Source organism: Medicago sativa, chromosome 6 (genome assembly GCF_051527215.1).
Source record: "Medicago sativa cultivar Bolivia chromosome 6, Bolivia_mono, whole genome shotgun sequence".
NCBI lineage: Eukaryota > Viridiplantae > Streptophyta > Magnoliopsida > Fabales > Fabaceae > Medicago > Medicago sativa.
Window position 1 is genome coordinate 52,526,314 of NC_140754.1, and position 144,179 is coordinate 52,670,492.

Sequence of the window (144,179 nt, forward strand, 5' to 3'; positions counted from 1 at the left end):
ATGTTCGTCTCTCTTTACCACTTTTCTTAAAAATTCTCATTTTCAATACAAAAAAAATTAAAACTTGATGAAACCGATCACAACCATTTTTAGAAATCACATAGACATTATACAACCTTAATCCCACTTCAATTTCCGGAGAAGAACAAGTTTTCCAAAAAATCAACGTTTGGACCGTTTTTCCAAACTTAAGTGAGAATTCACAAAATCAAGTCCAATTCGACTCAAACCATGTTCCTGTAGGATTAAGTGCATAAACAGAGGTTTAACAAGTTAAAAGAAACATTTTAGAAGTCTCGGATTGGTCCCCAAGTGCACGAAGCGAAGAATTAAAATGGCTGAACTGGGAGCTGCACGCTTAAGCGTCCTCTGCACGCTTAAGCGTCCAACTTCCAGTAGCTTCTGGGTTGTGCACGCTTGGAGGACGCTGGCAACACGCTAGCCGCTCGCTTAAGCGTGGTGAGCACGCTTAAGCGTCCCCCCTCAGAATGTCAAAAACCAGTTATGGGTTCCAACCCTTTTCACCCCAAAATTCCCAAATTTGATTTTCTAAATGCCCAAACTTGATCCAAAAGATGTTCATAGGTCATATATACTTCAAAACAGTTAAACATGCACACGTTTTGAAATTAAGGCATCAACACAACAAAATTCATCTCTTCACCAAACTTCCATAACTTTCAACAACAACAACAATTCTCATCACCAATTCATCAATTCATGATACCCAATGCATCAATTCATCAACAACACATGTTAAAACAACAACAACAACATTTGAACATGAATTCATCATCAATCTAACAACCACAACATTATTCATCATCAAGTTCATACAAAAACTCATCATGTTCATATCTACCCATTTTAACATACAAATTCAACATCAACAACACAATTATCATTCAATTCATGCATATAATCATATCATCATAATTAAGCACGAATTTCTACAACAAAATCCCAATTAACAACTTAAGCAAAGAATTAGGGATAAACTACAACTATTGATTATGCTTGAATTCTAACCCCCTTACCTTAATTCTTCAAAATCAACACTAAGGTTTCACTTTAGCTCCAATCCTAGCTCCAATCCTTGAAGCTTGACCTCCCTCTTGCCTTCTCTAGATTCTTCTCTTCAAACCCTTGTCTTCTCTCTATCTCTATCTCTATCTCTTCTCAATTGAAAATGAAAATGTTAGTAAAACCCTATTTTCTCTACCAACTAGAGCTTATATAGGTTCCACCTAAATGGGCTCAACTCACAAAGCCTTAATGGGCCTAACCCATTTCTATTCTAACTCCAAAATGTTACTACTCACTTAACGGTAAAATGTAATACTAACGGTCACCTACCGGTAATAAAATAAATTACTACAACTCCCTAGCACTTAGTAAAACAACAACTCTCACTAAGCACCAAAATAATCCCCATCAAAATTACTAAATTACCCCTACTCTCAAAATGACCAAAATACCCCTAAGTCCAAAATGACTAAAATACCCTTCTAACACTGAATTCTGCAAATCCCGACCAAAAATACACACAGAGGCAATAATCACATAAGAGCACATATAACACACATAAATAATTAATAAAATAAATCTAGCGAAAAATTGGACTGTTACACACCTAGCCTACATGCTTCGTCTAATTCCATTGGAACTGTAGACCAATTATGCCTTCACCTTTGTTCACAAAAAGTCCATTTTTCGATTATTTCCAAAAACCGATTTCGTCTCATTTCAAGTTTCTTATCATTTAAGAAATCTTAAGTGAGACCAAGCTAAACATGTTCCAGCAAGAACGTTATTGAAAACAGAAAAACAACATACTTAAACAAATGCATAGGACCCCTACACGACAGCCCTAAAGCACATATATCAAGTATGCATCATCATATGTAACTCAAAATATTCATGACTTTAATTTACACATTATCTTCACAACATTAGACACACATCATTCAATACCACAACTACATGAATACATACTCATTTATTCATTCTAAAGACTTCATTATACCCAAAATAAATTTTGGAAAAGTTTCACGGTTCATAGAAAAAGTTATGATTTCATTAAAAGCCACATGACCTATGTGTAGTATTTTAATCTTATCTCAAGTTCTAAGAATCATATGAAGTCAAACCAACGCCATTAGAAATCTAACATCTCATCCTACAACTTTCATGATCACACCTAAAGCCAATTCGAAAAGGAAAATGGTGAAAAATGACACACAAGAGAGCTCTGGACGTCAGGAAGGTGCAGAAGCGCCTGCTCAAGCACTGGCTCTCTGGAACTGGGCGCCTAGCTCCCCAGTTCAAGCGCCATCGCTGCGAAAAGTGCGAATTTGGGTTGTTTGGCCTTGAGTTTCCTTCAAAATCACCCCAAAAGTGCTTATTTAGATCCCCCTTTACTATAACATTAGAAAACCCAATATGTTCATAGTCTGGTTTGATGTCAAACTGTCTGGGTTGTTTTATGTTGTTGAATTCATTAGGTTGTTGAAATCAGATTTCCTATGTTCTAAACCCTGCAAAACCCTCCAAACCTAAAGTTTTAACATATTTTACGACTGATTTGGATTATATTATCCAAAATATTATGAGAATGAATTCTTAATATATAATTCAAACCAGCCTAAAATATGGAATGTAGTGTTATAAACAAGGTTTGGACGATTTGTGATTTGTTAATTTTATTTTAAGGCAAATGGCAACTTGTGCTCCCACGGGCACATGTTAAGAAACTCATTATAGAAATACACATATCAAAAGTCGTGCATTCAACATCGTAAAAGTTGACATATTATGTTTTCCAATGTAAAGTTACTCTTTTTCAGTTGCTTAACGTTTTTTTAAACATTATTATTATTTTCTTTGACTGTAGTTATAGTTTAGGAATGTTCTATGACTATAAACAATCTTGTGTTCATTCTTCACTTTTCATTTCTTCTAAAGATTTCTTTCTTAAATTTAATTATGGGAGTGAGTTTTGTGGGGATAGTACGGTGGTCAACAGAGACATTTGCATCAATTACAATACTATTTCAAGGTTTTAGTAGTTTTAGGATGATATAATTCGAACAAAATGTATTTAAGAAAAACGTGTGAGAAGAGCATATAGTAGAAAAAAGTAATAGTCTCATTTGTATGGTGCTTTTGGGTTTAAAGGTAGGTGACAACTACATTAAGTTGACATTGATAAAAATAATTTATTTGTCTTCCACTATTTATGTTATAAAATAGAAGACAAACAAATGATTTTAATTGGTGTCAACTCAGCGTGAATAACTCCACACACCTTTTGTTTGAACTTGAATAATCTCTTTCTTCTTTCTCTCTTTCCCTCTTTTAACTTTATCTCTCTCTTAACCTAACTTTCTCTATTGATTGTATTTTTCCTTTGAGGTGAGAAACTGAAATCAACGAAGAGATAAATAATTAGAGAAGAAGAGGAAAGAGATTGAGAGGATCCATATCCCTTGATTCTTCCAAATGCAAGCTGAATGTGTGTTTCCCATTGAACCACACTCATTGGATATTGAGAAAAATTATTAATTATGAATCATATGATGACTATCATTACTATAAATTATATAACTTTAATAAGTTTAACTATTTTCCTGCTGTATATAATTTTAAAATGTTATTGGGTGGAAATAGTTTCTTTAATCAAATAGTAATTGTTCAATTGGCCCTTTGAATTGTTCAAAATTTTGCAAAAAAATTACCATGGACAAATTTATTGACATGGGTTGAACAAGACCATTACTTTTTCCATTTCATGTGTTTCTCACACGCCTTATATTTTTCGTTAAAATATTGTTTGCTCAGATTATATAACTAGAACCATGTTTCAGACTGTATAATCTAAAACATTGTCTTTCCCAAAGTTACAAAACAACAATGATATGTAATATTAAGAAGTCATAATTGAAAATGACATAAAATTAATATAAAGAGATAGAAATGTAAAGAGATAAAAATGAATCAAAATCTCATTTTATTAAGAGATTAATACTTTCATAGTACATATACATTAACATAATGCTTATTTTGAGAATCTATTGGACACATAATCAAATCAGCAGTAGAAGAAGATATAGGGGGATGGAAGCTTGGGTAAGGTTTGTTTCCTCTTTCGTCTCAACAATAAGCGAGAGGAGGGGTACAACTAAATCTATTGGGAGAATGAGATTAATGAGAAACCATACACCCATATAGAGAAAATCTACTCCCAAACAAAGAGAGCGGATTTGTAGAGTGGAACATCTCTCTTTGATCATTCATACTATCTGATAGGGCCAAACCGCAAGTGCATGGCCTATCGAAGTAATAGTAGTAAGTAAGAGTATCGTTCCGCTAGGGAGTTGTTCAACTTAATTAACTTTTTAAAGAATGATTAGAGGAGAGAAATTTTAGTAGAAAGGAGTTTGATTGCTGAAGGTAAATAATAATATTAATAAAGAGCCTTAGGATTATTGGTTTGTCATAATAACAAACCCTTCACTAGACAAGACTTAAACATCTAATTTCATGGTGTACACACTAATTTCTAAAGACCGGTTTCCCTTAGCCCCTCACCTTTTCGATGAAAGTCCGGTGAGAGTTTACTTCTAGTAACCAAGCCTATTTCGCTGACTTGATTACTAGAAGATGCATAGAGGATTGAAACTACTCTTTGTCTCAATAATTGCAAAGACTATTTCACTGTTTTGCAATTATTGTCTAGATTCACTTGTTCCAACATCAAGACTATGCTCTCGCTTTATGAATTGATGTTTGGGATGATGGATTAACGATTATCAAACCCTCCGCTTTCGTTTCCACAGTTTGATAATTGTTAATCCACGTTAAGACGGTGAATCTAGATTAGAAATTAGGGTTACATAGAAATTAGGGTTTAAGCTTGGTTTGTTTAGGATTATGTCATTAGACTCCCCAACAATCCTAAGACGAAGAAGTCTACTCACTCATGTTCATCGTAGACATGGGGGAAGAAGAGAAAACGGTAAAGTAAAATTGCAAAGAAAGAAAGTAAGAAATAAAGACTTTTATTGAAATAATGCTTGAAATAAAGACTCAATAAAGTTCTTCTTTTATTTCTTTACTTTCTTGTTATTTTATTTATGTTCTTCGCTTCCTTCTCTATGTCTACGATGAACATGAGTGAGTAGACTTCTCTTGTCTTGGGATTGTTGGATAAGTCTAATGACGTAATCCGAATCAAACCAAACCATAAACCCTAATTTTATATAAGTTTACTTTCTAATCTAATTTCACCGCTTTTATAATGAATTAACAATTACCGAACTAGGAAGCGAACGTGGAGGGTTTTGTAATTGTTAATTCATCATCTCAAATATCAATTCATAAAGCGAACGCGGAGCTTTGATATTGGAACAAGTGAAATTAGACAAGGATTGCGAAACATGAGAATAGTCTAGCAAACCTTGAGACATATAAAGTTTCGTTCTTCAAGGATTCTAATAACAATCAACCATGAGAATAGGCTTGATTGTTAGAGGAACACACTCACTGACTTCAAGAGAAGCTTTGTTACGCTAAAGAGAAACTTGTCTTTAGAAAGTAAACCAACTATGAAATTAGAAGTTTAGGGTTTGCTTGTGAATGATTCGTTATTATGATGAACCAATAATCCCAATGCTCCTTTTATTATTATATTTACTTTCAAACAACTGAAACCCTCTACTTTACAACTTTCTTCTCTTCTAATCATCAAATTAAAGTTAATTAAATTAAATAACTCCCTGTCGGAACGATACTCTCTTTTATTACTACTTCGATAGACCGTGCACTTGTGGTCTATCCCATCAATTCACAACATGCTTTAAGACTGATTTCATTAGGTTTCCCTTCTGAAAATCCAATCCATTTACCATTGTTTCTATAAATGCTATAAATCTTTAAAGCAACTTTGCTTCTGTCAATACCAAATATAATAAAATCTTCAGGAGCAATTTCATGTTTACTTAAAGATTTTTCGTTACACTTTTCTTGTAGCTTCTGACAAAGAAACTTGCGTTTGTCTTCATAAGTTTTACAAATGAAGTCAAAGCTCTAAGTCCTTCTTAAGAAGCTTTCAGATCCAATAGATTTGATTCTTGTTGTATCATTAAATCAACATATCTTTCTTTTAAATCTTTCAAGTCATTGGTTCTAAGTTCAAAGTGTGTAAGGAGTTCTTTAAGAGACTCAATAAGTTCTTCTCTGGAAATTTTAGAGTACACCTCATTTTCATCTTCAGATTCTGAGTCAGGTTCAGCTTCTGATGTCACTGTAGCCACTAACCCTCTAGCTACATTTGCTTCATCTTCTGCTTCTTCCTTTTCAGACCCAGATTCACTATCTAAATCTTCCCAGGTTGCCATTAAACTCTTCTTAATCTGCTTCCTGAACTTCCTTGAGTTGAAGCTTGATTTGTTTGACTTTGTCCTTTGATTTCTCCTTCTGAAGATCAGGGCAATCAGCCATTAAATGTCCAGGCTTCTTACAGTTGAAGCATCCCTTTTGATATTCTTTCTTAGAGCTCTTGTAACCACCTCTCTTACTCAGAAACTTCCTGTTCTTCCTTGCCAGATACTCAAGCTTGTTGGAAAGCATAGTCATCTTCTCAGTAGAATCTTCATCAGAATCTCCATCAGGTGATTCTTTTTCAGATTCAACAACTTTAAGAGCTTTTGATGACTTCCCTTTAGATGGAAGAGCAATGGATTTACTCTTCTTAGCAGGCTCATGTTCATTTAGACCTATCTCATGAACCTTGAGAGAGCTTACAAGATCTTCAACACTTAAAGTGTTTAAATCTTTAGCTTCCTCAATAGCAGTAACCTTAGGTCTCCATCTAGCAGGCAAGCTTCTTAGTATCTTGCTTACATGATCAGAAGCAACATAGCTGTTCTTTAGTATTTGTAGTCCAGAGAGTAGGGTTTGAAATCTTGAGTACATTTCCTCAATACTTTCATCATCCTTCATCTTGAACAACTCATACTGATGAACAAGCATAAGAGCTTTTGCTTCTCTGACTTTCTTGCTACCTTCATAGTTTGCATAGAGAGAAGCAAACATTACTTTTGCAGTGGACTTATCACTCATTTTCATATACTCTGCTTTAGGTATAGCAGTGACAAGTGCTCCTCTTATCGTGTGATGCTTCTTGTAAAGTTTCTTCTGAGTAGGAGTATGTTTCCTTCTATCAATAACAGCTCCTTATTCATCAAGGACTAAGTCACCAACACCATCTTCTAGAATGTCCCATAGTTCTTCATCTAAACCCATGACATAGCTGTAGAAGTTGGATTTCCACCAAAAAAATTCTTCAGGATCTCCATTAAACTTTGGAACCTTACCAGAGTCAGATTTCTTGTTGTTACCATTATCATATGGAACAACATTGTTGTTGTTCTGACTCGAACCAGGTTCATCACCAGACATGTTTTTCTCAGATCTTTTTCTGTTACACTGTTAAGTGTTAAGGCAACAAACCAAGGCTCTGATACCAATTGAAGGTGAGAAAAACACAAGAAGGGGGGTTGAATTGTGTTAGCTTTTTCGTTGTTTTCTCCTAAGCTGAAATTACTAATCAGAAGCAGATAGAGTTTCACTTCTGAAGTAATGTTCAGGATCTAATTGCAACAGATAAAACAGAGAGAGAGAGAGAGAGAGAGAGAGAGAGAGAGAGAGAGAGAGAGAGAGAGAAGAAAGACACCAAACAATTATTCCAGTTCCTTCCACAAACCGGAAGTAGTCATGTCCCCCTTGCACTTCCAAGGAGAGTTCACTAAAATGTAATATCTGATTACAACTGCTCACTACTAAAACCAGCAAGAGACTTCAAACTACTCAAGCACAACTGCAAGAGATTTCCTATGCTCCTGAACACAATCAAGAGTCTTCTTATGCTCAAGCACAACTGCAAGAGACTTCAATTCAAACATAATTACAAAGAAAATTGTTTGAGGTTGAACACTTGATATACAATCAGTGGTGTCATACCCCAATTTTTGACCTAAGGTCCCACTGACATGTGTCACTTGACCCTAACCAGTCTCTGACTTTTCAGTGAAAAATTCGACAGAGAGGTATTTTAAAATGCCTCATTTTTGTTTAATGAGTCAGGCCCTCTTCTCGCTTTTTTATTTTTAATTTTAGCCTCCATCTTTTATTTAAATTCTTTTTAATTAATTAACTCTAATTTCGTTTTTTTAAATCTTTATTTTCATTATTTCATCTCATTTTGTTTTTTCATTATTTTTGAGTCCTTATCTTTTTTTGTTATTATTATTATCTCTTTATTTCTTTTGTCCATAAGTCCAAAGATGGTCCTGATCCAAAAGTAACAGCCTGTCACGCGCCTCATCTGAGGCAATCCTAAGCCAGCTTTCACAAAGCCTCACTTGCAGGAACAGAAACACGTTCCATCTCCCTAATTCAAGCAGGGCGTTGCTCACACTCCCAGCAGAATCCTAATGCTTTAAAAACCAAAAACCTGCACATATGAAAAAGGGGATTCCAACGCACAAATTCACCCAACAATTTTTTATTTTAACATGCAATTCAAAACGCACAATTTCTATCCATTAACCTGCAATCAAAAACAACAGACACAACAAAACCCAATTCAAAACACCACATCTCCATTATATCCCCATCGACCCAAATTCCAGTAACCAGAAACGCAATCCATAACCAAACTCATCATCCATAACCCACATCAGTCGCAAACCGTCATGGAACCAACAATCCAACAATCTACAAACTGATACATACAGCCAGTAATGACAACAAGAAAAGCAAGGAGGAGACGGAATTGCAACAAAAACCATAACTCAACAAACAAAACCATCAAGGACAACACGAAACCGTAGCAGGCCACCCGTTGCAAATCATCACAACACACCGAATCTGAGAAGAGAAATATAACAAAGGTAATTTTTTTATTATTATAGATCTAGGGCTTTAGGGTTTGGATTTGAAAATTTTAATGTTAGAAACAAAAAGAGGGAAGGAAACCGAGTGGGTTAGACAAAAATTTTTTTAAAAAAAATAGTCTATTTATTCCGGCGCAGCGACACAGCCGCTAGGGCTCGCCAGCCACCGCGCCGGAGACACTCACTCGATCAGAGAAGAAGGCCGGTTCCGGCCAAGCTTTTAAGTAAGAGAAGAGAGCATCCTGCTCTCAGAGAAGAGAAGAAAGAGAAACAATGTGAAAAAATGAGAGACTTCTCTCATTACAGCTTTATATAGGCACATGTGATCTATTGCGCGTGGGTGTATGGTACTGCCGTACACCCTCGCCCCCCATGCGCCTTGATCAAGATCTAAAGGCCCCTGATGCCTTGATCCTTGATCAGATGTAAGCTTAACCAATTCGGTTATAATCCTCAAACCCATGACCCGCTCCAATTACCCATAAACCGACCCAACAAGGTTCTTTAAGCCCAGTTCCTTTTCTTTCAATTCCTGCACCCCCCTGCTTACTGCATGCACCCCCCAAAATCTCATTTTTATCATTTTCATGCATTTTTAAATATCCCTTGCATTATATTTTATTTTCTAGCATTTTATTTTCTCTTTATATTTTGTAGTTACCAGCATTCACATATTTACTTTTATGCACTCATTTCATTTTTTTATAACTCGCATTAATCTCGAATGTAATTAGGCATTATGTAATTTATTTATTTCTCTTTGTCTTCTATAGAATTTAGAATGTAAGCATAGGCTTAATGTAATTTATTTATTTTATTGCAGACATTAGAATGTAAATAGGCTTAATGTAATAGTTTAGGTGCATGTGCGCGTGTGTGTGTATGCCTCTTATTTTGTTTCTAGATTAGGTTAAAGGTTTTCGTGGTGATCCAATGTTACCACGAAATACCTACGCTTTTATATTTTTATGCTCCGTTAGTCTAAATTCAAAATGACAAAAACATGCGAATGACAAAACACAAAAAAGTATTTTTTTTAAATAAACCTTGATCTTAAACCAAGTGACCATCTTTTTATTTTTATTTTCTTAAATCAAACATTAATCAATTTAATTCTAATTTGAGTCTCTTTTCCTTTTAATATAAAAAACACAAACAAACTTATTTGCCACTTTGGCTTTCTTTCATTTTAAACCTTTTTCAAAAACATTAAAAAACACTCAACCAATCAAACGTCAATTTCTATCCCGAACTACGTGATTTTGATCCCTCGCGGGTACGTAGGCAAAGGACATCTGTCTTTCCAAATCAATAAAATGTAGATAATTAGGTCTTTGTTTTTTTTTCTAATCGTTTAAAATTCCTTTTTTCAAAACAAGCAAGCTATAGCACATTATTTAGATAAAACCAAGAGGTTCCCGTAGAGTACTACGGACATAAAGGGTGCTAGCACCTTCCCTTTATGTAACTAACCCTCGAACCCTAAATCTCTTCAAAATGCGGGGTAGTTTGAACTTTTTTCCCCTTTTCTTAAATAATAAAATGTTCAGTCATGAAATAATCAAGTGAGTCAAAAGCTAATCAAATAGCCTTGATCTCCGAAAAATGATGTGACAGAAATGGTGACTTCACTGGGGAACCCCAAAGAGGATTGAGCCTAACTTGGCTTTATTTAACTCTTGTGCTACAACTTGCTTAAAATTAAAAACAAAAAATAAAAGATGGAAATACGTGTACATATGTTCCTTCTTCTTCTTTCCTCTTTCTTACGTGAGTGGTGAGATCATAAGTCCTACACCCGGGCTTGAGTGAAATATAAGATAGGACGGGGTACGATCATAGTGCCATACCAGGAGCGGTCCTGCGATATGTGTGCATGTGATATAACTCCACTCAACGTGGGTTTCAAGAGTAATAATATGTTGTTATGAGTAGTCTTGATTGGCGTTATTATTTTTGAAGCCCATCAAGCGTTGAGGACCTTTAGATTACCCTTAGCCCATCTTGGCCTTTCTAAGACGTAGTGCGGTGACTAAACCAAGAGCAATCTTGACTTTAGTCGTCACGCGATACTACACTCAAACTAGACTTCCTTACGAATATTATTGGTCTAGGAGCAGTCCTACGCACCGATATGTTCATAAGGGTAGTTGTAATTTGGGAACTTGGTAGAAATTTTGTTACAAGTGCAATTGGAAACCATAGTCCTTACCAAATGACGTTACCTTCGACTCCAACATTATGAATCTAGCCCCCATGTATTCAATGTTCTTAGCATTATCATGCATTCATTCATAAATATTCTTTTCCATTCATAAAATTATCGAAGGATTTGGACAAGTTTTTTAGTAAACATTGTAGATGAATCCACAAACAAGGAGCATTAAGAAGTATAGTTTCAAGAAACCAGATTTGACAAGACTAAGGGAGCTAGGAGATCAAGTAGCTAATCCTAAGAGGTTCCGAAATCGTTATGGGAGGTTGCTCGATCTCATCAAGGTGAAGGTGGAAGATCTCATTTTGGAAACTTTGGTACAATTTTATGACCCGACTTATCATTGTTTTAATTTTACGGATTACCGGTTGGTCCCCACGCTCGAGGAGTACTCCTATTGGGTTGGTTTACCAGTGTCCAAAGAGGAACCTTGTCCAGACCAGACCACCTCCGCCGATACCTAAGATATTGCCGGCGAAGTGGAGGCCTGACCTCTTTTGTACCTTCCATCGAGGGCCACAAGGTCATGACGTTGAGCATTGTTTCTCCTTGAAGATTGAAGTCCAAAAGCTGTTCGACGACGATGTCTTGCCTTTCAAGAATTTGAATCCAAGCGTGTAGCTGCAATTGGGCCGCTGTCAATGTTCTTTCTACTACTCATCTGCTCATTTAATATGTTTGTTGTTTCTCAATCAAAAAATGTCCTTTCATCCTGCCCGAGACGAAAGTGAACTTGTGTAGGGATTTTGCTTCATGTATTTTCCATCATTAATAGAAAAATCGGTTTGATCCCGACTTTTGATTTTATTTTGTGCTTATTCTGGAAAAATGGTAATACAAAAAACCAAAAAAATAATCGTTCTCAAATATCTGAATAATCATAATTTACACTTACTTGTCAAAATCAATAATCAAGTCATGCAGTAATAAACCCGTTGAACACGTTAACCATGTACTCTCTTCCAACTTTGAGTTCCTTTTGTCCGAAGCTGAAGAAGAGAATGAAGAGACTCCCGATGAAATCTCTCACATACTGGGGCATCTTAGCCGTCAAAGCTGCAAACAAAAATCAAGAACCTTGTCCAGAAGATGGCAGTCATTTACAAAGACTGGCATGAGTGTTACCGTTACCTTACGTTGGTATCATGCTTCAGTACACACTTCAACATGGGCAAACCCCCCCACCCCTCCATCCCTCAGTATACAACATGAAGGTGGTGCCTCCCGTGGAGGTCAAAGTCCTGTCAATAGGAGCATTGCAGGAATCCCAGCTTGGTTGAACTTTAAATGCATGATGGCCTTGTACAACTACATTAAAAGAGGTTGAAACAAACTTCCAACAAGAAGGTTCGTCCCCGAGAAATTCAAAAAGGAGACTTTGTGCAAAAATATATCATCTTTTCAACCAGACTCCAGACTATGAAGGCTCGTGTGCAATGACTATTACAACTAAGAACAGTGACAAAACTCACATGTCCTATGAATGCCGGTGCAGGCAAGAAATACTCTGTCCAAAATAGAAGCTCGATAAGTCGCAAACCTGAAAAGGCGACTTAGGCAAAAATGAGCGTCTCGATGGACTGAAAACCCGAAAGGGCGGTCCAGGCAAAAATTAGAGACATGAACAAAAATGATTATCCTGATAGATTGAAACCAAAAGGGCGATCTATGCAAAAGTTAAGGATCATGACAATTAACTGCATCAGTCAACACAGTCCACTTGGGGAATCTAGTCGTCAAAAGAACCTCTGATTCAAAGCATATGCAGATCAAAGACTCGAAACTAGGGCATTCAAGGTTGTTAGGGAGAATAACAGTTATTGTGTTCAATGTACCTTTCCCATATAATTACCATTTTCCAACTTTTGCAAAAATCTTTGGGGCCGCTCCATTAGCAGGTCACCACTCAATTCATCAAATTTGAGCTTGTGCCCATTTACTTGGAACTCTCATTTATTTTATTCACAAAATTTCTTTTATTTTTGATGCAATACTTGAAGCAAATTTTTTTTTTCAAAATACAAAACTTTTTTTTACATCTTTTGAAAAAGGTGGACAACAAACACACTCTCTTTGAGCTCGTAAGTAGGTGAAGCTTACATCAGCATCCGCCTCGAGAATGGTTACATTCCGGAAGAGAAACATGGCTAAGCATTATGGAGAGGACTTCTGCTTTGAGCAAGATGTCGTCACAGTCCAAAAAAAAAATACAAAAAAAGAGCTCGCTAAGCTGAAAACCTGAAAAGGCAGCCTAGGCAATAGAGAGCGTCCCGGTGGACTGAAAACCCGAAAGGGCGGTCCAGGCAAAAATTAGGGGCACAAAAAAGGTATATGTTCTCGATGGACTGAAAACCCGAAAGGGCGGTCCAGGCAAAAGTTAGGGATTTTCAAAAGAGAAAAAAAAACAAAACAAAAAAAATAATATATACAACTGAACATGACTGTTGAAGCGTGCCGATGGAAGAACGTTCTACGCCGGTTCACAAATGGCGACTTCTTCCAGATTTTTGGTTAACAATGGGCTCTATCCCCAGGTGGCATCAGCTGCTACCTTGTGCCAGGTTTTACCCCGTCAACGGCTCGATTTGTTCACAATAGTATCATCTCCAAGGAAGTGTGCCGAGTGTTTGTATTGCGTTGTCAGTCCGCCTCCCATCTAACCTGTCTTGTCTCGTTTATTCTGGTCACCTGTCATATACAGTTTATACAGTCATGCAAGTTGCACAATCACATATTCACACATTCATACATTCATATATATTCATGCATTCATACATTCATATATTCATACATTTATTCATTCATACATTCATGCCCTAATACTTTCACATATCCATACACAACATATACACAATATCAATTCATACATGGTTGCATCAGTCACCCAAAGTCTTGTTTGGTCGTATCATTTCGTTTCACTCTTCAATTGTTTCAAGCAGCCAGTCCTAAACAACGGACCGCTTGAGTTTACCTTTCTATCTTCTTTCGAGCTACCAGTCCTAAACAACGGACCGCTTGAGTTTACTTTTTACCTTGTTTCAAGCTGCCAGTCCTAAACAACGGACCGCTTGAGTTTACCTTTTCATCTTGTTCCAAGCCGCCAGTCCTAAACAACGGACCGCTTGAGTTTACTTTTTATCTTGTTTCAAGCTGCCAGTCCTAAACAAGAGACCGCTTAAGTTTACCTTTCATCATGGTTTAAACGGTCAGTTCCAACCAATGAACAGTTTGAAATCACATTTTGTTTTCACACAAGTGTCATCCCCAGTATGTCTGGTCAAAGGATGTCTCATCCATGTCTTTTACCTTTATACGGCTACCATACGGGTAGTAGGTAATCTATGTCATTTGTCTTCATTCGGCTATCTTACAGGTAGTAGACAATGTCTTTTTTCATCTTACCTTCATACGACTATCATACGGATAGTAGGTAATCCATGTCATTTGTCTTCATACGGCTATCTTACAGATAGTAGACAATGTCTTCTTTCATCTTACCTTCATACGACTATCATACGGATAGTAGGTAATCCATGCCATGTAAGATAGCAGACAATGTCTTCTTTCATCTTACCTTCATACGACTATCATACGGATAGTAGGTAATCCATGTCATTTGTCTTCATACGGCTATCTTACAGATAGTAGACAATGTCTTCTTTCATCTTACCTTCATACGACTATCATACGGGTAGTAGGTAATACATGTCATTTGTCCTCATACATCTATCATACGGATAGACAACCATTTTCCCCAGTGAAACTACATTTCCCTAGCAGAGTCGGATCCCTTTCTTCAACAATTTAAGTATCCCGTCCCAGTTAAATCATCTTTGTCGTCTTGCATTCATAATTACATCACAAGCATTCACAACATCTTAGGTCAAAATTGAGGTACTTTTGTATTTAAGTCTCTTCGACCCATCGAATCAAAGATTTCATCTTCAAGTCTCCGGACGAAGAAACTTAAATAGGGGCATCTGTCATACCCCAATTTCTGACCTAAGGTCCCACTGCCACACCTCGCTTGACCCTAACCAGTCTCTGACTTTTCAGTGAAAAATTCGACAGAGAGGTATTTTAAAATACCTCATTTTTGGTTCCTGAGTCGAGTCCTCTTCTCTCTTTTTATTTTCAATTTTAGCCTCCATCTTTTATTTAAATTCTTTTTAATTAATTAACTCTAATTTCGTTTTTTTAAATCTTTATTTTCATTATTTCATCTCGTTTTGTTTTTTCATTATTTTTGAGTCCTTATCTTTTTTTGTTATTATTATTATCTCTTTATTTTTTTTTTGTCCATAAGTCCAAAGATGGTCCTGATCCAAAAGTAACAAACTGTCACGCGCCTCATCTGAGGCAATCATAAGCCAGCTTTAACAAAGCCTCATCTGCAGGAACAGAAACGCGTTCCATCTCCCTAATTCAAGCAGGGCGTTGCTCACACTCCCAGCAGAATCCTGATGCTATAAAAACTAAAAACCTGCACATATGAAAAGGGGGATTCCAACGTACAAATTCACCCAACAATTTTTTATTTTAACCTGCAATTCAAAAAGCACAATTTCTATCCATAAACCTGCAATCAAAAACAACAGACACAACAAAACCCAATTCAAAACACCACATCTCCATTATATCCCCATCGACCCAAATTCCAGTAACCACAGACGCTATCCATAACCAAACTCATCAGCCATAACCCACATCAGTCGCAAACCGTCATGGAACCAAAAATCAACAATCTGCAAACTAATACATACAGCCAGTAATGGCAGCAAGAAAAGCAAGGAGGAGACGGAATTGCAACAACAACCATAACTCAACATTCAAAACCATCAAGGACAACACGAAACTGTAGCAGACCAGCCGTCGCAAATCATCACAACAAAAAAAAATAGTCTGATTGCGACGGTTGTAACCAATTTGGTTATAATCCTCAAACCCATGTCCCGCTTCAATTACCCATAAACCGACCCAGCAAGGTTCTTTAAGCCCAGTTCCTTTTCTTTCAATTCCTGCACCCCCCTGCTTACTGCCTGCACCCCCCACAATCTCATTTTTATCATTTTCATGCATTTTTAAATATCCCTTGCATTATATTTTATTTTCTAGCATTTTATTTTCTCTTTATGTTTTGTAGTTACCAGCATTCACATATTTATTTTTGTTCTGGACCGGCCAAAAGGATCCTTGGCCCATTACTTAGGCCCAATACAACCGTAAGCCCAAACTCCACGTTTGGCAGCATTACTTGCAACACACCTCCTCTCCGCGAGGAGGGTGCACGGAGCAAGCGAGACCGGTTCGAATAAAACCCAACGTCTCTTTGCACGTTCCAGCAATAAACTCTCTGGCAGTTACACCTCCCACAATTTCCTAACCGCCAGAACCAGGTGTGCCATTACAATGGCTCTGCAGCCCTCCACCTCTATAAATAAGGGACTCAATGCAGCCCCCAATGTAGGTCTCTTCTTCCCTCAAAACCCTCACTCTCTGATCTCTACGGACTTGAGCGTCGGAGTGCCTGCAGGTACACACCCCCCATCCGCTCCAAGAAGCATTCTGACGCATTCCACCACCGTCATAACCACCGCATTCAAAGCACCGACAATCACCTTCTGATCAGGTACGATCAGTGCCGCCGTCTGTGGGAATATATAAGCTCTCCCCATTTTTATACTCCTAAAAACCAAAGCTCTCCAGAAAAATACACCATGGCTGCCAACGGTGCCAACTCCCAGATACGAAGTGAGATACGCATCTCTCAACAGGATGGCGTGACATCTTCACCTTCACCCGCGGATACACCCAGGGAGGAACCAACTCAGAAAGTTCCTCTCCAGCAAAGACCTCTGCAAGGTCCCCTACGGCCTACAAAGATACATGAAGATGCTACACCAACTAGTGTACACATCGGCAACCTGATCAGCACGGTCCAACGACAGACGTCGTTAATCGAGGACCAGAACCGACGCCTGATAGATCTGGAGCAAACGCGCCCATTAGTCTGAACCAAACGGACTCCTTCCCTAATACGTAGCAGAAGAGGAGGGAGCCCTCGCCGATCACGCTCCAGATCCCCGCGACACTCGATGAGCATCGGGTATCCAAGTTACACCAGGAGATCAAAAAGAAGGAGATCGCCCCGACGGTCTCCACCCAGACGATCTCCTCCAAGGCAAACTCCACCTAGGAGATCCCCTCCACGCCAGACTCCCCCTGGAAGATCTCTGCCCCGGCGCAGCGGGGGCTCTTGGTCATCCTCCAGCTCCGAGGACACTCGCGATACCCGAACTGACCGTAACTCTTACGGTCCGTTCACACGGCGTATCCGAGAAGCTCCTATCCCCCATGGACTGGAAAAGCCTCCACAGATGGACCCGTACGACGGGACAAACGACCCAGACAAGCACATCCAGAACATAGAGGCAGTTCTCACCTACAAATCAGCGCAAGGCGCCGTCAACTGCAAGCTCTTCGTCACCACACTTAGACGAGGAGCTGTTACATGGTTTAAGAACTTGCGGAGAAACTCCATCAACTCATGGAGCGATCTCTGCCACGAGTTTACAACCCACTTCATTGCATCAAGGACGCAACCAAAAACGGTGGCATCCCTCGAAGCCATCGTCCAAGGAAGAAACGAACCCCTCAGAGACTACATCGAGAGGTTTAACAAGGAAGCTGTTCAGGTGCGAGGTGCCGATGAAACAATGAAGAGGTACCTCATCGCCAAAGGTCTGCGCGAAGGCACAGACGTGAAGAAGGCTGTCCGCCTGGATCGCCCAAGGACTCTCAATGAGTTCCTAGCGATCGCCAAGATCTACATTGCTTACGAAGAAGAACTGTATGCGGACAACCTCAACAAATCCAAGGAGGAGGAGCCTGCTGTTGAAACCTCCAAAAAGCCCTTCCATGAGAAGAAGAAGGAAGGCAAAGCTGCTCAGGAAAGCAAGAGGGTCAACGGTCACTTCATCGAGTACACTCCCTTGGCCATGTCAAGAGAGAAAATCCTCGCTGAGATCGTCGTAGCCAATCTGAACGAAGCTGGCATCAAGCCACCAAAACCTCCATCGTAGGAGAGGAAGGGGATCAACAAAACAAAGTACTGTCGATTCCACAAATGCCATGGTCACACCATCGATGACTGCATCCATCTGAAGGATGCCATTGAGCTCCTCATCCAAAGAGGTCGGCTCAAGCAGTTCGTCAAGAACCCAGAAGCAGAAAGGAAGACCGTCGAGCTCATCGGTGACGGTCTAAGCCTGGCAAAACCATTGCCATGTCCGTGGAACATCTATGCGATTTCCCTGACAACATGGAAGTCACCCCCTACTCATGCACCTAGGAGCAGTTCTCTACTGCCAACGTCATCACTAGAGGAACGCTGAACGTCTCCATGGGAAACATGAAGAGGAAATTCACGGAGCTCATGAGTGTCAACTTGCTGGCCCCCTCCAACCATGGAGGAAGGCCACCTTTGGCATTCTATGATTCAGAACTTCCTGGTGGAGCTTCAAATTCCGCCATCCCTTTGCTCGTAGAGCATCGATGGACAACGCAGACGTCCGCCGAGTCCTGATTGAGACAAGGGCCTCCTGCGACATTATGTACACCAGCTTGTTCAAAACTCTCCAACTGACAGAGAAAAAACTTTCTCCATACGTTGGAAATGAACTCTACGGCTTCAACGGCTCATCTACTCAGCCATGGGGGTACGTAGAACTACTAGTCACCTTCGGGGAAAAGGAGGCCAAGAAAACAATAAAGGTCCCATTCTTGGTGATCGACTGCCCTTCTATCTACAATTGCATCATAGGGAGAATTAGGCTTGCCCAACATGGGGCCGCATGTTCAACTGCTCATCATGAAGTTGAAGTACCATGCAAAGGATGGCATCATCGCCTATCTCAACGGAGACATCGAAGCTACAAGAAGATGTTTCCTCCAAGCTAACAAATCCCAGAACACGGTTCCCCAGTCCAGCAAACTTGCTGAGGATAAAGGGAAAGCTGCTGCGAGCACTCTGGATGCCAACTTGGTCGAACTTGATCCCAGGTTCACCAAGGAAGACCTTAAGGAACAAAAAATGGAAAAGAAGGATCCGCTCAACGTGAAACTTCTTAGACTTATTCCTGACAGTGAGTTTGAGCTGGTCCCTTTGGAAACGACCCCTCGAAGAACTTCAAGATCGACAAGGACCTTCCCGAACTTGTCAGGGCACAGCTAATCGCCTGCCTCAGGGAAAACGCCGACCTATTCGCATGGAGTGCGGCCAACATGCCAGGAATCGACCCTAGCGTCGCATGTCACCAGCTGACAGTAGACCCCGGAGTTAGCGCTGTAGCCCAGCGACATAGAAAGCAGCCTCCTGAAAAATCAAAGGATGCAGAAAAAGCTGTAAAAGACCTCCTAGAGGCAAATTTTATTTCTGAGGCCAAAGACACTACCTGGCTCTCCAATGTTGTACTTGTCTTGAAATCTAATGGAAAATGGCGTATGTGTGTTGACTATATCGATCTTAATAGGGCCTACCCTAAAGACGCATATCCCCTTCCCAACATCGATAAACTCATAGATAATTCCTCCGGCTATAAACTTTTATCCTTCATCGACGCCTATTCTGGGTACAACCAGATACTCATGGTTGAAGAAGATAAAATGAAAACAACCTTCATGACCGAGTCAGGGAACTATTACTACAACGTAATGCCCTTTGGTCTACGAAATTGGGGGCCACTTATCAACGAATGATGAACAGAGTCTATGACAAGACACTTCTAGGAGACATCCTCGAAGTCTACATGGACGACATGATCATAAAATCAAAACAAGAGGTTGATCATGTCGCTCACCTTTGAAGAGTGTTCGAACAAACTCGAAAGTACAACATGCGACTCAACCCAGAGAAATGCACCTTCGGAGTCCAAGCGGGTAAATTCCTTGGTTTCTATCTAACGGAAAGAGGAACTGAGGCGAACCCAAATAAATGTCGCGCATTTACCGAGCTCCTAACGCCCCACTCCTAAAAGTGCATCCAAACGCTCAACGGAATGCTAACTACCCTCTCCAGACACGCCCTTCCTTTCTTCAAACTCTTGAGGAAAGAAACGAAGTTTGATTGGACAGAGGAATGCGAGAACGCTTTGAAGCATCTCAAAGAAACCCTCTCGGCGCCGCCAGTACTCTCGTGACCCGACCAAGGTGAAGTACTATACTTGTACCTATCTGTCTCCTCTGATGCGGTAAGCGCCGTGCTCATCAGAGAAACGGTGGAAGGACAAAAACCAGTCTACTTCACTAGCAAAGCGTTGCTAGGGCCGCAAATGAGGTACTAGAGAATCAAAAAGGTAGCTCTCGCACTCCTCACAACGGCCCGAAGGTTGAGGCAGTACTTTCTAGCTCATACGGTGATAGTCCGGACGGGCCAGCCCATCAGATAGATCCTGGGTCGCCTAGATGTAGCCGGCCGGATGATGAAATGGTCACTCGAGCTATCCGAGTTCAACATACATTACGAATCCAGAAAGGCACTGAAGGCACAAGTGTTCACCGACTTCATCGCCGAGATGACTTTCCCAGCTGAGGATGACTCTGGGGAATGGACCGTCTTCGTAGATGGATCATCCAACTCCAAGGGAAGCTGGGTCAGAATAATTGTAGAAGATAACAAAGGTATCGTTGTCGAAATCTCCCTCGCTTTATCTTTCCCTGTAACCAATAACACTGCAGAATATGAGGCCTTCCTAGCTGGCTTGCGAACCGCCCAAGACATGGGGGCCAGAAAGGTAAAAATCTTTACCGACTCGCAACTCGTGGCTTCCCAAGTCAAGGGAGAGTTCTAGGTAAAAGATCACCTCCAAAAGTACGTCCAATTAGTACTAGAGAAGATGAAAGAATTCGAAACTCTCGAAGTAACTCACGTTCCTCGCGAACAAAATACTCGGGCAGACATTCTTTCAAAACTCGCAAGTACGCGAACTACAAACGGGAACAAAACCGTAATACAGGAGGTTCTCAACAAGCCGAGCATCCAAGTAAAAGAAGCTCAATAGCAAGATATCAACTCAATCATCGGGATGGAAGATTGGAGGGGCCCTATTTCTCGATACATAAAGAATGAGGAACTACCTTCGGATCCCCACGAAAAAACAAGGCTGAAACGAAGGTCCTGCTTATTCACTTTAGTGGAAGGAACCCTATACAAAAGGGGTTTCATTACACCACTTATCAAGTGTTTGGGACCTAACGAGACCCAAGAAGTCCTCGCCGATATCCATGACGGCATCTGCGGACAGCATCTTCGCGCCAAAGCTCTCGCAAAAAACGTCCTACGAGCTGGATATTACTGGCCTACCAAGTTAAAGGACGCCCAAGACTACGTGAACCTGTGCGGCTGATGCCAGCGACACGGGGGTATGCACCTAGCACCCCCCGCTGAGCTGACGTCCCTAGTTTCCCCTTGGCCGTTTGCGTGGTGGGGCATCGACCTTCTTGGACCATTCCCTAAGGCCACCGGACAACTGAAATATCTGGTAGTTGCCATCGACTACTCAACAAAATGGGTTGAGGCCGAACCACTGGCTAAAATCATGGCTAAAAACGTACTTCGTTTCTTCAAAAGAAACATCCTTGCAAGGTTTGTAGTACCTGCTTTAGTCATATCCGACAATGGTACGCAGTTCACGGACCAAAGGTTCCAAGACTAACTAAGGAATATCGACATAAAACAAAGTTTCACCTCCGTCGAACACCCTCAAGCCAACGGCCTCGCCGAGGCCGCAAACAGGGTCATTCTACGAGGTATACGAAGAAGGCTAGACACGGCCAAAACTCAGTGGGCTGAAGAGTTGCACGCAGTCCTCTGGGCCTATAGAACTACTCCCCACTCCACCATTAGCAAGTCACCTTTTCGGCTCACTTACGGGACGGAAGCAGTCATACCAATTGAGTTGACAGAACTCACTTGGCGAACTGACGCCAACACCGACTTCCCGACCAACATGGCCAATTTGCGTGAAGAGCTCGAATTTGTCGACGAAGTCAGAATAAATGCTACCTTGCAGGACGTAGCGCTAAAACAAAAAATAGCCGCTCGCCACAGTAAGAAAGTCAGAAAAAGAGAATTCGAAGTGGGCGATCTCGTTCTCCGACGAAATCAAAAGGACACTGAAGAAGGGAAACTCGCCGCCAACTGGGACGGGCCCTACAAGATCCGAATGAAAACCGGGACGGGAGCTTACGGACTCGAAGACCTCCATCAGAACACAATTCCAAGGACTTAGAATGCAGAAAAACTCAAAAAGTATTACACTTAGATGGCAGACAACGCCAATTTACTCTAATGTACATACTCAGTTCTATGCAATGAACTCCTCGCTCTCCAAACGAGCAAGTAAACGGAATAGGAAAGTCGTGCCACTCCGAATCCAAAAAGAAAAATGATAAGAAAAATTTACACAATAAATTCTATTACTCCTCAGTATGTACGCTTACCGCTGCGACATCACTGCTCGGCATGTTAGGTAGAACCCCAGCTCGCGATGGGTGATTCACGCATCAGTGCGTTGAACTTAGAATGATTTCTTCGTTCATCCGCTGTTATATGTCTGAACAACAACTTTCTAATACTCCGCGTAACAGTTGGAATCCTCCTGCCCAAACCTTCCTTGCAAAACAACGCAAAGGTAAAACTTTCCGAACAAAGTACCTGGGAAGAGAAAGGAAAAACTTTGATTTCAACAAGTCAAAGTAACAAGCAGCCAGACGGGCATGATAAACTCTCCATTCATTAAATCCCTTCGTCGAAATAATGACTGCGGGGGGTAGCCCTAGAGGCCAATAGTTTATGTTAAACATTATCTCATGTATCTTGACTTTTATTATTGAATAATATATGGCACACTTTATTATATTTGTGTAATGTTAATAAAGTCCTTAAAATAGACAGTTCGTGTAATAATATATTAAGTGTGACTTAATCATGAGATTACATTACCATAAAGAACGCTATTCTTAAATGTATCCGTAGTCAAAGCTTTAATATGAATAAAGGATAATAATAAAGCGTCGAGACTATTATGTATGTAGACTGATGACCGCATCTCATGGGTCATAGATATGAGATATTAAGTCTATACATAGGTATAAATATTATGAGTAATATTTATACTGGATTGACCCACCGTTAGAATACTACATAGTAAGTTATGCAATTGTCATAAGATATTCTCACAATGATAATAGTGTATATCGCTCTTAGACCTGAAACCACTATGATCCTTAGATGTGGACTCAAGTGCTTTGTTGCCATTCTAACGTTGTCTGTAAAAGGATAACCATAACGTTGGTTGATGGGTACTTGATGAAGCATGCTGAGGGGCATGAGTGTCCTAGATGGGATTTGTCCCTCCTCAAAAACGGGAGATATATCTTTAGGCCTCTTGATGAAATATGACTGTAAAACTGCATGGCCATGCCGAACTAAGTCAATATAAGATATTGGACTTATTCGTTATTCAGTATATTTCGGAATCAAGAAATATAAATATTGATCTATACAAGGGTGACAATATCTATGCCTTGGGATCAATAAAGTTATCGAGATAAAGGAGTAATTGTACATGAGTATTATCATGGAAAGGTTTCGTCAGATCACTTGACATTCTTGTCACTTGGGTAGCATTGATGTGTTGCTAGATACCGCTCATTGTTTATAATATTAAATATTATATTTAATATTATTGCCAACGTGACTAGAACCTATAGGGTCACACACAAAGAACAGTCAAAAGAGAAATATATAAGTATGACTTATATAAGGGGTGCGTTTAGTAAATAACGCTAATTAGTTAGCAAAATTACTAAACTCGTTGTTGGGCTTACTGAAGCCCAATAGTGACTTCTGACTTGCAGAGCACACTAGAAGTTCTATAAATAGAACTCTAGTGCTGAAGTTTTTGGTTACACGTTTTGGAGCAACCCTTCTTCTCTGCACTTCTGATTTCTTGGCTAGCACCGAGTTTTGGAGGAGCACTGTTCGTGTGGACTTGCTAGAGGCTTTGCTGCTTGCTGCTTGCTGCTTGCTTAGCTGTGATCGAGATTCCAGTTTTCAGTTTCCAACGTTCAGATTCCAAACTTCGAGGTAACAATCGAATCACTGATTCATGTTTGAATTTCGTAATGATCCAAGGAAAGAAAATCGAAATTATTTCGCTGCTTCTACCCCCGGCTAATCTGCGTAGGGTGATCATATGTCGAATTTTAATTTAATTTATTCAATTATAAGGTATAATTAATAATAATAAAAGTGTGTTTGTTATTATTATCATGTGAATGATTATGGCCTTAGTCCTTTTATTTTATTTCTTTTGGATATTGAAATACGGCCTGCGTGTCGTGCCTCTCTCTTATATCTCTATTGTACATTCTCTTCTCATCCACTCCCTCGTATGTAAAACGAGTTTCTTTCATATGTAATGTAAATAGAATACAAGGAGGTAATAGGGCTCAAGACGTTAGGATAGTCCTGGAAGTCAAGCTTGGAGAAGCAAGGTCGTTTCTAGGATTAGTTTAGATTCTCTCATTGGCTTGAGAGAGTCATAGCGTTTGGATGGCCATAATCATGTCACTTTATTATTGTATAATTGTTATCATTGTTATGATTGGAGTGCGAATATATGTGATATATAAGCCGTGGCGAGGTGAGATCAAACTTAATAAAAATCCTTCAAATCAAAATAATAAGTTTAATGCTTTCCAAAAGTTTAACACCCTTCAAGACTAATATCGAATATGTGGGTTTTGCCTCCGTGAAGCTCGTATTTTATACTAGTAAGTTGCGGTGCGGTAATCCAATTTACCCAAGTGTTATTCTTTTGGGTCTAACTTAACTAAATTAATTTTAATTTGATTAGAATAAATTTAGAAGCTATAATTGGGTAACGTCTATATGATAGATTTGAATAAGAGTTATTCACCTAATTGATTTGAAAGTTGTATATGATACAATTGGAAATGTTCCTACCTAAATAGCTGAGTTTTAAGTACAACCCCCGTTGACTTAAAGCAAGGTGAAATAAGGATTTCAATCCACTAGAAAATCTTCCAACGGGATTTTCTGAGTCAAATGTTTGAAGGTCATTTGATTTGAGTAAAATAGTGGGAGCGTATTTAATTAAAGGCCAAGTTAAATATGTTATTTTCATGATACTTATTTTGTATATTTTAAAATTGTAGATGGCCAATAACGCTTCAACCAACATTTTGCGATCACTCATTGAAAATGAAAAATTGACAGAAACAAATTTTATTGACTGGTACCGAAACATGAGGATTGTCCTCACCCACGAGAAAAAGTTGTATGTGCTTGATGGACCCGTTCCTGAGGCACCACCTGCTGGAGCTCCTGCGGCTCAAAGAAATGCTCATACCAAGCATCTCAATGATTCCATAGAAGTCTCTTGCATCATGCTAGCCACCATGACTCCCGAGCTGCAAAAACAACATGAAGGGATGGATGGATGCGTTCGATATGATCGGACATCTAAGGACTCTTTATGAAGAGCAGGCTAGGCATGAGAGGTTTGATGTCTCTAAGGCCCTTTTCTCTACCAAGCTGTCCGAAGGAAGTCCCGTAGGACCTCATGTGCTCAAAATGATTGGGTACTCTGAGAACTAGCTCGATTGGGATTTGTCCTTGAGCATGAACTTGTTGTTGATCTTATCTTGCAATCGTTGCCTGAAAGCTTCAGCAGTTTTGTCCAGAAATTCCTCATGAATGACATGGACAAAACACTTCCACAGCTTGCAGCTATGTTGAGAACTGCTGAGAAAAATATGAAGGGAAAGGGAAAGGTTGTTGCCGTTTTAATGGTTAATAATGGCAAGTTCAAAAAGCACCATAAAAAGCCTAATAAGTCTAAGGGAAATGGCAAAGGAAAAGTTGTTGCCAAGCCATTAACCAAAGCTTTGAAGCCTACTGGAGGCGTGGCTAAGGAGGGCAAGTGCTTCTATTGCAATAAGCAGGGGCATTGGAAGCGTAACTGCCCAAAGTATCTAGAAGACAAGAAGAATGGAAATGTTCCTACTACTTCTGCAGGTATTTTTGTTATAGAAATTAATATGTCTACTTCTATATCTTGGGTATTAGATATTGGATGTGGTTCTCATATTTGTACTGATGTGTAGAGCCTGAGAACGAGTAGAGCATTGGCAAAAGGCGAGGTCGATCTTAGAGTTGGCAATGGAGCAAAGGTTGCTGCTTTAGCTGTTGGAACTTATGTATTGACCTTACCTAGTGGTCTTTTAATTAATTTAGAAAATTGCTATTATGTACCTGCCATTAGCAGGAATATTATTTCAATTTCTTGTTTGGACAAGGCTGGTTTTTATTTTACAATAAAGGACAAATGTTGTTCCGTTTATTTGGATAATATTCTTTATGCTAATGCAATATTGATTAATGGACTTTATATCCTAGATCTTGATATGCCTATCTATAACATAAATGCTAAGAGGATGAAACCAAATGAGTTAAATCCGACTTACCTTTGGCATTGTCGTTTAGGCCATATAAATGAGAATCGCATTTCCAAACTCCATAAAGATGGAATTTTGGACTCTTTTGATTTTGAATCATATGAAACATGTCGATCTTGTTTGTTAGGGAAAATGACAAAGGCTCCATTTACCGGTCAAGGTGAAAGGGCTAGTGATCTTTTAGGTCTCATAACTGCTAGAGGAGGTTTTCACTACTTCATCACATTCACCGATGACTTTAGTAGATTTGGATATGTGTATCTAATGAAACATAAATCTGAATCATTTACTTTATTCAAGGAATTTCAAAATGAAGTAGAAAACCAACTAGGCAAGAAAATCAAAATGCTTCGATCTGATCGAGGTGGAGAGTATTTGAGCTTAGAGTTTGACAATCATCTAAAATAATGTGGGATCTTGTCCCAACTCACACCTCCTGGAACGCCACAATGGAATGGTGTTTCCGAATGGAGAAATCGAACCTTGTTAGACATGGTGCGATCAATGATGAGTCATGCTGAACTTCCAAACTCCTTATGGGGATACGCCTTATTAACTGCAGCTTATACACTTAACCGAGTTCCATCCAAAGCGGTAGAAAAGACACCATATGAGATATGGAATGGTCGAAAACCCAATGTGGGACATTTAAAGATTTGGGGTTGTGAAGCTTATATAAAACGACTTATATCTACTAAGCTTGAACAAAGATCTGATAAATGTTTCTTTGTGGGATATCCTAAAGAAACTAGAGGATACTACTTTTACAAACCTTCTGAGGGAACAATTGTTGTTGCCAGAAATGGAGTCTTTCTTGAAAAGGATTTTGTCTCCAAAAGAATCAGTGGGAGCAATGTAGATCTTGAAGAAGTTCAAGACCCACAAAGTGAAGACATACCGATGGAGGAACAGGAACAGGATACACAAACTGTTGTGATAGAAATTCCTATTCCAGTAACACAAGAACCACGTAGGTCTAGCAGAATACGTCAAGAACCCGAGAGATATGGGTATCTCATATCAAAAGTGGGTGATGTATTGCTCATGGACCAAGATGAGCCTGTGACTTACACAGAGGCCATTACTGGTCCTGAATCTGAGAAGTGGCTTGAAGCCATGAAATTTGAAATGGATTCCATGTACACAAATCAAATTTGGAACTTGATTGAAGCACCTGAAGGAATTAATCCTATAGGATGCAAGTGGGTTTTCAAAAAGAAAATCGACATGGATGGAAAGGTTAATACCTACAAAGAACGATTGGTCGCTAAAGGTTTCAAACAAATTCATGGTGCAGACTATGATGAAACCTTTTCACCAGTTGCAATGATTAAATCCATTCGGATCTTACTTGCTATCGCTGCATACCATGATTATGAAATCTGGCAAATGGACGTCAAGACTGCTTTCCTTAATGGAAATCTTCTTGAGGATGTGTACATGACACAACCTCAAGGATTTGGTGATCCTAAAGCACCCAAGAAAGTATGCAAATTACAGCGATTAATCTACGGATTGAAGCAAGCTTCCAGAAGTTAGAATCTTCATTTTGATGAAACTGTACAACAGTATGGATTATTAAGAATGAAGATGAACCTTGTGTTTACAAGAAGGTTAGTGGGAGCATAGTCTCATTTCTGGTTTTATATGTGGATGACATATTGTTAATCGGAAATGACATCCATACATTACAAGGAATCAAAACTTGGTTAGGGAAATGCTTTTCTATGAAAGACTTAGGTGAAGTCTCCTATATATTAGGAATCAGGATCTATAGAGATCGATCACAGAGATTGCTTGGCTTAAGTCAGGGTACATATATAGACAAAGTCCTGAGACGTTTCAATATGCATGATTCCAAGAAAGGATTCATCCATATGTCGTCAAGTATAAATCTATCAAAGACTCAATCCCCTTCAACTAACGAAGAAAGGGATCAAATGCGTGATATTCCATATGCTTCAGCAATTGGGTCTATCATGTATGATATGTTATGTACTCAACCAGATGTCTCGTATGCTTTAAGTGCTACGAGCAGATACCAGTCTAATCCTGGCAATGATCATTGGAATTCTGTCAAGAATATCCTTAAGTACTTAAGAAGAACTAAGGATACTTTCTTGATCTATGGAGGTCAAGAAGAGCTCTCTGTAATTGGTTACACTGATGCTAGTTTTCAGACAGATCATGACGACTATAAATCGCAATCTGGATATGTGTTTTGCTTAAATGGCAGTGATGTGAGCTGGAAGAGTTCAAAGCAAGAAACAGTCGCTGATTCTACAACAAAAGCTGAGTATATTGCTGCATCTAATGCCTCAAAGGAAGCTGTTTGGATTAAGAAATTCATTTCTGATCTTGGAATAGTTCCAAGTATTGTGGATCCCATTGAATTACTATGTGATAACAATGGAGCAATCGCACAAGCCAAAGAACCTAGATCTCACCAGAAATCCAAACACATACAAAGGCGCTATCATCTTATTCGAGAGATTATCGAAAGAGGAGATGTTAAAATATGCAAAGTACCGACATTAGAGAATGTTGCTGATCCACTTACTAAAGCTCTTGCCCAGCAGAAGCATGATGGTCATACTAGATCTATGGGTATTAGGTTTATGCCTGATTGGCTCTAGTGCTAGTGGGAGATTGTTGGTGTAAGCCCTAGAGGCCAATAGTTTATGTTAAACATTATCTCATGTATCATGACTTTTATTATTGAATAATATATGGCACTCTTTATTATATTTGTGTGATGTTAATAAAGTCCTTAGAATAGACAGTTCGTGTAATAATATATTAAGTGTGACTTAATCATGAGATTACATTATCATAAAGAACGTTATTCTTAAATGTATTCGTAGTCAAAGCTTTAATATGAATAAAGGATAATAATAAAGCGTCGAGACTATTATGTATGTAGACTGATGACCGCATATCATGGGTCATAGATATGAGATATTAAGTCTATACATAGGTATAAATATTAGGAGTAATATTTATACTGGATTGACCCACCGTGAGAATACTACATAGTAAGTTATGCAATTGTCATAAGATATTCTCACAATGATAATAGTGTATATCGCTCTTAGACCTGAAACCACTATGATCCCTAGATGTGGACTCAAGTGCTTTGTTGCCATTCTAACGTTGTCTATAAAAGGATAACCATAACGTTGGTTGATGGGTACTTGATGAAGCATGCTGAGGGACATGAGTGTCCTAGATGGGATTTGTCCCTCCTCATAAACGGGAGATATATCTTTAGGCCTCTTGATGAAATATGACTGTAAAAATGCATGGCCATGCCGAACTAAGTCAATATAAGATATTGGACTTATTCGTTATTCAGTATATTTAGGAATCAAGAAATATAAATATTGATCTATACAAGGGTGACAATATCTATGCCTTGGGATCAATAAAGATATCGAGATAAAGGAGTAATTGTACACATGAGTATTATCATGGAAAGGTTTCGTCAGTATCATTCCTACGATCCAGATTGGATCAAACCATTCATCTAAAGGCCCTGATCTCTCGTAGCGGTTCCTTGAACGTCAGGACTGGATCAACGGTGATGATGACACCTCGGAAACACAAACCGAGAACACTCTACGGACTATAGGTACTCAAGTACTACAATAGCCTTTACATGTGTCATACAGAAACCAAAGGTCATGTCTCTTTAGTTTTTCCCTCGAGACGTGGGCATTAATTGCAGAATGACATTTGACCAAACTCTCTGGCGAGGGAATCCTCCTGTCTGATCTTGCGTGCCGAACGTCAAAATGTCGAACATGACTCATCCCTCTGACGAACTCACTCAGGTGTAGGGCAAAGTGGAGCTTAGAGGAAAAATGAGTCCACTCGCTCAACCCTCTTAACACTCTAAACCGTCCTCGCAAGCTACCTCCTGGGTCAAAAACGTCTTCAAATCTGGCGAGCAAGACTCCCTGTATCCTCAAACAGGAGAGATGCTCCAAAACAAACCCCCTCTTGCGGACGACCACGAATGATCAAACGCCCACACTTATGTCATCACTCTTCGGCAAGAGTAATGACTTGGGGGGCTACTGTTCTGGACCGGCCAAAAGGATCCTTGGCCCATTATTTAGGCACAATACAACCCTAAGCCGAAACTCCACGTTTGGCAGCATTACTTGCAACACACCTCCTCTCCGTGAGGAGGGTCAACGGAGCAAGCGAGACCGGTTCAAACGAACCCCAACGTCTCTTTGCACGTTCCAGGAATAAACTCTCTAGCGGTTACACTTCCCACGATTTCGTAACCGCCAGAACCAGGTGCCATTACAATGGCCATGCAGCCCTCCACCTCTATAAATAGGGGACTCAATGCAGTCCCCAAGGTAGAATCTCTTCTTCCCTCAAAACCCTCACTCTTTGATCTCTACTGACTTGAGCGTCGGAGTGCCTGCAGGTACACACCCCCCATCCGCTCCAAGAAGCATTCTGACGCATTCCACCACCGTCATAACCACCGCATTCAAAGCACCAGCAATCACCTTCTGATCAGGTACGATCAATTTTTATGCACTCATTTCTTTTTTTTTAACTCACATTAATCTCGAATGTAATTAGGCATTATGTAATTTATTTATTTCTCTTTGTCTTGTATAGAATTTAGAATGTAAACATAGGCTTAATGTAATTTATTTATTTTATTGCAAACCTTAGAATGTAAATAGGCTTAATGTAATAGTTTAGGTGCATGTGCGCGTGCGTGTGTGTATGCCTCTTATTTTGTTTCTAGATTAGGTTAAAGGTTTTCTTGGTGATCCAACATTACCACGAAATACCTACGCTTTTATATTTTTATGCTCTATTAGTCTAAATTCAAAATGACAAAAACATGCGAATGACAAAACACAAAAAAGTATTTTTTAAATAAACCTTGATCTTAAACCAAGTGACCGTCTTTTTATTTTTATTTTCTTAAATCAAACATTAATTAATTTAATTCTAATTTGAGTCTCTTTTCATTTTAATATAAAAAACACAAACAAACTTATTTACCAATTTGGCTTTCTTTCATTTTAAACTTTTTTCAAAAACACTCAACCAATCAAACGTGAATTTCTACCCCGAACTACGTGATTTTGATCCCTCGCGGGTACGTAGGCAAAGGACATATGTCTTTCCAAATCAATAAAATGTAGATAATTAGGTCTTTGTTTTTTTTTCTAATCGTTTAAAATTTCTTTTTTCAAAACAAGCAAGTTATAGCACATTATTTAGATAAAACAAAGAGGTTCCCGTAGAGTACTACGGATATAAAGGGTGCTAGCACCTTCTCTTTATGTAACTAAACCCCGAACCCTAAATCTCTTCAAAATGCGGGGTAGTTTGAACTTTTTTCCCCTTTTCTTAAAAATTAAAATGTTCAGTCGTGAAATAATCAAGTGAGTCAAAAGCTAATCAAATAGTCTTGATCTCCGAAAAATGATGCGACAAGTGGTATTCACAATACAAATCAGATACAGACTCTTAAGACTCTAGAATTTCTAAGATATGAACTTTGAAAAGAAATTCTAAGTGAACTTTTGATGCAGAACAATTTTGACAGAGTTTTGGCACTTGTAAATTGTTGTATGAGTCTTGCCATTCTCTAAGTCTTCACTCCTTTATATAGAGGTGTGAAAGAGACGTTGTGAAACTGCCAACACATCAAAAAGAGTCGTTTGAAGCTTTGATCAATCACCAATGATCTTTTGCCTGATATGGATATTTTCCTATTAAGGATCAATTTCAAATCCATTCCAAGTATGAAGAAACATCGTTGCAGGCATAGCTATTATTCTTGTTTTGTAGCAGAGACAAAAACAGAGTAGTGGAGGTAGTGGTTGTACACTTAGTACAATTGTACTTTGTCAACGCTCTTCAAAGAACAAGCATCCAATGCCTTCAAATCCTTTCAAAATAGCCATTGATACACTCTCCTGGTCTTCTGCAATGCTAGGCGTGATTAAATTCTTTGAACAACCTTTGAAGCTTTAAGTCTCTTATCCTCTGATGAACTTCATCTTCTAGTGATATTGCTTCTGATGAGGTGCTTCTGATGAACTTACTTCTGATGACGTCATCACTTCAGGAGCACTTTGACTTTAGGAGCACTTTTTTTCAGATGCATAAAGCTTCCTTCTTGTTGATTCCAATTGTTTTCCAATTGCTCTCTCTTTGTTCTTCCATCCAGAACCTAGTAAAGATACTAAATTTTTTGTCTATGGTCTTGTACACTTGAACAAATATTAGCATATCCAATTGACAATTTTTAATACCTTGTTATCATCAAAACTCTAAAGGGTAGTGTTAAACACATTCTATTCCAACAGTGCTCCACCAAAGCTTGTAAGCAAGGTCGTAGTTGTTTTTTGAAGGTAACTTCATCATTTGAGTTGTTTAAGTATGATAATCACAGGGGATGTGGTTGACTGTGGGATAGTGAGATGGGATCTCAGATTTAGGAGTTTCTAGGTTGAAATCTAAACGGGTAGGTCCTAGGTCTTAAGTGTAAACGAGGATTTTGCTGAGAGCTTTAGAATAAGGACTACACTAGTGGGATTTCCTTCCTAGCTTGGTAGCCCCCAGATTAGGTATTTTAGAATATCGTTGAAACATTGCATTGAACATTTTAAAACAAGTACGCTAGAATTTCATTAATAATCACTTACTTCCTAGACATATAGTGACTAGTATAATGCTATAAATATCAAGATATAAGCAACAAGATAGTAGTAGCAATGTTAGGCCCTGTCACAACCTAAGTACCTAATCTAGGGTTATGCTCTTTTGAAATAAATAACTAAATCAAGAAATTTATACTGAATATAAGAATAAATAAAATAAACGACAATATTATGAAATAAATATCCAACAAAAATAACAGAGGTTCATCTTCGAACTCTAACATAAAAATATTTAGTGGCAACTAAAAACAAATTACTAAAGATGAAAACATACCCTAGAAAATCAAGGAGAAGATAGAAACTCTCCCGAAGCTCCAAAGTCACCTTCCTCTTGAACTGCCATAGTTCTGAACGAGAAATTCTGAATGAGGAAGGTTGATATTTATAGAGAGAGTTTCTACCTGATTTTGGGCTAAAAGTGCGGGCTTTACCCAAAATAATAATAGGAAAAGACGCTTGAGCCCCGAGTTTTCAAGCGCTCGAGGCACATTGCCAGCATGCCTAGTGCATGAGAGTATGGCAAAATACATGCCCTAGGCGCATGAACAATGCCCTAGGCGCTTGGATGCCTACTCCATGTGCTAGGCACATTCCCCATGTGTTAGGCGCATGGCATCTTTATCTTGGGCCCAAATTCTTCAATTTTCTGTCGTTTTAAGTCTTCGTGTTCAAATAACTTGCCTCAGAACTTGTGAATAGAATTCCTCCCATTTGTAAGTCTTTTGAGGCCTCTTGAATCTTCATTCTTTGTTTCCTTGAATCTTTGGATGTTCTTGATTTGCCGATTTGCATGTTTTCTTCGTGAATTACTTCAAAATCCCCCCAAAATTGCTATGTTTTGGGAAAACTAGAATTACAGACTCAAATATAGAAAACATTACCAAAGTCCCGAAATCATAGGCTATCATTCTAATACTCCTCTTTTTTGCTGCTAAAACCAACTGAAAATAACTGAAAAACTTGCTAAGAATAACGTAAGATGATATGTCATCAAATGCATCGACAATTTATGTAGTCCATGACACACAATTGTTTTTATAAATTGGTGTGTTTATTCATTTGCTCTAAACCACACCAAATAATCATGGACATTTCAGTCATTGATCTGAACACAAAACTAACAGTAGTTTACTAGGATAGAGGGAAAAGCCAATTTGTTCAGGTTTGAAATGATGTCAGAATGTCTAGGTTGAAGGATGAACTCGACCAAATCAACCGTCGACTCAACCATAGAGACAAAGTATGTTCTAAACTACACCAAATAATCATGGACACTTCAGTCATTGATCTGGACACGAAACTAGTTGTAGTTTACTACGACGGAGGGAAAAACCAATATGTAAAGTTCGAAATATTATTAGAATGTATGGGTTGAAGGATGAATTAGACCAAATTAATGGTCGACTCAACCACAAAGACAAAGGTGGGTGTACGATGTTGTGTATCGACGTCCATCGGTCGACTCACCTGAAAGCGTTTAGTTCACCAAGAGGAAGATTAAGAGCACCAACGATGTGCAAACTATGTTCTCGAGTACAGTACTAAAGGACCAATCGAGTTGGACGCTTCTTAGTCAGATCTTTTGAAGTTAGTCAGAAATGTTTGGTCTGGTCTGGGATCCTAGAAGAAATCAAGTCTCTCATGGATACCAAATGAAGATTTATGTTTGGTCTATCTATGACCTTTTGTGTGTTTAATGTATTTAAAATTGTTATATACTCTCTCCGATCTTAAATGTAAGAATCAAAAAAAAAACATTAAGAAAATGGATTGACTACATTTAAGTCATGATAAAAAATTGTACCTTTTTATTTTTGCCTTTGTCTTGGAATTATACATTTAAGTCATGAATGTGACTTTTGAACTCAACATGGAAATGTGAAACAAATTGGATATAAATAAAACTGGGTAAAATTGGAATAGTAGCATTTAATAGGATGATTTAATATGGAGTATAGTTGAACTTAAATTATATATGTTAAAACCCATATTTTTAAGGGTGAAGAACAATCTGGATTTTATAATCCAAACCTGTCAAGTATAGGAGTTTGTTGTGCTCCACGTTATACCGACAGTTTCTGAGTAGTTCTTTATATCATAGTTATCGTTGATCATTCATATAACCCTTTAAATTGTTTTGCAGTTTTTTGGGATCGTATGATGGTCAAGACGAAATTTTGATATCAATTACTATATATTTTTGGGTTTTAGGCTGTATACTCCAAAACTTCTTATAAAGGAATTCAAATCATACTATCTAAGCAAACGATATTTTAAAAAAATAAAATGCGTGAGAAATTCATGGGAAAAAAAATTAGTGGATAAACAATGGTGAGAAAACGATCAAGATATCTTTTAATCAAGAGTTAGAGGGCCCAACTCATCAAGTGATTGTGTTGTTGACCATGAGTAATATGCATGTGTGCCCAACTTGAACTCTTGATACTTTTTTATAGATAAAATCAATTTGAACTCTATTTCCTTTTAGCTTGGATGCTTAAATTAGCCACGAAAGGAGTCAAAGATTGCAACATCAAACTGTTGTTTTTGGATTTACAAACTGTTGTATTTGGATTTCCAAATTCTATTATGTGCCGAAGTTGTTACTAGGTTGAGTCACGACCAGGTCGCTCTCTTTAAGACGTTTTGTGGCACTGCTCAAAATTGTGCAAGGCAGACTATCAACCACGCCGCCTCCAGGATAAAACAAGTTCAGCTACAATTGTGCGGTTAACTACTGCACTGTAGAAAACCGTTCGAGAATTACACCTCCAATATGGTACCAAGACCATTCTTTTAATACTGAAACCACTTTAATATGGTATTGTTACCACTCTGTTATGGTGCTGAGACCACTCAAATATGGTGTTATCACCATTCTAACTTTAATTTCTCCAAAACATCAATATGACACTACGACCACTCAAATATGGTGATACCACCATTTCTCCTCAAATAGAAAATTATTGAAATAATTTATATACCGTTAAGATAATTCTTAATTCCGACGGGACATTATTATTACGAAAAGGGACTATGATCTTAATAGTACTCTTTATTCCGAAGGGACTTATATTATCGAAGGGACTATGTTTTTAAGACCATTCTTAATTCCGAAGGGACCTTAAACCGAAAAGGTACTATGGTCTTAAGAACACTCTTAAATCCGAAGGGACAGAAAAAGGAGATGAAGAGAAGAAAGACTCGTCAACACAAGTCAAGAAAGGGAGAAGAGAGAAAGAGTTCCCGACAACTCAATGAAACTCTTTGGTGTGTAGAATGCACTGTGTGAGCTCTCTATTTATAGAGAAAATTCACAACTAATAAGTGAGAAACTTTGGGAACAAGTAATACATTACTTTGTGATTAAGTAATTCACATATTAGATCTAGTACAAAAATATCTCAATTGAGTACCAAAATATATTATATTGAGTACAAAAATATATTATATTATGTACCAAAATATATTTCAGATCATGCACTAAAATATATTAGATTGCCTAGCAAAATATTTCAGATTGTGTTCCAAAATATTCTAGATTGTGTTCCACAATATTTTAGCAAAACTTGGGGACTAAGAAAGCACTATCTAATAATGATTAAATTAATTATTTAATTTATCATTTCCAAATAATAAAATATATATCAATATATATTTTTTCTCTAGTGCTTACTTCGTTCACATAATTATGTACCCCTATTAGAGGTACACCCCCACTATATAAACACTACTAATGTGTGTGTTCCATCCAATGTGGGACTACCACTTTTTTCAATTCACACAACACTAGTTCTACCCAACATGGGAATTTGTGTTTAATCTTTTTACTCAATTTCCACACATGTTCCAACAATCCCCCACTTGAATTTAAAAAATGGTTTCAGAAATAACGTAAAAAACGTCTCTATAAGATTTGCTAGTAAACAAAGGTGTCGCCAAAAACTTGAACCTTTGCATAGCAGATAATATTACGATTTAACAAGAGTTTCTTACAGCATTGAACTCTATCTCAGACATAGAATCCGCACACAAACCTTTTCTAAGGTGTATTCTAAAAGCCCGTGCGTTTATGGCCATGCACGTCTATCCCGGTTTTAACGAACGCTCTAGGTATTCTGCCCCGAATTCCATAGAAACCGGCGTCAGTTCCACATTCGTATAGGTGAGTCTATCAAGAGTACTCATGTAGCTATGTACTCCACTCAACATAGAGTATAGATCTCATTAAGAGTTTCTATTATCTCATCCTTCTGTCGCTGCAGGATTCATGCTTTCTTAATTTTCTCATAGCATGTTCTATCACTCATGACTTGTTATTACCCATTGAACCTATTTCTTGGGATCTCCAGTCATGTAGATCGGGTTACCATCACTTGTGACCTTTGGGCATCAGTCCCATCCTACTGGATGTGTTTAGGACTTTCTTTATAGTAATTCCTTTCGTCAAAGGATTGACTAATTCTTTATCAGTACGTACATGATCTACTTTAACCGTTCCCTTTGAGAGTAGCTAGCTCTCTAACCCTTTATGTGTTCATTCCTTAATTATCGTCTCTTTCCATTGTACTAACGATTCTCAATTTTTGTAATAGCTGCAGTACTATCACAATGAATTAACACTTCTGGAAACGGTTTTATCCACTAAGGATTCTCAACTAGCAAGCATCTTATCAACTTGCTTCTCCACTAGTTTTCTCTAGTGTTCTCATCTCAGATTCATTCCATAGTGGACTGAGTCAATATCATTTGTCTTAACAAACAACTCCTCCAGTGATGCTCAATGTGTAGCCACTGGTCGCTAAATACTCATCTGAAGATGTTCTATTTTATATCTTGTACCATTTAAGTACAATAGGTTACTCCTCAGGAGTAATCCTAGAGTCATAGTCTTCTTAAAGCACCTCATGACTCTTTCTATAGCATGACAATGCTTCTTATCTGTCTACTAGTGAACTTGCACAAAAGTTTCACGACATCGATAATGTCGGGTCTAATACATTCAGTGGCATACCTAAGTACTGCCAATGATGCTCGCAAATTCTGTTTTTCTAACTCCATCTCAAGTGTTTTTACACTTGGATCATAATATATGATTGCAAGTTTACGGTCAAATAATTACATTTCCTTAAGATCTTCTTAACTTTGTGAGATTCATCAAAAAAATTCTCTTTTCTGATCTAGTAATCTTGAAACCAAGAATTACTTCAACTTTGTATCGGTCTTTCTTATCAATGTTGTTGATAAACATTGAATTCACATAATTCATAACATGAATCTTTAAATCAAATATGAGCAAGTCGTCTTCATAGAGACATATGATCGTGCAAATATTATTTGTCACTTTCATTCACTTCATACTCATTCGATAACATTAGAATGTCAAATTTTTCATGTCATTCCTTAGGAGTTTATTATAGACCTCACAAAGAATTATCTAACTTACATACCTTGTTTTCCTTGTCCAAGACACGCAAAACTTTCAGGTTGTTTCATATAGATTTCTTCTTCTAGTTCACCATAAAAAAGGCAACTTTCACATCCTTTTGGAGTACTATCGAGTTATGAACAGCGGCTAAAGGGACTAGTACACTTATGGATATGATTCTAATGACTGGTGAATGAGTATCGAAGAAGTCTATATTTTTCTCTTATTCTAAAACCTTTGACTACAAGGATAGCCTTGTATTTATCAACCGTACCATCAGGTGTTAGGTCTTTTCCCTAAAATCCAAATACAACTGATTAGTTTGCAACCATGAGACAAGTCAACAAAATGTCATGTTTTGTTAGACTCTAGAGAATCCATTTCATCGTTTATTGTTTCTTGCCATAATTCAGCATCCAATGAGGATATAAATTCTTTAAGGCTAAATGGATCTTCTTCCAATGTATAAACCATAAGGTCCATACTCTTTAGCAATTCTTGCTTTCTTACCTCTTCGAGGTTCTATAACATCTCGTTTGATGTTTTCATAACTATTTCTGATTACTGGAATGTGATTAGATATAGTGCCCCCACTAGTTCATATTTTTTAAAAGAAAATAAATTTGCCCCCACTAATGTCGTGTTCCTGCTAGCGCCTCCGTTAATGCTCCCATTATTCTTTATTTAAAGGGGTACTTACTTCATAGAAATTAGCATCTTTTAATTCTATGATCACTTTAACATTTAGGTCATAAAACCCATATGTTTCTCTATTTATAGCATAACCAATGAATACACATTCATAGGCTCTACTAGTGAGTTCAACTCTCTTGGAGTCCAGAATCTAAATATAATCCAGACAAACTCAAGTTCAAAAATAAGACAAGTTGGATTGTCTTTTCTTCAAAAAATTCTTAATTAGAATTTTTGTTCTTAGACTTGAGTACTCTATAAATTTCAATTTTCGTTATAAAAATTGAACATATCAAGCTTATCAATTTTATTTTCCAAAATTCACAGTCATCAATAAATATGATAAAATATCATTTTATCATTTCTAGTTTATGTGTCATCGAGTTCACACATATCATAATTTATTATGTTTAGAGATTCATATTCTCTAAATTCTGATTTATATGAACTTTTGGTTCATATATCTTGACTGCAATAAATAAAATTGTCTAATCATATAACTTTGGAATTAAGTCCAAGTTACTCAAGTTTAAAAATTAAACGCTTGTTCACGAGTCAAATATTAAAATTACACAACTAATAAAATAGAATGAGAATTTAATTTTGAACATACCATCAAAGGCGTAGTCTTTCTCCACAAGATGATACACAAGTCTCTCTTTAAGTCTGAGTCAACTCAGTCTTATTCAATAGAAATCTGAAATTCAGATTCTTTCTTATTTTTATATGAAATATTTGAAACAAATTTTCTCACATAATTTCCATTTCATCAAAAAAACCTTTTTTCAATTAGTTCATTCTTTGATTTTTCAATGTTCACTTTTCAATTCATACATATAGCAAAAGGACTGATGAAATTGTCCTCCTATTACTCGGTACATTCCAGCTATTCAAAATTAGCTTTGATTAGAGGCGGTCAAAAGGCTATTCCACTAGGCAACCGGAGCCAAGGCACTTCGACTACTCACACACCAAAACCGATTGGTTACTAATTTCATGGTGTTGTTTGCATAACTATCAAAGAGAGGAACACGTAATCCTTCTATCAAATAAATAGGATTTAACTTGCATACTTTTTGCCAAAATATATGGATTTGCCGAGACAATTTTCTATCCACAATTAACTCCATGCTTTACCATTAAAAGCGACATGTGAATTTATTAGTGTTGTTGTTGTAACAACAAACACTTCATTGTTTTAGTGGAAAGATGTATTTCTATAACTTGATTTATCCTTGTTTTATTTAGGGACAACTGAATCTTAATAAGTAACTTCTTCGGTAGACATGACAGTTCGAAACGTCTTAAAATTGTTGCTTTTGGATTTCCAAATTGTTGTATTTGGATTTCCAAATTCTATTATCTACCGAAGTTGTTACTAGGTTGAGTCACGACCAAGTCGCTCTCTTTAAGACGTTTCGTGGCACTGCCCAAAATTGTGCAAGGCAGACTATCAACCACGCCGCCTCCAGGATAAAACAAGCTAAGCTACAACTGTGCGGTTAACTACTGCACTGTAGAAAACCGTTCGAGAATTACACCTCCAATATGGTACCAAGACCATTCTTTTAATACTGAAACCACTTTAATATGGTATTGTTACCACTCTATTATGGTGCTGAGACCACTCAAATGTGGTGTTATCACCATTCTAACTTTAATTTCTCCAAAACATCAATATGGCACTACGACCACTCAAATATGGTGATACCACCATTTCTTCTAATAGAAAATTATTGAAATAATTTATATACCATTAAGATCATTCTTAATTCCGACGGGACATTATTATTACGAAAAGGGACTATGATCTTAATAGTACTCTTTATTCCGAAGGGACTTATATTATCGAAGGGACTATATTTTTAAGACCATTCTTAATTCCGAAGGGACCTTAAACCGAAAAGGGACTATGGTCTTAAGAACACTCTTAAATCCGAAGAGACAGAAAAAGGAGTTGAAGAGAAGAAAGACTCGTCAACACAAGTCAAGAAAGGGAGAAGAGAGAAAGAGTTCCCGACAACTCAATGAAACTCTTTGGTGTGTAGAATGCACTGTGTGAGCTCTCTATTTATAGAGAAAATTCACAACTAATAAGTGAGAAACTTTGGGAACAAGTAATACATTACTTTGTGATTAAGTAATTCACATATTAGATCTAGTACAAAAATATCTCAATTGAGTACCAAAATATATTATATTGAGTACAAAAATATATTATATTATGTGCCAAAATATATTTCAGATCATGCACTAAAATATATTAGATTGCCTAGCAAAATATTTCAGATTGTGTTCCAAAATATTCTAGATTGCGTTCCACAATATTTTAGCAAAACTTGAGGACTAAGAAAGCACTTTCTAATAATGATTAAATTAATTATTTAATTTATCATTTCCAAATAATAAAATATATATTAATATATATTTTTTCTCTAGTGCTTACTTCGTTCACATAATTATGTACCCCTATTAGAGGTACACCCCCACTATATAAACACTACTAATGTGTGTGTTCCATCCGATGTGGGACTACCACTTTTTTCAATTCACACAACACTAGTTCTACCCAACATGGAAATTTGTGTTTAATCTTTTTACTCAATTTCCACACATGTTCCAACACAAACTAATACTCCCTTCGTCCCTTAATGTAACCCCCCTTTGCATTTTTCACATTTCTTAAGAAAAGTTGTCAGTGTAATTAATGTGTCTGTTTTCTGTATTAATATTACCAAATTGTCCTTTGTTTGTATGTGTATTAAATTTGACTATTCATATTTCAAGACAAGTTAGTAGTATTAATTAGGGGTATGTTTAGGAAAAAAAAGGAATAAATGCATCTAGTAATTTGAAAAGGGGGTTACATTTAGGGACAAAAATAAAATCAAATGGGTGGTTACATTAAGGGACGGAGGGAGTATACGATTTTTTGTGTGCAAATATACAGTAACTAACTGTGTTACTGAATTATTATTGGTTGGACCCATACCTGAATTTTTTTTTTTTTGGTACAAAGGACCCATACCTGAATTATACCTGAATTATCATTTCACTGTGATATCTTTATATACCAAGATTTTTTTTTTTTAGGAACCAAGAATATTCTGGTTAGTTAAATTAAAATATAAGAAGTGGACTATATGATCATACAAGTAATTAAATTATAGTTAAAATACCAAACTATTTATATTTTAATAATTCTACAGTGAACATCTAGAGTTTGTAGAAATTTATAATGAGAGAATAAAGCTCAGTTCAAAGTAAAGAGGACATTTTGGTTTAAAGAGTTTTCTTTTTCAGTAAACTAAGAGATTGGTGAGACATTAAGGCAAGGTTTTGTTTTGAAGAACATTTACAAATGTATTTACATTTGTTTATATCTCCAAAAAAGAACACCAGTTTTGATGAAGAAAATGTTAGCATACACCCAATAATTTTTTTATAAAGAAATCCACGTGATTTTCGGAAAGAATACATTTGCATGTTATACCTTTGAGTGCATTCAACAATTTTTTAATTATACTACTAAATTATTATATAATTAATGATTGGTTTACTCGATGTTATTGTTAAATTATTATATAATTAAGAGGTTGTTTACTCGATGTTATTGTATGTAGAGATGTTCAAAACCGAATCAATCCAATAGAAAATCTGCAAACAGAACCAATCCAAATCACATACTTTTTTTATCTTGTGGTTCGGATAACTTTTTACCTCAAAACTAAAACAAATCGCACCGCGAACACCCATTGGTATGACAATGAAATTTTGTTTTCACAATGAAGTTGTAGCAATAACTTTTTTTTTATGCCGGGACTTAATTTAACATTTGATTAAGTAGTGTGTCATGGTAGAAAACTTTCTTTTTTAATTTATACCACCGATCTATCTTTAACAATTCGAATGCAAAATTATATATAACCACTTTTAAGCTTCAAACAGAGCCAAGCTATATTCATATAAGGTTTCTGTCTTTTTCACTAAGAGAAAGAAAAGGAACAACTTTATCGTAGTATATATGCCTTTGTTTTACAGGTTCATTCTATTATTTAGAGAGAAATGCATTCAGTTTAGTTCTTGATAAACAAATGAACAGAATTTTAATCAAAACAATTAAGACCACACATGTAAAAGCAGACAGATGTGCCTCCCTCAGTTTGTTTCTTTCGCCAATACTAATAGTTGGTGGTGCACACTTTTATTATTTATTTTATCCTCCATAGTTGCCACTTTGTCACACTCCTTTTTTCCATTTTCTTCCTAAGCCAGTCCAGTCAAGCCAAAACATTACGGCAAATTCTACTTTAAGTAGTTGCATTTTTCTTTTCTATCTAAAGAATCAAAATTCAATTTGTTTATCGTTTTCTTTTCATCCATATGTATAATACTGCATGTTTTCGTGAGCTTAACTCGGTTGATAGGAACAATGTATAATATATACAAGGTTCGGAGTTCAAATGTCAGCCACCATAAAAAAATGTATGACACTACGTGGAAAGTTACTAGCTAATATCCGACAAAAAAACACAATTTTAGTTTAATTTTCATGCATTATCAATGTAAATCATTAATCAGACAATTTTATGGTTCTATATCGAATGTAATAGAAAGGTAGCAAGTGTAATCCTCTTGAGGAGTCTTGTATTAATAAAATTGATAATATGTAATGATACAATAAGTAATCTTATTTATAGACCTAGTTGATGTAGTTAACTTCCAATTTTCTAACCAACTTTACTTATATAACTAACTTTACTAATCAATCTAGCTACGGTGTAACAGCCCCATCAAACTTAAGATAAGAAAATTCTTAACTTGAGTTTGAATTACAGAGGGAAAGAAAAAAACAGTGAGAAGAAAAAATCTATCGAAAAGGTGAAGCGGAAAATGGTTATTTTATAACAACAAAAATGAGGGTAAAAAAGGAAAGAAATCAATAAGTTCAAGTTCAACACATTGCAGGAAACTCCAATAGCTTGTTGTTGACAATGATACCTATCCGCCCCTTCTATTTTCCAAAGAGAACCAAGAGGGTTTCGGTCTTATGGCAGTAAAGTTGAAAACATATCACGACGTGACAATATATGTGACGAGATGCTCTAATTTCTCGGCTGCTTCAAAACAAAAACAAAAAAACTTAAATTCGTGTTTGCTCAATTTTCTGGTTTGCTTTAGAAACCACAAACTCATATCTTTGATTCATCAATGTCTTCTGTTCTTTCAATACTAAGACAATGCTAAAATTGACGAGAAGACGTGTTATCTCCACAATCTTGAGAGTGAATACATCAAATTTACGTTTGATTGGAGTAATTGAAATTGGATTGATTGAATTTTTGATACACCAAAAATGTATTGCTCCATTCCATTGTTGCCAATTGATTATCGTAAGCCCCCCAATACAATTCGAGTCGCCCAAATCTGCCGTAACAGGACAACAATGAGCCCATACATATCAAGAGATTCATTCCTGCAAACATCAAAGATAACAGCTGAAATGTTATCGAATATGTCCATCCGCTTCTGCAGCACTGAGGATAACCATGCCCAAAACCATCATTCCCGCACTATATCACATCCCACAAAAGCATGCCAATCATCCTCACTCGCATTCCCACACAAAGGGAAAATATTGGAACAAGGAACATATCGGGTTAGGAACCTAGCACAAGTAGCTGCAGTTTCGCGACAAATATGCCACAATAAATTACAAGCCTTATAAGGAACATTAGTTTTCCAAAGTTGTTTCCAATCTCCGGCAACATGGTGTCAATTTGTATAAAAAAAAAAAAAAATTGTCATAGCCAACCGGTACCCGGACTTAACAGTATACAATCCATCTTTCTCATTCGTCCACACGATGTGATCTCAGGAAACATGCTCAAACAGGGGTGTGCCAACTATTACACGAGCAACCTCAGCTAGAAAATTTCTTCGATCGTAATAACATCCAATAAATGCTCATGAGGACTCATTAAATCACAAACAGACAAACTATACACACTTGCATGTCAAGGCAAGGGGCCCATCCACATTGATTATCTCAAAGCCATGGATCATGCATCACACGAGTTCGTGTTCCTGCTCCTATCGATCACCTACAACCACTTAACAAAATTTGACAGGAGTTTCAGATGCTTCTTGTGACACGCTAAACTTTAAAAGGCGATAATACACGCAATGATTCAATTATATAAAGAATTTAGATGTTACTTCTTCAATAAATCCAAAAGCATGCATACTAAATTTTCAAAACAGCGCAGCGGAATAAATCATTTCAACAAACTCCTCAATAATAAAATAAATCTACAATAGCCATGTCGTCATACTACATATATCATCAAATACATAATCTCAAAAATCCTCAAATAGTCAATAATAAAAGACACCGACTCGGACACCTAATCAGAGCCCTAAAGTCTACGACACCAAAAGAAATAGACGAGGTAGCATCCATGCTATCCTCAAGCAATTCACCAAAGCAAGCAAACTAGTCATGCACACCGTCTACCCATTCATAAGAATAAGGCAGGTGGTCAACCAAACAACCACTAGGGGTTAGAATTCCACAATCAACAATATAATCAAATGAAAGTAACAACATAATTAACTTCAAATGATTAATAACATTCAGTAGTAAATCATTCACAACAACCCCACAGTTATTCAACATTCAATGACATCCATCAAGCATACGAGTACAACAACACACAAGTACGACTTCACATTTACACGTATTCACCAAGCACGTAAGCAAGTATGACACATTTAATCAATTATGAAATGTATGCTATGCGCCTTAACACAACTCTATACGCATGTGGTACCAATTGGATTCCATGAATGCATGAACTTCAGGTAAGAACTCGACAATGCATAACTCACCAACATATATATATATATATATATATATATATATATATATATATATATATATCAATATAATAATGATCACCAATTATATTTCTCACCAACATTTGCATTATCAAATACTTACATCCATACAATCAAATAGTCACAATTCAACAAGTCATCATCAGTTCATTGAGTTAAAATCACCAAAGAAAACATCATCATAATCATCATCAACATCAACTTAAAGAAACAACAAGTTTCAAAATTACATTTCACATAAAAGACGGACAACTAACCATGTCATGGCAATCAACATCTTAATCACTCAATCATCATCGATTCATTCTTATTTAATCATATCATCATGAATACAAATTCAATTACAAGTCATCCGGTTATAAAACCACATTTTAACAAAGTTCGTCTATTTTCACAACTTTCTACATTTCCTGAGCAATTCCACAAAACAAGGTAAACATGTTCTAACACCTCAACAAAGCATATACAATAGTCAAATATGATCATAGTAGCATATGCATATAAGCATCATAGGCCAATTCCATTTGATTCTAAAATTCACCTAAGTTCATCTCACTTTATCACTTTACAAAAGATTTACATTTTCAAAGCAAAATCAAGTTAAAGTTCAAAGAAAAACCCTTTCATAAAATCATAGTTACAATAAACAACCTTAAGCTTCCCCTTTTCCCTTGAGAAGACGAGTTTCGGAAAATTATGCATTCTTGAGCAATTTTTAAAAAGTTTGATTTGATTCACAAAACCAAGTTCAATCTAATTCATTTGATGTTACCAAAGGTTTATAAAGTATAACTACAGTTAATTACATCAAAAGGATCAATTTGGAACAGTCTGGATCGACCCCGAGTGCCCGGGACGACCCAAAACATGGGTGTCTGTCATGTACAACTCACCACAACAAGCTACAACTCGCCTAGTGAGTTACACCAGAACAGGTCACCCTGTTCTTGGGTTTTCCTCTCGGGAAACCCTCCAATTTTCACATCAAAACCCCATTTGTGATCCCCTTGACCCCAAATTCGTTCCCCAATCTTGTTTACTAGTTTACATACTTTTAGAGGCAATCAAAAACATCACAAACATGAAATCAAAACAAGTAAAATCAGAATAAATACACTACACAAAGATAAGCATAAATTATCAGCATAAAATATCGAAGCATAAGTACCATATTTTTACATGTCAGATCGCCAAAGAAAGGCTCTCCAAGAAGTAACCAGAATACGTTTAAGCTGTAAATTTCCCAAAAATGACAAAGTCATAAAACAACAAAATAGGCATAAGTTACAAGGCAGGCAAAGAAATAAGAGGCGGCAACGTCACTCTTCATCCACTAGCTTCCCGTCTACCAAAATCTTGAAGAGATACAGGTCGTCCACATTAGCCTCAAGATTGAAGTGGAGAATCTACGCCTTGGCACGCTCAAAGCCATTATCAAAGTATAAGGAGAGCGCCCCCTTACCCTCTTCTACAACGGACTTAGATGTAGCTAGTTCCCCTTCAAGGTCGACAACCTTCTTCTTCCATGAATCTCTCTCCTGCTCCATAACTTCTTTTTCTTCCTTCATATCTTTAACCGCCTTCTCTACAGTGTTCTTATCCGCCAGAGATTCTTTCAACCTGCTATCCAGACCCGTTGCTTTGTGTTTCCATTTTTCCACATCTTCCGAGCCGTTTTTATAATTTGCCTCCAAAGCAACATACTTTAACTCCATCACATGTCCCATTAGTAGGACCCGGAGCGCCGACATTTCAGCATCATCCACCAGACCGCCAAATTTAGCTTTGGCACCATCATCAACATCAACCTTTGCCAGCGGTACCTTCTCCTCCATGTACCTACAATAAAAGAGATATCCTATAAATGAGAAACTTGCTAAAGAATAATCACAATTTAAGAAGAAATATTCGCCAATCAACCCTCATGCCTACGAAAGTCAAAGTATGCATGCCAAAATGACTCCGCCACCTGCGCATTCTGAGAATTAGTTCCTGCCACCTCGCCAGCATTATCATCATCCTTCTCACTAGCAACGAGTGTCTTCTTTGACTCGCCCTTCCCGGTCCTCATCTTCTTACGCCTTGGCGAGTCAACTTGGTCATCCAAGACGCCATCACCCGTCGCCTCGATATCAACATCCACCTCCGCACTTCCTCCCACATCCACTTTGGAGGCCACATCTTTCCTCCTCACCTTCATGTGAACAAAGCCAGCGGGTCGCTGGCGGAATATCCCTCCGCGACCTTCTTAGCCTTCATATTGCCCAAGTATTTCTTCCTCTCCGCTCCAGATAAAGGCATCATCGTTTCTACAAAAATACAAATGAAAGGATGAGATCAGAAATGCAACAATTATTAAAGATAAAAGTAAAAGTCAAATCAAAACACTCACGCAAATAAGCATCAAGACTTTTGGAATCACCCTCTCGGTTCAGAAGCTCATGAATATCCATAAGTGAAAACTTATCCAGAAAATACACCATCCCCTACTCATAAGGAGACATCTTGTTGAAGTCATATCCCATCACAGCGGCTGGAGCACTAGTCCAGCATAGAGGAATCTTCGGTTTTCCTTCAACCATCACTGATAAAGTTGAACACTCGGGCGCCCCCTACACCCTAGCAAAAGAATAACGCCACTCCTTCTTAAAGTTAGAAGCATAAGGAGGAAAAAGTTTTTCCCGGGATCGGAGCTAATTGAAATCCACGTTCCTTTATTCACATCTTTAGTTCCATAAAAATGGAAGAAGACGCCAACAGAAGGTTCCAAACTTAAAGCTTTGCAATGAATTTCAAAGCCAGTGATGAATGCCCAACTGTTGGGACATATCTGCAAAGGCGCCACGTTCAAAAGCTTCAACATGTCCATCTCAAACGCCATGAAAGGAATCGTTACCCCGAATTCATCCAACACCGCCATGTACATAAGAAAATATTCATCCACGACGCCCACCATGCGTTGATCACACACACTCTCGCGTACATCACAGGGCATCACCACCACATCTTCCTCATTCTCTGTAGCAGAGATATCCAGTTTACTCCAGAAGAAATTGACATCCGCTACGTCCAGATACAAAGACTCCTCCCGAAGAACCTCTTCCACAAAATGACTTATCTCGAGCTCACAAGGGTATGCCAGAAACAACATCTTTCTTTTATAAATAGACGGAGGAGGCGTATACTGAAAGATCTCCAGAGGAGTTTCCCTCATACGATATGCTCCTGGGGTAGTATAAAGAAACACACAATCACTACCAGAGCTATCGCTACTAGTCTCACTATCACTAAATAAATATGTTGGGTATTTGTGTTGACTGCATTATTGCTAAAACAAATATCCTTGTTCTATAAGTTGGAACCAATGTTCCAGCATGTGGTTAGACATCTCTGTAAGATGTTGGATACAATGTTCTAACATCCTGCCACGGTTCAGTGTGCCTGGGTTCATGCCTATTTATACGCGCGCCCTTTATTGTTTAAGGAAACAATATTTCCTTATCTTATTGACCAAGCAACTCGCATATATTTACAGAATCAGTTGTGGAATATTTCTAAAGTATTATCTATATTTTAGTAAATATTTGTTATTGGTGGGAACGATCCTAAAGATGTTCCGACATTTTAGGACTTTCCATATTTGTTTCTGATTTCTGTTTTGCAGATTAGCTGAACCGATCTGCTTTGTTCTGAAGCCCAACTAAGTATTTACCCCAAGCTGCTTCAGTATATAAACAAGACTTCAAGACCTAATTGATCATTCAAGCCTTCATACTAAAAAGTTTAGATTTTTAGGGTTTTGAGTCTATATGTGCTCTACTATTGTATCGTTTGTGATGCAAGTTTAGAACCTTTTGTGAGCCTTTCTTGTATCGTCTGTGATACTTGTTTAGGACTGTTTGTGTGAGTTTGATACTCTTGTGTACTACACCGAAGTTGTGAAACAAGGTGTTAGTTGTTTGTGTTTGAAGGTAACTTCATCTTTGTGTTTGTGTTTAGGTCTGATAGGTCACAGGGGTTGTGACTGACCATTAGGATAGTGAGATGGGATCTCAGATCTAGGAGTTCCTAGGTTGAAGTCTATACGGGTACGTCCTAGGTCATAAAGTGTAAACGAGGAGTTTGCTGAGAGCTTTTGAATAAGGACTACACTAGTGGATTTCCTTCCTGGCTTGGTAGCCCCCCAACGTAGGTGTATTTGTCACCGAACTGGGTCAACAAACTCATTGTGTTCTTTACTTTCCTGTCATTTATTTTCTTGCTTTTATTTATGTTTATTTCGTGATGTTGGAACATTGAACGGAACATTCCAACGTTAAAACATCTGACAGAACATATTAAAATAAGTGCGCTAGAATTTCAAAATCCCCCAACACCCTACCACCAAAAAGCCCTAATTCATACGTGATGAGTCCAATATTCCAAAAATTGTTATTTTTCCTCCAAATTCATGAAATTGCTTTGATAATGTGATTCAAAATGCATTAAACAAAATGGAAAATGGATATTTGGGTTAAAAATAGGCAAATGGCAGAATTTTGACCCAAACAGATTTTGTGGATAAAATGGAGAAATGGAATGGAAAGAAAGGGACGCCACACTTTCTAATCCAAGAAAGTGATAAGTCTATGGGATTGAGGATCACCACAAGAAAGGATTCTTGATATGATCAAAATTGGTCCAATCCAGAACCAAAGAGCAATTGCTCAAAAACACACATAGTGTAGTTTTTCACTCAAAATAGTCTTGTTTTTATTCATAATTTTCGCCCCTTATATATATGAAAGAGGTCACATGTTGTAATACAAGGAATATCAAAGAAAATAACTCATGAAAACTCTAAGAATTCAGCCATTAGTCTAACATTAATGCCTAGTGCTGAATAATTGCAAAAATGGTTACAAATTGATTTGGAATGAAATTGTGTAGCCATAATTGATGTGGGGCGGCTCTCAAGATGCTCAAAACGTGTCCATATGATTTCCTCAATGAGTGGGCTAAATGAAAACAATTCATTGTGCTTTAATGTGTGGCAGCACCACTTCCTTCTTTCCTTTCCTTTCATGTCATGTGCTATTTTTCTCCCTCCCATTAATGTTCTTGATTTCTTTTCACTATACTTGATTCAGCATATTATTTTCTTTCTAAAATAAAGCAAGCACGCCATTTAAAGCTTTTGAAAGCTTTAAAATGGATAAAACACACTAGAAATTCAAACTTAGTGTTTTTGGCCAGAATTGGTCCCTTACACTTTTATTACAACATAGAAATAAAAAACATCAAAATGGGCAGCAAGCAAGCCCTCCCTCCATTCCATTGTGGCCCTCATCAATACGCCTCCCAATCAATAGAGACATTCGGTCGCGTTTCTGAAGGTGAGAAAAACACAAGAAGGGGGGTTGAATTGTGTTTTTAAAAAATTCTTCGTTTCTCCTGAAAACTGAACACACTGGTCAGAAGCTAAGTGAGACAACTTCTGAAGTGATAATCAGAATCTGAATGCAGCGGATAAAAACACAGAGAGAGAGAGAGAGAGAGAGAGAGAGAGAGAGAGAGAGAGGAAAGACACAAAGCAATTATACTGGTTCCTTCCACAATCCGGAAGTAGTCCAGTCCCCCTTGCACTTCCAAGGAGATTTCACTAAAATGTAATATCTGATTACAATTGATCAAGCACACTTCGCAAGAGTCTTCCTATGCTCAAAAACACAATCAAGAGACTTCTATGCTCAAGCACAACTGCAAGAGACTTCTAGACAAACAAAATTACACAGAAAATTGTTTGAGATTGAACACTTGATATACAATCAGAGGTGCACACAATACAAACCAGATACATACTCTAAGACTTAAGAATTTCTAAGATATGAACTTGAAAACAGAAATTCTAAGTAACTTTGAAAGCAGAACAATTTCAGCAGAGTTTTGGCGTTTGTAAATTGTAGTTGAGTCGTATATGTTGCATTACCAAAACTCTAAGTCCTCACTCCTTTATATAGAGGTGTGAAAGAGACGTTGTGAAATTGCCAGCAAATCAAAAGAGTCGTTGTTGAAGCTTGATCTTTCACCAATGATCTTTTGCCTGATTTGGTTGTTGTCCTATGAAGAACCAATTTGAAATCCATTCCCATTGTGAAGGAACATCTTCTGCAGGCTTGGTTGTACATTCAGAGTTGTTATTTTGTCTTGTAGCAGCGACACAAAAACAGAGTAGTGGAGAAGGTGGTTGTACCGTTCGTACAAAGTACAATGTCAACGCTTTCGTTCCTTTTGCAAGCAAATGCCTTCAAACACTTTTGAAATGACCGATGCAAAGTTCCACTAGTCTTCTGTTGTCTTTAGATGAATTTCGATCCATGAAACAACTCTTGAATCCTTGAATTTTGCAAATCCAGTTGATCTTCAGCTTCTGGTGAAAAACAGCTTCTGATGAGCTTCAGCTTCTGATGAAGTCGCTTCTGAACTACCCGCTTCTGATGAACTTCAGCTTCTGATGACGTCATCATTCTTCAGGAGCACTTTGTCTTCAGGAGCACTTTGTCTTCAGGAGCACTTTTAGTCTTCAGGAGCACTTCTCTTCAGACGCTTTAGAGCTTCCTTTTCTTGATTCCTTAGCTCTCTTTTTGTTCTTCAGAACCTTTTTATGATGTAAATTTTTAACTATGGTCCTGTACACTTGAACAAATATTAGCTAGTCCAATTTACAATTTTTAATACCTTGTTATCATCAAAACTCCTTAAGGTTCATTGTTAAACACATTTTGTTCCAACCATCTCCCCCTTTTTGATGATGACAAACAATAGTATTTAAAATTGATCAACTGTTGTTAATCTAATTAACAAGTTGACTTTGGGGTTCTGAGGTTTGTAAGCTCAGAGTCTGAGGTTTGTAAGCTTTAACTCCCCCTGAGTCGGATAGTCTTTAAGATGAGGTTTGTAAGCTCCCCCTAAGTTCTATCCAAGTTAAATAAATTTATTGAGCGCACAATAATATCAGAGCTTTAAAAATAATTAATTGAGAAGTAGATTATAGATAAGAAGAATGGTTCAATTAATTTTATTTGAAATTTGATACTCCTTCTTTCGTTCATAGTTTATACCTTTCAGGTAAAAATGATAGAATTTTTTCAAAATAATTTTCAAATATCATTAAGGGGGCTCAGAGCCTTTAAATACTATCACATATACTCCCCCTTTTGTCATTAACAAAAAGAAATAAACAAAAAGAAGAGATGAGAAAAACAAGAATAAAAGGTTAGAGGAACATATAAGCATAATAAAGCATATAAACCATCTTCAAAGTAAAATAAATTAATCAGAGCGTAAAGACCAAAATGATTATCAGAGCAAAAACAATAATATGAACAATATTCAATCAGTTCAGAAGCAAAAGATAATCAGAAGCAAAAACTATGTCAGAAGCAAAAGATAAAACAATATATATCAGAAGCATAAAGAAAACAGTCAAGCTTAGGTGTGCAACTAAGGGTTTGGCTTGTTTTGGTTTTCTAAGATCTGCTTTAGTAGCTCCTGAGTCTCTGCCAGTCTCTTGTCCATCTCTGATCCGAGCTTCTCTTCTCTGAGTCTTGCTTCTTCCAGCTTGGCATATATTTCAGCTTTGAATGTTAGCAGCAAGACTTTCTATTCATTCAGCTCTTTTTCCAGCTCCTTATTCCTTTCTTCTAACACCTTGTTCTTCTGAACTAGAGCCAGATCAGGTGCAGCATTGCTCAAGTTAACCTTTGAAAGGAATGTCAAATCCAGATCCTTGGGGTGAATAAAGTTGGGAAGGAAATTTGTAGGATCTCTTCCTCTTATGCTTAAAGGATTCTTCACCCAGGTACCAAGGACCTCTATTTCATCAAGACTTTCTTCAATTCCATTCAGCCAATCTTCCAGCTTCTGCTTGGCTTGCTCTTGAGCTTCAATGCAGGAATCATGCAGTGCTGATATCACATTCAAAACTCTTTCCTTCAGTCTCCTCCACTGCTTCTGATAACTGACCTTGTGACCCAAGTCATTTCTTCCTTTAATCAGCTGGATTAACTCAGAAGCAATGTCTTCCCACACATCCTGTAATACTTGAGAATCCAGGAATATGGTGGGTTGTGAAGGTTGTCTAGAGGGTTTAGGTGAAGCTGTGGGTACAATGGCTAGGTTTGATGATGATTGGCCATTTGTAAGTTCAAGGTTGCTGGTTGAAGGTTGGTCAGAGATGGTGTCTGTAACCATGTCAGAGGCGTGATCATCTTGATCATCCTCAGAATCAATATCCATATCAGAGACACCATCATAGCGGGTTACCTTGATAGTTTGGTCAGGTAAAGAAATGGTGAATGATTGGGTTGTCTCAGGAACAGGTTGTTCAGGAGCAGCTGGTTCAGGTGATATCTGTTCAAGAACAGTAGGTTCAGGAACATTTTGGCTAGGTAGAATTGGATTTGGGCTGGTTGAGGGGGCCATTTGTGCTTCAGTTTGTGTGTTGGGCGGTTGTTGTTGTGGTGATGAGGTATTTTGTGGTTCAGGTTCTTGGTGTTGGGGGCTTTCTGAAATGTCTTCCTTAGAAGCCACCTCAGAGGCTGTTTGTAAGTCAAAGTCAACATTTTCAAGTAAAATCATGTTAAGAGGTGGAATGTATTGAGGCTGATCAGGATGATTAGGTGGGAGTCTACTACTTTTGAGTTCAAGCATCTCACCTATCTTCCTATTGATGGTTGGGAACACTGGTTTAAAGGGGGTTGAGGTTGAGGTTGGATGGCTTTTTGATAGATTTGGGTAGCGTTGACCTAAGGGTTTATCATCATCAGAATCAGAGGATGATGATGAGGTTGATGAAGAGGATGAGGTTGAGGAGAGGGAATCAGATATCTCATGTATTACAGGTTCTGTGTGAGTAGAGACATTACCTGTCATAGAGGCTTCTGAACAATCAGTTGTTCTCTTCTGACCATCTTCAGCAATATCAGGAGCCATCAGTAGTTGTGAAGCTTCTGAAGTTACCATCTCTTGTAATTCAGCAGTGATTTTCAAACCTTTTTCAGCTTCTACTTTCTTCCTCTCTAGTTCCCTTGAAACCAAGTTCGAAGTAGCTTCAACATCTTCTACTTCCTTAATGACATAAGGAGATTCCTTGATCTTCCTTACTGCAGGCTTCCTCTTCTTCTTTGGTATTATAGGTTGATCAGGAGCAATCAAAGAAGCAGCAGCTTTTCCACTTCTCGTCTTCCTGTCCAGGACCACATCTGTGTCTAGGTCCTCAACTTCTTCTATAATTGATGGCATTGCAGAACCACCAATTTTAAGCTTATCAGAAGCACCTTTTTCTTTCTTTGCTTTCTTTGCAGATTTTTCAGCTTCCAGATATTCTTCTTCTGTCAACTTCCTCTTTGATTTTCTGCCTCTAGCAAGTGGCAGAGCACCGCCATACATTTCTTCAGGTACATCCTCCAACCTGATGACCTTGTTAGTCGTTTCATAGTGATCCTTGATGAAATACATCTGCACATCAAGAGGATCCTTCTTGCAGATGAGTGGAAAGTCCTTCATGAGATCAGACTTAGCTCTGGACTCACTCAAGTCAGTATCAAGCTTGGTGACAGTGCTGATCAGCTTCATGTGCTTGAGTGTATGAGCATTAATGAACTTCTCAGTCTTAGTGTCAAGCAGCTTATCTGAGTAGGCTTCAACACTACTGAGTTGGTCCAAAATCCCTCCTTGATAAAAGATTTCTGATAAGAGCCTCCCATAAGGAACCCAGCATCTCTTCTCCAACTGACTCTTTCTCAGATTATCAATCAAATACTTGAAAAGGTACTTGGGCAAATTCACCTTTTCCTTCTTGATAAAGTGCTGAAGAAAAACTTTTTGCCCCAATGAAGGTTTATCTCCTCCACCTTTTGGAAGCAAATTCTCATTCTGAATCTTCAGAAGCAGCTTCTTTTCTATGCTTAGGTCAGCATACTTTCCTGCCCGCTTGGAATTATACAAAGCCATGTTTACTTTTTCTTTCCAGAAGCCTTCTTTAGTACTTGAAATATCTATCCCTGAATATTTCCCAAAAGCTTCTACTCTGAGTACAGAAGCTATCTGCCATTCAGCAATGACTACTGGAATGCCACAGATGCTTGACCTAATTTCAGTGCAAGTAAATGGTTCAAGTCCCATTTCTTCTATAGTCTTCCCTTTCAGTCTAGGATAAAGCAAAACCTTCTCCCTCTCTTAAGCTTCTGATGCAGCTTTATCATACACCGATGCTCTCACCCAGAAGTGCCTAACCAAGGCTTCGTATGTTGGCCCATTCAACATTCTGAAATATGGCATAAGACCTTATGCTTCGTAGTAACTTCTGATCCAACAACCATGGAAAGCTAGAGATGCAAAATCCACAAGATTTTCTATTTGAACCATTAAATCTCATTCTTCTAGTTCCATGGTTCTTCCTCTGATATCATAGGCAGGGGCCTCTTGTGCAGTAGATTCTGGAATGTTCTGATGCGAGTTTGATGATGCCATTGATGATGATGATGATGTTGATTTAGGGTTCTAGGGTTTAGAAATGCGCTTACTTCGCAAGAACTGGTTTGAAAGAATGAAGTGTTTGTTGTGAAGTGAGTAGTGTGTGAATTGTCAAAGTGTTAAGAATAAAAACGATTGCAATTCAAAAGAGACAAACAAACATAACATTAATGACATTGGGGGCGCGTGAAAGTACTTTCAAAGCTATTAATTCATCATTGCCCTTTTTCGTTATACACCAATACAGATAAGCCACGTCAGAAGTTCTCAGAGTAACTGCCAAGTTAGTGGCCCAGTGTTACTACAAAAAGTAACTTCCAGCGTTTCCACTAACTCAACTATTCAGGAGCATAAAATCCAGCTTCTGAACTTCAGATGCTGACGTCATCATCAGAAGCGTATTTTCCTCAGAACCTCAATAAAGAGCTTCTGATGGACCACAGCTTCTGAACTGACTTCAGAACCTAAAATCCTATTCAGGAGCAAGCAAGCTTTTAATCAGACACAAAGTGCATGTTCAAATTTTGCTTTATAAAATCAAATCTTTCAACAGTTAAAGGCTTAGTAAATATATCATCCCATTGATTCTCAGTATCAATGAATTGTATATCTAAAATTCCTTTTTGAACATAGTCTCTGATAAAGTGGTGTTTGATTTCAATATGCTTAGCTCTTGAATGCAAAATTGGATTTTTAGACAAACAAATAGCAGCAGTATTATCACAATAGATGGGAATACTGTTAGCAATTATCTGATAGTCTTCCAACTGATGTTTCATCCAAAGTAATTGTGTACAACAACTTGCAGCTGAAATGTATTCTGCTTCTGCTGTAGACATAGCAATAGTTGTTTGTCTTTTGTTAGCCCAGGATATAAGATTATCACCCAGAAATTGACAATTGCCACTGGTTGACTTTCTTTCAATCCTATCACCAGCATAGTCAGCATCACAGAATCCAATTAGCTTATAATCTAAGGATTTCCTATACATGAGTCCAAGATTAGTTGTTCCCTTCAAATACCTGAAGATTCTCTTGACAGCAGTCATATGAGATTCTCTAGGATCTGATTGGAATCTTGCACACAAGCATACACTGAATAAAATATATGGCCTAGATGCAGTGAGGTATAACAAAGAACCAATCATACCTCAGTATAACTTCTGATCTACTTTAGCTCCTTCATCTTCTTTGCTTAAGGTGCATGTAGGATGCATTGGAGTGTTCATCACTTTACAGTCTTCAAGCTTGAACTTCTTCAGAAGCTCCTTTGTGTACTTTGATTGATGATCATAGACTCCATATTTACATTGATTGATTTGAATGCCAAGGAAGAACTTCAGCTCTCCCATCATGCTCATTTCAAATTCATCCTGCATTAACTTAGAGAATTCCCTGCAAAGAGATGCATTAGTAGAACCAAATATTATATCATCAACATATATTTGCACAACAAGAATATCTTTCTCAAGAGTCCTTCAGAAGAGTGTTGTGTCAACCTGTCCTCTTTTAAAATCATTTTTGATTTAGAAATTACTTAGTCTATCATACCAAGCTCTGGGAGCTTGCTTCAAGCCATATAGTGATTTCTTTAGTTTAAAAACATGATCAGGATACTTAATATCCTCAAAACTAGGAGGTTGTTTGACATACACTTCTTCTTCTATGACACCATTAAGAAATGCACTCTTAACATCCATTTGATATAATATTATGCCATGATTAACTGCATAGGAAAGAAGTAACCTGATTGCTTCCATTCTTGTAACTGGAGCAAATGTTTCAGTGTAATCAATGTCTTCTTGTTGACTGTAACCTTGTGCAACAAGTCTTTCTTTGTTTCTTGTTACTTCTCCTTGCTCATTCAACTTGTTTCTGAATACCCATTTTGTTCCAATAATGTTCTTGTGCTGAGGTTTGGGTACCAGATCCCACACATCATTTCTTTGAAATTGATTTAACTCTTCTTGCATAGCTAAGATCCATCCATCATCTGAAAGTGCTTCATCAACTGTTATAGGTTCAATCATTGATATCAGTCCAATCATTGAATCTTCATGTCTGAAGTATGATCTTGTTCTTCTTGGACTATCTTTGTTTCCAATGATTAGACCTTCAGGATGTGAAGACTTGTGCTTGAATGTGTTTCTGGGAGGATCTGCTTGATGTGAGCCATCTTGTGCTTCATCAGAAGCAGCTTCGTCTTGAGCTTCTGATGTGGGTTCAGCTTCTGGACTGTCTTTAGACTCAGCTATCTGATCAGGTTCTGGAGTACCTTCAGGAATCTGTATCTCTGCAAAACTTTCATCTTGCTTTGAAGTTTTATCTTCAAGCTCTTTGTCATCAAATTTAACGTGCATAGATTCTTCAACACAAAGTGTTTCTGAATTATACACTATGTATGCCTGTGACCTTTCAGAGTAACCTAAGAAGATTCCTCTTTGGGCCTTGGCATCAAATTTCTTTAGGTAGAGCTTGTTATTCAGAATGTAACATGTACATCCAAATTGATGAAAGTAAGAGATATTGGATTTTCTTCCTTTAAAGAGTTCATATGCTGTTTTCTCCAAGATAGGTCTGATATAGATCCTATTCTGGACATAACATGTTGTATTCACTGCTTCTGCCCAAAAATGTTTTGCTAAATTGTTTTCATGGATCATGATTCTGGTCATTTCTTGTAAAGTTCTATTCTTTCTTTCTGCAACCCCATTTTGTTGTGGAGTTCTAGGAGAAGAGAATTCATGGACAATTCCATGTTTTTCACAAAAAGCTTCAAATGGCTCGTTTTCAAACTCTCCACCATGATCACTTCTGATTTTCAAAATCTTTGATTCTTTTTCAGATTGAATTTGTGTGCAGAAGTTACTGAATATATCATATGCATGATCTTTACTTCTCAGGAATTTCACCCAAGTCCATCTGCTATAATTATCAACAATGACTAATCCATATTTACTTCCATATAAGGATGCAGTACTTACTGGTCCAAATAAATCAATATGGAGTAGTTCTAAGGGTCTGGAGGTTGAAACAATGTCTTTAATTTTGAAAGATGATTTCACAATTTTCCCTCTCTAACATGCACCACAGAGTGCATCTGAATGATAGTCAATGTCTGGTAGGCCTTTGACAAGTTGTAACTTACTAAGCTTAGAGATTAATCTCCAGTTAGCATGTCCCAACCTTCTGTGCGACGTCCATTTCTTATCATTCACTGACAGAAGGCAAATCACCTTCTGGTCAGCCAGTTCAGAAAAATTGATTTTGTAGACATTTTCTATCCTCTTTCCCTTGAACACAATGGATTTGTCTTCCTTGTTGATTACGGTACAGTTAGCTTTTTCAAATAACACATCATAACCATTATCACAAAATTGACTAATGCTCAAAAGGTTATGTTTAAGACCATCTACCAACCATACATTATTAATTGAGGTAGAGGAATTACCAATAGTTCCTGTACCTATGATCTTGCCAGACTGGTTGCCTCCAAACATCACATTTCCTCCCTCTTTCATTGTTAGGCTGAGGAACATGGAATTCTCTCCTGTCATGTGTCTTAAGCAACCGCTGTCTAAGTACCATGATTTTTGTTTCTCCTTTGCTCTTAGACATACCTGCAATATTGACATTTTCAGATTTAGGTACCCATTTTCTTATGGGTCCTCTCAGGTTAGTACTAGAAGTTTTACTCTTCACTTCTTGTACCTTGTGCTGTGAGTTGGGTTGCTTCTGATTAACCATCACCTTAGGTTTAACAACCTTTGGTTTTGGTACTTCAGAAGCAGTAACTGTCTTCTTCTGAAACTTAGACTTCAGAACCTCAGATTTTGATTTTACCAGACTCTGAGGAACAGGTTCTGATCTCTTTAGAATCCTAATCTTTGAAGTCTTGGAATCAGAGTTGATTATAGCCTTTGGCTTAGAGTTCTTTGGCTTTGAAGTAATCTTAGCCTTAGAGCTAGAAGCTTCAGGTTCTGATTGAACAACAGTTTCCAACTCAACACCTTCAGGTATAAAGAAGGTTTTCAATCCTTCCTTGATGCATTCACAACATGCTTTGAGACTGATTTCATTAGGTTTCCCTCCTGAAAAACCAATCCCTCTACCACTGTTTCTGTAAATGTTGTAAATCATTGAAGCAACTCTGCTTCTGTCAATACCAGACATGATAAAATCCTCAAGAGCAATTTCATGGTTGCTTAAAGGTTTTTCATTACACTTTTCTTGTAGCTTCTGACATAAGAACCTGAGCTTATCTTCATAAGTTTTAGAAATGAAGTTAAAGCCCCTAAGTCCTTCTTCAGAAGCTTTCAAATCCAATAGAGTTGATTTTTGTTGTTTTACTAAATCAGCATATTTTTCTTTTAAATCCTTCAACTCATTGGTTCTTACTTCAAAATGTGTAAGAAGTTCTTTAAGTGACTCAACAAGTTCATCTCTAGGAATCTTAGAATATACCTCGTTTTCATCTTCAGAGTCTGATTCTGATCCAGCTTCTGAAGTTGTTGTAGCTACTAACCCAACAACTATCTTTGCACCTTCATCAGCTTCCTCTTTATCAGATCCAGATTCACTTCCTAAATCATCCCAGGTTGCCATTAGACTCTGCTTAATCTGCTTCTTGAATTTGCTTGGTTTGAAAGATGACTTCTTTGACTTGTCCTTTGACTTCTCCTTCTGAAGATCAAGGAAATCAGCAATGAAATGTCCAGGCTTCTTACAGTTGAAACAACCCTTCTGATCTTCTCTCTTTGAGCTTCTGAAGCTACTCTTTCTGGTCAGAAACTTTCTGTTCTTCTTGGCCAGATACTGAAGTCTGTTGGAGAGCATAGCCATCACAGCAGCATCTTCTTCAGAGTCTGAACCAGATGCTTTTTCTTCTTTAGATTCCACTACTTTGAGAGCTTTTGATGACTTGCCTTTGGATGGAAGAGCTATTGATTTACTCTTCTTAGTAGACTCATGTTCATTAAGACTTAACTCATGAACTTTGAGAGAACTAACAAGATCTTCGACACTTAAAGTGTTTAAATCTTTAGCTTCCTCAATGGCAGTCACCTTTGGTCTCCATCTAGCAGGCAAGCTTCTGAGTATCTTGCTCACATGATCAGAAGCAACATAACTCTTCTTCAGTATTTGTAGTCCAAAGACTAAGGTTTGAAACCTTGAGTACATCTCCTCAATAGTTTCATCATCCTTCATCTTGAACAACTCATACTGATGTACAAGCATGAGAGTTTTTGCTTCTTTGACCTTCTTGCTGCCTTCATAGTTTGAACAGAGAGAAGCAAACATAGCTTTAGCAGTGGACTTGTCACTCATCTTCATATACTCTACTTTAGGAATAACAGTGACAAGTGCTCCTCTGATAATATGATGCTTCTTGTAGAGTTTCTTCAACTCAAGAGTATGTTTCTTTCTATCAACAGCAGCTCCTTCTTCATCAAGAACCAAGTCACCAACAACTTCTTCAAGTATGTCCCATAGTTCTTCATCTAAACTCATGACATAGCTGTAGAAGTTGGTTTTCCACCAAGAAAATTCTTCAGGATCTGCATTGAACTTAGGAATCTTTCCTACACTGGATTTCTTACTGTCACTATAATCATATGCAACAGTGTGATGACTAGTATGACCAGATCCACTAGGAGTAGGAGATTCACCAGACATGTTTTTCTCAAATCTTTTTCTGTTACACTGTTAAGTGTTGAGATAACAGACCTAGGCTCTAGATACCAATTGAAGGTGAGAAAAACACAAGAAGGGGATTGAATTGTGTTTTTAAAAAATTCTTCGTTTCTCCTAAAAACTGAACACACTGGTCAGAAGCTAAGTGAGACAACTTCTGAAGTGATAATCAGAATCTGAATGCAGCGGATAAAAATAGAGAGAGAGAAGAAGAAAAACACAAAGCAATTATACTGGTACCTTCCACAATCCGGAAGTAGTCCAGTCCCCCTTGCACTTCCAAGGAGATTTCACTAAAATGTAATATCTGATTACAATTGCTCAACGACACAGCAAAAGACTTCCTTTGCTCAAGCACACTTCGCAAGAGTCTTCCTATGCTCAAGAACACAATCAAGAGACTTCTATGCTCAAGCACAACTACAAGAGACTTTTAGACAAACAAAATTACACAGAAAATTGTTTGAGATTGAACACTTGATATACAATCAGAGGTGCTCACAATACAAACCAGATACAGACTCTAAGACTTAAGAATTTCTAAGATATGAACTTGAAAACAGAAATTCTAAGTAACTTTGAAAGCAGAACAATTTCAGCAGAGTTTTGGCGCTTGTAAATTGTAGTTGAGTCGTATATGTTGCATTACCAAAACTCTAAGTCCTCACTCCTTTATATAGAGGTGTGAAAGAGACGTTGTGAAATTGCCAGCACATCAAAAGAGTCGTTGTTGAAGCTTGATCTTTCACCAATGATCTTTTGCCTGATTTGGTTGTTGTCCTATGAAGAACCAATTTGAAATTCATTCCCATTGTGAAGGAACATCTTCTGCAGACTTGGTTGTACATTCAGAGCTGTTATTTTGTCTTGTAGTAGCGACACAAAAACAGAGTAGTGGAGAAGGTGGTTGTACAGTTCGTACAAAGTACAATGTCAACGCTTTCGTTCCTTTTGCAAGCAAATGCCTTCAAACACTTTTGAAATGACCGTTGCAAAGTTACACTAGTCTTCTGCTGTCTTTAGATGAATTTCGATCCATGAAACAACTCTTGAATCCTTGAATTTTGCAAATCCAGTTGATCTTCAGCTTCTGGTGCAAAACAGCTTCTGATGAGCTTCAGCTTCTGAACTACCCGCTTCTGATGAACTTCAGCTTCTGATGACGTCATCATTCTTCAGGAGCACTTTGTCTTCAGGAGCACTTCTCTTCAGACGCTTTAAAGCTTCCTTTTCTTGATTCCTTAGCTCTCTTTTTGTTCTTCAGAACCTTTTTATGATGTAAATTTTTAACTATGGTCCTGTACACTTGAACAAATATTAGCTAGTCCAATTTACAATTTTTAATACCTTGTTATCATCAAAACTTTTTAAGGTTCATTGTTAAACACATTTTGTTCCAACAGTTTCATGCCTCAAACAATCCCTCCTTAGTTGATCCCTTTCGGGGGAGTTAACAGGGGAGATCACTTTACCTAAATCATCACACTCCCTAATAAGAACCATCCCTAAACGAAAAGCTAAGAAATTTGAAAAACGAGAAAGACGAAACGAAAGAGTACCTGAGAAGTTGAAGAGCTCGAGATTGAAAATCCAGAGAATCAGCTAACAAATTTGAGCGAATACGGAGAGTTCAGAGGCAAAAAAAGCGGAAATGAAATAGAGAAGGAGAGGAAATGAAGAGAAAGCGCGTCTTTATAGAACAACAATTAAAGCCGCCTCAAAAAACACGCCCACCTTCATTACGATTGGAAACACGTGGCAAAAACACCAAGATTTGAACACGTCACTACCACTGAAAAGTCACGCAATCTGAATCGTTCGATCATAAGGAAAATACAAGGAACTCGCCTCGTATGCCTTTAAGAACTCGCCTTTAAATTCCTAACAAGTGACCAACTCGCCACGCCGTCACAAACCACTTCGCCTTGTCCCAAGACTCGTGCTTGGGGGGATGTGAATGGCGAACCTATAAATCAAATCAAGCGTATACTCCCTGGGGGGCTCTGAAACAAAGTAGAAGCACCCTATGGGGTCTTGTGAAACTCGGATGATAGCATACAGGGACACACATGAAAACATAAGCAAAGCATAGCCAAATATTAAAAGCAAATTAATCACTTCGCCTTGTCCCAAGACTCGTGCTTGGGGGGCTGTGGACAGTCAATATATTCCTAAAGACCTAAGTATCCTTCAAAAGGGCATTTAGACCCTTCTAGAGGCCTTAGCGCCCTCCAGCAGGGCTCTAAGGCCCAAGGCTCGACCATCCCAAGACGCCGCCTCAACCAGCTTTTAGAAGCCTCTAGAGCTCGGCCTAAATACCTAAAATACCCCTATTACTTAAGCCATAAGTAACCACAAATCTGGCCCATATATGGCTATAAATACAACCCAATACAATACAAACCCTAATACGATTATTGTACTTTTGCAAGTACATATAAGTTTCATTTTGACTTGTTAAAAAAAAACGACAATAATAAAAAAGTTATAACATACTTTTTTTTTTGTGGTGGCTGGGGTTTGAACCACAGACCTTGCATTTTTTATGCATTGTCCATACCAACTGAACGAAACTCACGAGGACATACTTTTTTTCTTTAAAGAATATTTTATTAACTAAGTATATTTATTTTCTTAAGTATTTTATGCATGACACTTTTTTCTAGTATTTTATGCATGACACTTTTTTCTAGTTTTGAATTCCAATTTACATTTACAAGATGAAGCTAATTTGTTATAGATTTTGAGTACCAAAATGTTGTTAGATTCCCTTAAACAAAAGTTGTTAGATTTATATTATTAATTATTAAAGATTAAATATAATTTTAACATATGTCAAAGAAATTGTATTTTATCTATTCAATGCTCATAAAATATTGACCACGATATTTTGCAACATAATAATCATAACAAAATAACACCTAAATCTGACGTATCATACATTAGAATTAGGCATAAACAAGATCCCACGTATGACCTACCAATTTTCCCGTAGTTGCCACCACCACCCATGTGACCACGTCTAACAAACATTATAAATATTACAGGATTCCCTGACCTTAATCATCTCCAATTTCCATTCATATTCATCACCACAAACATCTTCATCCAAAAACAGCAATGGAAACCGCAACCACCCTCACCGGATTACTCCAATCCGTCGCTGAAAAATTCCCCTCCCGTCGTGCCATCTCCGTCGCCGGAAAATTCGACCTCACCCATTCCCACCTCCATGAATTAGTCCAATCCGCTGCCAATCATCTCATCTCCGCTGGAATCAAACCCAACGATGTCGTCGCTCTCACCTTCCCCAACACCATCGAGGTTCTCATAATCTCATAGATTCTCTTTTTTTTTTTTCTTTTCAATTTTTGTATTTTATTTCTTTCTGATTTTGCTTTAAGACTCAATTTAATATTTATAAATTTCTCGCAATCCAATTCAATCTCTTAAATATAATACATTACCCATGAAGAATAAAAGACAAATCAATCATCACGAGTAATTTGTCTCTCGTGTGAAAATGTCAGAATTCAATAGGTATTGTTGTGAGAGAAATTCAATCTCCAACAATAATACGCATATCATATCAAACATTTTCGTACGAGTGACAAATTAACTAGTTAGAATAGAGGGATTGATTTGTCGTCCTCGTAAGGGCCTGAGGTTCAAACTTCGACCACCACAAAAAAATGGATTGATTTGTTTTCGCAAGAAATTTGTAATACAATTACAGAAAATTTGGTCTATAATCTTATAAAAAATTTTGTAAGTTATATATTTTGAATTTTGTTGTTTCAGTATGTTATCATGTTCCTTGCCGTGATTCGAGTCCGAGCCACGGCAGCACCATTAAACGCAGCATACACATCAGAAGAATTCGAGTTTTATCTCTCCGACTCAGAATCAAAGCTTCTCTTAACACCATTAGAAGGCAACAACGCTGCTCAAACCGCAGCTTCAAAGCTCAACATTCCACTCGGTACGGTTTCCTTCAATAAAACCGAAGAAGAAACAAAAATTTCAATCTCGCTGACCCAAACCGAGTCAGCGAACTCGGTTTCAGAACTCATTAACGAACCATCCGACGTGGCACTTTTTCTCCACACATCAGGAACCACAAGTCGGCCTAAGGGGGTCCCACTGAGTCAGCACAATTTGGTTTCATCGGTTCGAAACATTGAATCGGTTTATCGGCTCAGTGAGTTGGATTCGACTGTGATTGTTCTTCCTCTTTTTCATGTTCATGGGTTGATTGCTGGGTTGCTGAGTTCACTCGGTGCCGGAGGTGCGGTGGCGTTGCCGGCGGCGGGGAGATTCTCCGCATCAACGTTTTGGAAGGATATGATTCAATATAATGCCACGTGGTACACGGCGGTTCCTACCATACACCAGATTATATTGGACCGTCATCAAAGTAACCCTGAACCGGTTTACCCGAAACTCCGGTTTATTCGTAGCTGTAGTGCTTCGTTGGCTCCGGTTATTCTAGGTTGGTGTTTATGTTACTTTTCTATGCCTCTCTCTTTTTCTATGAAGTTTTATTCTTTCGTGTCAATATTTGCTACGTCACTCTGCATTGATAGATTGATAGTTGGACCAAGATCCAGCATTTAACGTAGTTTTTAAATTGGTTAAAGATAAAAAAACAGAGTAAAAATGAAACTACCAGTACTAACACATATTTTAATACAAACTTTTCAATGCATTCTCTTTGATTAACATAAATTTCAACTAACTAGAAAGTAAATGTTAAACTGTGTTGTTAATATTATTTATATTTAACAAACATTTACGTTAAGTTTATCAGGAGATAAACAAATGTGGTTGTCAAAGAATTAGCTAAAAAATCACATCCATTCTTAACTTCCGTAGTTTTGATGAGATTCCAACATATATTATTGATTTAATTTTAAATGAAATGATATAAGCTATTTTCCGTAGAAAAAAAATATTCACAAAAGTAAAATACAAAACATTGCTTTTATAATATATACAGATATTTTTTTAGGGGTACAGAAAATAAAGATATGTTATGGTGGAAATTGTTGAATTCAAACTTGTTAAAAAGACAAATGCTAACAACTTTAAAGATTTAGAAATTGTTGTTTAAGATGCTACTTTCTGTTTTCTTTAACTAATGTTTTATAACACTAGTTAGCATGATTAAGAAATACCAATCATGAAATTCGATAATGTAACAAAAGAACCCTCTCCCTAAGGGTATGTTTGGGGTGGGATTTAGCATGGGAAAGCATAGTTGTTTCCCACCATGGGAAAGTTTTTTTTGTCCATCAGATTAAAGAGGAACACATATTTTATGATGGTCTGCCCACACTATATCATCCATCAACATTCTCTCTCCTCCATTCCCCATTCATGCAGTCACCCACCACACCCATTGTTTCCTGCTGATTTAGTCTACTGAATCAAATCTAGTTAATATGTATCATTCTTATGTTTGAAAAAAACGCAGACCACATCAATAATTTTTCTTTATTCATATGTTTGATTCTTATGAACTCTAATTAATATTGGTAGTAAAAAATACAAAAGTAATAATTGATGCAGCTCAATCTTCTCTACCATGTCAACCCTCCTCCTGTGAAGACAATAAAATTCCAAACCCTCTTCTTATTCTTTCTTTTGTTCAATTGTCTATGGCCCAAGAACCCAACAACATATCAACCATTCCATAAGTTGAAAAACCTTCAAATTCTTCCTCACCTCAAATAAAAATAAAAATGTAATTAGATCTGGAAAATGAAATAAATCAGAGAAAAAGTTTTTAATCTAGAAACAACAACAACATTCATATCACGTAAAGCATATTGCTTAAAACCTTTCAAACCCATCACTCCCAATTTTCACACATTAAATTTCCATTACAAATCAAATTACCATCTTTTATTGTGGGATTCAAGTGAAAAGTATCAAATCAAAATAAATATATAATATAAAATAAATAAGAAGATTGGTTTATGAGAAATTGTGAGTGGTAAAATAATAAATTTGGTATTTCATTTCTCAATTTGGGAGAAAAAAACTATAAAGAGAGTGAGGAGAGATGGTTGTTGTGATTTAGAAGAGGTAGGACAATGAACTTGACGTTGATGGTGGACTGGTGGTGGTGGGTTAGTGGAAATCACGTTTTTTGTTTGAAGGAAATTTTGATGCCATTGAAGGTGGGGAGTAAGTGAGGATGGAGGAGAGAAGGGTGATGGAAGTGGAAGATAATGTGAAAAATATGGTGTTGAGAGTGTATGATAAGAATATGTTCTTTATTTGATCTAACCATTAAAAAAAACTTTCCCATGGTGGGAAACAACTATGCTTTCCCATGCTAAATCCCACCTATGTTTGGAACTAAAGAGAGAAGAGGGAAATATAGCTGCAAGGACCGAAAGTTTTTTGAAATTTGGGATTCCATAGTTTGGATGCCATTATAATGTAGCAAGGTAAGATTGTTTTTGGTGGGGTCCATGCACAGATTTGTTTCTGCACCATATGCTATGGAAAGGTACAGAAAGGCTGAAAGTCTAACCTAACCTTGCCATTTTCTATTTTTTTAATGAATATGACCATAATTTGCTAACAGCAAATCAAAAGCATTATGTTTTTAAATGGCAAATCAAAAACATGTATAAATTATATATTTATTTCTATTTATTAATATATTCATTTATTTATGTAATAGGTATATTAATAAAAAAAATATTATATTATTTAATCAACAATGAAATCTATATTCACATATTCCATGTTTTTATAGGGATAGTTTTCTCATTTAACAAATATACATTTTTCTTTCCTCTAACTTTCCTTTCACTTTCACTTTTACCAAACAACCCAATAAATCATCTCACTTTCTTTCCTTTACTTTTCATTCCTTATACTATCTTTCCTTTTACTTTCTCTCCACATCCAAACAGACCCAAGAGTTTCATTTAAGTGACATTGAGTTTTAATAATTTTAATGACTTTGTCTATCTTATACTCCCTCTGTTTCAAAATGAGTGTCGCTTTAGTCAAAAAAAATTGTTTCAAAATGAATGTCACTTTCAGTTTCCAATACAATAATAACTTTTTTTTTTCAATTGTACCCTCCAATTAATACTCTGCACACTACTTCCAAAATATTACTTTTAAAATTAACCAATAGTTAATAAGTATAATTTGGTAAAATAATCATTTTCTTTCTTTTAATCATTGCATTTCTTAATATGTGTGTAAAAACCTAAAACGACACTCATTTTGAAACAGTTGGAGTAATTAATCATTCTTTCTCATCAAAATAATTATTTTAATCATTCATCTACATCTTCTCATTAAAATATACTACGAAATAAAATATACTAAAGTCATTAAAATCACTAAAACTTAATGTCAACCAATTATTTTCCCTTTACATGACTTGGTCCCTTTATATTCATTTCTAGCAAAAATTGATAATGTGGTATTGGTATTGGTATTAATTTTTTTTTGAAAGATGGTATTGGTATTAATGACAACTGATGTTTCATGAATGAGTAAGACTTGTATAGATAGGCATGCCTCCTCATAGCTAGCTGCTACTATGTTACCACAACCCTCGCTAGTTGATCAATAAAATAAAAAAAAATAACAACTATATACTAGGACTCTACTACTTAACAAAGACAAGGAATAAAAAAAAAAATTGTTTAATCATTCTATTGACATTCAAAATAGGAAAATTATTCAATATGTTTAAGAGTTTGGAAAATCATGTAGAATAAATTATGATATACATTTATGATTTTAAAAAAAATAATATGTATGTTGTCTATACTAACTAATAATTGTATTTGATACTAGATCGTTTGGAGGAAGCATTTGGGGCACCCGTTTTGGAAGCTTATGCTATGACTGAGGCTACTCATTTGATGTGTTCAAATCCTTTGCCAGAAGATGGTTCCCACAAAGCTGGGTCGGTTGGGAAACCTGTGGGTCAAGAAATGGCTATTTTGGATGAATCGGGTCGGATTATGGAGGCTGATGTTAACGGCGAGGTTTGTATTAAGGGACAAAATGTTACAAAAGGCTATAAGAACAATGAAGAAGCTAATAAGTCAGCATTTTTGTTTGGTTGGTTTCATACTGGTGATATTGGTTACTTTGATTCTGATGGGTATTTGCATCTTGTGGGTCGGATTAAGGAGCTCATCAATAGAGGAGGTATGGTACTTATCTGTTTTTTGGATTATTATTATTATTATTATTATTATTATTATTATTATTATTATTATTATTATTATTATTATTATTATTATTATTATTATTATATACATTATTTTATTTTGGTTTTCAAATTTCTTTTCAAATAATGATGTTTGATTTTAAAATAGATTGTCTTTTAATAGAAAACTTTGATTTTTAGGTTTGGGATGATTTTGAGAAAAAAAAATGAAGATAATATAGAAAAATCATTGATATTTCCTTGATTTGGATTCTCTACGTTCATAAATCATGTAGTCTCTACATTTAATTTATTTTTGGGTTGTTTTTTTCATCACAACCCTTAATACTATATCCCTCCAATCTTTCTCTTAAACTTTTTACACTAAATGCAAGATCCTATAGTCATATGATAAATCATGTAGTCTCTACATTTAATTTATTTTTGGGTTGTTTTTTTCATCACAACCCTTAATACTATATCCCTCCAATCTTTCTCTTAAACTTTTTACACTAAATGCAAGATCCTATAGTCATATGAAACTGTGCAGAATTCTGGTCGATGTTTCTTTAATTGAAATTTGAACGCATTAATTTGATCTAATTTTTTATCAGTCTAAATTGGCTGCGGCAATATTGTTAGAAACAAAGGTAGGCACTCACTTCTTTAAAAAAAAAAAAGTAGGTACTCACTTTTATTTTATATTGTTTATTTTGCCACCTAGCATAACACATAAAACTTCTTAATTAACATCTGCATGCTACTTTTATTTGAGGAATATCAACATGTTACATAAATATTTTCTTTAAGGGACCATATGTTACATAAATAATCGTTATAAGAAATAACGTGTCATGAAGAGGTGTCGACGTTACTTGAGGTATCCAATGTGTCACGAATAATAGATTGAAAGTGATGGTTTTGAAGTTTTGATTTTATAGACACACGTTGGAGAAGACGTGGGGTTCTAAACAGGGAACCAACTAAACAATCAATTGTTCTATGTTTTTTTAAATAGTTTAATGATCAAAAATTCGTGGGTGGAAATCCGAAGTTTGAACCCTCACCGTTGCACATTGCAACATAGCTCATTTGAGCTATGTCTACTGGGGACTTTGAATGATATACTATACTGGTAAAAACAAAACTGTTGTCCTATTATTGGATTTACCATGTATATGAGACAACATGTTGACACTTGGATGGTGTGTTCAAGAAATTGTTGGGATTTAGATTTTGTTACTATGTTGGATGTTGATCCATCCACCAAATTTAGGATCCGTTTGGATGGCAATTCAAAGTTTGAACCCTTACTATTGCATATTGCAACATAGCTCATTTGAGCTATGTCTATTAGGGGGCTTTGAATGCTATATTGTATTGGTATAAACAAAACTGTTATACTATTGATTAACCATGCATTCAGACAACATAATGCCACTTGGATGATGTGTTTAGGAAACTGTTGTCATTTGAATTTTGTTATCTTGTTGATTGTCGATCTGTTTATCAAATTTAAACCTTAATTATTCTTTTGCAATGTTTACTTTCACATTCTTTGTGACTTGGTTTTGCACCGCATTTTTCTAGAATAGATTATGGTTGGTCCACTTGATATATGATTTATCGTTATTTATTTCCGTTTAGGTTTTACCTAAGCCAAGACTAATGTCTTCATCTTTGTATCACTTTATTTTTATTTAATATATTTTTTCTTCCGTTAAAAAAAGACAGCATATTTCATTTACTTTATCTTACAAATCAATTTGTTTTTCTAAAAAATATGTATTTTATCTCGTTTATTCACAATTTATTTATTCTTCAATTGTAGAAAATTTCTAATAGAGGATGTTTTAATTTTTGTCTTATCAATTTTTCAGGAGAGAAAATATCACCAATTGAAGTGGATGCTGTCCTCTTGGCACATCCAGACGTAGCTCAGGCAGTTGCTTTCGGAGTGCCAGATCAGAAATACGGTGAAGAGGTTTGTTTCTCATTTTAATGTTTGTTCTCACATGTGTACATCTTCACTTAATTCAACTATACCACAAACATTGTTACGTCACTATTATAAACAAAAATTAATATTTTAGATTAATTTATTAAATATTGTATGTAATCTATAATAAAGACTATATACATTATTAATTGAATGAGCCTAAAATGTAAAAAATTTCTTAAAATAATGACCGAAGTTTAAGTGTTATGTTGATGTGTGTAGTATTTAATTTCCACAAATACATACTTCTCACCCAATTTTTTTTGACAAGTCTCACCAATTATCTATCTAGTAGTGAAGGATACCAATGCATTTTCCCACACTTTTTTATAGGCTAAAATATATTTTTGGTTCATTAAGTCATTTTTATGTTTCACTTTGGTCTTTTAATTTTTATCGGTTTTATTTTAGTCTCTAAAGTTGTTAAGTTTCATACTTTAGTCCTTTCAGTTACAAACATAAAACACTTTAGTTCCTTATTACAAACATTAGACACCAAAATAGATGACCAAAATGTCTATCACTTGCAAAGTGTGTAATTTAACATACCAAAGTGTGTAACCTTTGCAATTTAAGAGATTAAAATGAAAAGAAAAAAAAATGTGACCTAAGTGTCTAACCATTTGTTATTTAAAGGATCAAAATAAAATGAAAAAAAACTAAGGGACCAAAATGAAATTTAAAAATAATTTGAGGGGAAAAGTGTAATTTAACCCATTTTTCTAACATGTTTTTATGAATTTTAATCAATAGAAATTTGTTGTTCTTATGAACTATGAACTTTAATCAATAGAATTTTTTTTTTTATATAATTTAAAAGTAAATAGTGTCTAACATATTTGGTGCCATAAAAAATACAATAGTTTTTTTTTTGAGGAAAAAAATACAATAGTTATCAATCCCAGATATTTATATAAAAAAAATGAATGGTTGAGATTTTGAATTTCTTATTAGCTAAACTTAGAGTGTGAACCATTCGATCTCTATCCAACTTTGAACGATCGACTAGAGTGAGGGTGCGTTTGTTTCAACTTAAAAAAAAAAAAATAGATTTTGGGTTAAAAGAATCTAGAGATTCTTTTTTAGAGATTTTTTTATAAAAAAAAAAGCTAATATGAAACAAACGGACCCTACAAATGGATTTTTAGAGATTTTTTAACAAAATGGATTTTTTTTAAAATCTGAAACAAACACAACAAAAATAAAAAAAATTATTTTTTAGTTGAAAAAATAGATTTTTTTTAAAAAAAATCCCAAACAAACGGACCCTGAATCTGGTCCTACACCTACTATTTCTAGTGTTTTTTTGTTTTGTTTGATTGATATCATTTCATTTTTTCTGATTATTGATCATCATGTAACTCTGTTTTTTCGATAATTGATCACCATGCAACTTTGTTCTAAGTCCCCAATATATATCACATCGAAGGTACTCATAATTTACATGAATAATCGCAAGCAAACTTTGTTTCATAGTCATTACATATACTACACATGTTACTTTTATTTTTTTTGCATGTGTGAGGCCCTACATTTACCTAAAAGCCAAATTGATCTCATGGTTCTTGTGGTACTCAATTTTTTCCATTCATCACTCAAATCTCATACACACTTTGCTTGCGTTTGACTATATAGTAAAGAAAGTGATTTTGATTCATTTAGTTTTAGTTAAAAGTTAGTTTAATATAAAATGTTTCATATTTGCATACGTTAACATAAAGTGAGTATTTGTAAAAAATAAAAAACTTGAAAGTGAGTAAACACAATAAAATTAAGATAAAAGCTAAAAAAATTACTTCAAAATTATAATCAATTCCAAAGACAAACATGTAATGAATTTTAAGTATTTAGAATCATTTTTGACTGTCCTAAAAGTGCACCAAACATGCAATGAGCCAGATTCTCTCAAAAAAAAAAAAAAAATGCAATGAGCCAGATATTTACAAATTGTGGCGTACAAGAAAACTCTTCTGGTCGACAATATTCCATACTTATTAATGATAATAACTTCAAAAACATTTCGGGTATTATTGAAATCATATTTTATAAATCTCTTTGATGTCTTTCTTATTAAGGAAAACATGTTACCTAGCATCAACTCACAACCCATATGTGTTTGCGTGATTCTCAATGCAATGACAAAAAAAAATGTTATGTATTGTTTTCAATATTATGAAAATGTACTTAAAAAATTCAATATTTTCAAATTTTAATAATTAGTTTAGAATTTAATTGTTATGTATTGTCAGGTTAAACATTTTTAACATTGTCAATTATAATTGTTCAATCATTGAAAGTGTTTGACTTCAAATATATTCTTTTTACTTGTATCAAAATTAAACTTTTTGGTTTAACCGCAAAAAGAAAAATTGAGTAAACAAGGGCAATGAAATGATTTCAAAAAATGGTGTTAATTTTTTTTTTTTTTTTTGCGAATCACAAATTGCGGATAATTATTATACTCCCTCCAGTCATATTTATAAATACTACTTTTCAGGTTCATTAAATACTTGATGTATTTGGTATATATTATATTTGGAGTATGCTTATAACAAACATATATTAACTTTTTGAAAATTATGCTGTTAATATGTTTTACCTTTGAACAGATACATTGTGCAATCATTCCAAGAGAAGGATCAAACATTGATGCTGAAGAGGTGCTAAAATATTGCAAGAAGAATCTCACATCTTTTAAAGTTCCCAAAAAGGTTTTCATTACTGATTCTTTGCCCAAGACAGCCACTGGCAAGATTTTACGTCGTCTTGTGGCAGAACACTTTGTCTCTCAAGCTTGAGTCATGAAGTCCCTAGCTTTGGAAGCTTATATATTTGATCAATAAAGGGGTTGGAGGGAAACTTGGCATATAAGAGGAATATATTTATGCAACATGTTATTCTTAATTATACTATGTTAAGAGGTAGATTTTGATGATTCTTGTGAAGTGGGAAACAATGCAATGTTTAAAGAATATTTAATATTCAATCTCTTCTTGGTAATATTTCATTTTCTTGTTTATAAATATTTCTTTTACCGGAGGTAATCGTATTTGAGGTATGTTGATGATTACCTCAAGTAATATTTCTATGTTTATGGCTCAAGAGATTTAGGAAACTAAAAAAATGTGTCTTCATAGAATAAACCTTGTAAATGTCTATAGCAACAAACAATTGTGCAAAACACAAGGTAAAAACGTGGAATTTGGGTTAAGCAGTATTTTATAGAGTAAATTACACTCCCCTCCCCTCATAGATGCTTGAACTATACTCCCCTCCCCTCTTAGGCTAAAATATACACTCCCCTCCCCTCTTATTCAAAACATATTAGAAAACTTTTCACTCCCCTCCACTAAAAGAAGCTTGAATTACATTCCCCTCCTCTCTTATGTTAAAATCTAGAGTAAATTACACTCTCCTCCCCTCAAAGATGCATGAATTACACTCCCCTCCCCTCTTATGTTAAAATATACACTCCCCTCCCTTGAAAAGTAAAAGGTATATTTCCCTCCCTTATAAGATGTTTGAATTACAACCTCATCCCTTAATAATTAAATGCAATATATTTTAATCTATTTTAACATGAATAAATATTTTTATAATATATATTAATTTTGAACCACCACCTAAGAAAAATTAATTCATTTCTTTATAATTTAAATGTCAATGATAATTAAATTTAAATATTTTGCTATTGATTTTATAATTTATAGTATAAAATTGACGTTTAAATAATCATGTTTTATTGTCTTTAGTAATTTTTCACATATTTTAATTTTATTTTGGTTTGTTTCATATTTTATAATAGGTTTAAAACTACATGTTAATAAAATTGTGAATAAAAAATAGCGAAAAATATGTATTCAATTTTTTATTATAATAAAATAGATCCGCAATACTATTTTTTTTCGAAGGGTGTTATATTATTATTTTTTTGCTAGATCATTTGAAATAAAAAAAAAATATTGAGGGAAACAACTCCCCCACTAAAAAAATATTGGTGTGTTATAAAAATATTCGTTATTTTGTTATATTATTATTTTTGGCCAGTTAGGATTGAGGATCGGGAGGTGAAGCGTTTGCGTGACAAGGAGATCGTTTTGGTTAAAGTAATTTGGGTTGGGCCGACTGGTGAGAGTGCCACTTGGGAATCGGAGAGTAGGATGAAAGTTTTGTATCCGGAGTTGTTTCCTTCAGGTAATTTTCGAGGGCGAAAATTCTTTTTAGTGGGGAAGAGTTGTAACAACTAGATTTTTCACTAGAATTAATTTAATTGTTTTTAGGGTTAATGGTGTTTTTCACCCCTGTAATATAGGCCATTTCTGGTTTTAGCCCCTGTAAAAATTCCGGTTTGATTTATGCCCTTGTAAAAAATCTTTTTTCCGGAAAACACCCCTCCCCCCTCCAACTCAGCTGATTCGCTGACGTGGCGCTGACATGGCTTTTTTTTTCATTTTTAATTTTTTTTTAAATGGCCAGGTGTAAAAAAAAAATATTTCCACCTCAGCTTTTTATTTTAAAAATATTTAAAAATAAATTTTAAAAAATAAAAAAAATCCAAAAAATAATAAAATATTCAGTTTTTTTTTCCAGAAAATTAAAAAATCGAAATTTTTTTTATAAAAAATAAAAAAATCCAAAAAATCATAAAAATAAAAAAATTTAAAAAATCGGAAATAATTTTTAAAAAATAAAAAACCAAAAAATCATAAAAATATTCAGTTTTTTTGAAAAAAATTTAAAAAATCGACAAATAGTTTTTAAAAAATTCGGAAAAATATTAAGATTTTTTTCGAAATATAAAAAAACAGAAAAATAGTCATATTTTTTTTCCAAAAAATTTTAAAATCGGAAAAAAAATTAGATTTTTTTGAAAAATTTAAAAATTAGAAAAAAAACTATTAAGATTGTTTTTGGAAATTTAAAAAGATAGAAAAAAAATCAGAAAATATAATCAGATTTTTTAAAATTAAAAAGATTTTTAAAAATTCTGGAATTTAATTTTCAAAATACTAAAAAAGTAAATTTTCAAAATTAAAAAAAAGGTTAGATTTTTTATAAAACATTCTGGAAAAAAAATTAATTTTTAAAAATCTGAATACAAATTTAGAGGTTTTTATAAAAGTCATGAAAATTCCTTTTTTCCTATAATTAAGCTCTTCCTTAGAGGAGGTAGAAATCATAAATCATAAATCTCATAAAATCTTTTCACGACGATGGCAAAACCCTCTAATATTATTTGAGAATAAAAAGTCTTATTATAGCCCCAAAATGGATTTTTGTGAGAATCATTAGGCAAAAAAAATAATTTGTGGAATGAAATGATTTTTTGCCCAATATTTTATTAAAATTGTGGTATAAGATTTTTGAATAAAAAATCTGAATTTTTTCTATATTTGTATACAGATTTTTTAAAAAATTCAGATTTTCTTTTTCTTCAAAAGATCTGACCTCTTTTGTAATTTTGAAAATTAAATTCCAGAATTTTTTAAAATCTTTTTAATTTTAAAAAATCTGATTATATTTTCTGATTTTTTCTAATTTTTGAAAAAAAATCTAGATCAGCGATTTATATTTAGAAAAAAAATATAATCTGACTATTTTTCTGTTTTTTATATTTCCAAAAAAATCTTAATATTTATTCTGAATTTTTTTAAAACTATTTTTTGTTTTTTTGGAAAAAAATGAAAATTTTTATGATTTTTTGGATTTTTTATTTTTTAAAAAGTATTTTTCAATTTTTTAAATTTTTGGAAAAAAAAACTGAATATTTTTATGATTTTTTTATTTTTTTAAAATTATTTTTCGATTTTTTAAATTTTTTGAAAAAACTTTTTTACTTTTATGATTTTTTGGATTTTTTTTATTTTTTAAAAAATATTTTTCGATTTTTTTAATTTCTGGAAAAAAAATTGAATATTTTTATGGTTTTTCGGATTTTTTTTATTTTTTAAAATTTAATTTTAAATATTTTTAAAATAAAAAAGCTGAGGTGGAAATTTTTTTTTACACCTGGCCATTTAAAAAAAATGAAAAATGAAAAAAAAACCAAGTCAGCGCCACATCAGCGAATTTGCTGAGTTGGAGTGGGGAGGGGTGTTTTCTGGAAATTTTTTTTTTACAAGGGCATAAATCAAACCGAAATTTTTACAGGGGCTAAAACCGGAAATGGCCTATATTACAGGGGTGAAAAACATTATTAACCCTTGTTTTTATGTGTGTTTATATGTACTCATATGTGATTTATTACCTCTGTGTGTATTTTTGGTTGGGAGTTGTAGAATTCGGTGTTAGAAGAGTATTTTAGTCATTTTGGACTTAGTGGTATTTTGGTCATTTTGTGAGTAAGGGGTAATTTAGTAATTGTGATGAGAATTATTTTAATGCTTAGTGAGAGCTATTATTATTTTACTAAGTTACTAAGGAGTGTAGTAATTTGTTTTAGAACCGGTAAGTGACCGTTATTGTTATATTTTACCGTTAAGTGGATAGAAACATTTTGAATTAGATTAGCAATGGGTTAGGCTCATAAAGACATTGTGAGTTGAGCCCAATTATGTAGAGCCTATATAAACTCTAGTCTTTAGAGAAAATGGGGTTTCATATCATTTTACACATTTTTGAGAAGAGATAGAGAGAGAAAGAGTAAGAGAAGAAAAGTGTAATATCCCGCTCGTCAGCTAATGGAAATTTCATCTGTTAAATGTATCAGAGGACTAAGATTTATGGAAAGCGTTTATGATGGAAAATGTTATGTACGACGGACAATATTACTATGTGTTATCAGTCAAGTATGGACTTATGTATCAGTGTCAGCTAAACACGTTTAAGACGGAGGGTATTATGGTAACTTGGCGGCAGAGGAGTATTTAAGTGAAATTGGCCCAAAATTTCTCATTGGTGATTGCTCTTTCTCTCTCTAGGTTTTGAGAAGAGAATTCTCTCCTCCTTCTCTCTAACCCACGCCCTCTCTCTCCACTCTAAATCATCCAAACTTCTTCCTAATGTGATCAAGCATGGTTTTGGGTGGCTTAGCAAGCAAGGAACTAGTGGAGGAAGGATTAAAGCATGGTTTTTGGATGAAAGCCAAGGATCAAGATTGAAGCAAAAGCTAGGGCTTGAGCTTGGATCTTGAAGGAAACCAAGAAAACATGATTAGGTGAGTTCCATAGATAGTTTACCTACCTTTGGTTGTGTAAATTCATGTTAGAAAGGATTGATTTATGTTTATGAGGGATTTAGAACCCTAATGTTCTTTTGAGCAATTCTTGTTGATTCCATGTTAGTTTGCCATGAAATATGTTAATTTAAGTCAATATATGTTGTTGGGTGATTATGGTGCATTGCAGGATCAAATTGGACAAGTTTTGGGTCAAAACTGGAAATTTTGTACCTCAGACCCGAAGAACCACGCTATTAGCGAAATCTACGCTAATAGCGAAATTTTCAGGATGAGCCACGCCCCAGCTGAGCTATTAGCGCAGCTCTCTGGACTTGGCCAACTTGCTTTGGCCTATTGGCCCAGTTCAGGGTCCGTGGTGCATTCCGAAGCTTTTCTTTCAACGTTTTATAACTTTATAACCCCAAAACAACATTTAGGCAATGCACATAACATCAAATGAATCTTGAAAAGAAAATCATGGCAAACTTAACAAAAATGGCAAGAGTGAATCAAGAGAGTTTAAGCTGATATAACTCGGGTAGCAAATGAATTAAGAAAGGGCATGAATGTAGAGCCTTGACATAGCTTGTCAAGAACTAGAATAGTTAGTAAAGAATAGAATGCTAGGCATGAGTAGTATGCTTGATTAGATGCGAAGTGATATAGAGTATTCTCTTCGTATAGAAACTAGAGTGCCATACGAGTGTGGCCAGACGTGAATTGATTAGACATCTCTTCACATAGCAAGTTAAGCAAGCATATAGTTTACCTCTAGTCGGATCGTATAGGCATCCGAGGTAAAAGAGATAACATTTATAGATTTAATACTAATGTATATATATATAGACCAAGACTTTTAAGTTAAAGGTGTCATGTCTCTTGTGTCCACACTAGGTTGGCTCAAGGGGTTTCCATTAGGTGAAACGGGGTTAGCCGTAAGGAACCCGCATGTCACTTAGTAAGCAAGATGTAGTGGTCGTGTCTCTTGTGTCCACACTAAGTTGGTTCAAGGGGTTTCCATTAGGAGAAACGAGGTTAGCCGTAAGGATCCCGCACGTCACTGCAGGAGTGCCGTTGGTTATACCGTAGATAGGTTTCCATCGGATAGACAGGGATTGTGAAGTAGCAATAAACGTCACAAGAAAGGGGGGGTTTGAATTGTGACCCTTTTAAAAATTATTCCTGAAAGTTAAGTTTAGATTTATATACTCAAGAATGTTCTTGGTGTACGTTAGTTCAACAAGTTTAGAGTATATAACAATTTAATCAAAACAGAATGTTCTAAAGAATGATTATAAGCAGAATGAGAAAAATGATGTTAAGTTAAAATATAAGTTTATTTTAACAAAGACCAGAATGTTCTGGAGAATGATGACAGAATGATAAAACAATATTATATGTTGATTTTAAACCTTAGTCAAATATTTAAGTAATTGTTTTATCTTGGACCAGAATGTTCTGGAGATTAATGTAAGTGTGATAAAGTGTGTGTGTGTTGTGTAACTTTAAATAAAGAGAGAGAGAAAGAAGAATAACACAGGAGAGTTATCCTGGTTCACCAAACCCGGCTACTTCCAGTCCCCACACCTCGTGTGAGATTATCCACTATAGTTTTCTTGCTAACAGAAACTTCTGACTAGCACTATAAGATCTTGATCACACCAGATCAGTCCGTTACACCTGTATTATCAACCTCAGCAGGCTTCTACAATTCTTTGCGCACTAGCAAAAGAAAGGTTGGAATTTTCTACCTCAAACTATTAAGCCCAATAGACTTGAGAAGAATACAACACACTTTGTATAATGAGATTTGTGTGGATCAAATAAAATACTCAACTCGTAGTTTGAGTTTTACAATAGCAAATTCAAAAGAGAAGATCCAAGTGATATAGTGAGAGAGCTTGGAATTTGCTTTGTTTTCGAAGAGCTTTGTTTGTAGTGATGATTTTCACTTAGAGAGATATTAGCTTGCAAAACTCTTGCTTATAACCTTCAAAGGCCCTTGTATTTATAGGTGAGGAGTGTCTTGGTGATCAAGGGAGAAAATAGAGATGTTGGACACGTTTTTGATAGCTGTCCAAAGACTCAATTGATTTCTCTTTTCTTCTTTAAAATAGCCAGAACGTTCTCAGAATGTTCTGTATGAATAGCCTGGCTTTTACAGCACTGTTGCTTGCTTGCGCATGAGATAACCAGCTGTTATGAGCTGTATAACTTGTTGCCCAATGCAGATGATGTCATTGTCCTTTGTTATAGTGATGTCATGCTTTAAGCCATGTGCATTTATTCTTTAATGGGCTTCTTGGATCCAAATGGGTCGAACCTTTTTCCTAAGGCCCAAGAGACATTTATTAAATGCTATTTTGCCATGCTTTCTTGCTGTGCAGACTTGTTCACTTTTGATGTACTGTTTCATTTTCATCGTATTTGCCAGAACGTTCTCAGATTGTTCTCATGAAACAAATTCTCACAAAATGAATTAGTAGATAACAAGATTAAATAAATATAACATGTTTGTAATCTTTAAAACATCAAATAAGGATTTTGTCTCAACAATCTCCCCCTTTTTGATGATGACAAACATTTATAATTTATTTTGATTTTGATTTGAGTTTTTTGAAAATTTGTTAAAAACTCCCCCTCAATTTTAGCAACTAAAATTTTGTGCCATTTTGAGAGTATTTCCAGAATATGTTTATGGCAATTGAGTTTGATAATTTTATCAAAGAACTCCCCCTCAATTCATGCATTCAAGATTCATATGCAAAATGAGAATATAAACATAAACAACATATTTATTAATCATGAAGATCATTACAAGGTATCAAACCTAGCATTTTTAAACATCAAAAAGCATTGTTCATATGCGCACATACTAGCAGCAATTTGATCCTCAATCAATCATGATCAACATACATAATTAAAGACATAAATAGAGAATTAAAAACAGAGTTTTTAAACATCAAAATAGCATAATAAAATAGCCTAGCATTAATCTATTCTTCCCTAGATCCTAGCTGTTTTCCTGGTCCTCCTAGCTCATATTCCCCTAACTCCCCTAAACCATCTCCCCCTTTGTCATCATGAAAAGGGGCAGCAGCAACAGGAGCAGTAGCAGCAGGTGGAATGGTTGGTGAGGAAGCATCAGAAGAAGAAGAGATGGTAGGCATAAACATGGGATACATGGGAACATGAAAGGGATTCTGTTCTGGTCCAGGTACCTCATTCTTGTCACTCATGGTGTTCTTCCATTTCCTTGACAGAGTAGCTTCATAAGTTAGCCAAGACAAATAATGCAAAATAGCATTATTCCCTTCAATAACCCTAGTTAGATCATTACGTGTCTTGCTGCAATCTTTCTCAACTTTAGACCTTTTGGTTGGCCTTTCATTGTTCTCAACAATCCTTTGCGCCATAGAAGGAGACTCAGTAAACCTTGAAGGAAAAGTGAGATTGGTTTGAAGAGATTTGAAAGAATCCATCTGGACAGATGTATCAAAACCTTGTGGAGCAAAGAGTTTGTCCACTGAGTCAGGTTGGAATAAAGCAGAATATTCATGCTTTTGTGGAGAGATAAACAAGTTTGATGATTTTGTGACCGGGGGTTTTTCTGTGAAGCTTTGAAGGATCTCAGAAGCCTTGACATTTGAAAAAGACGCATTGTTGCCAAAATTAGCAAGCAATTCCTGATCCTCCTCCATCACAGGAGAACGTTCTGGAGAACGTTCTGGAGGGATGCAGTGTTCATCAGAAGCATTTTCTGGAACAGGATTTTGCAAAGCAGACTCATCTTCCCTCTTTCTTTTGAGGTCAGTTTGAGGCTCAACATCTGGTTCCTGCTTCATGTGACTCAGATTCTTTGGGGTGAATTGAGAATACTCAAATAGAGATTGTTCACCCTCAAAAGGAACATGATTTTTGATGAAGATTTTAGTGAGAGCCATTCCATATGGCAGACATGACTTTTTGTTTCGAGATTGAATGACATTAATCATGTTATGAATTATGATATGAGGCAGACTCAATTTCTCTTTCATGTAGATATGATACATGACTAAAAGATCGTTTGGACTTACATTTTGAAAATTGCCATTCCTAGGTAAGACACAGTGTTGACTTATACCATGGAACATTTTTGGTTTAGGCAGAAGGTTCGAAGAAACAAACTCAGTGACATTTGGTTTGAAAAGGAGTTTGAGAACATTCTCAGAATCTACTTCGAGTTTTTCAAACCAATCATCACCAAAAACAGTACGACCAGTATTAGAGATACCAAGAATGTCAGAGATTACCTGTGGAGTGAGACGAATCTCAACATCCTTGATCCTAGACACTATCAGGCTTTCCTCAGGGTATGCTTCTGCCATGAAGTAGAAAGCTTGAATAAGCTTTGGGTAGTGTCTCTCACGAAGTTGAAGAAATTTGGTCCAGCCTTGCTCATCCATATATTCCTTAAGATCAACTTTGTCTTTTTCAAGTTTGACAAAGTCATAATACCTTCCAATTCCAATAGACCTATTTTCCCATTTCTTCTTGAAATCTTTTTTCAATGTTGGATCAAACAGGGGTACCTTCTTTCCTTGAGAGATTTTAATGTTCTTTGGTTTTGAGGCAGTTTTGCGCTTTGGAGAACATTCTGGAGAATAATCTGAAGACAGTTTGGCATCTTCATCTGAAGAGCTTTCTGAAGAACCTTCTGGAGAACGATCTGGTTCAACAGTTTGCTTCTGTTTTCCTTTGTCCTTCACAGTTGGTTTAGGCTTTGGTTTTGGTACTGAAGCCTTGACAGAAGGTTTTGAGACCTTTTTGCTACTCTTAGGTTTAGGCTTAAGAGGAGAAGGAGTTTTCTCAACAAAAGGAGTAGGTGGTTCAGTTTCTTCATCTGAATCAGAGATTTCATGGACAGTTGTGTCCACACTGTTGGTTTTCCTTGTTCGAAGCCTTAGAGATTTCCTAGGTCTGGGATTAGGAGCAGATTTAGCCTTCATTGGAGGCATCTTCCTTTTGGCGGCGTTCCTGAGATGAGGAGCAATTTTGTTCAGGTTTGGAGGTTCCTGAGGAGCGGTTTCTTGTTCTTCAACCGCTTCTGTTGGTGGGTTGAGATTGAGGTTGACAAAAGTTGGTTGTGGTTCAACATACACAACCATCGCAAGAGGATGGAAAGATTCAGGGTCAGGGATGAAAGGAAATTCTTCATCATTCTTCGATGGAGTTTTTTCTGGTGTGGTTTCGGTGGTGAGATAACCATCTTGCATGGTTTGTTCAATAGTGTTTTTGAGCGGAGATTGTGGTGGAGTTTCGAATGGAGTAGTTTCCTTGGTTGGTGGTGGAGTTAAATCAAAACGTGGTGATGTGGGGGATGACGGTGGTTTCGTCGGAGGAGACGGTGGAGAGGGAGAGCGAGTTGGAGATGGTGAAAGAGGAGAAGATTGATCTGGGTTAGAGCTTCCAGCACCCTTGGTTCTTGCCATTTGTGGTGAAGAAGATGAAGTATGATGGAGATTTTGAGAGAAGAAGTTAAGACGGTTTGAAGAAGGAAGAGAGTGGGAAGTTTTTGAGAGAGAAAGTGAAAACCGGTTTTGGGAGAAGGAAAAAGGTGAGAAGTGACTTTTAGTGGTTTAATGATGAGAGAGGGGACAAGAGCATTAATGGGCTGTAATTTTTCTTGATCTTTGGTAATTTCTTTTCTACCTAGAGACTAGTTTAAATAGAAGAAATTATTTTGAAAGGACATGTTTTGAGGCGTGACCCTCAAGTCTGTCTTTGCAGGGTAATTCTTTCAAGAATGTTTTCAGAACATTCTGATGAAGAGAAGACTCTTCCTATTTTGACCTTTTGCAAGGATTTTGAATAATGTGTAATTTTTCTTTAATAAACTTAAAGTGATCCTCAACTAAAGGTTTAGTAAAGATATCAGCTAATTGGTTTTTTGTATCAACAAAAATTAATTCAAGTTCCTTTTTATTAACATGATCTCTAATGAAATGATGTTTAATTTCAATATGTTTTGATCTTGAATGTTGAATGGGATTCTTTGATAAATTTATTGCACTTGTATTGTCACAAAATACTGGAATATTTGTGTACCTTATAGAGAAATCCTCAAGTTGATTTTTAATCCAGAGAACTTGAGAACAACAGTTGGCTGCTGACACATATTCTGCTTCTGTAGTTGACAGAGCAATAGTGTTTTGCTTTCTGCATGACCAACTTATAAGTGCATTCCCAAGAAACTGACATGCTCCACTTGTGCTTTTTCTTTCTATTTTGTCTCCAGCATAGTCAGCATCACAGTATGCTATAAGATCAAAACAAGAACCTTTGCTATACCAAAGGCCAAGATCAGTAGTACCTACTAGGTATCTAAAAATTCTTTTTACAGCAGTTAAATGGGATTCTCTTGGAGAAGTTTGAAAACGTGCACATAAACCAATAGCAAAAACAATATCTGGTCTACTGGCAGTTAAGTACAACAGAGATCCAATCATTCCTCTGTATTCTTTTTCAGAAATAGTTTTTCCATTTTCATCCTTATCTAGGTTAGATGTTGGATGCATGGGAGTTGCCATTATTTTGGCTTCATTCATTTTATATTTTTTGAGAAGATCTTTTATATATTTTTCTTGACAAATAAAAATGCCATTTGATTCTTGCTTAATTTGTAAGCCAAGAAAGAATTTTAATTCTCCCATCATACTCATTTCAAATTCACTTTGCATGAGATTGGAAAAATCATCGCACATTTTTTCATTTGTTGAACCAAATATGATGTCATCAACATAAATTTGAACAATTAAAAAATTTGTGTTGTCATCTTTTCTAAAAAGAGTTGTATCTATTTTTCCTCTAGAAAAATTATTTTTGATTAAGAATGTACTTAACCTTTCATACCAAGCTCGAGGAGCTTGTTTGAGACCATATAGTGCTTTTGTGAGTTTAAACACATGATTAGGTTTATTTGCGTTCTCAAAACCAGAAGGTTGATGAACATAAACTTCCTCATTTAAAAATCCATTTAAAATGGCACTTTTGACATCCATTTGAAATAACTTAATATTTTTATGAGATGCATATGCAAGAAGAATTCTAATTGCTTCTAACCTGGCTATCGGAGCAAAAGTTTCATCGTAATCAATACCTTCTTGTTGATTATACCCTTGTGCTACCAATCTAGCTTTATTTCTAATAACTTTTCCTTCTTCATTTAGTTTATTTCTAAATACCCATCTTGTTCCAATGATGGATTGATTTTGAGGTTTAGGAACAAGGTTCCATACTTCATTTTTCTCAAATTGAGAGAGTTCTTCTTCCATGGCTTTTACCCATGATTCTTCACATATTGCCTCTTGTATGTTCTTTGGTTCAATGTGAGAGATCATTGCCATGTTGACATCATTATTTATGAATGATCGTCTTGTTCTTATTCCATCAGATGTATCTCCAATGATTTGTTCAGGAGGGTGATCACCAATGGTTCTCCAGCTTCTTGGAAGAACTTGTGGAGAATGTTCTTGAATGTTATCATCTTCCTTTTGAGAGATTTCTTCTTCATCTTCTTTGTTGATTATTAAATCATCGAACTCATCAAAAATAACATGCATGCTAATTTCCATGGTTTGATTTTTCAAATTATAAATTCTATATCCTTTGGAATTTGTTGCATATCCCAAAAATATTCCTTTATCTGATTTTGAATCAAACTTTCCTAGATTTTCTTTATCATTTAAAATATAACAATAACATCCAAAAATGTGGAAATATGAAATGTTAGGTTTTATATTTTTCCAGAGTTCATATGGGGTTTTGTTTAGAATTTTTCTAATTGAAACCCTGTTTATGATATAGCAGGAAGTATTTATGGCTTCAGCCCAAAAGTATTTTTCTACGTTGGACTCATTTAGCATTGTTCTTGCCATTTCCTAAAGAGTTCTATTTTTTCTTTCAACAACTCCATTTTGTTGTGGAGTTCTTGCACATGAGAAGTTATGAAAAATTCCTTTTTCATCAAAGAAGTGTTTAAAGAATGCATTTTCAAATTCTCCTCCATGATCACTTCTTACTGAAATGATTTTGGATTCTTTTTCATTTTGAACTAATGTACAAAAAGTTTTGAATGCTTCAAATGCTTCATCTTTATGTTTTAAAAATAGAACCCAAGTATATCTAGAAAAATCATCAACAATAACAAAACCATATTGTTTTCCACTTAAACTGGCGGTTCTAACAGGACCAAATAGATCTATGTGAAGTAGTTCAAGAGGTCTTTTGGTTGAAATAAAATCATTTGTTTTAAAACTGCTTTTAACTTGTTTACCTCTTGTACAAGCTTCACATATCCTATCTTTTTCAAAATCAATTTTTGGAAGTCCTCTTACAAGATCCAGTTTAGATATTTTTGAAATAGTTTTCATACTTATATGTCCAGCTCTTTTGTGCCAAATCCATTTATCTTTTTCAAGAGTCATAAAACAGGTTTCAGCTGGAATATCATCTAAGTATAAAGCATATAGGTTTTTCTTTCTAGATGCAGTAAAGAAAATCTTACCTGAGGATGTATGTTTTACTATACATATGTTAGGTTTAAAAACAACTTCAAATCCACTATCACATAATTGACTTATGCTTAATAGATTGTGTTTTAAACCTTCAACATATTGAACATCCTCAATTTTTGCAGAGTCTTTCTTACCAATAATACCTTTACCTTTAATTTGTCCTTTGTCATTATTTCCAAAGGTTACTAGACCTCCTTCCTTTTTTACGAAGGAGATGAAGCATTGTTTATCCCCAGTCATGTGTCTAAAACAGCCACTGTCCAAGTACCATGGCTTTGTTCTTGCATCTTGTGAGGATCCCTGCATTTTGAGTTAGTGGTTCCTTAGGTACCCATGAAGATGTGGGTCCTTTTTGGTTAGCTTCACAAATCTCAAGGTGTTTAATCTTGAGAAAACAGTTTACTTCTAGATGACCTAATCTTTTGCAATATGAACATTCTTTTCTTTTTAATGAAGAAGAATGTTCTTGAGAATGTTCTAAGATAGTCTGATCTACTTTTATTTCTTGTTTTCTCTTTTTTTGAAAACAAATAGATTCATGATGTCCTTGTTTCTTACAGAATGAACATTTTAATTTTTGTGGTATAAGACACTTTTCATAAATTTGATTAAAACCTAAACCAGTTTTGTCAAATTCTGCCATTTGTGAACCTACAATTTTTTGAAATGTTTCTGTTGATTTTATAAATTGTGAAAGATCATTTCTAAGTTCTTTGACTTCTCTTTTAAGAACAATATTTTCATTCCTAGAGTTTTCAGGAAGTTTGGTTTTTCCAAAGGCTTTTATTTTTTCAGTTGCTTGAAAATAAGAATCTTGTAGACTTTGAATAGTTTTCTTTTGATCATTATTCAAAGTTTGAAGCTATTCTTTTTCTTCCTTTAAATCAGAAATTTCTTTTTGTAAAGAGTGACATTTGTTTGTTAAAAAGTTTGAATCAAATAGAAGACTATCAAATTTTTTTCTAACTCTTTGTATACTTGAGGTTGGTCAAAAAGAATTACCTCTTCGTTTTCTGAATTCGCCATTAGAACCATGTTGGCTTCAGTGTCTTCATCTTTTGGTTCTTCAAGATCATCCCATGTAAACATCGATTTTGAGTAGGGAGATTTCTTCTGAGTCTTCTTGTTTAATGGACATTCATTTTTGTAATGCCCTAATTTGTTGCATCCGAAGCAGGTTACTTGACTTTTGTCAATTTCTCCTTTTGAGTTGTCTTTCTTGTTAGGAAAGTATTTCTTTATCTGATCTCTTCTTCTCATCATTCTTTGAATCTTCTTTGTGATGAGAGCTAGTTCGTCTTCTGCTTCTCCTTGGATGTTTTCTTCTTCATTGGATTCTTTGATTCCTTCGCTTTGTGTAATGGCATCTTCTTGTTCGCTTTGAGATGCTTTGAGAGCAACCATCTTTCCTTTCCTTGGTGGTTTATCATCTTGAAGTAACGTCTCATGAGCCTTTAATGATCCAATGAGATCTTCAAGGGCTAAAGAGTTTAAGTCTTTAGCTTGTGTGATTGCAGTTACCATGGGTCTCCATGTGCTTGGAAGACATCTTAATATTTTTCTTATCCGATCATGAGTGGTATAAGTTTTTCCAAGTGATCTTAATTCATTCACAATGGATGTGAATCTGGAGTACATTTCATCAATGTTCTCATCTTCGTTCATTTCAAAGATTTCAAATTTTCTTACACCGATGTCTATTCTTGTTTCTTTTACGTGACTGGTTCCTTCATGATGGATTTTTAGAGTGTCCCAGACCTTTTTTGCAGTATCACATTCATCAACTCTTTCACTTTCTTCCATGCTTAGTGCGCATGATAGAAAGAGTCGAGCTTTAGAATTTAGGAGTATTTTTTCTTTATCTTCTTTTGACCAAGATGATTCTGGTGTAATTGTTTCCACCTTTGTTGTTGCATCAGTTGTCATGGGTACATGATTCCCATTTGTGATTATTTTCCACATATCCACATCTTGGGATCTGAGGAATAGTTCCATTTTTCCTTTCCAGAAATAATAGTTCTTTCCATTGAAGAATGGTGGTCTTGTGCATGATAGACCTTCTGGTATATACTTTTCTTTTGACATTGCCTTCTTCCTGAATCTTTTCCTCCAACACTTGTTAGGTGTTTTTGTAGAGCCCGGACTCTGATGCCAATTGAAGTAGCAATAAACGTCACAAGAAAGGGGGGGTTTGAATTGTGACCCTTTTAAAAATTATTCCTGAAAGTTAAGTTTAGATTTTTATACTCAAGAATGTTCTTGGTGTACGTTAGTTCAACAAGTTTAGAGTATATAACAATTTAATCAAAACAGAATGTTCTAAAGAATGATTATAAGCAGAATGAGAAAAATGATGTTAAGTTAAAATATAAGTTTATTTTAACAAAGACCAGAATGTTCTGGAGAATGATGACAGAATGATAAAACAATATTATATGTTGATTTTAAACCTTAGTCAAATATTTAAGTAATTGTTTTATCTTGGACCGGAATGTTCTGGAGATTAATGTAAGTGTGATAAAGTGTGTGTGTTGTGTAACTTTAAATAAAGAGAGAGAGAAAGAAGAATAACACAGGAGAGTTATCCTGGTTCACCAAACCCGGCTACTTCCAGTCCCCACACCTCGTGTGAGATTATCCACTATAGTTTTCTTGCTAACAGAAACTTCTGACTAGCACTATAAGATCTTGATCACACCAGATCAGTCCGTTACACCTTTATTATCAACCTCAGCAGGCTTCTACAATTCTTTGCGCACTAGCAAAAGAAAGGTTGGAATTTTCTACCTCAAACTATTAAGCCCAATAGACTTGAGAAGAATACAACACACTTTGTATAATGAGATTTGTGTGGATCAAATAAAATACTCAACTCGTAGTTTGAGTTTTACAATAGCAAATTCAAAAGAGAAGATCCAAGTGATATAGTGAGAGAGCTTGGAATTTGCTTTGTTTTCGAAGAGCTTTGTTTGTAGTGATGATTTTCACTTAGAGAGATATTAGCTTGCAAAACTCTTGCTTATAACCTTCAAAGGCCCTTGTATTTATAGGTGAGGAGTGTCTTGGTGATCAAGGGAGAAAATAGAGCTGTTGGACACGTTTTTGATAGCTGTCCAAAGACTCAATTGATTTCTCTTTTCTTCTTTAAAATAGCCAGAACGTTCTCAGAATGTTCTGTATGAATAGCCTGGCTTTTACAGCACTGTTGCTTGCTTGCGCATGAGATAACCAGCTGTTATGAGCTGTATAACTTGTTGCCCAATGCAGATGATGTCATTGTCCTTTGTTTTAGTGATGTCATGCTTTAAGCCATGTGCATTTATTCTTTAATGGGCTTCTTGGATCGAAATGGGTCGAACCCTTTTCCTAAGGCCCAAGAGACATTTATTAAATGCTATTTTGCCATGCTTTCTTGCTGTGCAGACTTGTTCACTTTTGATGTACTGTTTCATTTTCATCGTATTTGCCAGAACGTTCTCAGATTGTTCTCATGAAACAAATTCTCACAAAATGAATTAGTAGATAACAAGATTAAATAAATATAATATGTTTGTAATCTTTAAAACATCAAATAAGGATTTTGTCTCAACAGATTGCGCTCGGGGTTACTCCACTCGGGGCTTTCCGTAAAATGAACTCAGATAATGCTTGTTTGTTAAACGCTAAATTATGAATGAATCTGACTGTGCATATTTATTAGACATATTTATGTTATGTCATAGAGCCTTGACGTAGATCGTCAAGAATTAGTAGACCCTTGACGTAGATCGTCAAGAATAGTAGAACATAGACGTAGATCGTCAAAACTAGTATGATAGCAAGATAAGATACGTTGTTAGAAACATCGTATTTTGCATTAGAGAAAATAGAGAAAGATATGCCGATGACGATCTTAGGTTTCCCCTAATCGTCCGGTTTAGAACCGTGTCATGATTATGTTAAAATTAGGCCTCGATACGTAGAGCGTATTCTTGGCATTGCGGTTTTAGATTCCCTTTGACCGCCATGACACATATAGGAACTGAAGCCTATAACAGGTGAGATAAGACTATGACGGCCCTAGTATGCACGACCGTCTAAGTATGCAAGTCCCCACACGACCGTCAGGTTGTATTTTAGACACGTGGTGACCGTAGGTTTCCCCTGAGGTTGCCTATAGCCTAGGATTTAGGGGAACTCACTGAGACATTATGTCTCATCCCAATCCTTATTTGTTTCAGATAAACAGGTTGGATTAGCAAGCTAGTAGCCGAATGGATGATGCGATAAGTGTTCGTTCGTACCGCTGCAGGACGATGTGGATTTTCAAGGATGCATCTATTATACTTTAGAAAGTTGAGTTGTATTATTATGTACGAACGCATTTGGTTGTATATATATATTCATTCGTAGTTGTATTGTTGTAAATTTTTAATGTATCCAGTACTAAACTAATACACATGCTAGACTTTCTAGATACGTCTAGTATGGGTGTTACAAAAAGGGTTTTGAAGAGGAATGGCTAGAGAGGGCTATAGGAAGGTAGAGGCTCAAGGATTGGAGCTAAAGTGAAGTCTTAGCTTGAGTTTGTGAAGAATTAAGGTAAGGGGGTTAGAATTCAATCATAATTAATAGTTGTAGCTTGTTCCCTAATCTTTGCTTAAGTGCTTATTTTGGATAAGTGATTTATTTGAATTTTGTTGTAGAAATTCGTGCTTAATTTGGATGGTAAGATTATATGCATGAATTGAATGATAATTGTGTTGTTGTTGTTGAATTTGTATGTTAAAATGGGTATATATGAATTTGATGTGTTTTTGTTTGAAATTGATGATGAATGAAGTTGTGGTTGTTGAATTGTGAGTGAATTCATGTTCAAATGTTGTTGTTGTTATCTTGACATATGTTGTTGTTGAATTGATGCATTGGGTATCATGAATTAGCGAATTGGTGATGAGTTTGTTGTTGTTGTTGAAAGTTGTGGAAGTTTTGGTCAATAGGTGAATTTTATTGAGTTAATGTTTTAATCTCAAAACTTATGCATGTTTGAGTGTTTTGAAATGTATATGACCTATAAACATCTTTTGGGTTAAGTTTTGGGGTTTGGAATGATCAAAAGTGGGATTTTGGGGTGAAAAGGGTAGGAACCCGTAACAATTTTTGGCAGAAATTGTGCCAGCACGCTTAAGCGTGCTGCAGCGTGCTCCAAGCGAGCAGTTTCTAGACCAGGACGCTTAAGCGTGCTTCAAGCGTGCTCCAAGCGTGCGAGGTCCAGAAGCTACTGGAACTTAGACGCTTAAGCGTGCCTTATAAATCCTTTATGCATAGCTTAATATGATTGTAAGAAGATGTATGAATGGTTGTTAGGTGATGAATATGATGTTTGTCATCATGTGTTGTATTTTCTCCTTTACTTGGATTATAAGGAATTGTATGGAGTTGTTAAACTATATGATAAAGTTGAATGTTGATGATAGCCGTTGATTTATAACCGTTGAATTGTTATGAACATATGCATGGTGGATTGAGTCATATGTTCATGCATCATATGTCGTGTCGGATGTTATATCCATATTGCCGTTGACTATAGCCGTTGATAATGATGTTTTTGTTGCATCATGGGTGACGACATTGAGGAGATTTGGTACCACATGCATATATGCGTCGAGTATAGGTGCATATCACATTGGCATGGGTCTTGATTGTTGCCGTTGTATGAAGAATGATGATGATAAGTGTGTGATGAATACATATACTTGTGATAATTGGAATTGTTTTGTGAATGTGTATATGGAAGTTAATTGCTCATGTTGGTTAGTGAAGAATTGAATTAATTTATGTCAAATTGCTTATATATTGATTGTGATTGATGTGAAGCTAACCTCGAGTGGTTTTGACCGCCTACCTGTCTGTATGGATGGGTAGACGCTGTGCAGGAGTAGTTCGCTTTTGGTGAGTGCTTGGATAGCGGGAGCTAATCTCCGTTATCGTTTTGGAGTCGTAGGTTTAGGCTTTAATTAGGTTGTCGGTGTCTTTATGCTGTTGTTGGATTTTATTTTATTATTGAGATTTACCCACTTGTCGGGACTTGGAGGATTTTTATGATGATGTATTAGGATAACATGACATGTAAATTTTGGAGATGTATGATTTGTATCCGTTGCGACTGTTGAGATATTTTTATACATGCATGTTGTTTGGATTTTTGTTGAGACGTAACGTCTATTTCTTGAATATATTCTTTATTTGCGTGTTTTATCGTTTTAATAGAAATAGCGCGTTACATCTTGAAAGACTCAAGGTACCAAAGAAAGTTGTCGCCTGGGTATAATAACCTAACCGATCGTCCATAAAGAACGACCGCAAATTCAAGCAAAAATAGAATTCATATGGAACACTCATCATATGTATATTGGAAATATATAAGTATCTAACAACCTAGAATAAATATGGAAATATTTGGCTCTGAATCTCACATGTTATGTTATTCAGAAAAGAAGTGGTGATCCTATAAGTATCTTTACTAGCAAGCTCTAGAAATTTACCTCCTGTGGCAGAAGAAGGAAACTGTGCTATTGAATGTATGGATAAACTACATTTTGCCTGAAATGCTTTGAAATGAATACATAAGACTAAAACAAATTTAAGCATAAAAGGAAAGGTTGTAAATGTAATGCAAAAGAAATAAAATTTTATAAGATAATACTTGAATAAAAAACAGAAAAAGAAAAGAACTTGATTAATCAGATCATCTCAGCTTAGCAAAAGTAAAAAAATGCAGGAAATAAAAATGTGGGTCTATCAGATTCCTCTTCTTTTTTTATTTTTTTTATTTGAGAGGTACATTAGCGTTTTTTTGAAGCACTAACAAAGGGATAGCAATCATAGCGTTTTCACTTAAGCGCTATTACACCCTTCCATATTAAACCCTTTAATAGTGATAAAAAAAAATGCTATTATAATCCTACGTTTTGACTTTTTAATAGCGTTATTAAAAGACAAAATTGTGGATCCAGAAGTCCTAGCTCAACTGGCAAAATGCCGAAATTATTAGGCCGGATGCCATGACCGGGGTTCGAACCCCGGTACCTCCACTTGTGTGTGTGAGTTTATAATGGCTTTGCCATTTCGTCTATCTACCCAAAAAAAAAGACAAAATTGTGGTAGTGCGTCTTATTGCTTCACCTAGCATCTTCATTACCGTAAACTACTTCACCATTCTACTTGTTCATTTTGACTTTACACCTTACCCTCTACAACGTATCCTTATTCTTCGTCTTTGTTTTAAGCCTTAACCTCACCATTACTTTCACTTATAAATTCATATCTTCATATATTGACTCATCTTTTTCACCGTCTACTGTCTTAGGCCACTAACATCATATGCTTGTTTGACTTAGTTTTTGTACTCTTTAATCTACTTTATATCTAATCCTAAGGTACATATGCTAACCCTAAACCTAATTTTTTGGCTCCAATCAATTTCAGCCATTAGATTGATCTATGTTGCTTAATTCAAATGATAATTTCCCTTCTCCATTTTTTGAACGACTTACCTTGGAATGTCAAAAATTCTGGCGCCCTCCCTCTTTCAAATTTGAATTCAACCAGCTCTAAGCTTTTCTTTTTCCACGCATTTTACTTTTCCAATGCAACAACAAATACAAATTGATTTATACAAGGTATCCACCTTTCTTCTTTTTCTGTACAACCTTTTGAATTCCACCTAGCTTCATTTCAATACCTCTCTCTCTCTCTCTCTCTGCCAATGAAGAAAATTTCCTTCTCTTCCATGTCTTTTCTACATTCACCATCGTATTTCTCCTTTCCAGGTCTCTCTGTCTCGTTGCTTTCGTTTTGAATTCAACGCCAACGCCATGCGCCAGTACGTCGAATACTGGCGCAAGTCCAATGTTGCCGACCGTCGTCGCGCTGATCGCTCTTCTCCTCGCACTCGCCGCGACGATTTCCTCTGAGGTACAATATTTTACTGTCAACATATTAGTTTTTTTGGGTGCTGCTGGTGTGGTTCTTCTGTGTGGGTGGAGGGGGCTGCCGTGTGGTGATTTGATTTGTTTTTGGAGGCTCCAGGTGATGTGCTTTGCCTTTGTTCGGGTAGTTTTTTTTCTGTTTTTTTTTTGCCGCTGTTGCAGCTGTTGCAGCTGTTGTTGTTATGGGGTTTTGGCTGTTTTGGTTTATGGGCGATTGTGTTTTGGCCTAGCAGCAGTGCCCTGTTTTTCTATTGTAATTATTTCTTCGATTGTGCTCATCTTTCATTCCTTGTGAGAATGGGTTCTTAATAAAATTTGCTGTTCTAAAAGTATTTAGTTAGGTCTTTAATTTTTCTTCTAAAAATTGGTTTCTAAAATTACAAATGAAAGTAATTTGTTGTTCTGATTGGTTTTTTAGTTTTCATCCTTTTCAATTTTCCAATGTTATAGTGAATTTATATGTAGGATTAGATCAATAAAGTATAAATTTTAGTAAGTTTGGGTTTATTTTGTGTGTGTAGATTCACTTTTTTTTTTGGTACAATGCAATATGAATTGAAAGGTTAAAAGTTTAGTAATTGATTTTCGTTTTCAGCATTTTTAGTTTTCAATTTCCAAATCGACTTTATTATGATGAGATAGTAATTTTCTGTATCATTATATTGATAATGTAATATGAGTTTTTAGCAATTTTTGGGTGAAGATATTCAAATTTGATTGCAGAAAGTATTAATGTATTATCACTTTTTGTTAATCTTTTTTAGATAAATTTAATTGCATCCATCAAAATAGCATTGTTGTGATGAAACGAAGTAGAAAAAATGAACCAAGAGGAGAGGATTTCAGTTAGATTCACGAAGACAAACGATTTCATAGACGAAGGATGAATGGTGTTGTCGCTGCCATCCTTTCAAGGAATGTAAGAGGCTCATCTCTCTCTCTCTCTCTCTTTTGAAGAGCATGTTCCCAAAGTGATTGGGAACATCAAACTCACTTTTTTTTTTATCTCATTCTCTTCTTACTTTTAATTTCATTTTATTCTGTAATAATGATAATGAGATTGTTTCTATCTACACATTATAGGTTCTGCAAATATGGTTCAAATAAGATAAACCATGAGTATTGGATTATGATTTGAGGTTGTAATTTGAGAAAAAGGTTCATAAGACTCTATTTGTTGTGTAATTTCCATCAATGCTCCCACTACTCAAAGACAAAACTCCAATTCTCATCGTCACGAAACCAAAAGGCATCATTCCTTCTCAAATTAAATTTTTCTTCTCACTCGGAATAATCATGCATCTTTTCATTCCATCTTATTCATTATTCTCATGTGAATCAATTAATCTTCATCTTTGCATAATTTGTGAATGCATGACTTTTTGGTTTCATCTCAATTGAAATTTTCAGTTTCTGAGTAGCTATAGATTCCAATTATTTCATTTCTTTATCATGCAGAAAAATTGCCAAATCCAGGAGGAAATTCATGTTAGTAGGTCATTCTTTTATAATATTGTACATGTAGTTGTGTATCTAGGGTTTAAAGAGTGGTAAAAGTTGCATAAAATGTTGTATTTTACTTTCTTTTCTTTTTTTATTCCTCCTTTTTTTGGGCAGGTCATTCTTCCCAAATATCGTACATATAGTTGTGTATCTAGGCTTGAAATTCATTATATTTCTTTTGATTGTGCTTGAATGTTATATGAAGCAAATCAATACTTGAATTCATTGCAGGCACAAATGCGTCTTCAATTAGGATATTGATTAAATTTTCATTTTTTTGTTATATATTGTCTTCACCTTTGCTCTTTGAAAAGTCTCTTAATAGAAACTATTGAAAGATTATTAGTTTAACTTTCTCAATACTCTGTCTAATATGAGCTTTCTCATTAACAATAAGCCTCATCTTAGGCAAAGCTCATTGTACACTGGGAACTTATACATATAGAATAATTGATATTTTTCAAGAATAGAGTTGAATTAAGCAATAAATATGTGATGACAATCCCTAAAAAAACAAATATGATGCATATACGATGCATATACTCACTATCTCATTTATTTTTGAAGATGTTGGCATATTAGGGATTTTGTCAATCAATCTTGGACATGAAAGTTACTGCAGTAGTCTTGGTTGATGATTATGGCAACATGTGTGGGATTGCATACTTATTTATGGATCAAGACCATATAACCAGTGGAAGTGGATGATTGAGGCACGAGAATTTTATAGAAAGTTCTCCTATCAAGATCGGTGCTCCTGTTGTTGGGAAAAATGAGACTTTGTTTTACTGTGAGGCGTTACTAGAATTAAAGAAATGTATTTTTGAGTCGACTATGTTGTGAATTTTGGTTTAGCTATTTCTATTTCGAGTATTAGACTATCTATTTTATTAAAGCATTCTGCCAATGTTTGTAGTGATCAATATGTTTGAACTCAATGAAAAATTTTGATTTCTTTTTATTTTATTCATTATTCAAGTGTTTTTCAATATGTCTGTAATGATTTTCATTCATCCTATTGAAATCAAAATTAAACATGTACAATAACTATATTTCAATCAAAGATTTAATCCTATATATAATATGCATATTCTATATACAAGCCAATTATACATGATCTATAGGAAATGTTCGGTAATCACGGTTGCATTGACATATATTTTAATTATATATTTTAATTTTATATTTTCATGTACGAGGAATACTAACAACAGTAATTATTGTTGTCTTTAAAGTTACGACATTTTAATATTAAGTTGCGATTGTGCGATATAATTTTGCTTTTCTCTATTGTTTTTGCATTGTATATGACCCGTGTGGCAGCACAGGTGGAAAGTCTAGTTTTAACTTATGTTAATAGACTTAACCTTTATTCCTAGGTTCTTTTATTACCTCTGTCTCCTGTCTATGAACTATCCCTAATACAATCCTCCTTTCTTCATTAATTCTCTAATTCTACCTCGCTCTTTACACCGTTATGATCTTGTCCATTTATTCATGAGTAACTCGACATTCATCCTTACCGCGAATGACATCCCTCACCATATCCCTTTATTCAACGTACCCCCTCTATCATTGATTACCTACACCTCATCGTATCTTTACCATCACCATTTACCTTGACTCCTCTTCAACCTAACAACTTTCTTACGTTCTCGCTCTTCATATATACTCGTCGCTACATTTATCATTTACCTTGATTTACTATTATTTTCATCTTTATTAGTTCATGAATTAACCTCTTACAACTCTCTCTACTTTACCTTTAAGTCTTTCATAAGCATCATTTATTACGTTGTTCATTGTCGTCATATAGCATTTATATTATCATCATACTTCATAATATTACAACGTTCACATCTCATACATCGATTAACATCATATCTACATATCATATATATAGTTTACGTCTTCGTTATTTCAACATCATGTTTAGAACACACCTCCATCATTAGTTGTATCTCCATTTTCTACATCTTTTACCCTAGCGATAGATCTTACCCTTCGCTCTCAGTCTTAAGATATTTTTCACTCCATTTGTCATTACTTACAATGTTTTCCCCCTATTCTTTTAGGCTCATTAAATTTATGATCTTATCTTCATATATAGTCTAATCATTACTATCTTCTATTGTCTTAAGCCACTCTCACAAGTTCATGTTTTGGACTCGTCATTACCTTGAGGTAATCACTCCTATTTAAGTCTAAGCACACTACTTCATTAGACATATCTTTTAAGGACCCTTAACTTTACTTGACACGCTAACGGCTTGCTTAGACTCATTATTGCTTTCATAGTTGTTTTAGAGTCCATAAAAGGGGTTGTGCTGAAATTTCCAGAAAAACTCAGCATGACCCAAACGTGGTGTTTAAATCATAACTCAAGTTCTAGAGGGAATAATGTACTCAAACAAATTGGGAATTTAAAGCTAACACACACATCTACAACTTTCCAGTAGAATCTCAAACTAATTCTGAACATAAAGTTGCATACAAATTGATTTTCCTATGTTTGGGGAAAGAGGACGACCCTACTGACCCCTGATGACCCCTGTGTAGTATTTTCATCATATCTTGAGTTCTAGAAACTTAAATATAGTACGTTTAAAGGCCAGTGAAAGCTAACATTCATATATACAACTTTCATGAAGACATCAAAATCTAATTATGAACCGCAAAGTCCCAGTTTGTATTTTTATATTTCGGTTACAGAAATAAAAAAGAGCACGACTCTGTTGACCCCTGTGTAGTATTTTGATCATATTTAGAGCTCTAGATTTGGAATGAGGTCAAACCAACGTCCCGTTAAAGCTAACATGCATATATACAACTTTCTTGAAGACACCAAATCCTAATTCTGAACAGAAAAGTCCCAGTTTTTATTTTTGTTTCTGTTACCGAAATCTGCGATTTCCTGTCTGTTATTTAGCCTTGAGGGACTTTTCCTAACTCCGTTTTCGACCCTAAACTCGCCAAACCCGATTCAAATCTTCACCCCATGATTACCCTATCATTCAAACATTAATTCTTCATTAATCTACCGGGTTATCCACTCTTTTTAAGACTAAAGCTCAATTCAAAAACTTAAACTAGTTTTTCTCAATTCCCATCTTTCAATCCGTTCATCGTTATTCTCTCATCTAAATTCACATCATAATAGCAACAACTTATTAAAATTTAAGACAACCCTCCCATCATAGATTAAGATACCCTGAAGTGCAAAGATTCTCCCCCTTACCTCGATGTTCTGCAAATTGATGAATTCCTACGGTTGAATCTCTCTTTGGCCGTCTCTTTATGTCTCCTTTCCTCTCAACCCTAGTTTTCTTCTTTTGCCTCTACTGCACTTTTCTCTATTTTGTTGTAACCCTAATTCTCTAATCTTCTCCTCTATTTATAACCACCAAGTGTTTGTTTCTCACTTAATCTTTCTATCAAGGTTATTATCCGCACCTCTATTTTGGTTACTATCCTTGTTGTAACTTCACCGTCTTACTATTCACACCTCACTCTGCTTAAATCATTAAAACACTACTCAGCTATGCATGGCAATGGGGCGGGGTGGGGATGAGTTTTACATTCCCCATCCCCATACCTGATTCTCATATACTTACCTGTTACCCTACCCATACCCAACGGGGATGAGAAATTGAACTCCATCCCCGTCCCCGTCGGGTTCGGGTATCCCTACCCTATACCCATCCCTGCATTGAATAATTTTTTTTAATAAAAAATGGAATTTTTTTGCAACCCCTAGAGAAATATTGTAATGCATTATCCAACAATATGTTCACTTTAACATTTGTTAGACCAACTCATTTAGTTGCTCCTTTAAATATCAATGGTAGTTTTTATAACACGGAAATTATCAAACAAAATAACATGGCATATCAACATAAAGTATTTTTATGCATTCGGGACGGGTTTGGATATGGGTTCGGGGTGGGTACCTATATACCCGTTACCCATCCCATACCCGTGTTTTGAAATCGGGGAAAACCCAAACCCATACCCAAACCCAATCAAAACGGGGAAAACCCATCAAATTGGGTTTGGTTCGGGTGGGTAACCACGGGTATGAGTTTTGTTGCCATTCCTATACTCAGCTTACTAACTTCACATCTTTTCTACCAAATTTTACTAATCCATCTCCGTTCGCAATCTACTTACTTTTTCTTTCAAAAAACTATATTTTCTTCCTAAACATTATTTTCTCCCGCTCTTCATCTGAATAACCAACCCATCCATTTTCTCCTAACCTATTCTCCCAATGAATTCGAATAATTAAATTAATAATTAATTAATACCATCTAACAACCAATACTAATAATAACAATAAAACTAATATTATCTAATACTAATACTAATAAACTAATATTAAAAATTGGGGTGTTACATATCCGAAAATACTTTCAGCTATCAATGAAAAATATAAATTTTTTTATAGAAAAATTGGGTTTATTTATAAAAAAAATTGTAACTGCCTTGAGTTTATTTATTCACTTTTAAAGACACAAAAAATATTAACACATAAAAATATTCACACATTTCATTATCGATTTAATGACAAAATTTCTAACCAAAACAAAATACATCACACTCATTTTCTTCTTCCTTTTTCCACAAAATATAGTATGTTTATTAATTTATTAACATGTACAAATAATCGCTGACACGAGTACAATTAAACCGCATATGTATCAACTAATTAACGGGTAGTAGAGATATTCATTTATTTTGAAGCTTATAATTACATGGCTTAATTGCATGTTTGGTCCCTTATGTTTATTTTAGTTTTCAAGTTGGTCCCTTATGTTTTGAAAGTTTCAAGTTGGTCCCATACGTTTATTTTAGTTTTCATGTTGGTCCCTTACGTATTGAAAGTTTCAAGTTAGTCCCTTATGTTTATTTTAGTTTTCAAGTTGGTCCCTTATGTTTATTTTAGTTTTCAAGTTGGTCCCTTATGTTTATTTTAGTTTTCAAGTTGGTCCCTTATGTTTTGGACCGACTTGAAAACTAAAATAAACATAAGGGACCAACTTGAAAACTAAAATAAACATAAGGGACCAACTTGAAACTTTCAAAACGTAAGGGACCAACTTGAAAACTAAAATAAACATAAGGGACCAAACATGCAATTAAGCCTAATTACATCAATGTAAGGTTTTTTTAGAAAATAATAATAGAAGTCATAGTATTATCGTTTTCACAAAATATTCTAACTAAAAATATATTGTTTAATTATGTAAGCCAAGATAAAGGACATACATCAAGAGGAAACAACGACATCAATATATTGTAAAATATTGAATATTTAACAGAATTTAATATTGAATCTTATTCAAGAAAGCCGTTAAACACTATACAAGAATTGTTCTCCAGGAGAAATACAATATTATAATTATAATTAAATATACTAACTCTCTTACATAGTGTTGAGAGTAGTGGCCACAATAAGTCGGACTTTTTTATATGTGGATTGCCCTGAGTGTTGCATCGTGAGGTATTAGTATATGTGTGGGAGAAATATATCAATGAGGGTGCGAATATGTTATGCGTCTTAAAAGATATATCATTCATCTTGAATTGTGTATGTAATTGCTTGAGCCTCCATAAGAGACTGAGCATATTATCATCTGTGTCATATCATGGGAGGAGATATCTTCCAGATAACTTGTGTGTACCTATTTATTGGTTTTTATGTTCATTTCTTAAGTATAAATTGATTTTCCTAGGATTAGGTAATCACATATGTTCTATGTCTTGCAACGTAAATTCCATGTTGGATCGGTTGCCTTATGTTCTTCTTTAGGATAACATTATTAGGGACGTTCTCACAAGCCTTTTACATGGTTACTATGTTCTTAAGTGATTCAGATTCTAGTTTGAGTGCATCTATTTGTCAATGCATCCAAACATATCATTTTAGGACTAGTAAGAACACAACACCATTGGTCAAAATTAATCTATGTCATAAATTTATCACATTTCCATGCATTATAAGATGCGGATTCGTGATTATACGATATATATGCATACTCATTGTTCTTATTGCTTATGTACTATCTTTCATGTTTTTTGACTAATCACCCCTTCAGTATGTGTGTGCATGTTTACGAAAGTACAATTTTTGTAGATTGTCGGTCGATGATTCAAATTGGGTAAGGAATGTGTCCATGGTATATTATATAGTCTTGAACAATTTTATGGTAGGTAAAACTATTGGATCAATAGTATTATTTTACAAACTATTTTAGAGAGAAAGCCAATTGTCTATTCGATCATAGATAATTTGATAAACCTTGGTTCCTTTTGCTCCAAGATATTTTAATTTAAGACTTCATATAAATATTTTGAAAAGATGGAAATGTGGCATCCTAAGCCTTTTATTGAAAATTAATTTTTTATACTTAATTTAAATCAACTGTAAGAATCATTCATAAAAAATTTATTTTATTCAGAATCTAAAATTTGGGTTTAGGGTGTTACATTAATGGTATCAAAGACTAATTTATCCTAATTAATTAATGTAAAAGAAAAAATTAATAAAGCATTATCACAAGATTAATTTAAATATATATGGAATCAAGAAAATTTATTATCGTTTAAGAAATACATTGAGAAAACATAACCAAATTTAACAAAATTTAGTCAAATGATTAATATTAAACTTTACCTATCCGTATAATGTTGCATTAATAACACCTTTATGCGCATGACCAGAGGCGTAGATAAGATAACCACCTCTCTTCATTGGGATGCTTGCTTTTTGAACGTGGAAAAAGTTTGTACTATTATTTTTTGAAATAGTAAACTCTGCCTGTAATAAATTTAGAAATCTTTGTGGATCACTTGTTTCTAACTTGCAAAGTAATAAAAAAAAAAACTATTATCATCAGGTTTAAGAAATTATCTTCTTTTGTTTTTACATGCAAATGATAGTTTTTAGTATTCTATGATAGTAAATAGAGTTTTAATGAGCCTCCTACAAAAGTTTTCGAACCCAATTGCTTAAGCCACATATTGGTCACGACATAATTTAATTAACCACAAAAAACAAAACAAAAAATTTAAATTATTTACTTACCTGTCAATCGTGGATTGTTTCAGAACCATTTTATGTTACCCGATCAGTGACGTCAAGTACATAAAATCTAACTGGAATTTGGTGTTGGTCCCAGTTAACCCAGGTTATGTTGTATCTTATGGCAAGATTTCTCCTTGGTGCTTGAAATCCCTTTATCATTTTGCACTGAAACTTATCTTGGCAACAAAGAACTCCTGCTTTATATTCGGGAGTCACTTTTCCATGGAATCCAACTGTCACATCATAAAAATTTGCAGGGAGATTAAACTGGTCACAGCTACATTGAATACAAATTTTCTTATTTTCAGCTCCTCGTGTATCAATGACCAGCAGACCCAACAACCATTGCTCTTCCCACCATTCTGTAATATCTGCAGGGTTACCTATTACAACTGCAAATGGATAAGGAAGTTTTGTACTTGTTCCTCGCGTTTCACTTCCAGAACTCCATTGATGTGGAAGAATACCCTTGTTGCATGTTCCATCATTTCTTTTGTAAATGAGATCCCCAGAAGGTTTGGTATGATCATTTGGATCTTGTGACACTGACATATTCTTCTTTATAATATATTTTAAAATATACCAATGATGAATGTAAGTTTCATGCAATGGTACAGAGTTTCCATGTTCATCAACTAGATCAACATCAACGCTCTTAATTCCAACATGACCCTTTGGAAACTCAATATTATACATGTAACACCCATACTAGACGTATCTGGAAAGTCTTGCATGTGCGTTAGATTAGTACTGGATACATTAAAGCTTTACAACATAAATACTTCAAATGGATATCGTATACAACAAACGCGTTCGTACAATAAGATTACAACTCAACTTTTGTAAAATATGATAAATGCATCCTTGACCATCCATATCATGCTGTAGCTGGAACGAACGAACACTTGCTGAAACATCCATCCAGCTACTAGCTTGCTAACCATCCTGATATCTGAAACAAATAAGGATTGGGATGAGACATAATGTCTCAGTGAGTTCCACCTAACCCTAGGCTATAGGCAACCACGGGGGAAACCTACGGTCACCACGTGTCTACAATACAACCTGCCGGATGATTATACGTGTGTGGGGACTTGCTTTCTTAGACGGCGGTGCTTGCTAAGGCCGTCTTAATATTCCTGTTATACCCTAATTTTGGACCTAAAAATACTAACTTCATTCTTTTCTTACTTTTCAAGTCATTTGATTTGTCTCTGATCAATTACATCTTTCTCTGTGTTTTATTTCATTGTTATTTGCAGAATTCAAGGGCATTTTAGTCAGTTCCTATGTTAAAATTTCTTTCAGTCTTTTAAAAAAATTGTTTGAGTCCTTTCAAATAGTTTGAATCAGTCTTCATTTCAATTCTATGTCAAAATCCATTTCAAAGATTGTACTTGAAGTCATTTTGAGTCAGTTTAGCCCCTAGGGGCATTTTAGTCTTTTCATGTGTTAAAACTCTGTTCAAATTTTAAAATTTGTCTCTGAGTCTTTTAATTTACTTGTATAAATTCTTGCTTTAATTCCTTGTTAAAAACTATTTTAAAATTACATTTGAGTCGTTTTGAGTTGTTTTAGTCCCTAGGGGCATTTTGGTCATTTCACACGAAATTTCGGCAGAGAGAGGTTACTTTAAAGTACCTCATTTAAGTAGTTGGTTCGTTTTAGTCCGTTTTGTGTCTTTTATTGGTTTCACTTTACGTTGTTTTCCATTTACCAAATTTTAATTCAATTTTATTTTAACTTTTTTATTTTTAGTCCTAAAATTCCTAAAATTGCATTTCAAGTCCTCCGAGTTTCGAAAATTACACTTAGGTCCTTCTTTTCATTTTATTTTTTTTCTTTAAAAGTCTCTTCCAATTTACTTTTTAGTCCTCTTAAGTCTTAAAATTGCATATTAGTCCAAATTGTCAAAATTGCAGTTCAATCCTAAAGATTTTAAAATTGCAGATCAGTCCATAATTCATTTTAGTCCAAGCTTAGTCCAAGGGAACACGTGGCATGCTGCTATTGGTCTAGAAGCTACACATGGCAGCTATAAATAAGTGCACAGTGTCAGATCCATTCATTCGGTTACACATCACCACAAACGCATTTCACTTTCTCTCCCTTCACCAAAACAGATCAAAAGCCACAAAATATGAAGAACATGATGAAGATCATCATCATCTTCAAACCCTAACCGAATCAGATTATCACAAAATCCTTCAATCTTCACCCAAATTCAACAGCACCGAATCAGAAGCATCATAAAAACATCAAATCTCTTTTCAATTTCACAAATATAGTTCGAATTTACAAAAAAAAGAAAAAGCTCTCAGAGATTCCAAGGAATCATCATCATCAAGCTCCACCTTCGCAATTCCAACGCAGAATCATCATCAACGACGATGAAACTCACGCGATCACGAAGGATTTGAGGAGAAGAGGGAAAGAAAGATCAAATCCAAAGTGGAACCAGAGAAGAAGAAGAATTCGAAGTTCATCAGAAGAAGAACAACTGAAGAACTCACGTTTCCTTTCGTTCGTCTCACCTCCGACCTAGATACAGGTATCAGACTCTCCCTCCTTTTCTTTCCGATCTTTTTCCTCGAAAATCTAAGGTGTTTGCTTCATACATGCGCTTGTTGCTACGAATCAACGTAGATCGGACGGTTTAGAAGCTTTCCTTCAAGGAATCATTTTAAAAAAGGAAGAGTTAACGAAAAAACATCAAAGCCATAAGACAAATTCCCCGATCTACGTTGATTCAAGAGTCTTTTTAGAAAACTAGTGTTGGAATCGTAAAGAGGAGAGAAAGAGCTTTAGAAATATGTGATTAGGTTTTAGATCTGGGTGGTTTGAAGCTCCGACGCGGCGGCGCCACCGCCGGCCACCGCGTCGGAGAAAGGTTGAAGATGACCGGTGTTAGGTCGGAGAAGAGAGAGATTGCAGACTCTCTCTCTCTAAGAACATTGTAGAGAGAGAATCGTTTGTGTTTGTGAGGGTTTTCCCTTTGTTTTGTGCTTATATACCTGCATGTCAATCACACGCGCGCGCGTGCACCATCGTAGCGTGTTCCCCTGTGTTCTGAGCCGTTGGATCTAGGGTTTTCCTCCCTGGATCAATCCAACGCTCTAGGATCTTCCCTGTGATCAAAGATCCAAATGTGTATGGGCTTGGGCCTACTTGCTGCACTGGATTTCGTTTTTGCCTGTTTTCTTGCTATGTTACACTGTGTTTTAGCTTTTCACACCCCTGTCTGTCCAAAACCTTTCATAAGAAACCCTAAGAAATTTTTCTATGTGATCTTGATATCTTTTTTGATGTTTTGTGATGATGTTATGTGTTGAAACTGGATTAAAAAATATGTAGTATTTTCTTGTTAATTCTTTACTATTTTTGTTAAAAATTGTGAAGTTTTTATATGTTTTGTGTCTAAAAATTCTTTAAAAATTCTAAAAAAAAAATTTCATGAGTATTTCTTGTTAATTTTGTAGTGCTTTGTGACAATTTTTACATATTAAAAATTGGTAAAAGATAATGTGGTAGCTTTCTTGCTATTTTGTGATGTTTTGTACTAAAAATTGATGAACATTTGCTTGATTCTAATTCCAATTTCTTGATGAATATTTGTGACCTATACCACTTGATTTTGTGAAGTTTTAGCTACTGTTTGTGTGTGTTTCTTGCTGCATATGGATATGTGTAATTAGTTTCTTGTGTTACAAGTCATGTAAATGTGTGTGAGTGAAAATAAAGTGCTAAAATGGACCTAAAAATGTGTCATAATCCTTGACTTGAATATGCCCTATAATTCTCACACTCATAATACAATGAAGTCTTTGAACATTGCTCATAATAAGAGAATTATAGGTCATGTACTTATTGAGAGGTTATGATAAATTTCCACTACATTTTGACACTTTATTTTTGTCATTTTTACCATTCTTTGTCTTAGTATTTCCTTGCCTACCTTTCTATCATTTTATGCCTTATTTTCACTAACCACTCTACTTTATGTTTCATACATCATGAGCATTTCATCTTCCATCTCTTTCTCATCCTTTCATTTCTTTGCACTTTGATTCATAACAAGACTTAGAATGTAACATGTAGGAACTTTTGTACTTTACTTTTATGCAATTTAAATTTCTTGCAAGACCATAGAATGTATCTAGGCCAATGATGTAATAAGGACAATGGACTCTAATAATGTACACCGACACAAGCACCGACACATGCACACACCTCACTTTAGATGTATGCTTATAATATGCATGTTTAGATGTATGTTTATGATTGTATGTTTAGATGAATGCTTAGGCTTTATATTTAGAAAAATCTCTTTTCCAAAAAAAAAACTTGAACAACATCACTCAAATATTTTTCTTAATAAACCTTTGGGATCAAAATCCCATTGAATTTCCCTTTTATTTTCTTAATCAAACTTTAATGAATTTTAATCATACTTTGACTTTCATTTTGCAAAATGACTAATTCCAACTCACATTTTTTCCAATCTCATGCCCTTGAGGCCTCTCTCTCTCATTCTTTAAAACCCCATTTTCAAACTTAAAATCAACCAACAAAAACAAAAACATTTTTTTGGAAGAGAACTACGGTGGATTTGATCCCTTAAACGGGTACGTAGGCAAGGAATCAAAATTCCTTCAATTCAAATAAAATAAAAATTCAAACACATTCTTCTCCCTCCAATTCTTCACTTAGAAACTCTTAGGTTTAAATAAACACTTTTAAATAGCATTTAAAAATAAAGCGCGCGCGTAGAAATTAAAGATGGTTCCTATATGTTACTATAGTCGTTATGGGTGCCTAACACCTTCCCGTAGCGAAAACAACTCCCGGACCTCGATTCTCAAGGGTTTTGCTTACTTTTTCCCTTCCCAAGAAAAAATAAGATATCACCGGTTAAAAAGGTTCAAACGTAATCAATGTTTGACACCCGAAAACCAAGATAAAACAATTCCTAACTTGTTATAGGCTTCTCTGCTATACGTGTCATGGCGGTGAAGGGGAAACTAAAACCGCATTGCCAAGAGTACACTCTAAGCATCAAGGCTCTCTTATATCTCTATCATGACACGTTTCTAAACCGGACGATTAGGGGTAACCTAAGATCGTCGTCGGCATATCTTTCTTTACTTGTTTCTACTTGCTTAATATGTTATATCTACAACATATCATCTCTTATCACCTAAGTGATTCTTGCTATTTTACTACTTCTTGACGAACTACGCCAAGTCTCTACTTGTTCTTGACGATCTACGTCAAGGCTCTATGTCATAACATAAACATGTATAATAGATATGCATAGTTAGCTTCATTGATTATGTTAGCGTGTAACAAACAACTTATATGAGTTCAATTTTACGGATTAGTCCCGAGTGGAGTAACCCCGGAAGCTAATCCCTTACTATCGGTGATGTGCTTAGCAAGAGCGCACCGGACTCCCTTAGTGAACGTGCGGGTCCCTTACGGCTTACCCCATTCCCCTTGGAGAACCTTTTGTACCCAACCTTGGAAGGTATACAAAAGACACGACACCTTAACTTAGTGAAATGCGGCTCCCTTGCGGCTTAACCATTCCCCCTGGGGAACCCCTTGAATCCAATTTGGATAACAAGAGACATGACACTCTTTATTTCTTAAAAGTATTAGTCTTATGCATGCATGAAGATTAAATCTATACATACTATCTCTTATACCTCGGATCCTTAAACGACCCCACTAGAGGTAAACTTGTATGCTTGATTTACTTAACTTGTGTAAGGATATGAAATCGATTCACGTCTTGCCATACTCGTATGGCATTTAACTTCTATGCGAAGATAATAATCTATATCACCTCGCGTCTTAACGAGCATAACACTAATGCATAGCATTCTAATTCTTTACTAACTATTCTAGTTCTCGATAACTATACCGAGGCTCTAGTTCTTCCCTTTCCTTAAGATTGACTTGCTACCCGATCGTAAAACCATTACTTCGCTCATATGTCATGCTTTACTACACAAAGAAAAATACTTGCTTTACCTTCAAGAAAACCTTTTTACAACCTATGCCTTGGAATCATGATTGAAGGATTATAGTTTTAAAAGATTGCTTAAAAAGAACCGCTCGCGAAACGCCAGAACCACCCGGAAGCGAACTAACAATGAGCTGCCCCACTATTTGCTCGCCATGGCGAGTGATTGTGTGTGGGAGGCGAGCACCTGCTCGCCATTGCGAGTAGGAGGCGAGTGGACACCCCCATTCGGCCTTCAAGCTCGCCTCGCGAGCCATTTGCTCGCCGTGGCGAGCTATGACAGTCCAGAACTGTCAAAAATGATATTTTTCACTCAAAAACCTCAATTCCAAGCATTCCAAGGCATATCATGGCACTAGAGATCATATTCAACTTGTAAAAACAGTTATTGAGCAAGTATTCACATGTGTAAAGTTACATGACATGAAAGGGGCAACTTTTCTATGTGTAAACCCTAGAAAATACATAGTCATCTTACAAGAGAAAACACATAAACCAAGGGTGGTAATCTAACTAAAGAACTCACCTAACATGTTCTTGAGACATCTCCAAGTTCCAAGAATCCAAAACCCTAGCTTGATCCACTTTCATTCTTGGCTCATAACATAAAATCTTGTCATCCTTTCTTGCAACAAAACATCATGATCCTTTACTAGCTCAAGCTTCCTCTTTCCCAATTACAAACCCTAGTTCTTGACCAAAACCAAACCCTAGATTCCAACATAACCTTCAAGCCTCAAAACCAAAACCATTAATTGCTTCTTGCTTGGTTCACTTCTAACAAACTTGGAAGAACTTCTTCAAAGGAGAAGAGATGGGATGAACTTCATAGGAGGTGGACAAGAGAAATCAAACCTTAACCAAACTTCTACAAGTTCAAGAGACCATGAGGGAGCAATACCATTTCACTTGCCATGGAGAGGAAGAAGATTTGATGGAGAGAAAGAGGAAAGGGGGCGTGAGAAAGAAGAGAGAAGGGAGAGCAAAACCAACCCAAAACCTAGAGAGAGAAAGAGAATGAAAAATGAGATATTTTTGGTCCAACTCCAAATAAATATCCTTTCCACATGCAATTACCATTTTGCCCTTGCCTCAAGCGTGTTAAATACGACTCTGATACTTTTCCCGTGTTATGCTGACATGTCATAAAATAATGACTTTTAACCACTCTCCATGAATTATTTCCTCTGGCACGATTGACGGGTAATATTCTGATACTAGCAGGCGGGATATTACAATACATTTGTTTATCTGCGACTTCTCCAGGCCCCACTTCAAACGCTTTTGACAAATATGTTGTTGATTGGATAACTTTTGGGGATTGTGGTTGTGAATAAGTTGTGCTTGATAGCATCAAAAGTATTGATAAAGAGAAAATAAATGATTTAGAGGTTGATCTCATGTTTACCTGCACACAAATGATTATTGTTACATCATTAGTTATGGTTAATGCTTCTATTGTTATTATTTTCTGTAAATTAATAAACGAAAATACCGTAGCGAATATTTTTTTCCTTCTTGAATTCCTTGGAATTGAAGTTAAACACTTGTAGAATTCAATTTTGTGAAGATGTGGAGATCTTGCATGTTGCCTTCTTTTATAGTTGAAATCTAAAATATTGGCATAACTTTGACGTGTAGATATTGCATGTTTCATACTTTTTTTTAAACAATCCCAACACATATGTTGACTCCCATTTTTAGGTGTCTGAGGTGTTTTAATATATTGTTAAAACACCAAATATATTGTTACAACAAATGTGTTTGTACAACATGAATACTACTCAACTCTTAATAAATATACTATATGCAACCTTGAATATCCATACATCCTGCAGCGGTACAAACGAACACTTGTCGCATCATCCATTCGGCTACTAGCTTGCTAAACCAACCTGATATCTGAAACAAAATAAGGATTGGGATGAGACATAATGTCTCAGTGAGTTCCACGTAATCCTAGGCTATAGGCAACCATGGGGGAAAACCTACGGTCACCACGTGTCTAATTTACAACCTGACGGTTGATTATAAGTGTGTGGGGACTGGCATGCTTAGACGGTGGTGCATACTAGGGCCGTCATAATTCATCTTACTTGTTATAGTCTTACTATCATACATGTCATGGCGGTCAAGGGAACCTAAGACCACTATGCCAAGATACGGTAAACGCATCAAGGTCTTCGAGTAACATATTCATGACACCCTCCTAAGCCGGACGATTAGGGAAACCTAAGAACGTCATCGGCTTCACATTCTTTACTTCTCCTAATCATAACTTGTACTTAACATAAACATACATGATCATAAACATATCATACATAATCGCGTCTAAGTTCATTATTCATTATGTTAGCGTTGAACAAACATTATTATCTTGGTTCATTTTACGGATAGTCCCGGGTGGAGTAACCCCGAGAACAATCCCATACATGACCGATGTACGTACATCAGACTCCCTCGGTGTCGTGCGGGTCCCTTGCGGCTTAAACCGTTCCCCTTAGGTCGAGAACCTCCCGTATCCCCCTAGCGTGGATAACAAGAGACACGAGCACCTACGTCTTGCTTATTTCAGTGACATGCGGGTCCCTTATGGCTTGAATCGTTCCCCTTAGATTGAGAACCTCTTGTATCCCCCTGATGTGGATAGCAAGAGACATGCCACCTACTTATACTTGTCTTGGTCTTGTCGTATACATAAATTAAACATGTACATACTTGATCGTTTACCTCGGAACCTTAATCTAACCGATTAGTGGTAAACTCTTAATTGTTCATATACATACCTAATCATGGTGGAGTGATTGACTAATCAACCCACACTTATCATACTTACTAACTTATTCTTGTTCATGTGCGAATATATAATTCGCATCCTATCATTCTAGGAATTCATACTAACTTGCTAGTTCTCGACGACTATGTCGAGGTTCTAGTTTTTCCTTTGCTTAATGATTTGCTTGCTACCCGATTCGACATAAAATTCTCGTTTACCATGCTTCACCATACTTGTCACATACTCATCTCATTGTAAATAAATCTCCTTTCAAAGTTTAACAATTAGAATCTTGGTTTGAGGGGTTTATTTCTCTTAAAAAGACTGCACAAGAAAAACCGCTCGCGAAATGCCGAAACGACCTGAGGCGAACAAAACAATGGGTTCCCCCACTGTCTTGCTCGCCTAGGCAAGTAAAATTACTGGGGAGGCGAGCTCTTACTCGCCATGGCGAGTTGGGGGCGAGCAGGACCCCCTGTTCAACCTTCTAGCTCGCCTTGCGAGCAGTTTACTCGCCGTGGCGAGCTGTGACAGTCCAGCAACTTCAAAATTGATATTTTTGACTTAAAAACCTCAAACCAAGCATCTCCAAGTGCTATATGACCCTTAGGATCATTAGAAACCTATAAAAATAGTCATGGAACAAGTACATACAAGTATAGCAAGCATGGCAAGAAAAAGGGCAACTAAACATATACTTAAAACCCTAGAAATTATCATATGATTCATGTTAATTAACAAGGCTTAAACATAATCCCAAAGGGAGGGAAACTAACTAAGGAACTCACCTAGCCAAGTTCTTGTAACGTCTCCATGTCCCAAGCTCATACATGTACAAATCCTAGCTTTTGTCCCACTTGCTTCCTTTGCTCCATCCATTTTATCTTCATAACTCTCCTATGATCAAGATGAAACCAAAACCCTAGCCTCTTGATTCTTCAATCCAATCTTCCAAGCATCATCCTCTACTAACACGAACAAACCCTAACTTCATAAACTTTCTTAATGAGGAGAAGAAATGGAAAACAACCCAACCAAGCTTCTAAGTAACATAATATCTTGAAAGAACCTTGTTCATCTTGCTTCATGATTTAGTAAGATATTGAAAAGGATTTAAAAAAGAGAAGGTAAGAGTTAATCCAACTAAAACCAAACTTTATATGTTTAAGATGACATTAAGGTTCATAACATAACTTGCCATGGAAGAGGAGATAGTTTAGAGAAGGTTGGTGGTGATGGGATGAAGGTGATTGGCGTGAAAGAAGAGAGAAGGGAGAGCAATTGTTCCAACTCAAACCCTAGAGAGAGAAAGGAAAAAGATTATGTAGATATTTTGCCCCAAAATCAATTAAATACTCCCTTGACGTGAAATTACCAAAATACCCTTTATCTTAAGCGTGTTAGATACGACTCTGAGACTTAACTCGTATTTGACTGTCGTCACTTAAAATATTCTCCATAAACTTACTTTTCTTTATATTAATCTTCTGGCACGTTTAACGGGTATAATCTGATACTGACAGGCGGGATATTACATTCTACCCCCCTTAAAAAAAATTCGTCCTCGAAATTTAGAGATCACTTAACATTTACCGAGTTTCAAACATAACATCTTGAATTAATCCTTGTAGAGTTAGAATCATTCTTTTCATAGTCTTAGCTTATCTTAAAGCATTATAATCATAACTTATCCTTATGACAAATTGGACTAGAACACTTAGGATTTGCCTTTTTAACTGGAGTCTTATTGGAATCCAGGTTTGCCCTGCAGTGCTAAATTACATCATAAACATCTTATTGTGTAAACACACAAATCATACATAATCTTTCTTATTTAACTTGAGACACACATGTCACTTACTTACATTACTTATCTAGACGATTCCACGAATCTCTTATCTTTTCGGAGTCTTAGGAAAAATATTCCGATCTCATTTCACCTGAACTCATAGGTAACTCATATATCATGACATGGAGAAGCAAATTTAAATTTTTACCATTAAACTTGTCGTCTATAAACCAATCTTGGGTTCACATGTTCTTAAATTTTCCGACTTAATATGCTTGCACTTGAACATTCTTATCATAAACTTGTACGCCTCATAAAATCTGTTGAAGAACACGGTTGTCCGCTTCGTCAAACTTTACCTTTCATGGTCTTCTACATACTCTCAGGTGTCACATAATGTTAGATAATAATGATACTTGTTCTATATCTTTATTCTAAGAAACCTTATAAAGATTGGTATACGGATCCTTGGAATGAATATATGTATATCCTTTTTTTTTTAAAGAATTTTTTTTAAAACCACACCGATAAATGTACTGCCGAACCACAGGACGAGTTTCTATATTTTGAAAAAGAATTGAATCTCACCCTAAGCTCACCAATGACGAGTTGGTCCGGTAGTCTGCTCACCTTAAGTGAACTTACTCACTTACGACGTCTGTCATTGATTTCAAAAATGAAAATACCATGTTGTTTAGAATCATTCATTTCCAAGTCCCTTAATACCCATCTTAACTTTTAAAAGTTATAAAATCTTGGTTTAACATTGTTCTAGCAAGTATCGTTATCATTTAACCTTTGTGGCATCGAAGAGTACGAATCTCATCTTGCCTAGCTCATAAATCATTTCTCTTTTCTTGATAAAACTCTTAAACTTTTAGAAGTGGACTCCTTTCTATTCCTTCTTAACTTATGTGTATGCCTCCGACACGCAATTCTGCATAACTTAATCCATGTAGGATCCTTGATTCACATAGCAACATTTAGATCCCTTATTTCTAGAATATTGAAATTCCATCTTATCCATCACAGACTGTATAAGTCTTATTACTTAACACTTCAAGAACCTTTCGCTTGCCTCATGATACTTCTCATGAAGCTTCTTTAGTGTTAACAACTTTACCGATTTACTTCCGTTGCGCTACTCTGATTCCCACCGGTTGTCTTTAACCAATACTCAAAATCATAGAGGCGAGTGAAACTTCACATTCTTTTTCTTACGCTTTATCAGCTTCTTGGACTCCTCTAAATACCATTCATGTGGCATCCAATGTCGCAACTTGCTTTCCATAAGGCCTTGTTAACTATAATCTCATGATAGACTCACGGTATCCTCATAACACTTCCTTATGGTTGAACTTTACATACTTAACTTTTATTCCTGAGCAAATCTCAAATTTCCCATAGCATGCTTATATTGCACTTCGTCCATACCTTTCATGAACATCCTACTTGCATCTTCGTCTCTCACATGCTATACTTTTCTTAATCTTACTAATGCTAACTCGTTAATTTTTTTCTTCTTGGAGAAACTTCATAAAATTTGCACACAGATCATTGGTGTTGATGTTTCTTTATTATATATATAAAATATTGAATTTTGGATCTCGGTCGTTACCATAAAATTCATGAAACGAGTTGATAACACAAAAATGTCATCAAATCTTGTTCCGAGTGTTCAAATTATTTTTTCATGTGTTGTAACCGACCGGTACCTACAAAACTTCCATTTAAAAAAATTTATGAACACCAATTCCAATCATCCATATGCATATATCTTTTCTAAAATCTTATAAATTTCACAATTATTGAAATTTGTCATGATAACGAGTCTTAGTAAATTAATTAAGCAAATCATAGATTCGAGGGGTAATTAATACTCCACAAAACCTGAGAATCCTGTGATCAAACATAACTCTCAACCACTTTAACTTCTTACTTCATGTCTTCACGTCCAATCATATACCGGGACCTCTATATTCTTTAATCTTAACTCTTCTTTGACCCTTGACATATTAATTTCCAAAGTTACCTTAACCGTATTGATTTTTTTTTTTTTTTGTCAATAGTTGCTCATGCCTTTTTCCTCTGAAAATCTTAGGATGTGATATGCATTCATTACTTGATGTCATAAAAAGGTTTTCGTTGCATAATAAGATTGTGAAGACAACTCCCCATTAGCTACTATAGATCCTAGGAACGAATTGACAATTTTTGAAAACTCAAATTTCGCTCCAGGTTCACTATTGGCGAGTTCCTTCAGCTCAATTTTCCTAAAACATTATTCACATAAATATTCTTATTTCTCAAGTAATCCAATGCATATCATTCATTCCTATCATCGTAAAATATTCTACAATATATGCACGGCAATCATCAACCTATTTCAATACAACTCTTGGCACGTCAGAAATCAATACCTTAATCTTGATAACCTAAAACTTTCACTTGAATCATTAACTTCCTTCACATATTACTATTCCTGAGAGCCTGTTGTTTCCGTCAACATATGTCAACTTCTCACTATCTTGTAGCCTTGTTCTGACATTCTAGAATATCATAAACCTGTTCCAACAACAACTCTTACCGAATCTTTCGGTCATGATTAGTTATATATCCAACTTATTCACCTACGATTACACAAAGTATCTCTAACATCTTACCCAACATTGTCGGAACGTTCCTTATTATCATACCTTACATTTCCGGAGGATTCACACTTCTACTTGTTTTGTTCACCGGCCACCCTTTTGGCACGGTCAAACTTCTTCATCACATACTTTGTTCCTCCTGGGTCCCATTCAGCTCTCAGGCATCCATTCCAATCGTTAAATGCTAAATTAAGTTGATCAGGCTCAACTAACATCAACAAATAGAACATTTACCCGGAACCCAATGGTCCCACTTCCTTAGTTGTAACTTAATGACCCAAAGCACGGTCTGAATCGACCAGCTCTGATACCATATGTAACACCCATACTAGACGTATCTAGAAAGTCTAGCATGTGCGTTAGTTTAGTATTGGATACATTAAAAATTTACAACATTAAAACTTCGAATGAATAATCTTATACAACAAATGTGTTTGTACAACATGAATACTACTCAACTCTTAATAAATATACTATATGCAACCTTGAATATCCATACATCCTGCAGCGGTACAAACGAACACTTGTCGCATCATCCATTCGGCTACTAGCTTGCTAAACCAACCTGATATCTGAAACAAAATAAGGATTGGGATGAGACATAATGTCTCAGTGAGTTCCACGTAATCCTAGGCTATAGGCAACCATGGGGGAAAACCTACGGTCACCACGTGTCTAATTTACAACCTGACGGTTGATTATACGTGTGTGGGGACTGGCATGCTTAGACGGTGGTGCATACTAGGGCCGTCATAATTCATCTTACTTGTTATAGTCTTACTATCATACATGTCATGGCGGTCAAGGGAACCTAAGACCACTATGCCAAGATATGGTAAACGCATCAAGGTCTTCGAGTAACATATTCATGACACCCTCCTAAGCCGGACGATTAGGGAAACCTAAGAACGTCATCGGCTTCACATTCTTTACTTCTCCTAATCATAACTTGTACTTAACATAAACATACATGATCATAAACATATCATACATAATCGCGTCTAAGTTCATTATTCATTATGTTAGCGTTGAACAAACATTATTATCTTGGTTCATTTTACGGATAGTCCCGGGTGGAGTAACCCCGAGAACAATCCCATACATGACCGATGTACGTACATCAGACTCCCTCGGTGTCGTGCGGGTCCCTTGCGGCTTAAACCGTTCCCCTTAGGTCGAGAACCTCCCGTATCCCCCTAGCGTGGATAACAAGAGACACGAGCACCTACGTCTTGCTTATTTCAGTGACATGCGGGTCCCTTATGGCTTGAATCGTTCCCCTTAGATCGAGAACCTCTTGTATCCCCCTGATGTGGATAGCAAGAGACATGCCACCTACTTATACTTGTCTTGGTCTTGTCGTATACATAAATTAAACATGTACATACTTGATCGTTTACCTCGGAACCTTAATCTAACCGATTAGTGGTAAACTCTTAATTGTTCATATACATACCTAATCATGGTGGAGTGATTGACTAATCAACCCACACTTATCATACTTACTAACTTATTCTTGTTCATGTGCGAATATATAATTCGCATCCTATCATTCTAGGAATTCATACTAACTTGCTAGTTCTCGACGACTATGTCGAGGTTCTAGTTTTTCCTTTGCTTAATGATTTGCTTGCTACCCGATTCGACATAAAATTCTCGTTTACCATGCTTCACCATACTTGTCACATACTCATCTCATTGTAAATAAATCTCCTTTCAAAGTTTAACAATTAGAATCTTGGTTTGAGGGGTTTATTTCTCTTAAAAAGACTGCACAAGAAAAACCGCTCGCGAAATGCCGAAACGACCTGAGGCGAACAAAACAATGGGTTCCCCCACTGTCTTGCTCGCCTAGGCGAGTAAAATTACTATGGAGGCGAGCTCTTACTCGCCATGGCGAGTTGGGGGCGAGCAGGACCCCCTGTTCGACCTTCTAGCTCGCCTTGCGAGCAGTTTACTCGCCGTGGCGAGCTGTGACAGTCCAGCAACTTCAAAATTGATATTTTTGACTTAAAAACCTCAAACCAAGCATCTCCAAGTGCTATATGACCCTTAGGATCATTAGAAACCTATAAAAATAGTCATGGAACAAGTACATACAAGTATAGCAAGCATGGCAAGAAAAAGGGCAACTAAACATATACTTAAAACCCTAGAAATTATCATATGATTCATGTTAATTAACAAGGCTTAAACATAATCCCAAAGGGAGGGAAACTAACTAAGGAACTCACCTAGCCAAGTTCTTGTAACGTCTCCATGTCCCAAGCTCATACATGTACAAATCCTAGCTGTTGTCCCACTTGCTTCCTTTGCTCCATCCATTTTATCTTCATAACTCTCCTATGATCAAGATGAAACCAAAACCCTAGCCTCTTGATTCTTCAATCCCATCTTCCAAGCATCATCCTCTACTAACACCAACAAACCCTAACTTCATAAACTTTCTTAATGAGGAGAAGAAATGGAAAACAACCCAACCAAGCTTCTAAGTAACATAATATCTTGAAAGAACCTTGTTCATCTTGCTTCATGATTTAGTAAGATATTGAAAAGGATTTAAAAAAGAGAAGGTAAGAGTTAATCCAACTAAAACCAAACTTTATATGTTTAAGATGACATTAAGGTTCATAACATAACTTGCCATGGAAGAGGAGATAGTTTAGAGAAGGTTGGTGGTGATGGGATGAAGGTGATTGGCGTGGAAGAAGAGAGAAGGGAGAGCAATTGTTCCAACTCAAACCCTAGAGAGATAAAGGAAAAAGATTATGAAGATATTTTGCCCCAAAATCAATTAAATACTCCCTTGACGTGAAATTACCAAAATACCCTTTATCTTAAGCGTGTTAGATACGACTCTGAGACTTAACTCGTATTTGACTGTCATCACTTAAAATATTCTCCATAAACTTACTTTTCTTTATATTAATCTTCTGGCACGTTTAACGGGTATAATCTGATACTGACAGGCGGGATATTACAATTACTTTATATGTTTTTTTTTGTGGTGACCGGGATTTGAACCCTAGTCCTTGCATATATTATGCATTGTCCATACCACTGAGCTAAGCTCACGAGGACCTTTATAAGTTTTAATAATACACTAAAATTTCAACAACAAAAAATCAAGGAATATGATTTTCTAAAAACAAAAATTTCTTAGTGATATTAGTTATTATATTTTATTTTTTTAATAAAAATATGTATACAACAACTGATGCAAGTACTAATGATACTTTTACCATAATTAAACAAAACCTTAGTGAGTCTACTTGGCAGAGATTGCTGTCAAAATTGATTTAAAGGATTATATTTTATATTACTCTCTTATTTCAATAGTTTCAAAGTAAAAAATTTCATAAAATTAAAAAACAAATAAACACGAAAAGATTATTAAGGCAGTTCTTCTTAATAGAAGTAAAGGAACATAATCACTCTCTGGGTTAGGGATGACAGTAGATATTATTATTATTGACCTCCTCCAGTTGAACAAATATGATATTCGTGTCCACCACATGTTCATGCGGGTATCCATTAAATTGGTAATATGTGGAATTTAATGTATTCGAAAATACTTTCAGCTATCAATGGAAAAAAAAATTATAGAAAAATTGGGTTTATTTATAAAAATAAATTGTAACTGCCTTGAGTTTATTTAGTCATTTTTAAAGACATAAAAAATATTAACACATAAAAATATTCACACATTTCATTCTCGATTTAACGACAAAATTTCTAACCAAAACAAAATACATCACACTCATTTTCTTCTTCCTTTTTCCACAAAATATAGTATGTTTATTAATTTATTAACATGTTCAAATAATTGCTGACACGAGTACAATTAAACCGCATATGTATCAACTAATTAACCATTAGTTGAGATATTCATTTATTTTGAAGCTTATAATTACATCAATGTAAGGTTTTTTTAGCAAATAATAACAGAAGTCATAGTATTATCGTTTTTGCAAAATATTCTAACTAAAAATATATTGTTTTTTTAGGTAAGCTAGGAGAAAGGACAGACAACATGAGGAAACAACGACATTCCAACAACGACATCAATATATTGTAAAATATTGAATATTTAATAGAATTTAATATTGAATCTTATTCAAGAAAGCCGTTAAACACTATACAAGAATTGTTCTCCAGGAGAAATATAATATTATAATTATAATTAAATATACTATCTCTCTTACATAGTGTTGAGAGTAGTGGCCACAATAACTCGGATGTTTTTATATGTGGATTGCCCTGAATGTTGCATCGTGAGGTATTAGTATATGTGTGGGAGAAATATATCAATGAGGGTGTGAATATGTTTTGCGTCTTAAAAGATATATCATTCATCTTGAATTGTGTATGTAATTGCTTGAGCCTCCATAAGAGACTGAGCATATTATCATCTGTGTCATATCATGGGAGGATATGTCTTCCAGATAACTTGTGTGTACCTATTTATTGGTTTTTATGTTCATTTATTAAATATAAATTGATTTTCCTAGGATTAGGTAATCACATGTGTTCTATGTCTTGCAACGTAAATTCCATGTTGGATCGGTTTCCTTATGTTCTTCTTTAGGATAACATTATTAGGGACGTTCTCACAAGCCTTTTACACGGTTACTATGATCTTAAGTGTTTCAGATTCTAGTTTAAGTGCATCTATTTGTCAATGCATCTAAACATCTCATTTTAGGACTAGTAAGAACACAACACCATTAGTCAAAATTAATCTATGTCATAAATTTATCACATTTCCATGCAGTATAAGATGCGGATTCGTGATTATCGATATATATGCATACTCATTGTTCTTATTACTTATGTATTATCTTTCATGTTTTTTGACTAATCACCCCTTCATTATGTGTGTGCATGTTTACGAAAGTACAATTTTTGTAGATTGTCGGTCGATGATTGAAATTGGGTAAGGAATGTGTCCATGGTATATTATATAGTCTTGAACAATTTTATAGTAGGTAAAACTATTGGATCTATAGTATTATTTTACAAACTATTTTAGAGAGAAAGTCAATTGTCTATTAGATCATAGATAATTTGATAAACCTTGGTTCCTTTTGCTCCAAGATATTTTAATTTAAGACTTCATATAAATATTTTGTGAAAGATTGAAATGTGGCATCCTAAGCCTTTTATTGAAAATTAATTTTTTATACTTAATTTAGATCAACTGCAAAAATCATTCATAAATAATTTATTTTATTCAGAATCTAAAATTTGGGTTTAGGGTGTTACATTAATGGTATCAAAGACTAATTTATCTAATCAAACATTTATAAATTCATAGAAGTTTGATGTCTATGCTTCATGTGGGAGTTCATCAGCCAAATAGAAGTGCATATCTCCCATAACTGCAGGGTGAAATTCATTTTTATATATTGATTCTACGGTTACAGTTTCACCATCATTAATCTTCATTGAACCTAGTTTTGGATAACATACAGACATTCCAACAAGGTAACCTTCCTCATTCCCGGCTTCTTTTCCCGTTCCATATGTTGGTGTCGATGTACACAAAGTCCGTCCATCCTAATTAATTAATGTAAAAGATAAAATTAATAAAGCATTATCACAAGATTAATTTAACTATATATGGAGTCACTTCCTATACGTGTGTGGTCATGCTTCCTAGACGGTAGTGCATGCTAGACCCGTCTTTAGAAATCACATGACCAAGGAAACTCACTTCCCGCAACCAGAACTCACACTTCGACAACTTAGCAAACAACCTCTTCTCCTTCAACACTCCCAACACAATCCTCAAATGCTCGGCATGCTCTTCCTCCGACTTGGAATACACCAAAATATCATCTATAAACACCACCACAAAACGGTCCAGAAAAGGATGAAATATTCTATTCATATACTCCATGAAGACACCTGGCGCATCAGACACTCCAAATGGCATCGCCGAATACTCATAGTGTCCATACCTCGTTCTGAAAGCAGTTTTGGATATATCTTCCGCCTTCACTCTAATCTGATGATATCCTGATCTCAAATCAATCTTGCTGAACACTTCTGCACCAACCAACTGATCCATCAAATCATCAATCCTCGGAAGCGGATACCGATTCTTGATTGTCACCTTGTTCAACTGCCGATAATCCACACACAATCTCATGCTACCATCCTTCTTCTTAACCAATAACACAGGAGCTCCCCACGGCGAAACACTTGGCCTGATAAACTATTTCTCCAACAATTCTTCCAACTGCTTCTTCAACTCTCCCAACTCTGATGCAGACATCCGATACGGCGCAATCGAAATAGGACTCGTTCCAGGCACCAAATCAATTGCAAACTCAACCTCTCTCTCCGGTGGTAACTCGGTAATGTCGTCCGGAAAAACTTCTGGAAATTCTTGCACTACTGGCAAATCACCAACTCCTTTCTCACTACTCTCCTTTAAGGAAGCAAACATCATGAACACACAAGCTTCGCCATCCAAAGACTTCTTCACTTGCTCCGCGGTTAAGAACCTTCCGCCTTCTTCAGCTACCGGTTTAGAAAATGTTACACTCTTGGTCAAACAATTAATGTTAACACCAAAAGTCAACATCCAATCCATACCAAAAATTACGTCCATATGCTTCAACGGAAGACACACAAGATCCAACTCAAAGTCAACATTACCAAAACTAACAGGACACTTAGTACACACTAAAGAAGTAGTCACTGAACCACTAGCCGAGGTATCGATAACCATCCCTCGAGACAACGGAGTCACAACCAAACCCAAACGCTCAACACAACTCGCCGCGATAAAAGAATGAGTAGCACCAGTATCAATAATTGCAATCAAAGGAGTTCTATTGATAAAACACATACCTCGGATGAGATTATCAGGATGCTCCACCTCTTTCGCATTCAATGCAAACACCTTCCCCGCCGCCTTCTTCGGCCTGGTACACTTAGTACTGATATGCCCCTTCTCACCACAATTGTAGCAAGTGATCTCCTTCTTGCACTCAGCAGCCTTGTGACCTGCTTCTCCACACTTGTAACACTTCTCACCATTCTTGCAATCATTAGCAAAATGACCCAATGTGCCACACTTGTAGCACCTCACCTCAGCAACATTCACCTTAGAGCCTCCACCAGATTCTCTCTTCTTGCCTTTGTCTTTGTTGTACAGCTTCCCAAATCCATGCCCCTTTCCTTTCTTCTCATTCTGAGCCTTGTAGTGATTAACCTTAGCCCTTCCAGCATCATCAAACATACGACACTTATGCACCAAAGTATCAAAATCACGGATCTCCTGAATACACATATACTGGTAGATGTCGGGCCTCAAGCCACTCTCAAACTTTACACACTTAGAGACCATAGCATCCTCCGCATTGATGTACGGGCAAAACCTCGAAAGCTCCTCAAACTTTGCCGCATACTCAGCCACTGAACGGTTCTCTTGCTTCAAGTTCAAGAACTCCACTTCCTTCTTAGTCCTCAAATCCTCAGGAAAGTACTTCCTCAAAAACTCAGTCTTGAACCTAGCCCAAGTCACAGTTCCACCAGCCTCAAGCCTTCCCTTAGCATTGGTCCACCAATACTCAGCCTCCTCTGCAAGCATATGAGTAGCCAACCTGACCTTCTGGTCCTCACTAGTCACCATAGCACGGAAGATCCTCTCCATGGCCTGCACCCAACTCTGAGCTCCATCCGGGTCATATCTACCCTTGAACGTCGGCGGACTGTTTCGCAAGAAACGATCCAACCTTCGCTCCTCAGCCTCACCAGGATCACGATGACCAACTGCCGCCTGCTCATTAGCCTGAGCCAACACCTGAGCCATCGAAGCCAAAGCCTGAGCAATTGCCGCATCATCTCTACCACCAGCCATCTCACTTCTACACAAAACCAACCAACAGATAAGAACAACAGCACAACAACACAAGAACAAGTACCGAAGGTAACTCATTACCATTCGCATACTAACAGGGTAAATCAACAAACACTAGTCTACTAGTCTGGACAAGACTGACCACGGCTCTGATACCAACTTGTAACACCCTATTTCTAATAAGCGGTAAAACGCGCGAATATACTAACATATTCTAGAAATAGATGATACGTCTTCGAATAAACCACAAATCATACATGCATAAAGATCATGTTACACAACATAGCAGCGGAACAACATATAATTCATTAACATATCTGGATCTTCAAACTAAATACAACTGTATCCTTCAAATCTCAAATAACAGAATATCTCAACAACTCCAAAATACAAAGTCAAATAAACAACATGCAAAGACTATCCTAGATCAGATCTAGACACTTGCATGAAAAAGAGGAACTCCACTCCTCGGCATCAACAAGCACAACTAAGCATCCTGCACTCCATCTACCCGTCCATACGGAAAGGTAGGTGGTAAACCACTGAGGGTTAGCATTACATTATCATAATCCATATAAGATTAACAAGAACTTTGAAGATGAAATATATAATCAAGGGTAAAGAATGACAATCCATACATAATTCCACAATATTCACAACATATAAATATTCCAAGGTCATTCAATATCATCATACCAAGTTCATGTCCACAAGTGTATCATACACATATCACAACTTCACCTTGTCAATCAACAATTAACAATTAACACTTCAATCCATAATTACAATTAGCAAATCAATCACCAAACACATCTCAATGCAATTCGATTCACCAACAGTTTATGCAATGGCTCTAGACTCATCTAGATGCATGTGGTACCAAAACACCTCAAGGTCGTCACCTTCGATGCAACAAAAACATCGTAATCACCTCCATTGGATATAAAATCCACCACCATCAGTCATGTATGCATGAACATATGACTCAACCACAAATGCATATGTTCACACAAACAATAATCTCCTCACCATCATCAATACTTGTATATATGCAATCATTAACAATTCACCATCACATATCATATATACAATCACCAACCACATCCAAAAATCACACAACATGTAGTTGTCACATAATTACACCACCAATCATCTCCACATAACATATAATAACTCTCCATAAGGGATTCACAATCAATTGAGTCTCAAAAGTCATCTTTAGTCAAGTTCGTCTCTCAAAATCACAACATTAAATTAATTGAACATTTGAGTCAAAACCAAGTAAACAAGCTCAATTGCCTATGCCTTGTATTCTCACAATTCACATATGTGTGCAGTAGAGGTTACATAAGCATTTCATCGGCCACACATGAAGAATTCCCAAAAATCACGAAGTTCGTCTCTTGGCATCATTTTGCAAAACCAATTCATTTCCAAAACAAAACCAAGTTAGACCCAAGCTATGATACTCTTAGAAGCTTACTTATAAATTGATTGAATAAGGTTAGGTGTTTGGAATCCATTGGTATGCTTAAAAGTACACAAAAATACGAAAAACAAGGTTTTGGGATTCTGCAGAACTGACACGGTCGCGTGGTCAGGACACACGGTCGTGTGATCCCTTACAGGGGACTCTGACACGGTCGTGTCATCCAGACACACGGTCGTGTCATTCCACCAGTACAGCAAAAATGCAATTTTACGTTTTCGTGCATAAAATCTTGTTTTCGAGTCCGATTTCAGTTCCGTTTTCGCCAATGCATTCCTAACACTTAGACCATACAAACCACACTTGAAACTTCACATTTCAACATTAAAACAACTTAATCAAACTCATCCCAAAATGACTTATTTTGTAAAAGCTCTTAAAAACAACTTTTACTCAAAAATCCGTTTTCTTCCCAAAATGATTTCTCGCCAAAACCAAGTGATTAAAACAGAAAATCATACCATTCTAACCATTCTAACAATCTTCTTAATTCATTCAACATTATCAAAATCAAACTTCTTCATTACCAACCCATTTTCACCAAAAATTGCAAAATCACCACAATTCAATCACAACAATACTTTCATCAACACCCAAAGCATAAATCCAACAACCACATGTACCAAATCAATAACAACAACTAATGAACATGAATTCATGCACAATTTAACACCACAACTTCATTTTTCAACAAATTTGCTCAAGAACACAATATACCCATATTTTTACATTTCAACATGTTAATTCACATACTAACACACAATTATCTCACAAATCATGTTATCAAACATAACAACAACAATTATGCACGAATTTACAACAATTAGATTCAATTCATCAATTTCATAAAATGGGTAGAAATGAAAAGTTATGAATTATGGTTGAATTCTAACCCTCTTACCTCTAGCACCAAGATTCTCTAACCCAAGCTTCAATTTAGCTCCTAGATGATGAATCCCCTCTTCAAGCTCTAACCCTTGTTCTTGTTGTTGCTTCTAGTCTCTATCTCTTCTCTTCCCAAATGAAATGAAATGAATAATGTTTGTAAGACCTAGTTTTACCAACAACTAGAGTTTATATACTAGCTCTACTCAATTGGGCTTATTTCTTAAACCTTAATGGGCCTAACCCATTTCTATTCTAACACTCAAAATGTCACTACTCACTTAATGATAATTATAACACTAACGGTCACTTAATGGTAATTAAAATAATTACTACCCTCTCTCTAGTAACTTGGTAAAATAATAATAACTCTCACTAAACACTAAAAATAACTTTCTGCAAAATTACAAAATTGCCACTGCCCTCAAAATGACCAAAATGCCCCTAAGTCCAAAATGACTAAAATACCCTTCTAACACCGAACTCTACGAATCCCAACCAAAAATACACACAGAGGCAAACAATCACACATGACCATATATAACACACATAAATAATAAATAAAATAAATCTAGCGAAAAACGGGCTGTTACAACTCTCCCCCACTAAAAAGAATTTTCGCCCTCGAAAATTACCTGAAGGAAACAACTCTGGATACGCAACCCTCATCCTACTCTCCGATTCCCAAGTGGCACTCTCACCGGTTGGTCCAACCCAAATCACTTTAACCAAAACGACTTCCTTGCCACGCAAACGCTTCACTTCACGATCCTCAATCCTAACCGGCCAAGTCTCAACGGTTAAATTATCCCTTACTTCCAAATCATCCACTTGAATCACATGAGACGCATCATACACATATTTCCGCAACTGAGATACATGAAACACATCATGAAGATTCGACAAAGATGGTGGTAACGCAATCCGATACGCTACAACCCCTACCTTCTCAACAATCTCAAAAGGTCCAACAAAACGAGGAGTCAACTTCCGACACTTCAAAGCACGTCCGACACCAGTTACAGGATTCACTCTCAAAAACACATGATCACCAACCTGAAACTCGATGTCCTTCCTCCTCTTATCATGATAACTCTTCTGTCTATTCTGAGACGCTCTCATCTTCTCTTGAATCATCTTAACCTTCTCGGTCGTCTCTTTCTCAACTTCCGGTCCCAACAAAGCACTTTCTCCTGACTCATACCAACACAAAGGAGTTCTACACCTCCGACCATACAAAGCCTCAAACGGTGCCATCCCGATACTAGAATGAAAACTATTGTTGTAAGTGAACTCAATCAACGGTAAACATTCAATCCAACTGACACCTTGCTCCAACACACAAGCTCTCAACAAATCTTCCAAACTCTGAATAGTCCTCTCTGTCTGACCATCAGTCTGGGGATGATAAGCAGAACTCAACCTCAACTTAGTTCCCAAAGCATCTTGCAAACTCTCCCAAAACTTAGAAGTAAACCTCGGATCCCGATCCGACACAATACTAGAAGGAACACCATGCAATCTAACAATCTGCTCAATGTAGATCTCAGCCAACTTAGCCACAGACATACCAGTCTTAATAGGAACAAAATGTGCCGACTTCGTCAACCGATCAACAATCACCCAAATGGAGTCAAAACCCTTAACAGTCTTCGGCAACGCTCCAACAAAGTCCATTGATATACTATCCCACTTCCACTCTGGCACGAACAACGGTTGCATCAAACCTGACGGCGTCTGATGTTCAATCTTAGACTTCTGACAAACCAAACAAGCATACACAAACTCTGCAATATCCTTCTTCATTCCAGGCCACCAAAACAACTTCTTCAAATCTTGATACATCTTAGTCGCTCCAGGATGAATACTCAAACTACTTCTGTGACCTTCTTCCAAAATCTGCCTCTTAAGCTCAAGAACACTTGGTACACAAACACGATCACGAAACATCAAAACACCGTTCTCATCCAACCTAAAGTCTCCACCCTTACCTTGGTTAACCAACACCACTCGATCTACAAGTTCCAAATCCTCCTTCTAACCATTCTTGATATCCTCCAGAATATTACTTGTCAGCTTCAACATTCCCAACCTCACACCATCCGGTGTTAACTCACTAACCAAACTCAAGTCTCGAAATTGCTCAATCAACTCCAACTCTTTCACCATCAAAGCAGACATATGCAACGACTTCCTGCTCAAAGCATCAGCAACAACATTAGCCTTTCCAAGGTGATAACTCAACTGGAACTCAAAATCCTTAAGAAACTCCAACCACCTTCTCTGCCTCATATTCAACTCCTTTTGGTCAAACAGATACTTCAAACTCTTATGATCACTGAACACTTCAAACTTAGAACCATACAGATAATGCCTCCAAATCTTCAGCACATACACGACAGTCGCTAATTCTAAGTCATGAGTCGGATAATTCTTCTCATGCACTTTCAACTACCTTGAAGCATAAGCCACAACCTGCCGATTCTGCATAAGCACACCACCAAGCCCCATCTTAGAAGCATCACAATACACAACAAAAGATTCCTTCGGATTCGGCAAAATCAACACTGGAGCTGAAGTCAACCTCTTCTTCAACTCTTGGAAACTCTTCTCACACTTAGCATCCCAAACATAAGCTTGTCCTTTCCGAGTCAACTGCGTCAATGGCAACGCCAACTTAGAGAATCCCTCAATGAACCTCCGATAATAACCTGCCAATCCAAGAAAACTTCTAACTTCAAAAACAGACTTAGGTGATTCCCACTGCAACACTGCATCAACCTTCGACGGATCTACGACAATACCGCCTTTAGAAATCACATGACCAAGGAAACTCACTTCCCGCAACCAGAACTCACACTTTGACAACTTAGCAAACAACCTCTTCTCCTTCAACACTCCCAACACAATCCTCAAATGCTCGGCATGCTCTTCCTCCGACTTGGAATACACCAAAATATCATCTATAAACACCACCACAAAACGGTCCAGAAAAGGATGAAATATTCTATTCATATACTCCATGAAGACACCTGGCGCATTAGACACTCCAAATGGCATCGCCGAATACTCATAGTGTCCATACCTCGTTCTGAACGCAGTTTTGGATATATCTTCCGCCTTCACTCTAATCTGATGATATCCTGATCTCAAATCAATCTTGCTGAACACTTCTGCACCAACCAACTGATCCATCAAATCATCAATCCTCGGAAGCGGATACCGATTCTTGATTGTCACCTTGTTCAACTGCCGATAATCCACACACAATCTCATGCTACCATCCTTCTTCTTAACCAATAACACAAGAGCTCCCCACGGCGAAACACTTGGCCTGATAAACTATTTCTCCAACAATTCTTCCAACTGCTTCTTCAACTCTCCCAACTCTGATGCAGACATCCGATACGGCGCAATCGAAATAGGACTCTTTCCAGGCACCAAATCAATTGCAAACTCAACCTCTCTCTCCGGTGGTAACTCGGTAATGTCGTCCGGAAAAACTTCTGGAAATTCTTGCACTACTGGCAAATCACCAACTCCTTTCTCACTACTCTCCTTTAAGGAAGCAAACATCATGAACACACAAGCTTCGCCATCCAAAGACTTCTTCACTTGCTCCGCGGTTAAGAACCTTCCGCCTTCTTCAGCTACCGGTTTAGAAAATGTTACACTCTTGGTCAAACAATTAATGTTAACACCAAAAGTCAACATCCAATCCATACCAAAAATTACGTCCATATGCTTCAACGGAAGACACACAAGATCCAACTCAAAGTCAACATTACCAAAACTAACAGGACACTTAGTACACACTAAAGAAGTAGTCACTGAACCACTAGCCGAGGTATCGATAACCATCCCTCGAGACAACGGAGTCACAACCAAACCCAAACGCTCAACACAACTCGCCGCGATAAAAGAATGAGTAGCACCAGTATCAATAATTGCAATCAAAGGAGTTCTATTGATAAAACACATACCTCAGATGAGATTATCAGGATGCTCCACCTCTTTCGCATTCAATGCAAACACCTTCCCCGCCGCCTTCTTCGGCCTGGTACACTTAGTACTGATATGCCCCTTCTCACCACAATTGTAGCAAGTGATCTCCTTCTTGCACTCAGCAGCCTTGTGACCTGCTTCTCCACACTTGTAACACTTCTCACCACTCTTGCAATCATTAGCAAAATGACCCAATGTGCCACACTTGTAGCACCTCACCTCAGCAACATTCACCTTAGAGCCTCCACCAGATTCTCTCTTCTTGCCTTTGTCTTTGTTGTACAGCTTCCCAAATCCATGCCCCTTTCCTTTCTTCTCATTCTGAGCCTTGTAGTGATTAACCTTAGCCCTTCCAGCATCATCAAACATACGACACTTATGCACCAAAGTATCAAAATCACGGATCTCCTGAATACACATATACTGGTAGATGTCGGGCCTCAAGCCACTCTCAAACTTTACACACTTAGAGACCATAGCATCCTCCGCATTGATGTACGGGCAAAACCTCGAAAGCTCCTCAAACTTTGCCGCATACTCAGCCACTGAACGGTTCTCTTGCTTCAAGTTCAAGAACTCCACTTCCTTCTTAGTCCTCAAATCCTCAGGAAAGTACTTCCTCAAAAACTCAGTCTTGAACCTAGCCCAAGTCACAGTTCCACCAGCCTCAAGCCTTCCCTTAGCATTGGTCCACCAATACTCAGCCTCCTCTGCAAGCATATGAGTAGCCAACCTGACCTTCTGGTCCTCACTAGTCACCATAGCACGGAAGATCCTCTCCATGGCCTGCACCCAACTCTGAGCTCCATCCGGGTCATATCTACCCTTGAACGTCGGCGGACTGTTTCGCAAGAAACGATCCAACCTTCGCTCCTCAGCCTCACCAGGATCACGATGACCAACTGCCGCCTGCTCATTAGCCTGAGCCAACACCTGAGCCATCGAAGCCAAAGCCTGAGCAATTGCCGCATCATCTCTACCACCAGCCATCTCACTTCTACACAAAACCAACCAACAGATAAGAACAACAGCACAACAACACAAGAACAAGTACCGAAGGTAACTCATTACCATTCGCATACTAACAGGGTAAATCAACAAACACTAGTCTACTAGTCTGGACAAGACTGACCACGGCTCTGATACCAACTTGTAACACCCTATTTCTAATAAGCTGTAAAACGCGCGAATATACTAACATATTCTAGAAATAGATGATACGTCTTCGAATAAACCACAAATCATACATGCATAAAGATCATGTTACACAACATAGCAGCGGAACAACATATAATTCATTAACATATCTGGATCTTCAAACTAAATACAACTGTATCCTTCAAATCTCAAATAACAGAATATCTCAACAACTCAAAAATACAAAGTCAAATAAACAACATGCAAAGACTATCCTAGATCAGAGCCCTAATCTAGACACTTGCATGAAAAAGAGGAACTCCACTCCTCGGCATCAACAAGCATAACTAAGCATCCTGCACTCCATCTACCCGTCCATACGGAAAGGTAGGTGGTAAACCACTGAGGGTTAGCATTACATCATCATAATCCATATAAGATTAACAAGAACTTTGAAGATGAAATATATAATCAAGGGTAAAGAATGACAATCCATACATAATTCCACAATATTCACAACATATAAATATTCCAAGGTCATTCAATATCATCATACCAAGTTCATGTCCACAAGTGTATCATACACATATCACAACTTCACCTTGTCAATCAACAATTAACAATTAACACTTCAATCCATAATTACAATTAGCAAATCAATCACCAAACACATCTCAATGCAATTCGATTCACCAACAGTTTATGCAATGGCTCTAGACTCATCTAGATGCATGTGGTACCAAAACACCTCAAGGTCGTCACCTTCGATGCAACAAAAACATCGTAATCACCTCCATTGGATATAAAATCCACCACCATCAGTCATGTATGCATGAACATATGATTCAACCACAAATGCATATGTTCACACAAACAATAATCTCCTCACCATCATCAATACTTGTATATATGCAATCATTAACAATTCACCATCACATATCATATATACAATCACCAACCACATCCAAAAATCACACAACATGTAGTTGTCACATAATTACACCACCAATCATCTCCACATAACATATAATAACTCTCTATAAGGGATTCACAATCAATTGAGTCTCAAAAGTCATCTTTAGTCAAGTTCGTCTCTCAAAATCACAACATTAAATTAATTGAACATTTGAGTCAAAACCAAGTAAACAAGCTCAATTGCCTATGCCTTGTATTCTCACAATTCACATATGTGTGCAGTAGAGGTTACATAAGCATTTCATCGGCCACACATGAAGAATTCCCAAAAATCACGAAGTTCGTCTCTTGGCATCATTTTGCAAAACCAATTCATTTCCAAAACAAAACCAAGTTAGACCCAAGCTATGATACTCTTAGAAGCTTACTTATAAATTGATTGAATAAGGTTAGGTGTTTGGAATCCATTGGTATGCTTAAAAGTACACAAAAATACGAAAAAACAAGGTTTTGAGATTCTGCAGAACTGACACGGTCGCGTGGTCAGGACACACGGTCGTGTGATCCCTTACAGGGGACTCTGACACGGTCGTGTCATCCAGACACACGGTCGTGTCATTCCACCAGTACAGCAAAAATGCAATTTTACGTTTTCGTGCATAAAATCTTGTTTTCGAGTCTGATTTCAGTTCCGTTTTCGCCAATGCATTCCTAACACTTAGACCATACAAACCACACTTGAAACTTCACATTTCAACATTAAAACAACTTAATCAAACTCATCCCAAAATGACTTATTTTGTAAAAGCTCTTAAAAACAACTTTTACTCAAAAATCCGTTTTCTTCCCAAAATGATTTCTCGCCAAAACCAAGTGATTAAAACAGAAAATCATACCATTCTAACCATTCTAACAATCTTCTTAATTCATTCAACATTATCAAAATCAAACTTCTTCATTACCAACCCATTTTCACCAAAAATTGCAAAATCATCACAATTCAATCACAACAATACTTTCATCAACACCCAAAGCATAAATCCAACAACCACATGTACCAAATCAATAACAACAACTAATGAACATGAATTCATGCACAATTTAACACCACAACTTCATTTTCAACAAATTTGCTCAAGAACACAATATACCCATATTTTTACATTTCAACATGTTAATTCACATACTAACACACAATTATCTCACAAATCATGTTATCAAACATAACAACAACAATTATGCACGAATTTACAACAATTAGATTCAATTCATCAATTTCATAAAATGGGTAGAAATGAAAAGTTATGAATTATGGTTGAATTCTAACCCTCTTACCTCTAGCACCAAGATTCTCTAACCCAAACTTCAATTTAGCTCCTAGATGATGAATCCCCTCTTCAAGCTCTAACCCTTGTTCTTGTTGTTGCTTCTAGTCTCTATCTCTTCTCTTCCCAAATGAAATGAAATGAATAATGTTTGTAAAACCTAGTTTTACCAACAACTAGAGTTTATATACTAGCTCTACTCAATTGGGCTTATTTCTTAAACCTTAATGGGCCTAACCCATTTCTATTCTAACACTCAAAATGTCACTACTCACTTAATGGTAATTATAACACTAACGGTCACTTAATGGTAATTAAAATAATTACTACCCCCTCTCTAGTAACTTGGTAAAATAATAATAACTCTCACTAAACACTAAAAATAACTTTCTGCAAAATTACAAAATTGCCACTGCCCTCAAAATGACCAAAATGCCCCTAAGTCCAAAATGACTAAAATACCCTTCTAACACCGAACTCTACGAATCCCAACCAAAAATACACACAGAGGCAAACAATCACACATGACCATATATAACACACATAAATAATAAATAAAATAAATCTAGCGAAAAACGGGTTGTTACAACAAGAGACACGAACACCTACGTCTTGTTTACTCGGTGACATGCCACCTACATAACATTAATCATAGTCTCGTCGTTCATGTAGGATAAACCTAATCATGCTTACATGTTTACCTCGGAACCTTGATCGATCCGATTAGCGGTAAATTCATACTTGTTCATGTACATTCTTAAACATAGTGGAGAGATTAACTATCCTATCCACGACTTAAACATTCTTGCTATATCATTCTTGATCATGTGCGAAGAGGACATTCTTCGCGTCTTAGCATTCTAAAGATTCTTGCTAACTAGCTAGTTCTTTCCCATGCTTAATGAATAACTTGCTATCCCAGTATATATCATAATATAACATTTCATGTGCAATTCGTCATTGAAATTCTTGATGTTGTTCATGCATTTCTTTACCAATATCTTTAGGTGTAATGTGCAATGATAACTTGACTTTGAGGGGTTTTTTTAAAGTTATAAAAGACTGCAGGGAAAAACTTAGGCGAAACCACTGCATTTCATGAATTTTCTTGTAAAATAGTACTGTGCTGTGAAATCTCGCTCGAGCGAGATTCATCATGCTTGAGCGAGATTCCAAGTGAGATTTCTCGCATGAGCGAGATTCCAAGCGAGATTTTATTTTGGTTCGACATTGATCTCGCTTAAGCGAGGTTCTTCAGTACCAGACCTGCAGAATTCGTAATTTTGACCTCCAAACCTCAAAATTAAGTTTCCGATGCACCCAAACCACTTTGGATACATAGAAAATAGCTTAGAACAAAGACATAACAACAAACAACATAATTCCAATGACTAATGGCAAAAGGGGTACTAAAACCCTAACTTACATATTAATCCAAATCATGTTTTCTACAAGACATAATCATAATCCCAAAGGTAAGGAATTCTATCTATAGAACTCACCTAATCATGGTGTGAACTTGATTTCCAAGCTTCCAAGCCCAAACAACCAAAACCCTAGCTCTTGGTCAACTTACTTCCTTGGTTCATAACTTTTCCTTCTTGATATTTCCTTGCAATCTAAGACACCATGATCCTTGCTTGATCATCTTTATTCAAACCCAAGCTTCCTTCAACAAAAACCCTCATCTCATGATTCTTTCCTTGTTGTAATAGAGTTGAAGATCAAGCTCAAATGAAGCTTCTATTTGTTCCAAGCCTTGGAGGTACCATAATATAAGCTTGATTATGAAGAGGAAGAAGTTTTGGAAGATTTGATGGAGAAGAAGAGAGAAGAGTGGCGTGAGAGAGAAGAGAGAAGGGAGAGAGAAATGTTTCTTCAAACTTAGAGAGAGAAAGAGGTGGGGATAATGAGATATTTTGTGCCCAACACAAATAAATATCCTTTAAACATGCAATTATCATTTTGCCCTTGTCTTAAACGTGTTTAAAACGACACTAATACTTTATCCGTATTATGCTGACATGTCATAAAATATTTCCATCACAGTTATCTTCCATGAATTTAATTCCTCTGGCACGATCACGGGTAATGTACCGATGCTGACAGGCGGGATGTTACATTCTGCCCCCCTTAAAGAAATTTTGTCCTCGAAATTTAGAGATCGACTATCAATCATCATGAGAAACCTTACCATCTTTGGTCTGAGCCATACATTTTCTATTCATACATATTCAAAGGGTTCGTCGTTTCATGTCCTCATCTTGTTTCTTAACCCACATGCAACTGAACATAGCCTTCTTGATCTTAATATCACTCAAACTCAGAGTTATCTTAGTATATCATGATTTGGAACTTACCTAGCTACACTTAGACTTATTGTCTCAGACTCGTATTTTACCCGCTTAACATAAACCATTCATAAAGGTATCTTATCATAAACATGAACACTCAGGATTTGCCTTTTAACTGGAATCTTACCGGAAACCAGGTTTGCTCTGCAGTGCTTACTTGCAACATTTAGACATCTTTTCATGCATACTTAATCTTCTTACCGCACTTTGCGACTTATGCCTCTTTCATACATTACTCGTATAGACGATTCCACGAATCACTTATCTCTTTCCGAGTCTTAAGAAATCTTCTGATCTCATTAAGATATTATTGCACCCGAATTAAGGGGTAACTCATGAAGCTTGACATGAAGATGTGAAATCAACAATGCCGATTCATCTGACAATCTAACAACCAGTGTTGTAGTTCGCATGTTCTTGAAACTTCCTAGTAAGTCCATTTGCACTTACGTCAAATACTCTTAACACAATTCCGTGTATCCTGTATGATATAGGCTTCATACGAACATTGTCGTTTCCATAACATGTGCATATTTCTAAGTGTCGCTTCTTGTTAAATGATAACGATACGTGTTCTAGCAATCTTGCTTTAAGAAATTTTCTTAAACTTTGGTATATGAGTTCTTGGAACAAATAGATACATGACTTAAAAAGAATTATCATTTCAAAACTGAGTCTGTAAAAGTACCACAGAACCACAGGACGAGTCTCTATATTTTGAAAAAAAAGATTTTACATCTCGCCCCAAACTTGTTCACCACAAGTTGGTCCTGAAATTTGTACATCTTAAGTGAGCTTAATCGCTTACGACGTACCTCCTCAGTTTCGACAATGAAAACTTTCGTGTTTTAAAATAAGCATCGTTTCCAAGTTCCTTAATACCAGCCTTAACTTTAAAGTTATAAATTATGCTTTATCATATCTTAACAAGTATCATTTTCACTCAACAAGTTTGCACACAAGGGTATGAATCTCAAGAATTGCGTCTCCTTTCGTGATAACATGCTTAAACTTCAAAAGTGACTTCTTCCTTTCTTAATTGATATACTTTTTCGCATTACCCATTTACATATCCGTAGGAAATTCTTGGACCTCTTGACATTAACTTGTTCCTCTTCTTGAGGAACACTAAACTTGAATCTCGAAATAATCTTTTCAAGTATTACTTGAACATTACTGTCTTCTCCAAAAATCGGTCATCATTCTTGATGCTTCGATTCTTTACTTGAGTCACAAGATGAAACCTTCTGATTCCTACATGTTTTACAATATCATCATTCAGGCATCCCAATAAATTCATACATGGCGACTCTAGTCTTTCTCATCTTACCTAGGTAAAGATTCATCCTTTATACTTTTACCTTAACCATCACTGACTGAATAAACATCAATACTTATCACATCGAGGACTCTCGTTCGTCCTGTGATGCTTCTTGTTAAACATGTGTTACCAACCGAACATCTTCAGGAAGATTCATACTTACTAAAATTCCATGTTCCGTGATTACCGATTACTTTCCGTGGCACTACTCTGATTCCCACCGGTTGGCTTAAACCAATACTCCAATCCAAAATTTTGGAAAATCAGATTGTGAGGTGAAAGAGATATCTTTTTATAAACTCGATTTAGGCCTTATACTTATTATGTGGAATTGAGTTTTCTCATCAACATCTTTTCATTCATAGTGTTACAAAGTAACGAGACAAAAACATCATGTTTGCTCTGGCGATTTTAGAGGCGATACTGTAATGTTCCTTTGTCACCTACTAAAAACATTTCTTCATCCTTAGGAATCCACCTACAACCACCACCGACGTGACTACAGTAGTCACCAACACCTCGAATCCAATCCTAATCCCCTGGCCTTGCCTTTATCAATCACCCCCTACTTCAAATCTGCAGCCTGATGATCCTAAACCGTCACAGAAACCTACCAAATCTTTCGCACAGGCACTCACCAATGTTTGTGATATTCCAAACTCTCAGCTTCCACAACCGATCATCAAAGGAGATAGGGTTTCAATCACCATCCCAGAAGATGAGTATGCGTATGGAATGGATGAATACAAGCACAATCTTCATGCTAGAATTATATACCCGAAAGGTTTAACTCCTCTGACTATCTTCTCCCTGCGCGCGAAGCTCGCTACTCACTGGAAGAATCTTGGGAGATGGGGAGTACAGATCGTTGGTAAGGGTTATTTTGAGTTTACCTTTGCTAGCTTAGAGGACCTTAAGAGGGTCAGATCTATTGGATCCCAGAACTTAAACCCAGGTTTTATCAAGTTTTTTGCTTGGACTCCTGATTTTAGTCCAAGTTCCCAACAGAACACATCAGCCCAGGTTTGGGTTAGATTTCATGGAGTACCACAGGAATATTGGCGCAAACGTATTTTATTTGCTATTGCTAGTGCAGTTGGGACCCCAATCTGCACAGATGCTAATGCCTCCAAGCCGATGTGGGAAAGAACCTTTGGCCAATATGTAAGAATATTAGTGGATATGGATGTTTCTCAACCTCTGAGAAACAAAGTTCTTGTTGAAAGAAAAGGGTATGCTTTTTTTGTTGAAGTTACTTATGAAAACTTGCCAGATTATTGTACTCATTGCAGGAAAATTGGCCACTATATAGAAATCTGCAAAAATGTCAGGAGAGAAGACAATGATATTCAAGTTAAGGCTCCTGCACAGAAGAAAAAACCAACAAACACCGCCACCTATATTCCCAAGGAGCAGGGGAAGAGCCAGAAAGATCCAATAATTGCTGAAGAATCTGATGGTACACCTTTGGAGAGAGATCCAAAGAAAGGGAAAGCACCAGTGGCTGTAGAGACTGACATGATGGGAAATGATGCAAATGTCATCCCTGAACCAGCTGTAGCAGCAGAAGAGGAGGACTCAAATTCAGATACTTCTGAGTTTGTGGATAATACACAATTGGATGATAACTCTAAAGAAGGGTCATCAGAAGAAGAGGTTAGATATGAGGATGCCACTAATCAAGATATTGCAAACATGGAGTTTTTAAAACAGTCATGGGCCAATATTGCTGAAGTTGAAGATGCAGATGCAAGGTTATTGGCAGATATTGAAAACAGTTATGATTCAGAAACTAATGCTCCAGTCAATGCTGCAGATTTTAAAATGGTCATTAGCAAAAAAAATAAGAAGAAACAAAGAGAAGTTCAGAACAGAATCCATAAAACCAGATCAAAGACTGATAAAACAAACTCTTTACAATGAAGCGTTTCTACTGGAATGTGAGGGGTTTAGCTAATGCCCCAACAAGATTGGCTCTGAAAAGGTTTCTTTCTGTGAATAAACCTGACTTTTGTTTTATTAGTGAACCTTGGATGAGGTTTGAATCTATTCCTAGAGGATGGTTCACTAGATTAGGTTACAAACTTTTTGCCATGAACAATAGAGATACCCTTAATCCAAATCTTTGGTGCCTGTGCACTCTTTCTTTAAACCCTACCGTTGTTCAAACCACTGATCAACTTGTTGCTTTTACTTTTGATTTTCATAATGTGAATTGTGGAATTGTGGCAATTTATGCTTCCACTTGCTACATCAAAAGAAGAAGTCTCTGGTCCTCATTACAAAATATTCATCAAGCCAATTCCATCCCCTGGAGTTTCATAGGTGACTTTAATGCTATTTTGGGAGCTCAAGAAAGCAGGGGATATTTTACTCCATCTAGACTTCCAATGCAAGATTTTCAAAACTGGACAGACTTCAATCATTTTGTTCATCTCCCAACCATTGGTGCTAAATTTACTTGGCAGAATGGTAGAAGTGGTAGAAGATATACTGAAAGAAGACTTGATAGATGTATATGTAACCAAGCTTGGTTGGATATCTGTTCATCTATATCAGTCTGCACTCTGTTACAAAATGGTTCTGATCATCACCCTATTCTTCTTGAATTTGAAGCAGCTCAATTTAAATTTGTTTCTCAGTTCAAGTTTCAGAAGATGTGGACTCTCCATGAAAATTGTAGGGATGTTGTAGCCTCTATCTGGAACCAAAATGTTGTGGGGTTCCCTATGTACATTTTAAATAGGAAGCTTCAAATGCTCAAAGTCAAGCTGAGATCTTGGAACAAAGAGGTCTTTGGAGACATCCACCACCTCGTCAAAGAAGCTGAAACCAAACTACATGACATTCAGGTCCAACTTCAAACCTCTGGATACAGTGAAACCAACATCTCCTTAGAAAAACAAGCCCAAAAAGACCTTGAAATTGCCCTTAACAAAGAAGAGATCTTCTGGCAGCAAAAATCCAAAGTGAAATGGCATTTAGAAGGTGACAGGAACACTGCATATTTCCATAGGATCGCCAAAATTAAAAATACCACCAAACTCATTACTTCTATTAAAGATGGAAATGAAACTCTCATTGATCATAATCTTATAGCTAACCATGCGGTTGCTTACTTTAAATCTCTATTTTGTACTAACACTGTTTTGCAGGATAGCTTGCTAGTGGAAGAAGTCATCCCCAACATTATAACAGACAACACAAACCAAATGCTCACTATGCTGCCCACCATTGAAGAAATCCATAGAGCAGTTTTCTCTCTCAATAAGGATGGGGCCCCTGGTCCAGATGGTTTTGGTGCCTCTTTTTCCAGACTTATTTGGATATTGTTAAATCAGATGTTGAAAAAGCAGTGCTTCAGTTCTTCACTTCTGGATGGATCATGCCTAAATTCAACTCCAATACAGTGGTTTTGATTCCAAAAACTCCCAATGCAGATAATATGAGCCAGTTCAGACCTATTGCAATGGCAAATTTCAAATTCAAGGTGCTATCAAAGATTCTTGCAGACAGGTTATCTCAGATCATGCCAACTTTAATATCTAAAGAGCAAAGAGGTTTCATACAAGGTAGAAATATAAAAGATTGTATTCTCACTGCCTCAGAAGCCATTAACTTGCTTGTTTCTAAATCTTTTGGGGGAAATATTGCTTTGAAAGTAGATATAGCTAAAGCTTTCGATTGGAGTTTTCTTCTGAAAGTCTTGTCTAGTTTTGGTTTTAGTGACTTATTTTGTGATTGGATAAAAGCAATTATGGGTTCTGCTCACCTCTCTATATCAATCAATGGCTCTCAGCATGGCTATTTTCAATGCACTAGAGGGGTCAGGCAAGGGGACCCTCTTTCCCCTTTGCTGTTTTGTCTAGCAGAGGAAGTCCTGAGCAGAGGGATTTCTAAGTTGGTGGCTGATGGTGATTTAGAGCTTATGTCAGGCACTAGAAATTGTAGGGTTCCTTCTCATACTCTATATGCAGATGACATAATGAGTTTTTGCAAAGGAAAGCTTTCTTGCATCAACTCTTTGATTAATCTGTTTACTAGATATGCTCAATCTTCTGGTCAGTTTGTCAGTCCAAACAAATCAACTATTTACTCTGGATCTATTCCTCATGCTAGATTGCAAAATATTGTTGATCTGATTGGTTTTCAGGTAGGGTCTTTACCTTTTACTTATTTAGGTGTTCCCATTTTCAAGGGGAAACCTAAAGCTAGACACCTCCAGCATATTGCAGACAAAGTAAAGTCAAAAATGTCAGCTTGGAAAGCATCTTTGTTATCTATAGCAGGGAGAATTCAATTAGTTAAGTCAATAATTCAGAGCATGTTAATTCATACTATTACAGTATATGACTGGCCTGTGTCTTTGATCAAGGATTTGGAGAAAGCCATCAGAAACTTCATTTGGAGTGGTAGCTTGGATAAAAGGAAGCTTGTAGTGGTGGCCTGGAAGAAGATCTGTAAGCCAACTGATCAAGGAGGTTTGGGGATCAGATCCTTGAAAAA

General features: G+C 36.2%; 3 protein-coding genes and 2 pseudogenes across 3 annotated transcripts; 1 reads left to right on the forward strand and 4 right to left on the reverse strand.

Moving 5' to 3' along the window:
- Window positions 1-56,664: 56,664 nt before the first annotated feature.
- Window positions 56,665-62,637, reverse strand: LOC146915586 (uncharacterized; annotated as a pseudogene).
- Window positions 62,638-65,720: 3,083 nt separating this feature from the next.
- AAE3 (AMP-dependent synthetase and ligase family protein) lies at window positions 65,721-75,853 on the forward strand. The gene is made up of 5 exons (XM_085718004.1): window positions 65,721-65,979; window positions 66,457-67,147; window positions 70,492-70,851; window positions 72,733-72,836; window positions 75,461-75,853. The coding sequence occupies exons 1-5, from the start codon at window positions 65,776-65,778 to the stop codon at window positions 75,647-75,649; spliced, it is 1,548 nt and encodes a 515-aa protein (XP_085574130.1). The 5' UTR covers window positions 65,721-65,775; the 3' UTR covers window positions 75,650-75,853.
- Window positions 75,854-85,832: 9,979 nt separating this feature from the next.
- Window positions 85,833-86,645, reverse strand: LOC146915588 (secreted RxLR effector protein 161 pseudogene; annotated as a pseudogene).
- A 242-nt stretch (window positions 86,646-86,887) lies between these two features.
- On the reverse strand, window positions 86,888-90,560 carry LOC146915589 (uncharacterized). Its single transcript, XM_085721388.1, has 5 exons — window positions 89,568-90,560; window positions 88,655-88,865; window positions 88,325-88,555; window positions 87,112-87,724; window positions 86,888-87,008 (listed from the first exon to the last, which is right to left on the reverse strand). The coding sequence occupies exons 1-5, from the start codon at window positions 90,558-90,560 to the stop codon at window positions 86,888-86,890; spliced, it is 2,169 nt and encodes a 722-aa protein (XP_085577514.1).
- A 14,154-nt stretch (window positions 90,561-104,714) lies between these two features.
- LOC146915590 (uncharacterized) lies at window positions 104,715-112,555 on the reverse strand. Its single transcript, XM_085716500.1, is given in 3 exon segments — window positions 104,715-104,858; window positions 105,126-105,821; window positions 112,397-112,555. Coding segments are annotated over 3 exon segments (999 nt in total).
- Between the last annotated feature and the right edge of the window lie 31,624 nt (window positions 112,556-144,179).

Bases quoted from the DNA above. Each gene is read 5' to 3' on its own strand.
- LOC146915589 (XM_085721388.1), bottom strand. From the start codon at position 90,560: ATGGAACTATTCCTCAGATCCCAAGATGTGGATATGTGGAAAATAATC. The intron at 88,556-88,654 runs GTTTAAAACACA...ATACATCCTCAG, and splicing joins GGATGTTCAATATGTTGAAG to GTAAGATTTTCTTTACTGCA. The intron at 87,725-88,324 runs GTAAACAAGTTA...TAAATGATAAAG, and splicing joins ATGTGAAGCTTGTACAAGAG to AAAATCTAGGAAAGTTTGAT.
- AAE3 (XM_085718004.1), top strand. From the start codon at position 65,776: ATGGAAACCGCAACCACCCTCACCGGATTACTCCAATCCGTCGCTGAA. The intron at 67,148-70,491 runs GTTGGTGTTTAT...ATTTGATACTAG, and splicing joins GTTGGCTCCGGTTATTCTAG to ATCGTTTGGAGGAAGCATTT. The intron at 70,852-72,732 runs GTATGGTACTTA...TCAATTTTTCAG, and splicing joins GGAGCTCATCAATAGAGGAG to GAGAGAAAATATCACCAATT.